The 144,179-nt window shown below is 46.1% G+C and overlaps 3 protein-coding genes and 1 long non-coding RNA gene across 5 annotated transcripts; 1 reads left to right on the plus strand and 3 right to left on the minus strand.

Moving 5' to 3' along the window:
• Positions 1 to 10,494: 10,494 nt before the first annotated feature.
• LOC121584050 lies at positions 10,495 to 19,233 on the minus strand. The gene is made up of 3 exons (XR_006003640.2): positions 19,088 to 19,233; positions 18,649 to 18,772; positions 10,495 to 11,264 (listed from the first exon to the last, which is right to left on the minus strand). It is a non-coding gene; the product is annotated as an uncharacterized LOC121584050 (long non-coding RNA).
• A 5,460-nt stretch (positions 19,234 to 24,693) lies between these two features.
• On the minus strand, positions 24,694 to 43,046 carry ppm1f (protein phosphatase, Mg2+/Mn2+ dependent, 1F). 2 transcript variants are annotated; one of them, XM_041900349.2, is made up of 9 exons: positions 42,742 to 43,046; positions 40,433 to 40,593; positions 37,991 to 38,171; positions 35,611 to 35,741; positions 34,941 to 35,146; positions 26,387 to 26,575; positions 25,711 to 25,854; positions 25,366 to 25,459; positions 24,694 to 25,084 (listed from the first exon to the last, which is right to left on the minus strand). In XM_041900349.2, exons 3-9 carry the CDS (start codon positions 38,167 to 38,169, stop codon positions 24,705 to 24,707), a joined length of 1,323 nt encoding a protein of 440 aa, XP_041756283.2. In that variant the 5' UTR covers positions 38,170 to 38,171; positions 40,433 to 40,593; positions 42,742 to 43,046; the 3' UTR covers positions 24,694 to 24,704. The 2 variants fall into 2 exon arrangements, with proteins under 2 accessions (XP_041756283.2, XP_045081573.1); XM_045225638.1 differs by having other exon boundaries at positions 37,991 to 38,176.
• A 3,088-nt stretch (positions 43,047 to 46,134) lies between these two features.
• Positions 46,135 to 108,798, minus strand: top3b (DNA topoisomerase III beta). Its single transcript, XM_041900346.2, has 18 exons — positions 108,500 to 108,798; positions 93,743 to 93,874; positions 93,516 to 93,622; positions 93,285 to 93,359; positions 92,757 to 92,953; positions 89,060 to 89,216; positions 87,951 to 88,064; positions 82,396 to 82,486; positions 75,771 to 75,925; positions 74,952 to 75,057; positions 73,502 to 73,648; positions 73,037 to 73,210; positions 71,756 to 71,884; positions 71,361 to 71,510; positions 63,489 to 63,589; positions 47,672 to 47,873; positions 47,164 to 47,351; positions 46,135 to 46,684 (listed from the first exon to the last, which is right to left on the minus strand). The coding sequence occupies exons 1-18, from the start codon at positions 108,567 to 108,569 to the stop codon at positions 46,406 to 46,408; spliced, it is 2,574 nt and encodes an 857-aa protein (XP_041756280.1). The 5' UTR covers positions 108,570 to 108,798; the 3' UTR covers positions 46,135 to 46,405.
• Positions 95,696 to 108,265, plus strand: LOC121584462 (interleukin-17A-like). The gene is made up of 5 exons (XM_045225639.1): positions 95,696 to 95,710; positions 96,390 to 96,420; positions 97,044 to 97,119; positions 107,482 to 107,559; positions 107,797 to 108,265. Exons 1-5 carry the CDS (start codon positions 95,696 to 95,698, stop codon positions 108,014 to 108,016), a joined length of 420 nt encoding a protein of 139 aa, XP_045081574.1. The 3' UTR covers positions 108,017 to 108,265.
• Positions 108,799 to 144,179: the final 35,381 nt, after the last annotated feature.

Here is a 144,179-nt window from a genome sequence, read left to right on the forward strand (position 1 = left end):
CCAAACATGCCCTCGTAAAACTGACTATCCTACCGATCCTTGACTTCGGCGATGTCATTTACAAAATAGCCTCCAACACTCTACTCAGCAAATTGGATGTAGTCTATCACAGTGCCATCCGTTTTGTCTCCAAAGCCCCATATAATACCCACCACTGTGACCTGTACGCTCTTGTTGGCTGGTCCTCACTACATATTCGTCGCCAAACCCACTGGCTCCAGGCCATCTATAAATCACTGCTAGGCAAATCCCCGCCTTATCTTAGCTCATTGGTCACCATAGCAACACCCACCCGTAGTCTAACCTTGCAGATAGCATTACTGGGTGATCTGAAAAGTCATAGTCAATCAATCAATAATGTAATAATACTTTTAGCAAAAATGTTTATTTTTAATTCACAATCTGTAGAAGCAATGAGAATAGAAAGGTTCAGAACTTTTGTAAAACATCACAGTACGGTTGAAATATATATGGCAAATATAAATCCTATATGGATGGTGTTAAGAGATAGATGGGAGGTATTGAATAGAGTTGAAGGATGGGACTAATAACAAATAACAACAAATAATAACAAAGATAGCTAATAATGTAAGCATACTGTGTCCATAATAAGTATATAGGTTGTATGTTGGGAGCTTTTGGGAAAGAGCACAGTTAGAAAGATATGGCATATAGAAGCAAACCGGATGGACATCATGAAAATGATCGGAGAGGTTGAGGGTAGAAGAAGTTCAGGAGCAAAAATAAATAAACAAATAAATATATATATATATATATATATATATAATAGAATTATTGTAAAATTAACTCTGTCCATAAGGTGTAGATAGTAAGTATAGACCGGAAGTAGAGGCCTGGGCATTGTTGTTCACTAATTTACTCCAAGTAGGGAAAGGATGGTGGGGTTGAAAAGTAATAAAGGGGAGTATATATATAAAAAACATGGGGGATTGGAAGTGATGCAGACAATTACATTGATAGAAGTTACAATCTATCTGCAATATTAAGCTGATCCATCCCCCCCAAAAAAAAAGAAAAAAAAGAAAACATAAAAAATAATAAAAATAAAAGTGTTGGTCCCATGTTTCATGAGCTGAAATAAAAGATCCCAGACATTTTTCATACACACAAAAAGCTTATTTGTGCACACATTTGTTTACATCCTTGTTAGTGAGCATTTCTCCTTTGCCAACATCATCCATCCACCTGACAGGTGTGGCATATCAAGAAGCTGTTTAAACAGCATGATCGTTACCCTGATTCAGATGACCATCCTACCCATGCTAGATTACGGAGACATCATTTGTAGATCGGTAGGTAATGGTGCTCTCGAGCGGCTAGATGTTCTTTGCCATTCGGCCATCAGATTTGCCACCAATGCTCCTTATAGGGCACATCATTGCACTCTATACTCCTTTGTAAACTGGTCATCTCTGTAAATCCGTCGCACGACCAACTGGTTGAAGCTTATTTATAAAACCCTCTTAGGCCTCACGCCCCCCTATCTGAGATACTTACTGCAGCCCTCATCCTCCACATACAACACCCGTTCTGCCAGTCACATTCTGTTAAAGGTCCCCAAAGCACACACATCCCTGGGTCGCTCCTCTTTTCAGTTCGCTGCAGCTAGCGACTGGAACGAGCTGAATAAAAACACTCAAGCTGGACAGTTTTATCTCCATCTCTTCATTCAAAGACTCATTCATGGCTGCTTCGCGTGATGTATTGTTGTTTCTACCTTCTTGCCCTTTGTGCTGTAGTCTCTGCCTAACAATGTTTGTAGCATGTTTTGTGCTGTTACCATGTTGTGCTGCTGCCATGTTGTGTTGCTGCCATGTTGTGTTGCTACCATGTTGTGCTGCTGCCATGTTGTGTTGTCGTGTGTTGCTGCCATGTTTTGTTGCTACCGTGTTGTTGTCATGTTGTGTTGCTACCATGTTGTGTTGCTGCCATGTTTTGTTGCTACCGTGTTGTTGTCATGTTGTGTTGCTACCATGCTGTGTTGTCGTGTATTGCTGCCATGTTGTGTTGTTGTCTTAGGTCTCTCTTTATGTAGTGTTGTGGTGTCTCTCTTGTCATGATGTGTGTTTTGTCCTATACTTTCTTTCTTTCTTTCTTTTTAATCCCAGCCCCTGTCCCCGTAGGAGGCCCTTTCCCTTTTGGTAGGCCGTCATTGTAAATAATAATTTGTTCTTAACTGACTTGCCTAATTAAATAAAAATAAAAAATAAATCAAAACAATTACACAGGTGAACCTTAAAGTCACTTTTTTTAAAGTCATTTTTTTAGCAGACGCTCTTATCCAGAGCGACATACAGGAGCAATTAGGGTTAAGTGCCTTGCTCAAGGGCACATCGACAGATTTTTCACCTAGTCGGCTCGGGGATTAGAACCAGCGACCTTTTGGTTACCGGCACAACGCACTTAACCACTAAGATACCTGCCGCCCAACCTTGTGTTGGGGACAATAAAAGGCCACTAAAATGTGCATTTTTGTCACACAACACAATGCCACAGATGTCTCAAGTTTTGAGGGAGCGTGCAATTAGCATGCTGGCTGCAGGAATGTCCACCAGAGCTGTTGCCAGAGAATTGAATGTTCATTTCTCTACCTTAAGCCTCCTCCAACGTCGTTTTAGAGAATTTGGCAGTACATCCAACAGGCCACACAACCGCAGACCACATGTAACCACGCCTGCCCAGGACCTCCACATCCGGCTTCTTCACCTGCGGGGTCATCTGAGACCAGCCAGCCAGACAGCTGATGAAACTGTGGGTTTACACAACCGAAGAATTTCTGCACAAACTGTCAGAAACCGTCTCAGGGAAGCTCATCAGCTCGTCGTCCTCACCAGGGTCTTGAGCTGACTGCAGTTCGGCGTCGTTACCGACTTCAGTGGGCAAATACTCACCTTCGATGGCCACTGGCACGCTGGAGAAGTGTGCTCTTCACGGATGAATCCCGGTTTCAACTGTACCAGGCAGATAGCTGACAACGTGTATGGCGTCGTGTGGGTGAGCGGTTTGCTGATGTCAACGTTGTGAACAGAGTGCCCCATGGTGACGGTGGAGTTATGGTATGGGCAGGCATAAGCTACAGACAACGAACACAATTGCATTTTATCAATGGCATTTTGAATGTACAGAGATACCGTGATGAGATCCTAAGGCCCATTGTCGTGTCATTCATCCACCGCCATCACCTCAAGTTTCAACATGACAATGCACGGCCCCATGTCACAAGGATCTGTACACAATTCCTGGAAGCTGAAAATGTCCCAGTTCTTCCATGGCCTGCATACTCACCAGACATGTCACCCATTGAGCACGTTTGGGATGCTCTGGATTGACGTGTACGACAGCGTGTTCCAGTTCCCGCCAATATCCAGCAACTTCAAAACATCCATTGAAGAGGAGTGGGACAACATTCCACAGGCCACAATCAACAGCCTTATCAACTCTGTGCCAAGGAGATGTGTCGCGCTGCATGAGGCAAATGGTGGTCACACCAGATACTGACTGGTTTTCTGATCCACGCCCCTATTAAAGATATCTGTGACCTGCAGATGCATATCTGTATTTCCAGTCATGTGAAATCCCTAGTTTAGGGCCTAATGAATTTATTTCAATTGACCGATTTCCTTATATTGTGGTAAACCGTGGGATGTTGGGTTGAGCGTGCAGAGATGGACACAGAGACAGGGAGGTTCTAGTCAGAAAAACACAACTTCACTAGGCAACGGAAATAAAGATAACAACTAAATAATTCGGGGGTTGGCTCTGTACTTCTTGTCACACTCGGCTCCGTGCCTCCGGGAGCTCGGTTCCCCTTCGTAGGCTCACTCCTTGCCTCTCTCTTTGTCCTCCTCGCGGTGTGCCACGGTGCTTCCTTTATGTGGCCTGCACGGCTGGCTGGCACTCTCCCCTAATTACCTCTACTTGGCCCATCAGCGTCGGGGTGCCCAGCCCGTGTACTCCCAGCAGAGGGAGGCAACGTCGCGGCACATCCCTCTCGTCTGTCGCCAACCCCTGGGGTAGACCTACCGGGATACCACAATATGAACTGTAACTGTAGAAATTGTTGCATGTTGCATTTCTATTCTTGTTCAGCATAATAGCTTTCTCAGCTAACACAAATAAATGTCCATGTGTGGGCGTAATTACCTTGATACTGGAAGCAGTTTGACCTGAGTGATGACAATATCTCGGTTGACAACAGGTAAAACAATCCTATACAGAATAATACACCTGTCAAAACCAGTGAGGGAGGCAGGGCTGGAGGGAGACGGAGGCAGGCAGGGAGGGAGGGAGATGGAGGCAGGCAGGGAGGGAGGGAGATGGAGGCAGGGAGGGAGACGGAGGGAGGGAGGGAGACGGAGGCATGCAGGGAGGGGGGAGGGAGATGGAGGCAGGGAGAGAGACGGAGGGAGGGAGGGAGACGGAGGCAGGCAGGGAGGGAGGGAGATGGAGGCAGGGAGGGAGACGGAGGGAGGGAGGGAGACGGAGGGAGGGAGGGAGACGGAGGCAGGTCAGACAGACAGACAGAGGGAGGGAGGGAGGGAGGGAGGGAGGGAGGGAGGGAGGGAGGGAGGGGGGAGGGAGGGAGGGGGGAGGGAGGGAGGGAGGGAGGGGGGGAGGGAGGGAGGGGGGGAGGGAGGGAGGGAGGGGGCATGGTCAGTTTCTGTGGCTGTTATTGTTTTATATAGAGTGATGTGAGTGGGTGGCACCATGGCAAATACTTTAGATTTAGGGGAATTCAAACATCCCATTTGGGTTGTGGCATGTGACAACATGTGGAGAGGTATGATAACTCCCAGAGAGGGTGAAATGAGAAAGTACCTGTCAAACCATGGAGTCATGACCTTCAGATCATTAAAGCTCATAAGGGCTTATTGTGGATATGATGTTGAGATACCAGTGTTTTCTACAACTGTCCCCTGGCTGAAGGTCCAGTTACAGTGTGCAGTAGTTTGATTTAGTCAAGGACTGAACTGATGTCCAATAGTTTAATCAATATTTGTATTCAAATAAATACAATGGGCTTCATATATCAAGTTTAGCTCATTGAGATAAAATAATTTCAATGCATTATGACAGATCTGGTCCAAGACCAGATCTAGGGTTAACGGTTTTACATATGATAACACACTTCTATTATGCTACACATGGAAAACAAACCAACAAGAACTAAATTAAGGTACAAAAATCCTGTGAAATAATTATAGTTTTAATTTACTTAGTCTAAACTAATAACGGTGTCACGAGTTGCTAAGCCAGAACCCAGAAGCAGACCAGGACAAGGTAAGTTGAAACGAAGGTGAGTGTTTATTTACAAGTTCAAGAGTGATGCTGAATAATCCAGGGAACAGAGCGGGCGGCGTTGATTAGTTGTTGGGGGTGCAGTGGTTGATCCCATCCTGGGTCGGCAGCCGCCGACCACCAGGCAGAGGTTGGATGAAGGTTCCGGACGGGTGACTGCAGATGGAACAAAACGGGGGTAAGTAAGCAACAAACCAACAAGGTGCAAAAACAACAAAACTAACGCTAGGCTCTAAGACTGATACTCTGGTAAACCTACTGTTCATGGCTAACGATCCGGCAGGGAATGGATGTTAGGCCAGAGCCTAAGAAGGGTGATGATCAGGACCAGGTGTGCAGATTGCTGATGGGATGCAGGTGCGGAAATCAAGAGAGCTCCCCGGAGCGTTCCAGAACCCTCGGGAAACTGGAGATCACGAACATAACAACTAGTCCACAGACAGGACCCGACTCAGACTGCCGGGATCGTTACAGTACCCCCCTCCGACGAACGCCACCGGGCGGACTCCCGGAGCGCCAGGATGGAGGCGGTAGAAGTCACTGATGAGGTCAGCATCTAGGACCTGTCGCCGCGGAATCCAACTCCTCTCTTCAGGACCATACCCCTCCCAGTCCACGAGATACTGGAAACCCCGGCCCCGCCGTCTGGAATCCATGATGCGACGCACCGTGTAGGCAGGACCACCTCCGATCATCCGAGGAGGAGGAGGAGGAGGCGGAGGAGGCAACAGAGGACTGAGGAAAACAGGCTTGAGGCAGGAGACATGAAAGGTGGGATGGACTCTGAGCGTCCTCGGGAGTTTGAGTCGAACTGCCACCGGATTGATCACCTTCTCCACCACAAACGGACCAATGAACTTCGGTAACAACTTCCTAGACTCAGTCCGTAAAGGAAGATCCCGTGTGGCCAACCAGACCCTATCTCCGATGGTGTAGGTGGGAGCGGGGATCCGGCGACGATTCGCCTGGAGCTGATACCCGGTCCGAAACTCTAAGGAGTGCTTTTCTGGCCCGATGCCAGGTCCGGTGGCAACGACGAATATGGACCTGAACAGAAGGCACTGAGAGCTCCTTCTCCTGAGAAGGGAACAAGGGAGGTTGGTAGCCATACAGGCACTGGAAGGGAGACATCCCAGTGGCAGATGTAGGGGAGAGTATTGTGGGCATACTCAACCCAAGGCAACTGAGAGACCCAGGAGGTGGGGTTGGAAGAGGCCAGACAGCGTAGCGTGGATTCCATCTTCTGGTTGGCTCTCTCCGCCTGACCATTAGATTGGGGGGTGAAAACCAGATGTGAGACTGACTGTAGCTCCAATGGCCAAACAGAAGGACTTCCAGACAGCAGAGGTAAACTGAGGGCCACGGTCGGAAACGATATCACTGGGCAACCCGTGGACCCTGAAAACCTCCCTAACCAGGATCTCGGACGTCTCCGAGGCAGAGGGAAGCTTGGCAATAGGCACAAAGTGGGCGAACTTGCTGAATCTGTCCACGATAGTCAGAACGACCGTGTTCCCCTCAGAAGCGGGCAACCCAGTGACAAAGTCCAGGGGCCAGATGCGACCATGGTCGCCGGGGAATAGGAAGGGGGTGAAGTAGTCCAGAGCTGGGCCGATTGGTACTCTTATTCTGCGCACACACTGGACAGGCAGCAACATAACCCTGAGTATCCTCGGCCATGGCAGGCCACCAAAAACGTCTGCGAAGAAACGCCATTGTCCGAGCCACGCCAGGGTGACAAGCCATCTTGCTGGCGTGGGACCATTTGAGGACAGCAGGACGAACCGACTCAGGCACAAACAACCGACCGGGTGGACCGTTACCGGGACCGGGCTGCGTCCGAAGAGCCGCCATCACCTCCTCCTCAATCTTCCACCTAACAGCTCCCACGACGCAGTTCCGGGGGAGAATTGTCTCGGTCTTGGACCCACCCTCCTCCGTCTTGGAGAACATCCGAGACAAGGCGTCCGCCTTGCCGTTCTTAGATCCAGGTCGGAACGTCAGGGAAAAAATTGAATCGTCCGAAAAACAACGACCACCTGGCCTGACGGGAGTTGAGACGTCTAGCCGATTGCACGTAAGCAAGATTCTTGTGGTCAGTCCAGACAATAAACGGTTGCTCCGCCTCCAACCAGTGGCGCCACTCCTCCAAGGCAAGTTTCACCGCGAGAAGCTCCCGGTTACCCACATCGTAATTCCTCTCCGCAGGCGAAAGGCGACGAGAGTAGTAGGCGCAGGGATGGAGTTTACTGTCCGTGGAGCATCGCTGCGACAGGATGGCGCCAACTCCCACATCAGACGCGTCCACTTCAACGACGAACTGACGGGCCGTGTCCGGTTGAGAGAGAATCGGTGCGTTGGTGAATCGCCTCTTCAAATCCAGAAACGCTCGATCCGCCTCCGGATTCCACTTGAAGGTCCTGATACTGGAAGTCAAGGCAGTTAACGGAGCGGCCACACGGCTGTAATCCCGGATGAATCTGCGGTAGAAATTCGCAAACCCCCAAAAATCTCTGGAGCTGCAATCTCGTACCGGGCTGGGCCCATTCCAGAACCGCTCTAACCTTCTCCTGGTCCATCCTAATCTCTCCCCTGGAGATGATGTACCCGAGAAAGGATGTCGTGTGGGCGTGAAACTCGCACTTCTCGGCCTTCACGAACAGGCGATTCTCCAACAATCGCTGCAGAACCTGCCGGACATGCTGGACGTGGTCGGAAGGTTCCTTCGAGAAGATCAGAATGTCATCCAGGTAAACAAACACAAAGAGACCGATCATATCTCTCAGGACGTCGTTCACCATACTCTGGAATACCGCTGGAGCATTGGTCAGTCCAAACGGCATCACCTGATACTCGAAGTGACCCATCGGTGTATTGAAACCCGTCAACCACTCGTCCCCCTCTCTGATCCGGACCATGTGATACGCATTGCGTAGGTCTAGCTTGGTGAACACCGTAGCACCCTGTAAGGAGTCGAAGGCAGAACTCATCAAGGGCAGGGGATACTTGTTCTTGACCGTGATGTCATTCAACCCCCGATAATCAATACACGGTCGAAGAGAGCCATCCTTCTTACCCACAAAGAAGAATCCTGCCCCCAGGGGTGATGACGAGGGACGAACGAGACCAGCAGCTAGGGACTCCTTGATGTAGGTCTCCAAAGCCTCACGTTCAGGTCGGGAGATACTGTATAACCTTCCCTTGGGGTAGACAGCTCCAGGGAACAGGTTGATGGCACAATCATATGGTCGGTGGGGAGGGAGTGACAGAGCCTTCTGCTTACTGAAAACTTCCCCAAATCGTGATATGTCTCGGGAACCAGGGACAAATCTGGGGGGTTTAGCCTCAATCACCTGACTGGGAACCGAATGGGGGCAGGCAGTCTTGAGACAGTTAGCATGACAATCAAGGCTCCAACTCGTTACCTTGCCCGTCACCCAATCGAACGTGGGATTGTGTTCCTTCAGCCAGGGGTATCCAAGGACCAGAGGAACCTGGGAAGACGGCAGAATGAAGAATGAAATCATCTCAGAATGATTCCCCGACAACCGCATCTTAACCGGTTCAGTCCTCATCGTGATACGTGCCAGACTACTGCCGTCCAGAGTGGTAGCTTCAATGGCTTCCGGCAATTGCTCCTTGGAAAGCCCCAGCTGTTCCACCAACTCGGCATCTAGAAAGCTTCCATCGGCACCTGAATCGATAAAAGCGTTAATCGCTAAGCTCTGATTCCTGTTCATAAGGGTAGCCGGGAAACGGGGTCTGACAGAGGTATTGAGAGGTCGAAACTGGCTCGCTAAAAGTCCTCCCAACTTTAGCGAGCCGCGCAGTTTGACGACCCGACTGGAACCTGAGAAGCTGATCGGTTGGACGGAGCCCATTGCTTCTCCCTCCTTCGGCTCTCGGACTCGATTATCCACCCGAATAGACAAGGCAACCAAGCTGTCCAGGTCGCTAGACTCGGATAGGAGATCAACTCATCCTTGAGCTGCTCCGACAGACCCTGGTAAAAGGCCGCTTGCAGAGCCTCCTCATTCCACCCACTCTCCACAGCCAACGTCTTGAACTCGATCACGAAGTCGGCCACGCTGCGAGTTCCTTGGCGAGCGAAAACAGGCGCCTAGCTGCGTCCCTCCCTCGGACGGAATGGTCGAAGAGCTTCCTCATCTCGGCCGTGAACCCCTGGTATGAAGCCATGCAGGGATCCTGTCGTTCCCAAACGGCTGAAGCCCACTCCAGCGCTCGACCACGCAGCAACTCAATCACAAAGGCTATCCTAGCCTTGTCTGTGGCATAAGAGTAGGGCTGTAGATCGAACACTAATCCACACTGCATAAGGAAGGAACGGCATCTTCCCAGCTCCCCCTCATATTTATCCGGTGTCGGAACCTTGGGCTCACGGAAGGACACAGCTTCAGAAGCGGCAGGCGAGATGGGTGAAACCGGTAGTGGATCTTCCACCGGACACTTGCGTTGGTTCTGGACCTCCGTCAGACCCGGTAGAAAGGTTCCGAACTGACAACGCGATCTCCTGTAGTACCGTGCTATGATGGCCCAACATCTTCTCCTGCTGGGTAATGGCATGGCGAACAGAGTCCAGGTCCGCTGGGTTCATTACTGGCCGGATCGTTCTGTCACGAGTTGCTAAGCCAGAACCCAGAAGCAGACCAGGACAAGGTAAGTTGAAACGAAGGTGAGTGTTTATTTACAAGTTCAAGAGTGATGCTGAATAATCCAGGGAACAGAGCGGGCGGCGTTGATTAGTTGTTGGGGGTGCAGTGGTTGATCCCATCCTGGGGTCGGCAGCCGCCGACCACCAGGCAGAGGTTGGATGAAGGTTCCGGACGGGTGACTGCAGATGGAACAAAACGGGGGTAAGTAAGCAACAAACCAACAAGGTGCAAAAACAACAAAACTAACGCTAGGCTCTAAGACTGATACTCTGGTAAACCTACTGTTCATGGCTAACGATCCGGCAGGGAATGGATGTTAGGCCAGAGCCTAAGAAGGGTGATGATCAGGACCAGGTGTGCAGATTGCTGATGGGATGCAGGTGCGGAAATCAAGAGAGCTCCCCGGAGCGTTCCAGAACCCTCGGGAAACTGGAGATCACGAACATAACAACTAGTCCACAGACAGGACCCGACTCAGACTGCCGGGATCGTTACAAACGGATCCCAAAAGCTAACCAATGACCTTTAAGGCAAGGCTGCTGCAAACAAATCCAGTTTTATATGGTTTGTCTGCCTTTTGTATTCAGTTTGTTCCACATCAGAGCACCTGATTGGGAGATCCGTTCCCCTGGTGAAACCTGTACATGGAGGAAGTCTTATAGTATCTGTTGAAAGATATTCATTTATCAGGTCTTACCAGAGATGTTCTAGGATGTTGTTACAGGCTTAGAGATGTTCTAGAATGTTGTTACAGGCTTGTCATACCAGAGATGTTCTAGAATGTTGTTACAGGCTTAGAGATGTTCTAGAATGTTGTTACAGGCTTGTCATACCAGAGATGTTCTAGAATGTTGTTACAGGCTTAGAGATGTTCTAGAATGTTGTTACAGGCTTGTCATACCAGAGATGTTCTAGAATGTTGTTACAGGCTTGTCATACCAGAGATGTTCTAGAATGTTGTTACAGGCTTGTCATACCAGAGATGTTCTAGAATGTTGTTACAAGCTTTAGGCATTACCCTGTAGCTCTGAAATACACGGTCCTTTATAATTTCACTGTCAGTAGAATAAGTAAAGTGCCTGAAACTGCAGAGAAAAACAACATAGTTACATTTACATATACTTTTTGGTCAGTACAGTCAGTTACATCATCATTACATAGTTTGTGCTATGTTTGGGTCAGTTCTTCAGGTTCCACTTGGTCTGTATTCTCTTGCCCATTACAGAGTATGGATTCAGGCAGACGTTTATTAATGGCCTTTTCAACTTCAGCCTGTTAAGGAAAAGTGGAAGGACTACTTTAAGGACAGAAATGGCCAGGTGTTTACTTAGGCCTACATGTCATGGTAAAATGGTACTTACACAATAATAACATATGAACTATTCAAAAGTAACACATCGTGAGCTAATATGCCAAGGAAATCTAGAAACGATGTATTCAGTGTAGTGGCATATACATTTACATTTTAGTCATTTAGCAGACGCTCTTATCCAGAGTGACTTACAGTTAGTGAACGCATTCATGTTTATTTTTTTATTATTTTTTCACACTGGCCCCCCGTGGGAAACGAACCCACATCGCTGCCGGCCAAACCCTCTCCTACCTTGGACGACGCTTGACCAATTGTGCGCCGCCCATGGGTCTCCCGGTCGCGGCCGGCTGCGACAGAGCCTGGAATTGAACCAGGATCTCTATTGGCACAGCTAGCACTGCGATGCAGTGCCTTAGACCACTGCGCCACTCGGGAGTATATGATTAGTCTATATCCTGTATGTTGCATAATTATAATGGCATATATTAGCATATACAGTGAGGGGGAAAAAGTATTTGATCCCCTGTTGATTTTGTACGTTTGCCCACTGACAAAGAAATGATCAGTCTATAATTTTAATGGTAGGTTTATTTGAACAGTGAGAGACAGAATAACAACAACAAAATCCAGAAAAACGCATGTAAAAAATGTTAGAAATTGATTTGCATTTTAATGAGGGAAATAAGTATTTGACCCCCTCTCAATCAGAAAGATTTCTGGCTCCCAGGTGTCTTTTATACAGGTAACAAACTGAGATTAGGAGCACACTCTTAAAGGGAGTGCTCCTAATCTCAGCTTGTTACCTGTATAAAAGACACCTGTCCACAGAAGCAATCAATCAATCAGATTCCAAACTCTCCACCATGGCCAAGACCAAAGAGCTCTCCAAGGATGTCAGGGACAAGATTGTAGACCTACACAAGGCTGGAATGGGCTACAAGACCATCGCCAAGCAGCTTGGTGAGAAGGTGACAACAGTTGGTGCGATTATTCGCAAATGGAAGAAACACAAAATAACTGTAAATCTCCCTCGGCCTGGGGCTCCATGCAAGATCTCACCTCGTGGAGTTGCAATGATCATGAGAACGGTGAGGAATCAGCCCAGAACTACACGGGAGGATCTTGTCAATGATCTCAAGGCAGCTGGGACCATAGTCACCAAGAAAACAATTGGTAACACACTACGCCGTGAAGGACTGAAATCCTGCAGCACACGCAAGGTCCCCCTGCTCAAGAAAGCACATATACAGGGCCGTCTGAAGTTTGCCAATGAACATCTGAATGATTCAGAGGAGAACTGGGTGAAAGTGTTGTGGTCAGATGAGACCAAAATCGAGCTTTTTGGCATCAACTCAACTCGTAGTGTTCGGAGGAGGAGGAATGCTGCCTATGACCCCAAGAACACCACCCCCGCCGTCAAACATGGAGGTAGAAACATTATGCTTTGGTGGTGTTTTTCTGCTAAGGGGACAGGACAACTTCACCGCATCATAGGGACGATGGACGGGGCCATGGACCCCTACAGATCAGCTGGGCTAGACAATCTGGACCCTTTCTTTCTAAAACTAGCCGCCGAAATTGTTGCAACCCCTATTACTAGTCTGTTCAACCTCTCTTTCGTAACGTCTGAGATCCCCAGAGATTGGAAAGCTGCCGCGGTCATCCCCCTCTTCAAAGGGGGTGACACTCTAGATCCAAACTGTTACAGACCTATATCCATCCTGCCCTGCCTTTCGAAAGTATTTGAAAGCCAAGTTAACAAACAGATCACCGACCATTTCGAATCCCACCGTACCTTCTCCGCTATGCAATCTGGTTTCTGAGCTGGTCATGGGTGCACTTCAGCCACGCTCAAGGTCCTAAACGATATTATAACCGCGATCGATGATAGAAAGTACTGTGCAGCCGTCTTCATCGACCTGGCCAAGGCTTTCGACTCTGTCAACGACCGCATTCTTATTGGCAGACTAAATAGCCTTTGTTTCTCAAATGACTGCCTCGCCTGGTTCACCAACTACTTCTCAGATAGAGTTCAATGTGTCAAATCGGAGGGCCTGTTGTCTGGACCTATGGCAGTCTCTATGGGGGTGCCACAGGGTTCAATTCTTGGGTCAACTCTTTTCTCCGTTGTGATGTCACGAGAGGCTACACAGCTTTCAGCGGGATTGCTCAAGTAGTGCAAGGAGACCAGGTTCAACCAAAACAAGGATTTTATTAAAGGTCTTGGGAAACTAACGAAAGTATAACACAATTCTGTTCTCTGGTGGCTCTTTAAGGGTTAACAGTTCAGGGATGTCTCTTCCACATCCAAAATCATAACTCTCCCTCGCTCAAATAACTTTTCCCCAGTCTTACTGTATTCCACGTTGCAGCTAGTGGCCAACCCAGCAAAACGTCCCTTCCAAATGTCCCACACGTATTTCCACAGGTGCATATATCCAAAGGTGAGTATTTCCCAAAGGTAAGTATCTCCAAATCCTTATATTCCTCATGGAAGTGGACGTGCAGCACTCTTGTCCTCCAGAGAGCCCAGCTTGGAGACTGTGTTACTTCACAACCCACACACTCCCTCAGTGTGTCTCTTCCCTTCCCAAACCTTCAGCTCATCAGCTCCTCATTTGTTTCAGCTGCGTGGGAAGATTGGCCATAGAGGGGTGGAGTTCCCGACCATACCAGCAGATGGAGCCATAGCTGTCTGGGTTTGCAGCCACCTCAGGGGGATGTAACGTCCCTCCAGGACACAGCCTCTCGTGACATCACACATCCCCCTCCTCGGGACCGACGTCCTCGTCGGGGTAAAGGCAGCGAAGAAGGCATCACGCCGGGAGAGGGCGTCCGCATTGCCGTGGTGCTTGCCAGCCTGCTCTCTCTTCAACTCCTCCACCTCTAGGACCAGGGACTCAGCCTCCTGTTGTCTCTCCTTGAGTTTCTTACTGAACGCATCAGCCTTGGTTTTAGCAGAGTTTAGCTTCTGTTGAGCAGCTTTCAGTTCCTTCTCTCTCTCTGCCTCCGCATTCTTCATCTTGTTCTCCAACACCTTGTATTTCTCCTCTGCCTTCTTCTGGACCTCCTTACTACTGCGCAGGGTCTCCTCACACTCCTCGATGGTCCTGCGCAGCCTCTCCAGCTCCTCCTGTTGCTTATGGAAGGAGCTCTGTTGGAGTTTAGCCTGGAGGATTTCTAACTCTTCTGTCTTCATGTCTAACTGTTGCTTTAACAAACGATACCTCTCAGCGGTCCCCTTCAGACCAGACAGTTCTTTGTCCAGATTCTGTAGCTCCGTCTCTGTGTCGGTCTGGGCACCTGCCATCCCTATCAGAGCCCGGGCGGGAGTGAGTAACTCGGAGGATTGCACCGGAGCCTTCCCAGGATGAGTCTTGCCTCTCCGTTTCCGAGGTACTCGGGTTATCCTCTCCTGAGACTCTCTCCAGAGTGGGTAAAAGGCTGGGCAGTCTCGTCCAATTAGGACAGGGACGGGGAGGGAATCAACCACCCCCGCCGTCGTGTGTATGGTTCCCCGTGTGCTGGTCATTGTAAGTTCAGTAATGGGGTATTCTCTGGTGTCCCCATGGACACAGGAAACTGGGAGGACTTTCCCCGGGGTCAGACACGTTGGGCCCACCAAATCCTTACGCACCAGGGTGGCCCGGCTACCAGAATCCAGTAAGGCCTCCACATCATGGTGATTCACAGTTACCGGGCAGGTGGGGGGGTCGATCTGGGCCGCCATCTACGACTCCCAAGAGCGAGGCAAAACGGTGTGTGGGTGCTGAGCTGGAGGACTCCGCAGTGGGCATAGGTTCATCGGCTGGTTTCCCACACTGCCAGGAGATATGTCCCATCTCCCCACACCGGTAACACTGTCGAGTTTCCCCCCTCCTGGTGTACTCTTCTTGGACCCGCCTGGTTTCTGGCTCCCCCTGGAGCCGGGATAAGTCCTGACGTGGCTGGGTTCGAGACCTTGGGGTCCTTTGGACGGGTTTTTCCCATTTGTGGTGGGGCCGCACTCCTGGGGTCTTTTCGGGAAGCATTCAGCATCTCCGCTGTGGCCTGGTACTTTTCCACAGCTTCCACGGTCAGGTCAGCCGTGGTCAAGGCCTGTTGACTGATGAACCGTTTTGCCTCATAAGGCAGGGCGCGTAGGTAACGATCCACCACAACGGCCTCCACCACCGCCGCTGCTGTATTCCTCTGCGGATCCAGCCATTTCCTTGCGATTCGGACAAGTTCATGCATCTGCGCCCGAGGAGGTTGGTCTGGTTGGAAGGTCCAGCTGTGAAAGCGCTGGGCCATACCAAACTTTGTGAGTCCATATCTGCTGAGGATCTCAGACTTCAGGGCATCATAGTCAGTAACCTGGTCAGGGCCCAGGTCCCGGACAGCATTCAGCGATTCCCCGGTTAGAAAGGGGGCTAACAGACCAACCCACTGTTGCTTGGGCCAGGCTTCCCTAGTGGCCGTGGCCTCAAATGCATGCAGGTATGCCTCAATGTCATCGGTAGCTCCCATCTTAGATATAAAGTCACTTGCCTTTATTGGGCGGGTATTTTGGACAACCCTCTGTCTCTGCAACTGCAATTCCTCTGCCTTCAGAAGGTTGGCTTTCTTTTGCTCCTCCAAGAGAGCCACGTTTGCTTGCATCTGGGCTTGCTGGCCAGCAACAAGGGCTTTCAATATGTCCTCCATTTCAGTCGGCGGGGAGCCTACGGCCAACTTGGAAAACTGGGTGATCAAACCTTCGGTATCCTCCTCTGACATGCACTATTAACGCTTGAGCGTGCCTGTATTCTCCACCACCTGTGATGTCACGAGAGGCTACACAGCTTTCAGCGGGATTGCTCAAGTAGTGCAAGGAGACCAGGTTCAACCAAAACAAGGATTTTATTAAAGGTCTTGGGAAACTAACGAAAGTATAACACAATTCTGTTCTCTGGTGGCTCTTTAAGGGTTAACAGTTCAGGGATGTCTCTTCCACATCCAAAATCATAACTCTCCCTCGCTCAAATAACTTTTCCCCAGTCTTACTGTATTCCACGTTGCAGCTAGTGGCCAACCCAGCAAAACGTCCTTCCAAATGTCCCACACGTATTTCCACAGGTGCATATATCCAAAGGTGAGTATTTCCCAAAGGTAAGTATCTCCAAATCCTTATATTCCTCATGGAAGTGGACGTGCAGCACTCTTGTCCTCCAGAGAGCCCAGCTTGGAGACTGTGTTACTTCACAACCCACACACTCCCTCAGTGTGTCTCTTCCCTTCCCAAACCTTCAGCTCATCAGCTCCTCATTTGTTTCAGCTGCGTGGGAAGATTGGCCATAGAGGGGTGGAGTTCCCGACCATACCAGCAGATGGAGCCATAGCTGTCTGGGTTTGCAGCCACCTCAGGGGGATGTAACGTCCCTCCAGGACACAGCCTCTCGTGACATCACACCGTGTATATCAATGATGTCGCTCTTGCTGCTGGTGACTCTCAGATCCACCTCTACGCAGACGACACCATTTTGTATACATCTGGCCCTTAATTGGACACTGTGTTAACAAACCTCCAAACGAGCTTCAATGCCATACAACACTCCTTCAGTAGCCTCCAACTGCTCTTAAACACTAGTAAAACTAAATGCATGCTCTTCAATCGAATGCTGCTGGCACCCGCCCACCCGACTAGAATCACCACTCTCGACGGGTCTGACCTAGAGTATGTGGACAACTACAAATACCTAGGTGTCTGGTTAGACTGTAAACTCTCCTTCCAGACTCACATTAAGAATCTCCAATCCAAAGTTAAATCTAGAATCGGCTTCCTATTTCGCAACAAAGCCTCCTTCACTCATGCTGCCAAACATGCCCTCGTAAAACTGACTATCCTACCGATCCTTGACTTCGGCGATGTCATTTACAAAATAGCCTCCAACACTCTACTCAGCAAATTGGATGTAGTCTATCACAGTGCCATCCGTTTTGTCTCCAAAGCCCCATACACTACCCACCACTGTGACCTGTATGCTCTTGTTGGCTGGTCCTCACTACATGTTCGTCGTCAAACCCACTGGCTCCAGGCCATCTATAAATCACTGCTAGGCAAATCCCCGCCTTATCTTAGCTCATTGGTCACCATAGCAGCACCCACCCGTAGTCTGCGCTCCAGCAGGTATACCTCACTGGTCATTCCCAAAGCCAACACCTCCTTTGGCCGCCATTCCTTCCAGTTCTCTGCTGCCAATGACTGGAACGAATTGGCTGGAGACTCTTATCTCCCTCACTAACTTTAAGCATCAGTTGTCAGAGCACCTTACCGATCACTGCACCTGTACACAGCCCATCTGAAATTAGCCCACCCAACTACCTCATCCCTATATTGTTATTTATTTTTGCTCTTTTGCACCCCAGTATCTCTATTTGCACATAATCTCTTGCACATCTAGCATTCCAGTGTTAATACTAATTGTAATTATTTTGCACTATAGCCTATTTATTGCCTTACCTCCATAACTTGGCACATTTGCACACACTGTATATATATTTTCTGTTGTATTTTTTGACTTTTTTACCCCATATGTAACTCTGTGTTGTTGTTTTATCGCACTGCTTTGCTTTATCTTGGCCAGGTCGCAGTTGTAAATGAGAACTTGTTCTCAACTGGCTTACCTGGTTAAATAAAGGTTAAATAAATAAATAAATAAAATAAATACATCTTGGGTGAGAACCTCCTTCCCTCAGCCAGGGCATTGAAAATGGGTCGTGGACGGGTATTCCAGCATGACAATGATCCAAAACACACGGCCAAGGCAAGAAAGGAGTGGCTCAAGAAGAAGCACATTAAGGTCCTGGAGTGGCCTAGCCAGTCTCCAGACCTTAATCCCATAGAAAATCTGTGGAGGGAGCTGAAGGTTCGAGTTGCCAAACGTCAGCCTCGAAACCTTAATGACTTGGAGAAGATCTGCAAAGAGGAGTGGGACAAAATCCCTCCTGAGATGTGTGCAAACCTGGTGGCCAACTACAAGAAACGTCTGACCTCTGTGATTGCCAACAAGGGTTTTGCCACCAAGTATTAAGTCATGTTTTGCAGAGGGGTCAAATACTTATTTCCCTCATTAAAATGCAAATCAATTTATAACATTTTTGACATGCGTTTTTTCTGGATTTTTTTTGTTGTTATTCTGTCTCTCACTGTTCAAATAAACCTACCATTAAAATTATAGACTGATCATGTCTTTGTCAGTGGGCAAACATACAAAATCAGCAGGGAATCAAATACTTTTTTCCCCTCACTGTATATTATAGTGGGATATCATAGGTGGGATATACGTGCATAAGATATGTAGAGTGTAAATGAAAAAAACTCACACTATCTCTACGTGGTCACACATTGGACTTCTCTGATGAACAGTGCATTGGATTATGTTTCTGGGATTCACACAGTCCAATGTTTTCAGACAGAGGCAACGTTGTCTGCTGTGCATCAGGAACGCTGTGGGAACATGGGGCAAAATCGGTGGCACTTAAGAACTTTATGACACATTCATAAACAGTACTTTAGCATTTTGTGAATGTTATTGAGCAAACAGAAACACAAACGCTCTCAAAATGGTCACTATTCACATCAAGGGAGCTAAAAGTATATATGTTTCATTTATTTTATGGATACATACTGTATACAACTGATATATTATATTATTAAACAATTACATTATGATATTAAAATATTGTCAGCTATTAAAATATATCACAACATATAATAATAGCATTTCATATTACACCATATAACATATCATACTGGTCTTACCATCAGTTGAAATCATCAGTGTGACCAAAACCACGACGACAATCAATCCTCTCATTTTGAAAAGCTGGAAAATAGAATCCTGAGGTCTGGAATACTACTGGTCACTCGGGCTTGGCGTTCTAGCAAGAAGAAATGAAAAAACTGAATAGATACTGTATGTGAAGGCATTTTATAGCAGAGGGGAAGGAAACCCCCTATCCCTAGGATACCACGGGTAACCCTTGTCACTACAGTACATCGTGTGTAGTATCTGGGAATGGGATGAAGAGATCATTAAAGTAGAACAAACCCTTTCATGATTATCAAAGATCAAATAGTGGGTAGTTATGCGTTTCCTGTTTCGCAGATGTACAAGTATGTATCAGGCGCAAAATATCCCAACATTCCCCCTCGGAGAATGGGGTCACGGCCACGGTCAGCCATTATCAATTGCCCTTGAGCAAATGATTTCATTTTTCACTGTCTTTATCATTGGGTGAGTCAGTGCCACTGGAATGTTTAGGACAGTGTAGAATGTCATATTGTACAATAGGCCTACGTGTCTCCCATTAACATTTGCCTATTAATTAGATGGTTGCGTTCAAGACAATGTCATTTCTATTGATCTCAGTTAGTCAGTGTCAGCAGTGTAGGTGTACACTGTCCTTTTTATGTTGAAGTACTGTCAGACTCGGACAGTCAGCCTGTTTTGTAAGTTGTTGAAACTTGTGTAGTTGCGCTGCATAATTGGCAATAGACCAATAATGATCAAAGGGACATTTGTGGTGTTTCTTGGTCACATTTATGTTATGTGTACAATTTTCACTTAATTATGTCGGGATATTTTTTGTTGGAAAATGTTGGCCCGGTCACTTTTTACTGAGGCCCAGCCACATGGCAATTTCTACATACACCACTGGTGGACATCAGGATGCGATATGTCTTTTATCCACTGTCACCGTTTACTGTTATGCTACACGTTTCATATTTACTATCAACCGAGTCCTAATGGCCATTGCACATACAATACAAAATAAATACGCTTTTATTCCCCCCAGATATACACTACCAGTCAAACGTTTGGACACACCTACTCATTCAAGGGTTTTTCTTTATTTTTACTATTTTCTACATTGTAGAATAATAGTGAAGACATCAAAACTATGAAATAACACATATGGAATCATGTAGTAACCAAAGAAGTGTTAAACAAATAAACTATATGTTATATTTGAGATTCTTCAAAGTAGCCACCCTTTGCCTTGATGACAGCTTTGCACACTCTTTGCATTCTCTCAACCAGCTTCACCTGGAATGCTTTTTCAACAGTCTTGATGGAGTTCCCACATATGCTGAACACTTGTTGGCTTCTTTTCCTTCACTCTGCGGTCCAACTCATCCCAAACCATATCAATTGGGTTGAGGTCGGGGGATTGTGGAGGCCAGGTCATCTGATGCAGCACTCCATCACTCTCCTTCTCAGTAAAATAGCCCTTACACTGCCTGGAGGTGTGTTGGGTCATTGTCCTGTTGAAAAACAAATGATAGTCCCACTAAGCCCAAACCAGATGGGATGGCGTATCGCTGCGGCATGCTGTGGTAGCCATGCTGGTTAAGTGTGCCTTGAATTCTAAATCAATCACAGACAGTGTCACCAGCAAAGCATCCCACACCATATAATCTCCTCCTCCATGCTTCACGGTGGGAAATACACATGCGGAGATCATCCGTTCACCCACACTGCGTCTCACAAAGACACAGCGGTTGGAACCAAAAATCTCCAATTTGTACTCCAGACCAAAGAACACATTTCCACCTGTCTAATGTCCATTGCTCGTGTTTCTTGGCCCAAGCAGGTCTCTTCTTATTATTGGTGTCCTTTAGTAGTGGTTTCTTTGCAGCCAGACTGCAACATTTGAGTAGCCTAGCTAGGACTGTGGCATGTGTCTGTAGACTTTCCCTCCGCTGCGCGCGGTAAACGGGACACACGAAAGCAGCGCGGTTGATTCACCGACGCGAGCGCAACAGGCTGTAATTTCATAAAGTAGATTACTCAATTGCTGACTAATTTATACTCGCTTATGTGTCCTATTGTCCTTTTGTAGTAATGTATACCTGCGTGTGAATCCTTTATCTTATAAACGTTTTGACAACCAAGATGACGTTTTCTGTAGGCTACAGCAATGACCCGTTGGAATCGAAACTTGACATGTTCGGTCCAGTAGAATATTCGGTCAGTGCCATTAGTGATGCTATGATACAGTGTGTTTGGGTCTGGGACTTACATAGGGACTAGGGGTGTGTGCGTGTGGCAATGCACCACCGTTTGGCGTGCAGCACGTTGGCCGTGCTTGCTGTGACTTGTAGTGCAGAGCATCGCCGGCCAGCCTCTGCCCAGCCAACCACCCGCTGTATTGAAGCATGCCAAAATGAATTGACAACCCAAATCACAAAATGAATTGACAACCCAAATCACAAAATGAATTGACAACCCAAATCACAGCGCGGGCGGGATATAAATGTGTCACAGGCCGATACACATGTGGGTTGCACGATACTTTTCTCGTCAATCATCTTGAAAAAAGGTAAACCTAAAAACTGTAAAAATCAACCAATCCTCAATTTTTATAACACTGAAAAGGTCAAACGCTTTATCTAAATGTTGAAAGTGCGTGTGCGACAGAGAAACAAAATCGTGCAGTTTGAGGCCATGCGGCAGAGAGTTATGCGGGTGCTGGAGATGGGGGTGTGAGCAGGTGGGTCTGGGAAGGGGGCTGGAGATGGGGGTGTGAGCAGGTGGGTCTGGGAAGGGGGGGATGTGGATGTTTTGTTTAAAAAAAGTACAATATTTATTACAAAAAAAATAAAAAGGATACTTGTGAAATCTACACTATGCAGGTTCCAGCTCCACAGAAGCTGCACCGCAAACAGAAATACCAACCATGAGCAAGTCCAATGAATTGTGTTGTTGTTAGGAGAGTCCTGAATAAAAGAACAAGGACCTTTGGATCAATATTGTATATTTATCAACTTAATTGATTAACCTAAATCAATAAGAGGAATGTTTTGTTAGTAGGCTACCGGAGAATAGCTGACTGGGTTAAAGCAGATTCTGTGGAAAGCGGTTGTGTGTCTTTTTGAACAAGGGCCAAATGAAACTGAAAGTGAAAAGGGAATAAAGTTCCCTCCTTATTGAAGGAATGGAGTTTGTTCCAGCTTTTCCCTTTCACCTCTTACATCTCATTGGCTTAAATGGGATTGTCTTTCATTTGGTGGGGAAACGGTTTGATTTCCAGGAAAACAGTGGTGCTCGTGTGTGTCTCTTTAACACTTAGCAATGTGTGGAAGCTGGCCAAGTGGAAGCAAAGGGAAAACAGTGTAAAGACTCATTAAAGGACAGTAGTTTCATTTCCACCTCACCGACTTCTACCTTCTCACTGATGTCTCCAATCTGGTGCAACAAATCAACTACAGCAAAAAATATTTCACATGATCCCTGTCAAACAACAAATTATTAAATGAAGTAGAGTAGAGTAGTATAGCTCAAGTTTATTAGCAACACAAATGTCCTTTTAAGAATCTGCTACAGTTCAACTGGGTCCATTTACCCAAAGCAAAGAACCAACCAGACATGAAAGTTGATTTAGGAAACGTTGTTTTAATACAAGGTTCAACAAGGAGGAAGGCAGTAGGCCAAGAGTGGCAAAAACACTATCAGAGTTTTTGAAGGTTTAAATGATATCAAGTGGTTACAGTTAAGAGATGAGTATGCATATGACTACATTAAAGATTATAAAGCTGTGGTTTTAAACAGGAAGTGGTAATACTGTCTGACTAAGTCCAGAGAATTACGGAACTGTGTGTGTGTATATACACAAGTTAAACAGCCAAAGGATGGTTAGATACACCTCGCCCTAGTCAATAAAAAACATATTTCTAAATATGTTTGTGAGTGAGGAGTTAGTTTGGCATCAAAAGGTAGAAACCAACACGATTTCCCCTCTACTCTCTTCCTCCTGATTATAATAATCAGCTAGCCATCAGCTGTACACATTGTAAGGGTGTGAATACATTTTACATTTTAGCAGACGCTCTTATCCAGAGCGACTTACAGGAGCAATTAGGGTTAAGTGCCTTGCTCAAGGGCACATCAACAGATTTTTCACCTAGTCGGCTCGGGGATTAGAACCAGCGTCCTTTCGGGTTACTGGCACAACGCTCTTAACCACTAAGCCACCTGCCGACTACATAGAGGTGACTAGTAAAGGCAGTCCAGTAGAGACCTGTTAGACCTGAAGCCCACCACGTCTACATAGAGGTGACTAGTAAAGGCAGTCCAGTAGAGACCTGTTAGACCTGAAGCCCACCACGTCTACAGAGAGACAAACAAACCACACGGGAACACTGATACTGAATGACTACACTGCTAATTCACACATCTACAGAGAGACCCTCCTCCAAACAAACCACACGGGAACACTGATACTGAATGACCACACCGCTAATTCACACATCTTGTGCTGTTCCACAGAACAAGAAACAAAGACTATTTGCATTTGAAGAGGTTTAACCAACTCTCTTTCTCGAACCCCTCACAGTTGGCCCTCATTGAATCCAAAACTGAAGTGCTGCCATCTTGGATTTCACCCTCAAACCAATCACAATCCAGACATTTTTAACACTGATAATGCCTTGAAGACGTGAGGACAGGATATATTATATCCGTGGACAGAAGGCCGATTGGTCCGTAATACTGACATAGTGGGAAAGTTACTTTTCTCAACACTGCATGTTTAAGGCAGAAAAAAAAAGGTCATTTTATGGCAGAATGAAATGACCTTGATCAGTACAGTACACACACACACCATTGTGTACAGTTCACATGTACACACACAGAAAATTGCAAATATCACACATCATATGAACAGGGGTAAAAGCTCCAAGTGGTTTGAGGTATTGACATAAATGACCCATCTGGTTTACCTCTCGTTTTATAACAGTCTAAGAGGATGAATCCTCTCAGCCCTTTTAAATGAAGATGTTAGGAAACGTTATGTTTCTATCACCTTCTGAAAGAAAATAGAAGCATGGATGCCAGCATGCTATCATTTAGCTTGTAACAAATAACTGATGATGCAAGAGAAATGGAGGGAGGATGTTAGAGCCACCCTTACATGAACTGACGAATGGGGCCTTACTCAAGCACACGGCTAATGACCATTGCCAAAACTATAGTATAAGCTGTTAGTCTGTGTTAAGACTTGTTTTGGTATGAACAGAGCTTCTCCCGTCCAGTTGAATATCTGTTTTAGCACCAGCGGTGATTCAAAAGGCTAATCACACCACGCAGTGACTGAGTAGTTTGGCACCGTCACGTCGTAACACAATAAACCCAGCCTCTTTTAAATCCAGTCCAATTCCTGCCTCCCCGCCAACGTGCACTATGGGTAGCAGCAGCAGCAGACTTCCTGTCTCACTGCCCCGGTGTGTTCTGGGAGTTGGAGGCCTGGGCTGGAGCTGCGGAGTGAAGTTTCCCCTAGGTACAGATCTAGAATCAGCGATGATCCCCTCCCCCAATTCTAACCTTAACCATTAAGGCAAAACTTACCCCAGATCAGAGTCTAGGGGCAACTTCACCCTACTCCTGGGCTGACCCATTAGTAGCAGCAGCGGTGTTGCTCTGGTCCTGGAGCAGTAGCTGCGCAGGGGGACGTAGAAACACCACCATGACGGTGATGTTATCACTAGAGCCCGCTGCCTTAGCGTGAGCCACTAGCTCCTGGGCCACGCTCTCCCCCAGAACACCCTCTGAGACCTCTTCACACCCAGCCCCCCCCACGGCCCCCTGGGATTCCCCATGCTCCCGTAGCGCCCTGACGACCAGGACCGGGACCTCTGCGGGCCGGACAACGTCAAAGAAACCATCGCAGGCCAGGAGAATGTAGTCCTCGTCTCCATGTAGCCTTGTGGAGGAACAGTCAGCGTCCCCAGAGACATAGGGCTTCTGGTCAAAGTCCCCTGTGGATGGAAGGAGATGTAGTAGTGTCAAGTATGTAGGGGCTGCGGTTCACAGGTAAAGTAAAAGGAGGCTCGTTATTAGACGTGAGTATTACTGTATGTGCACGGTCCTGCCTCGCATATCAGTCTGTGCTTGTCAGTTCAGTATTAAATATGAACATACAGTTACAGGCATCATCAATAAAGAGACGGAGGATTGCAAAGAATGCAATTTCAAGACAGTGGTGCCAAGGCAACAGTGGAGTCATGGAGAAGAAGAGCAGGGAAGTAGTTCCACTCACCTATGGCCCTAGAGACAGCGTAGGTTCCATTGACACGCCAACAGCCCATGAAGACGATGCATCCACCCAGGTCTTCTATACGCTGCTTCTCATCCTATAGGAAGACAGCAGTGGTAAGATGTTTAGCACTGTGTGTGTGTGTGTGTGTGTGTGTGTGTGTATGTGTGTGTGTATGTATGTGTGTGTGCGTGTGTGTATGTATGTGTGTGTGTGTGTATATGTGTGTGTGTGTGTGTGTGTGTGTGTGTGTGTGTGTGTGTGTGTGTGTGTGTGTGTGTGTGTGTGTGTGTGTGTGCGTGCGTGCGTGCGTGTGTGTACGTGTGTGTGTGTGTGTGCGTGCGTGACCTCTCTCTCAGGCTTGTGTGGGTCCATCAGAGTAACGTCTTGACCCCGTCTGACCAGCATGCTCTGGGAGTCTCCCAGCCACGCCACATGAAGCCACTCCCCCTGCAGTAGCACCGCCACGCCTGTACTGCCGCTGCGCAGACGCTGTAGACACACCCCCGTCACAGACAGACACACCCCCGTCACACACAGACACACCCCCGTCACACACAGACACACCCCCGTCACAGACAGACACACCCCCGTCACAGACAGACACACCCCAGTCACAGACAGACACCCCCCCGTCACAGACAGACACACCCCCCGTCACAGACAGACACCCCCCCCGTCACAGACAGACACACCCCCGTCACAGACAGACACACCCCCGTCACAGACAGACACACCCCCCACCATAAAGACAGACAACCTCCCAGCATCCAACACATTCACATCATAGAGGATGAACAGACTGTCCAGTCCGAAATCAACCCCTTACTCCTAGCCTTTACATTTCTCCCAGATCTAAAAGGATGGGGATGGGTAATATTGTAACAGTGTGGAGTTATATTGCTACACCTATCCCATCCTCTCAGATCTATGAGAATCATTTCTAAGGGTTGTTCGGTTAGAGTCAGGGTTTATTAGGATCAATGTCTGAGCAGATAAAAGCACCAATCTCTACCATGCCTACCTCTCGCTTGGCTTTCCCTCTCAACATGTCATCAGTGAGGGTGAAGGCTGTCTTGAAGGCAGTGGCTGGGTCGCTCTGCAGACCCCCCTGCTGGCTGAGAGTGACGTGCAGGTGGGTGGCAGCATAGATGGCAGCGTCCACGCCGCCGTGCCCGTCAAACACAGCATAGTAACCACGCTCCACACCGTCCTACAGGAAGAGGTACAGGAAGCAGTCAGAGGTTCAGCCAATCAGCTTGCAGTAAGAAAGAATTGTGACCAAACTGCATCCAATATATTCAACTGTGAAACGAATACACTTAGTCGGTCCCAAATCGCACCCTACCTCTTCTCCTTCGATGTAAGTAGATCCCAGTGATGTAGAGGGTGGTAAAGATACGGTGAACAACCACCGATATAAACTAAAACCTGGGACATTTATAGAACTGGATTGGTGGCATTTGATTGCATTTTAAATGCCGGCCCACGGGAAAGATAGGGAGATGGGAAAGATAGGGAGATGGGAAAAATAGGGAGATGGGAAAGATAGGGAGATGGGAAAGATAGGGAGATAGGGAGACGGAGAGATAGGGAGACGGGAGAGATAGGGAGACGGGAGAGATAGGGAGACGGGAGAGATAGGGAGACGGGAGAGATAGGGAGACGGGAGAGATAGGGAGACGGGAGAGATAGGGAGACGGGAGAGATAGGGAGATGGGAGAGATAGGGAGACGGGAGAGATAGGGAGACGGGAGAGATAGGGAGACGGGAGAGATAGGGAGACGGGAGAGATAGGGAGACGGGAGAGATAGGGAGACGGGAGAGATAGGGAGACGGGAGAGATAGGGAGATGGGAAAGATAGGGAGATGGGAGAGATAGGGAGATGGGAGAGATAGGGAGATGGGAGAGATAGGGAGATGGGAAAGATAGGGAGATGCATGCTCTGCATGCTTCCTCTCTCTGTGTCTCATCTACCTCCTCCTGCCTCACCCTGACCACTGTCTGCCTCCTCCTGCCTTGCAGCCTGCCTCACCCTGACCACTGTCTGCCTCGCCACTGTCTGCCTCACCCTGACCACTGTCTGCCTCCTCCTGCCTTGCAGCCTGCCTCACCCTGACCACTGTCTGCCTCGCCACTGTCTGCCTCCTCCTGCCTTGCAGCCTGCCTCACCCTGACCACTGTCTGCCTCGCCACTGTCTGCCTCACTAGTACTCTCTGTAAACTAAAGCAAAGTTATGATGAGAATTTAGTAGTCTATATTTTGCTCCTGCTGAGGTCAGGCTCTGTTTATATGTTAGCTTCTTACTTCATCCTTCTAGCAGGCTAGCTAGCTAGCCAACTAGCCAGATTCCTTTAACGTAACTGCCGGCAGCTAGCCACCCGACTGACATATCAATAAGTGACTATTTACCAGTTGTGCACTCATTCTCAGAGTGTCATGATTTTTTGTTTGGGGGGTGTCTGTAGACATGGCAGGACTCGCGGATGTTTAAACATTTCCTTATTTCCGTCATCTCGCTAGTCTGTCAGCGGCGTCTCTAGTTGCCACTTGCCGTTGGTCTGCTGAGCCCGACTCCGAGCTGTGGTAGTTTGTTTTCCCTCGGCCTGTGCCGCGACATGCAAGACGGCGGAGCTAACCGTTTGAGAGCGTGGTGCTGCTACCAAGGCAAATCCGGGGTGTGCAGACAAACATAACAAACCAACAACTGTTCATGATTCTCCTTTTCGCAAAAAGGCGGGCGTGATTAGAATTCAGATCAAGAATATAAACATTCTGAGCGCTGATCAATGCTGGCAATGCAATAAGTGGGTAAACGCTAATTAACAAAATAAAAAGTTAAATGTAGTTTAATGTAGTGGCCGGAAGGAAGCCACTCCTCAGTAAAAGGCACACATCCCGCTTGGAGTTTGCCAAAAGGCACCTAAAGGACTCTCAGACCATGAGAAACAAGATTCTCTGGTTTGATGAAACCAAGATTGAACATCTGGAGGAAACCTGGCACCATCCCTTAGATGAAGCATGGTGGTGGCAGCATCATGATGTGGGGATGTTTTTCAGCAGGAGGGAGATTAGTCAGGATCGAGGGAAAGATGAATGGAGCAAAGTACAGAGAGATCCTTGATTAAAACCTCCTGCAGAGCGCTCAGGACTTCAGACTGGGGCGAAGGTTCACCTTCCAACAGGACAACGACCCTAAGCACACAGCCAAGACAACGCAGGAGTGGCTTCAGGACAAGTCCCTGGATCTCCTTGAGTGGACCAGCCAGAGCCTGGACTTGAACCCCCATTGAACATCTCTGGAGAGACCTGAAAATAGCAGCGACGCTCCCCATCAAACCTGACAGAGCTAGAGAGGATCTGCAGAGAAGAATGGGAGAAACTCCCCAAATACAGGTGTGCCAGAAGACTCAAGGCTGTAATCGCTGCCAAAGGTGCTTCAACAAAGTACCGAGTAAAGGGTCTGAATATTTATGTAAATGTATTTTCAGTTTTTTATTGAAAAAAAACCCCCTAACAATCTAATCAATTTTAGAATAAGGCTCTAAGGTAAGAAAATGTGGAAAAAGTCGATGGATGCTGAATGTGTCTCACAGGAGAAAGACACTCAGTCTCTCTACAGGTAGGCCATCTATCTGATGCTGTCTGGTCCAAACCAGTATGACTTTGTTGCCGCTCGTAGCATTGAAGGCAAGGGAAGCCAGCGAGCATCTGGCCTCTCTTGACAAAAAAAAGTATAATAAATTAGCCAATCAGCGTTGAGCTAAACTGAGCGAGCTCAACTGTGAATGGTCCTGGCACAAAGGATCAATACAGGTCCATGGAGAAAAGAAAAGAACCAGTGCTTTTACTTAATTCTCCGTACTGGCCAATGATTATAACAGTGATTCTGACACAACAATGTGTCCCTGGCCTGAGAGGATGCAAGTTGTAGCTAGATGTAGAAGGCTAATGTTAACTAGCTAACGTTGCCCATGAAAGGAAGTTAGGCTAGCGAGGAAGTATTTTAGCCAGGTAGCCTAGGACAACAACAAATAAAAGCCTGTCCTGTATGACAGAGTGAAAGACCGTTTAGGCAACATGAAAGAGAGGAGGGTGTTGGCGTTTCTCTACCAGTAGAGGGAGTCAACATGTTTTTATACTTGCGCACACACACACACACACACACACACACACACACACACACACACACACACACAGAAATCGGAAGCATGGACAGCAGTGGAGGCTGCTGAGGGGAGAATGGCTCATGATAATGGAATGGCATCACCATGGAAACCATCTGTTTGATGTATCTGATACCATTCCACTGATTCCACTCCAGCCATTACCACGAGCCCGTCCTCCCCAATGAAGGTGCCACCAACCTCCTTTGATGGACAGCCACATCATATTTAGCTTATGTTGATTGGACTAAATAGTTTTTGGTATCTTTTAGGTGATTATGTTGAAATGTTGAAGTTGAAATGGTGCTGGAATAGTGGAGGCAGCTCCTGTTTTCTTTGCGACTTGCGGTAACTCTCTGTGGTTCTAAATCAATAGTTGTTTAGTAGTCCAACATTTCGTAAACATGAACTTGCTTGACCATGCTGTAGGTCATGTAACTGTTTGTTACAATATGTTTTGTGAACTTCACTGGACAGAGGTTGCTCTCCGGTTTTGTGATGAAACAAAGGTGTGGTTGAATTTATTCTGCCACTGTGTCTCGTTATTGGCCTATATATCACAGTGTCAAGGCATATGAACTAACAGGTTATAGAGCAAACAACGCAATTATCACAACCCACGCACCAATGGTGTTTACCCTCTACTACCTCCATTAAGTCAGTATTAGCCAATTGTCTGGGAGGAAAAATAAATCCCATTGCAAAGTAATGCTTTTTAGCCTATTCATTGATGGAAATACCAGTCGACTGGTCATGCTTATCGGTCTATAGGTTAATTATTTATCACAACCAGTGGTATAATGTACTTAAGTAGTATTTTAAAGTATTTTTACTTAAGTCATTTTTTGGGTATCTGTACTTTATTTATATTTGACTACTTTTACTTCACTACATTCCTAAAGAAAATAATGTACTTTTAACTCCATACATTTTCCCTGACACCCAAAAGTACTCGTTACATTTTGAATGCTTAGCAGGACAGGAAAATGGTCTAATTCACACACTTATCAAGAGAACATCCCTGGTCATCTTCTGCCTCTGATCTGGTGGACTCACTAAACACAAATGTTTTGTTTGTAAATTGTGTTGGAGTGTGCCCCTGGTTATCCGTAAATACATTTTAAAAAATTGAAAATCGTGCCGTCTGGTTTGCTTAATACAAGGAATTTGAAATGATTTATACTTTTACTTTTTATACTTAAGTATACACTGAGTGTACAAAACATTATGAACACCTGCTCTTTCCATGACATAGACTGACCAGGTGAATCCAGGTGAAAGCTATGATCCCTTATTAAAGTAATTTGTTAAATTCACTTAAAATCAGTGTAGATGACGGGGAGGAGACAGGTTAAAGAAGGATTTTTAAAGTCTTGAGCTAATTGAGACATGGATTGTGTATGTGTGCTATTCAGAGGGTGAACGGGAAGACAAAATATTTAAGTGCCTTTGAACGGGGTATGGTAGTAGGTGCCAGGCGAACCGGTTTGTGTCATGAACTGCAACGCTGCTGAGTTTTTCACGCTCAATAGTTTCCTGTGTGTATCAAGAATAGTCCACCACCCAAAGGACATCCAGCCAACTTGACACAACTGAGGGACGCATTGGAGTCAACATGGGCCAGCATCCCTGTGGCACGCTTTCGACACCTTGTAGAGTCCATGCCCTCGATGAATTGAGGCTGTTCTGAGGGGGAAAAGGGGGGGTGCAACCAATGTTCCCAAAAAATATTAGGCACTGAGAAATTTCAGGTCTGCTGAGCATAAATTCTGTGCAACTTCCAGCGCACGTTTGCTGTGAACACTGAGGCTGTACCCCCTTTAAGTTACAGTTTTAACATTGGCCCAGTAGGCTACTGTGGCTATATGATCATAATGTAGGCCTACCAGAGTGGACTACCATCAAAAACTATGGAGAAAATGCATCCCATAACATTTTAACATGGAAATAGCTGTTCTATCATTCAGTCTACAGTAGCAGCCAATGTGTGGTGTTCAATGTAGGCCTACATTCCATGAGACGTTTGAAAAAAACATGCAGGGCTTGGCATTAACCTGTTTATCCACTTGTCCTTCAGACAAGGAGGTGACTGAAAATGTTGTGTTGTTTGATGCAAGAAACCATTTTACAAAATAAAATGCATTATGATACTCATACCATTATTACAGAGAATCAGACAAATTATGCTACCTTCTGCCTATTGGCTACTTAGCTTATTCAAGCCTGTCTTAAAATACAACACTGCCCTTTTAAGAAAAAAAAAGAACCTCTTTACCTGACTCGTTTTTCAAAGATGTCTAGAAATGTACACGTGTTGTGCTCTTGTAGGAAGCAAATCACTCCTCTATTGCTGACTACAAATGATCTATAACTGGGCTAATAACTCAATAACTAGCAAAGGATATGAACAAATGTGCACACGTGGCGACATGCTGCTCTCACTTTGACTCAAAACAAGCGCATCTACTCACGACCGCTCATACTGTAAACACAGTCCAGTTCAAAGTAAACGGCACAGATCCATATATGGCAATGGTCTATTTGCATATAGGCCTACTGCAGCTCTGATTGGTTATGCCGCATCAGTCTGTGTAGAGTAGGGCTGAGTAGTGCTTGTCAATGCAATAGAATCCTACTCCGATGTGTTCTGCCTACAACAAAATGTCTTGCATAGTTTGTTTTGTTTCGATATGTTGCATTGAAAGTGGCTAATATTGCGTTGATTCAATCACAATTGCCACAGTAAAGGGAAAACGTTGATAGTGTTAACAGTGGTCCTCTGTAGCTCAGCTGGTAGAGCATGGCGCTTGTAACGCCAGGGTAGTGGGTTCAATCCCCGGGACCACCCATACGTAAAAATGCATGCACACATGACTGTAAGTTGCTTTGGATAAAAGCGTCTGCTAAATGGCATATTATATTATAACAGCGAAAACTCTAGAACAGTGGTCACCAACCTTTTCTGAGTCAAGATCACTTTCTGAGTCAAAATGCAAGCCGAGATCTACCGCTCACATTTTCTTTTAACAGGACTTAGAAAGCGTAATCCTATGCAACATGAACCAATTAAAACAGTTCTGTAGCAATGAGGTTTGTGCAGTAAGCTATAGGCCCAATACAGCATCACCTCATATTGGCTTTGCTTGAATTGTTCGGGCCATTTGAGGTACACTATATGATCACACCAGTAATAGATCCGTTGTTGTATTACTTGTGAAGTACAGCCGAGTGAGCAGACATTTAAATAATACGCTTTTTATTTTTATTTTACTGGGCTGATGGTGCCTGTATCTGATGGTCAGTCTCAACGGAGGGAGAGGGCAGCAGACTGATGGTCCGCCTCTCATCACTCCTCTCTCCCTTTCCTTCCACTGACACTGACCAAAAAGGGACACCGTCTTCCAGCTGGCGAAACTCGAGTTCCACCGCATTATTTCTGCCTCATGCACAAATTCATGTTGTTACTTCTATAAACAGAGAAAGTGAAATATTTTCCTCTATATAAAAAAAGACCCAAGCTGCTAATAATAACAACAACACAAGCCTATATATACACTTTCCTACTCATTCATTACTGCTGCAGTGCTTTGTTATAGCGCTGAGTGGAAATAGGAGGAACGCACATTTTATGGCTTATAAAAAAGTGTTAAAAGTGCCGAGTAAGAACTTAAACATGAACTCAGTCATAAAAAACAGCAGCTCTTTCCTGTATTCGTTGACAGTCTCTCTCTAGTCATGGTTTTAAACGTTTTGAAATCTCACAGTATCAACTTTTCTGTAGCTTTCTTATGATTATTTATTTATTTCTGTTATGATTATTTATTTATTTATTTTATGACCGCTACGTTACTGCAGACAGGGTAGTCCGAGCCATCCGATTGGCCAGCGGTAGGCCTATAGCACACTTGATTTGCTCTCTGGGCTCGCCGGGAAGGACGAGTTTGTACCTTCAGACACATGAAATGGTTGAAAATGGCAACAGTTCCCCTACCCGGTGCGCAGGGCAGCTGAATCGGGTGCACCAGACGCCAACAGCCTAAGACAAACTAAAAAAAATAGGAACACAAGGCTTTTCGTTGGGTTTTTACAGAAATGTTTGGAGATCGACTAGGAATGCCTTGGAGATCGACCAGTAGATCGTGATCGACCGGTTGGTGACCACTGCTCTAGAAGGTTGAGTGAAGTTCAATCTCGTGCTTCTCTCTGTGAGCTGATATTTCTGCGAGGCAGTCCCGGGGAGCTGCGCGGAAGTCTCAGGGCTACTGCGCACCAGCGAGCAGCTTACAGGGAACATTGGGTACAACTCAATATTAGGAAAGTGTTCCTAATGTTTGGTATACTCAGTCTATATAAAACACAGGAAAATCTTGTTTGACTGCACTGGGCCTTTAAGATTGAATTGCCATAGTTTAAATGGGATTTCTGTCATTCTGAGCACCGTGGGTGGATGCCCTAATCAGGTTATGCACCCAATGCAGGTCAATTTCTCAAATGTCCAGTATATTAAAAGTAAAGAGTCTTCTCTTTTCAGCAGGAGTCATTGCTTTCCAATCTGTGTTTTCCCACAATTTTATTTGAAATATTGCAAAAGGCCTGTTTTGTCTGTGTGCTGTTTTTTCACTGACAGATTTGCTGCGCGTCCCCGACTGTAGACTATTCCTTGTTATTGGGCTACAATCCACAGCTAGGCTATTTTAAAAAGAGAAGCTATTGATCCTCTGTGGCTAAATTATAGGCCTTCTCATGGTGTAGTAGGCTATTCTGAACGATTTCCTTTATTTCTGAACAGACAGCAGTAATTCTGTAACTTTGGCAAATGTATTTCAATGTATCTGGGGTTCTGCAGTTCCTCCAGAACCCTTCGCGCGGCTATGATTCTATAAGGAAATAAATGATGAAGTGCAACGCTGGAGAGATGAGAGATGCCGGCTCATGTCTATCAGAACAGAGAGGGAGAGAGATCATAGAAAGTGAATCTCATTCTAGTTATGTGAGAGATACTGGCGTGCGCTTCTCACACGGCCACGGCCACGCGTTGGTCTCAAACATAGGTTACAATGTTGCACAAACCATAAACCCGGGCCGGCCCAACCCGAATCAACTCCTAGAATATTAGGCCCTGGCTGAAAATCTACTTTTTCACATTACCTTTTTTGGTGGGGGGCAGGAGAATTAATGAAGAGGCAACTCTAATTAACGTTGATCGCTTTTATTCGAATTTTTACATTGCAAAAAGTGAAAATAATTTTTCATGTCATGAGACGTACCGGATACGGTCAAATATGTTCCAGAACTAAACAGTCCAAAACGGCGAGGTGACTCATCCTGTTAAGCAATGGTTAGGGCCAAGGGGAAGGGGTATGAAGCGAATTGGGACCGGCTGAGAAAAACTTCATAACAGAGTTATTACCTTGAGGCCAGTGAGTGTGTTGAAATCAGGTAGGGCCACATGACGATCCTCCATCTTCCTCCGAGTGTTCCTGATGGCGTGGGCGGAGCACATGAGGAAACGGGAGGGACCTACTGGGAGGGGGGCGGGGAGAGTCTGGTGCCAAGCCACACCCACCTCCTGAAGCTTATTGAGAAACAGCCGCTGGATGGGCTCTGATTGGAGCACTGTGGAGGAGAGGGGAGGGGCCAAAGGAAATGTCATTTCAGTTAGGTCTCTGATAGTCCAGATGAGAATGTTGTTTGAACATATCGTGGGACACATATTCAAGCCTTTCAGCCTTACACAAGTGTCTAGGGGTCAATTGGTATTGGGAGATGAAACCCCAGGGGTTAAAGAGGTGGTCACTGGACACACACACAGTGATGGAATTTAAGGATTTTGGGCACCGGCCAGCTGGGCTAGTAGACTGCAATTTAGTATTTTACTGCGTGACTTTCACTTTTACTTGAGTCATTGTCTATTAAGGTGTCTTTACTTTTACTCAAGTATGAAAATTGGGTACTTTTTCCACCACTGTTCACACACACACACACACACACACACACACACACACACACACACACACAGGAGTGGACGCTCCGCTGGACACAGGTGGTCTGAATCATAGATGACATTAGTCCGAACTCACAAACGACTTCCTGTTCCTCTCCTTGCTGCTGTTCAGCTTCCTGGGGGAGGTGGAAAGGTGAAAGGTCAGCCTTCAGCAGCTTAGCCAAGGCTGCATGGCACATGGCTGCACTCAGTGGTGATGGAGCATTCCTGCATGAGAGGACAGAGGGTCCTTATGAGTGAACGCCATAGAGAATGATAGAGGCCTCTAGTGGCCAAAAGGCCTTATTAGCATGGGCAGCGCCATTGAGGGCTGTTACCATTTGAATGTAGTCAAATGAGTGGGACTTCCAACTTCATTGGCTGATCCCTCCTGGTCACCCTTTAGAGTCATGTCCAACCAGGTCATCAGGAGGGATCAGCCAATCGTGAAGAGAAAATTGACTACTTCAAAATGGAGATGCTGTCACAGACGCTATAATGACAGATACAAAAGTGAGTCCTCTATCTATCTATCCATCCATCTCTCTCTCTCTATGGTGAACACACACAGACCAAATTGAAACACAGCTGAACAGCACACATCTGTTATGTCTCTGTACGAGATTAGAGTTCTGCCAGGGTGGAACAGGGGACTGAGACACGCACAGGGGGAAAACAGGAAGTGGGTAGAACAATAGTGATTCTACAGACAGGAAATTAGGTCATACGAACAGGAAGTGCCTCAGAGTAAGAAGAAGAACACAGAAGGAAAAGAGGACATGCTAGAACTTCTCTGAATCTCGGACATTTGTTGTTTTCAATACTACCGCTTTTGATAACAATTTACTTGACACCCAGCATCATAACCACCTGTCATAATATGTCATAACAGCTGACATAACTTGTCATAACCTGTCATAATATGGTCATAACGCTGTCATGACACACATATTTAGACCTGTTGTGACATATGTTATGTTATTTTATAGCTGGTTATATAATAACCTATATAAGAGGGTCAAACCCACATTTATTCAAATGTATTTTTTCCAAGAAGTTTCCTTTAGTTTGAAAGTTTGTTTCCTAAGTCCTTTGTTGTTGTTGTAATGAATTATTTACAGTCATGTTTTCTTCATCATATTTTAAATAACTTGCAGAAAATACACTTTATCACACTGTCATGAAGCATTATGACCCTCCTGCGTCACTTCTCTTGGACTAACGCTTTGAACACACCGACTGCGTCATCGCGCAAAATAGTACGCAGCGTCGTCTAGACGTGTGTGCAACAAAAGTTCAACATTCACCTTCCGCGACCATTTCTGTCAAGCCGTCTACGCATACAGTTTGACGCATACGTTCGATAAATCCACCGTGTGCACCACACAGAACGCACTGCAGCTGCCTCTGCAACGCAATGCTGCAAGGCTAACGCAGCGTTCCATTGGAAATGAATGTACTTCTGGTGTACCAAAACGCAATGACGCAGTCGGTGTGTTCAAAGCGTAAGAAAATACACTTTATGACACTGTCAAGAAGCATTATGACCGTCATTATCATATAAGCCAGATAGGTCTATCATGTACATGACCTTAAATCAGTCATCAGTCAAAAAGAGGGTGTCTTGTCCTGCTCCTGAAATCTGCTCCTGCATTCATCCCAGTCATCAGCAACAGAGCATTGGGGTAGCTGCATGTCTGTTTGTGCACATTTACCATGATAACTTAATATGATCAATTTTAACATACTGTTGACAAGCAGACTATGGTGTAATGGAATGTTTTGGTGGGTTTTGACACTTATATAGGTGTCATAACCAGCCATAAAACAATGCAATCTATGTCACAACAGGTCTAAATATGTGTGTCATGACAGTGTTATGACCATATTATGACCGGTTATGACAAGTTATGTCAGCTGTTATGACATATTATGACATGTGGTTATGACCGTGTCATAACGTGTTATGACGCTGGGTGTCAAGTAAAGTGTTACCCAGCTGGGTAATTATCCCTGAAGTGTGTTCAGAGGCAGTTTACAGCTCTCCCTGTGTCTGTCTGTCTGTCTGTCTGTCTGTCTGTCTGTGTCTTTCTCCCTCTCCTCTCTCCTCCCCTCTCTCTGTGATAGGCAGTGTAACAGCCCTGTAACTCAGCCCTCTACTCACGCAGGGTTTAACGAACAGGGAAGGATACAGATATGGGAGGATCAGCTCGCTGCTGCACAACAGGAATTTAAAGAATGCGGTCTGCAAGCAGCACCATCAACACCACCGGGGTCATGTTCATTAAGGCAAACCGAAACAAAACATTTTTTCAACAGAAAATGAAAAACAAGTGGTTCTTATTGGACCAGGTAGTCCTGTACCACATACACAGTGATGAGAAATCATAGGCCCAGGTCCGTGCTGTCTCCCCTCAACTTGTCCACACACACACACACACACACACACACACACACACACACACACACACACACACCTGGTGTTGAGCAGCCGTAGGCCCAGGTCCAGGCTCTCTCCTCTCAGTTCGTCCAGGCTGACCTTCCTGCTGAGGGGGCTGAGAGGCAGGGGGTCTTCAGAACCCAGCGGAGCAGGGAACTCCTCCAGGAACCTCCTCAGGAACCCCCGCACCACCTCCTCCTCCATGACACCACCCATACCTGTACTTGGAACACACACACACAGCATACCTTTCAGGGGTTGGAACCGGTTCAGGGAAAGGAACCGAAAAATAACGACATTTCCTGAGGAATGGAAACAGAACAGAAACAGAAAACAGAAACAGAAGTTCCAGTAGTTAGCTACACCGCTACATGGCAAAACAGTAGTGTGTAGTTCCAGTAGTTAGCTACACCGCTACATGGTAAAACAGTAGTGTGTAGTTCCAGTAGTTAGCTACACCGCTACATGGCAAAACAGTAGTGTGTAGTTCCAGTAGTTAGCTACACCGCTACATGGTAAAACAGTAGTGTGTAGTTCCAATAGTTAGCTACACCGCTACATGGTAAAACAGTAGTGTGTAGTTGCAGTAGTTAGCTACACCGCTACATGGTAAAACAGTAGTGTGTAGTTCCAGTAGTTAGCTACACCGCTACATGGTAAAACAGTAGTGTGTAGTTCCAGTAGTTAGCTACACCGCTACATGGTAAAACAGTAGTGTGTAGTTCCAGTAGTTAGCTACACCGCTACATGGTAAAACAGTAGTGTGTAGTTCCAGTAGTTAGCTACACCGCTACATGGTAAAACAGTAGTGTGTAGTTCCAGTAGTTAGCTACACCGCTACATGGCAAAACAGTAGTGTGTAGTTCCAGTAGTTAGCTACACCGCTACATGGCAAAACAGTAGTGTGTAGTTCCAGTAGTTAGCTACACCGCTACATGGTAAAACAGTAGTGTGTAGTTCCAGTAGTTAGCTACACCGCTACATGGCAAAACAGTAGTGTGTAGTTCCAGTAGTTAGCTACACCGCTTACATGGTAAAACAGTAGTGTGTAGTTCCAATAGTTAGCTACACCGCTACATGGTAAAACAGTAGTGTGTAGTTGCAGTAGTTAGCTACACCGCTACATGGTAAAACAGTAGTGTGTAGTTCCAGTAGTTAGCTACACCGCTACATGGTAAAACAGTAGTGTGTAGTTCCAGTAGTTAGCTACACCGCTACATGGTAAAGCAGTAGTGTGTAGTTCCAGTAGTTAGCTACACTGCTACATGGTAAAACAGTAGTGTGTAGTTCCAGTAGTTAGCTACACCGCTACATGGTAAAACAGTAGTGTGTAGTTCCAGTAGTTAGCTACACCGCTACATGGTAAAACAGTAGTGTGTAGTTGCAGTAGTTAGCTACACCGCTACATGGTAAAACAGTAGTGTGTAGTTCCAGTAGTTAGCTACACCGCTACATGGTAAAACAGTAGTGTGTAGTTGCAGTAGTTAGCTACACCGCTACATGGTAAAACAGTAGTGTGTAGTTCCAGTAGTTAGCTACACCGCTACATGGTGAAACAGTAGTGTGTAGTTCCAGTAGTTAGCTACACCGCTACATGGTAAAACAGTAGTGTGTAGTTCCAGTAGTTAGCTACACCGCTACATGGTAAAACAGTAGTGTGTAGTTGCAGTAGTTAGCTACACCGCTACATGGTAAAACAGTAGTGTGTAGTTGCAGTAGTTAGCTACACCGCTACATGGTAAAACAGTAGTGTGTAGTTCCAGTAGTTAGCTACATCGCTACATGGTAAAACAGTAGTACGTAGTTCCAGTAGTTAGCTACACCGCTACATGGTAAAACAGTAGTGTGTAGTTCCAGTAGTTAGCTACACCGCTACATGGCAAAACATTTATTAACTACTGGAAACACTACGTGGATTTGAATTGAGTTGAACTACCACCAATCTACTGCAAAATGTGTTAAATTACTAGTTGAACAATATGTAGTTCACTACTCCAACACTCGTAAACAACTATCTTACCCGTTCCACAGCAAGCTGCTCTATCGGCGCTAATTGGAGAGTAAATTAAAGAGCTAAATGTAAAATGATGTTGATTTCACAGGTTTAAAAAATGTATGAAAATAAACTATATGAACCATTACTTTTTGGGGGTTGAACCGGTTCAGAACTTTCTTTTCTTGTCGGAACGAAAAAATTAAATAAAATAGTGGTTCTGCTCAGAATTATTGAAAAATGATTTGTACCATTAGGTTTTATTATTGTAACAAACCGATTACCACTCTCCCAAGGGAGATCGCTTTCTTGGAGCAGCGGTAACGTGTGCATCTCTGGACCTTAGGGTCACAAGTTTGAGGGTCGCCTTGGAAACTTGGGATATGAAAAACATATACTAAAACATTGTTATTTTCCTAACACACATGTGTGTAACAGAACAAATAAAAGCACCCCCCAAATTATTATTTATTTATTTATTTTTACCTTCAGGATAAGTGTCAGAGGTCAGTTAAAGGTCAAACAGGTGCAGTGAGTGGTCCCCACGATAACCAGAGGCCCGGCATCCACCCCGTCTGTCTGTGTGTTCGTCTGTCCTTTTGTCTGTTTGTCTCTCGGTCCGTCAGTGAGACTCACAGGTCCAACTTCTATGAGGGACAAAACAATAATACAGCTCAATATTATTCCTGTCACACCATTACCCCTGCTATAGCCCAATAATGGACCAAAGGAGTCTAATGTTACACCTTATAGTCCAAGGGCCTTACATGTTCTGTTTAGAGGGAAGCCAGAAACAGCCAAATACTCCATCTAAACGTGAATCGATTCTCAATTGCGCTACGATTCTAAAAACATAAAGTCCTTTACTTTCATGTCACACCAAAATAATTCCACAAATGCAAAATATACACCTACTGTACACTGTTTTAACCAGTTTTAACACAGTTGCAGCCGACAGTAATTTTCAGTGACAACACGTCTTCCGTTTACACACAGATGTTTGGAGACGCAGATTGCTAACTAGCAGAGGTATGCCTCGGTCTTCCATCACTGCAACATTTAACTATGGCCATGTGGGTTTCAACCACAAAAACCAGGGAGGTTTTCCAATGCATATTGGTACTTATTGGGTAAAAAATAAAAAGCAGAAAAAAAACCCCACATTGAATATCCCTTTGAGCATGGTGGATATTAATTACACTTAGGATGGTGTATCAATAAACCCAGTCACTACAAAGATGCAGGCGTCCTTCCTAACTCAGTTGCCGGAGAGGAAGGAAACCTCTCACGGATTTCACCAATGGTGACTTTGTTGTTAGAATTCTTCTCCCACTTTGACTGAGTATTTTGTGTAGATCATTGACAAAATAAATTACAAATCCATTTTAATCCCACTTTGTAACACAATGTGGAAAAACTAAGGGGGTGTGAATACTTTCTGAAGGCACTGTAACCTTTATACTTTTTGAAAATTATTTCTCATTGATATGAAAGATCCGTTCCTTATGTTTCCAAAACCATACCACAAACGATGCATTTGAAATGTTCAGAACGAGCGTCTGGACTCTTAACAAATCTCCCACGGCCAGAAGGCAGCGCGTAAAAATCGTCTGTCCTCGGTTGCAACACTCACTACCGAGTTCCAAACTGCCTCTGGAAGCAACGTCAGCCCAAGAACTGTTCGTCTGGAGCTTCATGAAATTAGTTTCCATAGCCGAGCAGCCGCATACAAGCTTAAGATCACCATGTGCAATGCCAAGCGTCGGCTGGAGTGGTGTAAAGCTCTCTGCCATTAGACTCTGGAGGAGTGGAAACACGCTTCACCATCTGGCAGTCCGACGGACAAATCTGGGTTTTGCGGATGCCAGGAGGACGCTACCTGCCCCAATGCATAGTGCCAACTGTAAAGTCTGGTGGAGGAGGAATAATGGTCTGGGGCTGTTTTTCATGCTTCAGGCTAGGCCCCTTTGTTACAGTGAAGGGAAATCTTAACGCTACAGCATACAATGACATTCTCGATGATTCTGTGCCTCCAACTTTGTGGCAACTGTTTGGGGAAGGCCCTGTCCTGTTTCAGTATGACAATGCCCCTGTGCACTAAGCAAGGTCCATACAGAAATGGTTTGTCGAGATCAGTGTGGAAGAAATTGACTGGCCTGCACAAAACCCTGACATTAACCCCATCGAACACCTTTGGGATGAATTGGAACGCTGACTGCGAGCCAGGTCTAATCGTCCAACATCAGTGCCCGACCTCACTAATTATCTTGTGACTGAATGAAAGCAAGTCCCGCAGCAATGTTCCAACATCTAGTGGAAAACCTTCCCAGAAGAGTGGAGGCTGTTATAGCAGCAAAGGGGGGACCAACTCCATATTAATGCCCATGATTTTGGAATGAGATGTTCGACGAGCACGTGTCCACATACTTTTGGTCATGTAGTGTAGCTTCAGCAAGGGGGTAGTGCTCACCTGTGTGTGTGTGTGTGTGTATCTTAGGATCAGAAATAGGGGAAATGTTGTGCACATGATGTGAATGAATGTGTAATAATGCAATAATGTAACGCAATATGAGGAATAAAATCACTGTTGAGACGTGCGTGTATTTGACAGACTGCTCTGACGGTATAATATATAGCGAATAGGTTTTGCGACTAGGAATGCTAGTCACTAAATGGCCTACAGCCACAGAAACATTGTGAGTCTCCATAAACAAAATGTTTTATTTTATTTCCTGCTTTACAAAAAAGCACAAACTCATTTTCAAGCTACTGTACGACACGATAACATTTCTTACCTTGGACTATCTTCTTCAGGGCACTCCCTTTACTCGCTCGCTATGGGGCTGAACTAGACAACTACACGCCCTTTCAAGACCGACACTAAAAGGGTTTCACGCCATGGAAGTCTTAGAAGAAGTGTGGCGACGTGAAAACTATCCGCTTTGTTCGAAGACTGCGATTACACAGAATCTGCGCATTTCACTGAGTTGTAGATCATGGGCTTGCTTGTAGTGGGCGCAAGCACATTTTGAGATGATCCACTCCGTTCATAGATCTGTGTTTGGCTGCGTAGACACTACGGGAATCTGACGTTCCCGAACACTATACTCAGACCTGCTGAGCGCAGGACAAACCATGGGAGAATGTCAATTGTTTCCTCCTTGCGACCTCTCTCTTCGCCTCCTTCTCAAAACCCATTGGAGGAGAAGGTTAGAGGGGCGGGACCCCTGGCTTTGTAATCCAATGGGGTTTGAGAAGGAGAGAGGACGCGAGGAGGAAGTAGTTGAGATTCTCCCTTGGCCTTCCTGTGATTGGCATGTCGGATGTCAAATCTGAACAGTATAAAGCGTAAATAAAATACTAGCCAGGCTGAACGAAACAGAATTTTAGAAGGCTGGCCAGACGAGACTAATGATAGCCTTATCAGTCAGAGGCTTTCAGAAAGATTTGCACTTCAGCAAATGTCACACTCCCTCACAAGACACTAACAGTAGCTACGTTTCCATTAACTTGTTCTGTGATTTTTGTGTCGAAATTCAGAAAGTTCGCATATAAAATAGATGGGACAATATGACCGCTGTCTTGTGTCGAAAAAACAGCTGGACGTAATGACGTCATACATTAACATATTTTTTTGTTTGTTGCTAAAACCTACTGTCGAATAAAAATGAAGTGGTTGAAGTGTTTCCATTATCCATTTAGTCAAATTGCGCATGAATACATTTACGACAGCCTGTATGTACAGGTCCTAATCCAGGCACTTGTCATCTCCCGTCTGGATTACTGCAACTCGCTGTTGGCTGGGCTCCCTGCCTGTGCCATTAAACCCCTACAATTTATCCAGAACGCTGGAGCCGTCTGGTGTTCAACCTTCCCAAGTTCTCTCACGTCACCCCCCTCCTCCGCACACTCCACTGGCTTCCAGTTGAGGCTCGCATCTACTACAAAACCATGGTGCTTGCCTATGGAGCTGTGAGGGGAACGGCACCTTACCTTCAGGCTCTGATCAGACCCTACACCCAAACGAGGGCACTACGTTCATCCACCTCTGGCCTGCTAGCTCCCCTTCCTCTACGGAAGCACAGTTCCCACTCAGCCCAGTCAAAACTATTTGCTGCTCTGGCACCCCAATGGTGGAACAAGCTCCCTCACGACGCCAGCACAGCGGAGTCACTGACCACCTTACGGAGACGCTTGAAACCCCACCTATTTAAGGAATACCTGGAATAGTATAAAAGTTATCCTTCTACCCCATCCCCCACCCCCCCATAAAAAAAAAAAAGTGGTTGTCCCACTGGCTATCATAAATTGAATGCACTAATTTGTAAGTCGCTCTGGATAAGAGCGTCTGCTAAATGACGTAAATGTAAATCTAAATGTATACCAGGATTCCCCAACTAGCGGCCCCCGGCAGAATTTGGCCCAGGGGTGGTTTAATTTGGCCCAGGGGTGCTTTTATTTGGCCCAGGGGTGGTTTTAGTTGCCCCTCCCCCCAAAGTTTTCTGATAAAAAAAAAAGAAATAGATTGAATTTTCATAGTTGGACATAAGATACTGTATATTTTGGTTTAAAATCAACAGTCCTATATCATGCTGTTTGGTACAGGGCAAAAAAAAAAATCCACAGCTGGCAATTTCAAAATGCATGTAAGTGATAGAACAATGCTTGAAAGTGTTGATTGTTTGAAATATCTGGGTTTGAGGATAGATTTTGAATACATTTTGGAAAGCATATTGATTATATTAGAAAAACAATTAACTATATATACTATATTATTAACTATAACAATGTAACTATACTATACTATATATTGGGTTACTATACATATCTATGAGCGTTCGGTCAGTAACCGAAAGGTCGCTGGTTCGAATCCCCAAGCCCGCAATGTGGAAAAATCTGCCGTTCAGCAAGGCAGTTAACCCCCAACAACAACTGCTCCCTGTGCGCTGATTACGTTGATTAAGACAGCCCCCCGCACCTCTCTGATTCAGAGGGATTGGGTTAAATGCGGAAGACACATTTTCACTTGAATGCATTCAGTTGTGCAACTGACTAGGTATCCCCTTTCCTAGATATCTATCAAAACACAACCAAGACCTTACTTTGCGAATTAGATGTCATTTATAACAATCTTTGCAGATTCATTATTGGATGCCATTTTAAGACATCAAGACTCACACTACTTCTTTCGACAACAGCAGCAATCATAAATTCATGAGATTGTATCTGAAAGATCTTACTCCAAAAGGCCCAATTTACTGGAATAATTTTCCTATAGAGTTAGGGCATTAAAATCACACAGTGAATTTAAGAAACACCTTTTTCAAATGCTAAGAACAAACTGTTTGTGTTTTTAACTAACAGAAACATCACCATGTAAAGATATTTGTAATCATGTATGTATTGTGATGGAACATTTTATTGTGTGAAGAGACAGCCTTGAAAATGTTGATCTCGTCTTTCCTTGGTTCCTGCCTGTGCTTGGTAAAGATATGAGGGGGGCGACATGACCCCCTCCTTAGGACCATCTGGCAGAACGCCCAGAATGTTCTATAAGTTAAGATAGGAAACGGTGCCAGACACATGCAGGAAACAACCATATGAACTATGCCTATGTAACTTGTCTGTGTAAGCAGTATATGAGAGATCTAACCGGACTGCCTCGAAAACTTGTTTTATGCCGTTAATGTACTTTTTTGAAAATGATTATTATTAGACAGTTGCCAGATTATTCTTGTTACTAAGTATTATTGTTTTTTTGTGACTCTTGAAAACAAGATGGTGGATCTCAAGAGATTCCATCCTTGATCTGAAATAGCCTAATTGAATGGTGAAACTCTGGTAGATCTGAAATAATTGAATGGTGAAACTCCTATAGATCTGAAATAATTTGATGGTGAAAATCCTGTAGGTCTGAAATAATTGGATGGTGAAACTCCTGTAGATCTGTAATAATTGGATGGTGAAACTTGCATCCAGCCAACCAGAAAAGCAAGGCAAAGCAATTCAGTCATTCTTTAAAGTCAAGAAAATCCTTTGTCCTGCAAAGAAACATTTTTATAGTTGAAAAATAGATTTAGCAAGCAGTAGGCATTTATAATTAAATGTGGAGTGGAGCTTTATTTCACAATAAATAAAAGTTTGACAAAAGAAAAATACACCCATCTTTAGAACATTTCTCCTATAGATGCAGTTGTAATTTTTTGCGACATTGCTTTTGTCGAATTAACTGGGTCAATGGAAAGCTGCCTACTGGTGAAGATGTATATTCTATAAATCAGTCTCTCTCTCCCCAGGCTCACTCTGCTAAGGCAGCTACAATAACAAAGACTCAGAACACACAACGACCAGTTTCCGTTTACAAATTGTTTTATTTACTTCCACATGACAGCATCCTTTATTATAGACGCCATAGCATCACATATTAACCCAGCTTAACATAACGACCCTGATCTACTGCTACACGAAGTACGCTGCCAAGGCAGCCATCTTATCTTTGGGTTTCTTTTCTCTGCGCCCCCTGCCCCTGCCCCGCCCCCCTCGCCGTGCACCCCCGCCACGGGTCATGGAAGGGTGTCTCATGGTGGCGTGTTTGAGTTCCACCAGGTCCTGGAAGACTGGGTCGCAGAACACACAGCCGCTGTGCTGAGTCTCTCCGTCAGGGAGCGGGGAGCGCGTCTTGTTGAAGTCCACCGCTACCAGGGACGCTTCGCACGCCTCACAGCTCTCCTGGGCTACCTGTAGACGGGAAGATGGGGGGAGGAAGGGAGTGAACACAGCAAGAGGGAAGAAAGAGTGAGAAAGATAAGCGAGAGAACTGTTCAAGTAGAATAGAAATAGAATAACAAGCAGTGTGAAAAAATTTAATCATATCAAACTTTATTGGCCACATGAGCCGAATACAACAGGTGCAGACATTACAGTGAAATGCTTACTTACAGCCCTTAACCAACAGTGAATTACTTTTTTTTTTATAAAAAAGTAAAATAAAACAACAACAAAAAAGTGTGGAGAAAAAAAGAGCAGAAGTAAAATAAAATAACAGTAGGGAGGCTATATATACAGGGGGGTACCGGTACAGAGTCAATGTGCGGGGGCACCTGCTAGTTGAGGTAATATGTACATGTGGGTAGAGTTAAAGTGACTATGCATAAATAATTAACAGAGTAGCAGCAGCATATCAATGAAAATAACTATAAAGTCCCGTTTCCCCCTACCTGCACTCTGTGTGCGTGCTCAAAGAAGTGGACCATCACGTTGCACCTGTTGCAGGACATCTTCCACTTGGGGCCGGAGGTAGGGTCCAAAACCAGCACCCCGCCCTCACACTCCACACACTGACCAATACCCAGGGAGTTGAGACTGTGCTGGCAGGACGGGTGGGTGCACTCATTACATCCCATACCTGAGAGAGAAGGGTGGGGGATGGAGAGAGGGAGGGAGATGGAGAGAGGGAGGGAGATGGAGAGAGGGAGGGAGGGGGAGAGAGATGGAGAGGGAGGGAGGGGGCGAGGGGGGAGAGATGGCGAGGGAGAAAAACAATGAGGAAAAGTTTACTTCCTGAATTGAAACGGAATTGCCCCCAAACCCTGTTCATGACCATCAAAACTATCACTCACCACCCACACCTACATACTCACCACCAACACACACCCTCACACCACCCCCACATACCACCCACACTTACCACCCCCACATACCCACCACCCACACACTCCCCCTCACCTTTCTTCATGTCCCTGAAGGGGGGGTTGCTGAAGCAGTAGGGACATAGAGGGTAGCTCTTTCCCCTGGATCCAGAGGTCCACAGCACCAGCTCAAACTCATCCAGCGGGCAGCGCAGCTCCTTGTACAGCTTGATGGCTCCGTTCTGAGGCAGGCTGTACGTCTCATCACACCCAGCACAGTGCAGCCGGCTAGGCTTGGCCTGGTTGAACCAATCAATCAGTCATTAGCGTGCAGGATGGGCAGAGTTTGCACTTTTAGGACAATTGGTTCCACTGTACCGGGAAAGTTACAGTGGGGAAAAAAAGTATTTAGTCAGCCACCAATTGTGCAAGTTCTCCCGCTTAAAAAGATGAGAGAGGCCTGTAATTTTCATCATAGGTACACGTAAACTATGACAGACAAAATGAGAAAAGAAATTCCAGAAAATCACATTGTAGGAGTTTTTATGAATTTATTTGCAAATTATGGTGGAAAATAAGTATTTGGTCACCTACAAACAAGCAAGATTTCTGGCTCTCACAGACCTGTAACTTCTTCTTTAAGAGGCTCCTCTGTCCTCCACTCATTGTGGTCCTCTGTAGCTCAGCTGGTAGAGCACGGCGCTTGTAACGCCAAGGTAGTGGGTTCGATCCCCGGGACCACCCATACACAAAAAATGTATGCACGCATGACTGTAAGTCGCTTTGGATAAAAGCGTCTGCTAAATGGCATATTATTATTATTATTATTACCTGTATTAATGGCACCTGTTTGAACTGGTTATCAGTATAAAAGACACCTGTCCACAACCTCAAACAGTCACACTCCAACCTCCACTATGGCCAAGACCAAAGAGCTGTCAAAGGACACCAGAAACAAAATTGTAGACCTGCACCAGGCTGGGAAGACTGAATCTGCAATAGGTAAGCAGCTTGGTTTGAAGAAATCAACTGTGGGAGCAATTATTAGGAAATGGAAGACATACAAGACCACTGATAATCTCCCTCGATCTGGGGCTCCACACAAGATCTCACCCCGTGGGGTCAAAATGATCACAAGAACGGTGAGCAAAAATTACAGAACCACACGGGGGGACCTAGTGAATGACCTGCAGAGAGCTGGGACCAAAGTAACAAAGCCTACCATCAGTAACACACTACGCCGCCAGGGACTCAAATCCTGCAGTGCAAGACGTGTCCCCCTGCTTAAGCCAGTACATGTCCAGGCCCGTCTGAAATTTGCTAGAGTGCATTTGGTTGATCCAGAAGAGGATTGGGAGAATGTCATATGGTCAGATGAAACCAAAATATAACTTTTTAGTAAAAACTCAACTCGTCGTGTTTGGAGGACAAAGAATGCTGAGTTGCATCCAAAGAACACCATACCTACTGTGAAGCATGGGGGTGGAAACATCATGCTTTGGGGCTGTTTTTCTAAAAAGGGACCAGGACGACTGATCCGTGTAAAGGAAAGAATGAATGGGGCCATGTATCGTGAGATTTTGAGTGAAAACCTCCTTCCATCAGCAAGGGCATTGAAGATGAAACGTGGCTGGGTCTTTCAGTATGAGAATGATCCCAAACACACTGCCCGGGCAACGAAGGAGTGGCTTCGTAAGAAGCATTTCAAGGTCCTGGAGTGGCCTAGCCAGTCTCCAGATCTCAACCCCATAGAAAATCTTTGGAGGGAGTTGAAAGTCCGTGTTGCCCAGCGACAGCCCCAAAACATCACTGCTCTAGAGGAGATCTGCATGGAGGAATGGGCCAAAATACCAGCAACAGTGTGTGAAAACCTTGTGAAGACTTACAGAAAACGTTTGACCTGTGTCATTGCCAACAAAGGGTATATAACAAAGTATTGAGAAACTTTTGTTATTGACCAAATACTTATTTTCCACCATAATTTGCAAATAAATTCATTAAAAATCCTACAATGTGATTTTCTGGATTTTTTTTCTCATTTTGTCTGTCATAGTTGACGTGTACCTATGATGAAAATTACAGGCCTCTCATCTTTTTAAGTGGGAGAACTTGCACAATTGGTGGCTGACTAAATACTTTTTTCCCCCACTGTATATCAAACTGTTCAAGTTACACAATGAAACCGACAAGAACAAACACACTAATGCTCCACGCACACTGATGCTCCACACACACACTGATGCTCCACACACTGATGCTCCACACACACTGATGCTCCACACACACTGATGCTCCACACACACTGATGCTCCACACACACTGATGCTCCACACACACTGATGCTCCACACACACCCATGTGTATCAAGAATGGTCCCCCACATCCAGCCAACTGTGGGAAACATTGGAGTCAACATGGGCCAGCATCCTTGTGGAACACATTCGACACCTTGTAGAGTCCATGCCCCGATGAAGGCTGTTCTGAGGGCAAGGGGGGTGGGTCAATACTCAATATTAGGACGGTGTTCTTAATGTTTTGTACACTCAGTGTGTATATATAATTTATTCTCTCCTGGATGATGTCATTTGGAAGACTTGTGGAAGTGAATTAAATGCAAAACAAAACACAAGGACGCACACACCGACCGCACACACACCGACCACACACACACACCGACCGACCGCACACACACACAGGAAATCAGATGATGTACAGTGCCTTGCAAAAGTATTCATCCCCCTTGGCGTTTTTCCTATTTTGTTACATTGCAACCTGAAAATTTAAATTGATTTTTATTTGGATTTCATGTAATGGACATACACAAAATAGTCTAAATTGGTGAAGTGAAAATAACTTGTTTCAAAAAAATTATACAAAATAAATAACAGAAAAGTGGTGCATGCATATGTATTCACCCCCTTTGCTATGAAGACCCTAAATAAGATCTGGTGCAACCAATTATCTTCAGAAGTCACATAATTAGTTAAATAAAGTCCACCTGTGTGCAATCTAAGTGTCACATGATCTGTCATATGATCTCAGTATATATACACCTGTTTTGAAAGGCCCCAGAGTCTGCAACACCACTAAGCAAGGGGCACCACCAAGCAAGCGGCACCATGAAGACCAAGGAGCTCTCCAAACAGGTCAGGGACAAAGTTGTGGAGAAGTACAGATCAGGGTTGGGTTATAAAAAAATATCACAAACTTTGAACATCCCACGGAGCACCATTAAATCCATTATTAAAAAATTGAAAGAATATGGCACCACAACAAACCTACCAAGAGAGGGCCGTCCACCAAAACTCACAGACCAGGCAAGGATGGCATTAATCAGAGGCAACAAAGAGACCAAAGATAACCCTGAAGGAGCTGCAAAGCTCCACAGCGGAGATTGGAGTATCTGTCCATAGGACCACTTTAAGCCGTACACTCCACAGAGATGGGCTTTACTGAAGAGTGGCCAGAAAAAAGCCATTGCTTAAAGAAGAAAATAAGCAAACACATTTGGTGTTCGCCAAAAGGCATGTGGGAGACTCCCCAAACATATGGAAGAAGGGACTCTGGTCAGATGAGACTAAAAGTGAGCTTTTTGGCCATCAAGGAAAAGGCTATGCCTGGCGCAAACCCAACACCTCTCATCACCCCGAGAACACCATCCCCACAGTGAAGCATGGTGGTGGCAGCATCATGCTGTGGGGATGTTTTTAACCGGCAGGGACTGGGAAACTGGTCAGAATTTAAGGAATGATGGATGCCGCTAAATACAGGGAAATTCTTGAGGGAAACCTGTTTCAGTCTTCCAGAGATTTGAGACTGGGACGGAGGTTCACCTTCCAGCAGGACAATGACCCTAAGCATACTACTAAAGCAACACTCGAGTGATTTAAGGGGAAACATTTAAATCTCTTGGAATGGCCTAGTCAAAGCCCAGACCTCAATCCAATTGAGAATCTGTGGTATGACTTAAAGATTGCTGTACACCAGCGGAACCCATCCAACTTGAAGGAGCTGGAGCAGTTTTGCCTTGAAGAATGGGCAAAAATCCCAGTGGCTAGACGTGCCAAGCTTATAGAGACATACCCCAAGAGACTTGCAGCTGTAATTGCTGCAAAAGGTGGCTCTACAAATAATTGTTTGTCTTATTTCTTGTTTGTTTCACAAAAAAAAAATATTTTGCATCTTCAAAGTGGTAGGCATGTTGTGTAAATCAAATGATACAAACCCCCAAAAAATCAATTTTAATTCCAGGTTGTAAGGCAACAAAATAGGAAAAATGCCAAGGGGGGTGAATACTTTTCGCAAGCCACTGTATGCATACATTGTGGAGGATGTCATTTGGAAGTTACCTCGTAATGAAATGCAGAATTTAATAAAACACAAGGGCTCACACGCACACATTGACAGGAGTATTCACCCCCCTGCGTCAATACATGTTAGAATCACCTTTGGCAGCTTTGCATTCCTGGATTGCACAATATTTGCACATTATTCTTTAAAAAAAATTATTCAACCTCTGTCAAGTTGGTCGTTGATCTTTGCTTGACAGCTATTTTTAAGTCTTGCCATAGATTTTCAAGCAGATTTAAGACAAACCCGTAACTCAGGAACATTCAATGTCCTTTTTAAGTCTTGGTTCCAATAGTTTATTTGTTTTTCTAAAGAGATTGTCAGTTTGATTTGCTCTCTGCAAGGTTCTATACGTCTTCCCTATCATATGAACATCCTTTTCTGACTCAAAGAAAATTCCCTCAAGGTTGCTCTGATGTCCAAAATATATAACATCGAAATGTTGTGATGTAACTTTGAATTTGAAACTCTACGTTGGTCAGTCCAAAAACTACTTTTTAAATTCTGACATGGAAATAAATGTATTTCCTGTTACCAAGTCATTCACGGTTTCTATGCCTTTAGTTTTCTATGTGGACCAATTTATCGGTGAATTCTGAAACGCTATCCAAGGATAAGGTTGTGTTTTTAGTGAGTGATATTGGAATGTTGTAGAATACGTTTCATTTTCTTCCATTTTGTTAGTGTTCTTGACTATGAAGTTGTTCATGTTCTTAGCTTTATCCTTTGAAAATAGACGCGTAAAAATATTCTGGGGATGAGCATGCGCACCTTCAATATGTACCCATTGTTCCTCTTTAGTGCATTTAACAATATAATAATTATATAATTATATAATATAATTAACTATATGTCGCAAGTAAAAGTCTTGGGTAGAGAGTTGATACAATTTCAAGACTGGAAGGTTACAACCACCCTCTTCCTTTTTTATTCAAAGTCTGTTATGACCGAGTATACTTTTAAAAGAATGTCTTCTGTGGGGTAATTGGTATTACCGAAAATAAATACCAAAGCATTGGCAGCCATGGTTTATTCGACCTGTAAGATTTATGGGAAGATTATTCCATTTCATTAGATCTGCTTTCATATTGGTGAGTAATGGGATGAAGTTATCTTTATATATTTGTTGTCACTTATTACGCATCCTAAGTATTATAAAAATAGTTGATGTTGGCACAAAATGGAGGGAGAGTTGGAGCATAACTAACGAAATAACTAAATTACAGTTAACGAAAATGTACGCTTAATCCAGTATAAACTCATGTATATAAATAAATTATTATACAAGAGACAAAATTCACAAAAATTCTACAGCACAACGGCAGAGTCATGTCTTAAGTGTAAAACGAATAATGACTCAATAATCAACGCTTTCTGGGAATGCTATAAAGTCCGGAATTTGTGGGCGGGGCTAAAGTTGGCTGTCAGAAGTATTACATTTACATTTTAGTCATTTAGCAGACGCTCTTATCCAGAGCGACTTACAGTTAGTACAATGTATTTTAAATCAGTCTGTCTGCATATTTTAAGACATGGCATATGGGGGTGTAGTGAGATACCCAATGGGCTGGACGATTCTCTTCTCATCACTCATCTTGAAAAAAAACATACTAAAATCGTGGAAATCAATCAATCCGCCATCATTAACACAATGGAAAAATCGAATGATTTAGTATTGAAATATTGAAATATTTGCCCCAAACATAACGCTTTGTATTCAGGACATAAAGTTAATTTCTTTGCCACATTTTTTGCAGTTTTACTTTAGTGCCTTATTGCAAACAGGATGCATGTTTTGGAATATTTTTATTCTGTACAGGCTTCCTTCTTTTCTCTCTGTCACTTAGGATTGTATTGTGGAGTAACTACAATGTTGTCGATCCATCCTCAGTTTTCTCCTATCACAGCCATTAAACGTTGTAACTCTTTTAAAGTCACCATTGGCCTCATGGTGAAATCCCTGAGCATTTTCCTTCCTCTCTGGCAACTGAGTTAGGAAGGACGCATGTATCTTTGTAGTGACTGGGTGTATTGATACACCATCCAAAGTGTAATTAATAACTTCACCATGCTCAAAGGGATATTCAATGTCTGCTTTTTTAATTTTTAGCCATCTACCAATAGGTGCCCTTCTTTGTGAAGCATTGAAAAACCTCCCTGGTCTTTGTGGTTGAATCTGTGCTTGAAATTCACTGCTCGACTGAGGGACCTTACAGATAATTGTATGTGTGGGGTACAGAGATGAGGTAGTCATTAAAAAAAGAATGTTAAACAATATTAATGAACACAGAGTCCATGCAACTTATTATGTGACTTGTTAAGCACATTTTTACCCCTGAACTTATTTAGGCTTGCCATAACAAAGGGATTGAATATTTATTGACTCAAGACATTCCAGCTTTTCATTTTTAATATATTTCAAAAATATATATATAAAACATAATTCCACTTTGACATTTTGGGGGTATTCTGTGTAGATCAGTGACACAAAATCTAAATTGAATCAATTTTAAATTCAGGCTGTAACACGACAACATCTAGACAAAGTCAAGGGGTGTGAAGACTTTCTGAAGGCTGTAAATGTATATGGGGTGTTATCGTCCATACATCAGATAGGTGCAGTGAAATGTGTTGTTTTTACAGGCTCAGCCATAGTAGTACGGCGCCCCTGGTTACCTCCTGGCTTTCTTCATCAGTCAGATCAGCCACACGCGTCTTTCTGTCTCTCCTCTGTCCTTCTCTGCCTCTACCCCTCTATATAATATAATAATAATAATAATAATAATAATAATAATAATAATAATAATAATAAGCCATTTAGCAGACGCTTTTATCCAAAGAGACTTACAGTCATGTGTGCATACATTTTTACGTATGGGTGGTCCCGGGGATCGAAACCCACTACCCTGGCGTTACAAGCGCCATGCTCTACCAATTGAGCTACAGAGGACTTTATCTCTATCAGAGGACTCTATCTTGCTCTCTTGTGCTCCGTCTCTCCCTCCGTCTCCCCCGCGTCACTAGACCGGTACACGCCACACTGGAATCACACCGTCCCATAGCAACATGCAGACACAATTAGATCAGGTTTGTGTTCATTAGCCACCAAACGGAAAAGAAAACAGACTAGAACATGGGCGGGACTAGCTGGACTCGGTCCAATATGAAAACAGACTAGAACATGGGCGGGACTAGCTGGACTCGGTCCAATATGAAAACAGACTAGAACATGGGCGGGACTAGCTGGACTCGGTCCAATAGGAAAACAGACTAGAACATGGGCGGGACTAGCTGGACTCGGTCCAATATGAAAACGCTCCTTTCTCAGTTTTCTGTTGCAAAACATTTGGTAACAATGCTCCGTAATGAACAGGAAGGACCCTGATGAATAATACATGCTTCCATGACTTCCACAGTTGAAGTGGCTTCGTTCATAAAAAAATAAAAAATAAAAACTTTTCCGGTCCCTCTCCGCGGACCGAAGGCCACCAAAGCTCGGCCACCAAACCGGTAGAAGGGGGAACGGATGCTTGCTGGCCGTGCGTCAGAGGGCCTAGTGCCTTCCCGTAGAGGAGAGTGGGGTAACTTGAGCCACCCTTGTTTCTAGGGAAACCATATACAAAAATGTACCATTTGACCAAATATTTAGGAAGAGGTCAACTTTTCACGGAGTCCGTGAAGGAAGAAACCACATGGAAAAAGTGGTAAGAAAGCAAGGTAAAAAAAAAACCCAAAGTCAAATGAATTTATTGTGTTTGAGGTTTTCATGATGCTTGTATCTAAGCCAAAGAAGATATTTTATTTATTTATTGTTATGTACATCAGTTGGGGGCTCTATAAGCGTCAATATGAGGTCCTAAATCTGAAAGTGCATCATTGTAGATGTGTTGGCTAATATAGTCAACATGTTTGTCTTGGGGTAAGTTGAGCCAATCGTTGCAAGGCATTATCGCTGGGATAACAGGGCCATGTTAAGCGTTAAAAAAAAAAGAATGTGTTTGTTAGGTGTTAAGAGATGATTAAAAGACAAAAAAAAAAGCGATTGTGTTGAATTGTGTTTGGGAAATAAAGATAGAAAATGTTTTTTAAAAAGGTAGTGGTAAAATGTCATTCAGTACAGAAATGTGTAGGAGGCTTAACCTACCCTGGTCCTGCAGCTCAACATGTATCTTATATAACCCATATCCTGTGTAAGTAGTGAGAGAGAACACTTTCTTTTGGAAAAGTCGTTTTCAAGACTGTTATGTTTATGTTTACATGAATTCTGATTATTTCCAGGGATACACAATATCCTGAAATATCTTTGTTAGAAATAATACTATACTTCCCTTGACGGAGTGATGATGAATGTAAACAATTGCTCAGCTTACCTCCCTCTACCCACCTCCCTCTACCCACCTCCCTCTACCCACCTCCCTCTACCCACCTCCCTCTACCCACCTCCCTCTACCCACCTCCCTCTACCCACCTCACTCTACCCACCTCCCTCTACCCACCTCCCTCTACCCACCTCCCTCTACCCACCTCCCTCTACCCACCTCACTCTACCCACCTCACTCTACCCACCTCCCTCTACCCACCTCACTCTACCCACCTCACTCTACCCACCTCCCTCTACCCACCTCCCTCTACCCACCTCACTCTACCCACCTCACTCTATCCTACCACCAAAGTGTGTGTGTGTGTGTGTGTGTGTGTGTGTGTGTGTGTATGTGTGTGTATGTGTGTGTGGCAGTCATCTAATTTTGCCACTTGCCTTTTCGTTGTTGAAGGCAGTCAGAGATTTTGAACTAGACACCTAAAATGAAACAAGTTTCCACTAAAACAATATTTATTTAATATTCCCAGTTTTGATTGACCATCCTGTCCCTTTACTGGGTAAAACCTGTATCTATTAAGGAATACGAGTGACACTATCAATTGCTAGTTGGCTACTTTCTTAAACTTTCAAATCCCAACGTAGCAGCAGAGTAACTATTAAGTAAATCACTATATAATCCACATTTTGCCAAAGTAAAAGAATGGTAAACATAGCAAATTATTCTGTAATCAAATTAGTAGTGGCCTAGCATGGATAATAATAATAATATTAAATAATATTAACAATCATTTACAGTAACATCCTGGTATGCTACTTAGCAGAAGCTTTTAGCCAGCCCTTTGACTACAGCCAGAATAATAATATAATAATAATAATATGCCATTTAGCAGACGCGGTAACCCAGACACACCACAGGGGCTATAAAGCTGAAGCATCCTTTTAAAATGTTCTCACCGCCAAATATGGTAGTGAGAGGAAGTCCAGTCGCGGGTAGTGGGAGAGGATGGAACTAGATGAAACTGGGCCAACATTCACATTTTCTCATCGATTGAAACATCTGAAACGGTCTGCCCGACGCATTCCCCGGGGCAAACTACCCGCCCTCCAGGACACATACAGCACCCGACGTCACAGGAAGGCCACAAATATCATCAAGGACATCAACCACCCGAGCCACTGCCTGTTCACCCCGCTATCATCCAGAAGGCGAGGTCAGTACAGGTGCATCAAAGCTGGGACCGAGAGAATGAAAAACAGCTTCTACCTCAAGGCCATCAGACCGTTAAATAGCCTTTACTAGCACATTAGAGGCTGCTGCCTATTGAAATCACTGGCCACTTTAAGAAATGGAACACTAGCCACTTTAATAATGTTTACATATCTTGCATTACTCATCTCATACAGTTGAAGTCGGAAGTTTACATACACCTTAGCCAAATACATTTAAACTCAGTTTTTCACAATTCCTGACATTTAATCCTAGTAAAACTTCCCTGTCTTAGGTCAGTTAGGATCACCACTTTATTTTAAGAATGTGAAATGTCAGAATAATATTAGAGAGAATGATTTATTTAAGCTTTTATTTCTTTCATCACATTCCCAGTGGGTCACAAGTTTACATACACTCAATTAGTATTTGGTAGCATTGCCTTTAAATTGTTTAACATGGGTCAAATGTTTCGGGTAGCCTTCCACAAGCTTCCCACAATAAGTTGGGTGAATTTTGGCCCATTCCTCCTGACAGAGCTGGTGTAACTGAGTCAGGTTTGTAGGCCTCCTTGCTCGCACACGCTTTTTCAGGATTGAGGTCAGGGCTTTGTGATGGCCACTCCAATACCTTGACTTTGTTGTCCTTAAGCTATTTTGCCACAACTTTGGAAGTATGTTTGGGGTCATTGTCCATTTAGAAGACCCATTTGCGACCAATCATTAAATTCCTGACTGATGTCTTGAGATATTGCTTCAATATATCCACATAATTTTCCTTCCTCATGATGCCATCTATTTTGTGAAGTGCACCAGTCCCTCCTGCAGCAAAGCACCCCCACAGCATGATGCTGCCACCCCCGTGCTTCATGGTTGGGATGGTGTTCTTCGGTTTGCAAGGCACCCCCTTTTTCCTCCAAACATAACGTTGGTCATTATGGCCAAACAGTTCTATTTTTGTTTCATCAGACCAGAGGACATTTCTCCAAAAAGTACGATCTTTGTCCCCATGTGCAGTTGCAAACCGTAGTCTGGCTTTTTTCTGGCGGTTTTGGAGCGGTGGCTTCTTTCTTGCTGAGCGGCCTTTCAGGTTATGTTGATATTGGACTCGTTTTACTGTGGATATACATACTTTTGTACTTGTTTCCTCCAGCATCTTCACAAGGTCCTTTGCTGTTGTTCTGGGATTGATTTGCACTTTTCGCACCAAAGTACGTTAATCTCTAGGAGACAGAACGTGTCTCCTTCCTGAGCGGTATGACGGCTGCGTGGTCCCATGGTGTTTATACTTTCGTACTATTGTTTGTACAGATGAACGTGGTACCTTCAGGCGTTTGGAAATTGCTCCCAAGGATGAACCAGACTTGTGGAGGTCTACAATCTTTTTTCTGAGGTATTGGCTGATTTCTTTTGATTTTCCCATGATGTCAAGCAAAGAGGCATTGAGTTTGAAGGTATTCCTTAAAATACATCCACAGGTACACCTCCAATTGACTCAAATGATGTCAATTAGCCTATCAGAAGCTTCTGAAGCCATGACATCATTTTCTGGAATTTTCCAAGCTGTTTAAAAGGCACAGTCAACTTCGTGTATGTAAACTTCTGACCCACTGGAATTGTGATACAGTTAATTATATGTGAAATAATCTGTCTGTAAACAATTGTTGGAAAAATTACTTGTGTCATGCACAAAGTAGATATATAGTTTGTTAACAAGAAATTTGTGGATTGGTTGAAAAACGAGTTTTAATGACTCCAACCTAAGTGTATGTAAACTTCCGACTTCAACTGTATGTATATACTGTATTCTATAATATTCTACTGTATCTTAGTCCATGCCGCTCTAACATCGCTCGTCCATATATGTACAGTACCAGTCAAGAGTTTGGACACACCTAATCATTCCAGGGTTTTTCTTTATTTCTACTATTTTCTACATTGTAGAATAATAGTGAAGACATCCAAACTATGAAATAACACATATGGAATCATGTAGTAACCAAAAAAGTGTTAAACAAATAAAATATATTTTATATTTGAGATTCTTCAAAGTAGCCACCCTTTGCCTTGACGACAGCTTTGCACACTCTTGGCATTCTCTCAACCAGCTTCACATGGAATGCTTTTCCAACAGTCTTGAAGGAGTTCCCACATATGCTGAGCACTTCTTGGCTGCTTTTCTCTCACTCTGCCGTCCGACTCATCCCAAACCATCTCAATTGGGTTGAGGTCGGGGGATTGTGGAGGCCAGCTCATTTGATGCAGCACTCCATCACTCTCCTTCTTGGTAAAATAGCCCTTACACAGCCTGGAGGTGTGTTGGGTCATTGTCCTGTTGAAAAACAAATGATAGTCCCACTAAGCCCAAACCAGATGGAATGGCGTATCGCTGCAGAATGCTGTGGTTAAGTGTGCCTTGAATTCTTAATCAATCACAGACAGTGTCACCAGCAAAGCACCACCACACCATAACACCTCCTCCTCCATGCTTTACGGTGGGAACTACACATGCAGAGATCATCCGTTCACCCACACCGCGTCTCACAAAGACTCAGCGGTTGGAACCAAAAATCTCCAATTCGGACTCCAGACCAAAGGACACATTTCCACCGGTCTAATGTCCATTGCTCGTGTTTCTTGGCCCAAGCAGGTCTCTTCTTCTTATTGGTGTCCTTTAGTAGTGGATTCTTTGCAGCAATTCGACCTTGAAGGCCTGATTCACACAGTCCTCTCTGAACAGTTGATGTTGAGATGTGTCTGTGACTTGAACATTTATTTGGGCTGCAATTTCTGAGGCTGGTAACTCTAATGAACTTATCCTCTGCAGCAGAGGTAATTCTGGGTCTTCCATTCCTGTGGCGGTCCTCATGAGAGCTAGTTTCATCATAGCGCTTGATGGTTTTTGCAACTGCACTTGAAGAAACGTTCAAAGTTCTTGAGATGTTCCGTATTGACTGACCTTAATGTCTTAAAGTAATGATGGACTGTCGTTTCTCTTTGCTTATTTGAGCTGTTCTTGACATAATATGGACTTGGTCTTTTACCAAATAGGGCTATCTTCTGTATACCCCCCTACCTTGTCACAACACAACTGATTGGCTCAAACACATTAAGGAAAGAAATTCCACAAATTAACTTTTAAGAAGGCACACCTGTTAATTGAAATGCATTCAAGGTGACTACCTCATGAAGCTGGTTGAGAGAATGCCAAGAGTGTGCAAAGCTGTCATCAAGGCAAAGGGTGGCTATTTGAAGAATCTCAAATATAAAATATATTTTATTTGTTTAACACTTTTTTGGTTACTACATGATTCCATATGTGTTATTTCATAGTTTTGATGTCTTCACTATTATTCTACAATGTAAAAAAATTTAAAAATAAAGAAAAACCCTTGAATGAGTAGGTGTGTCCAAACTTTTGACTGGTACTGTACATATTCTTAATTCATTCCTTACTTAGATTTGTGTGTATTCGGTATATGTTGTGAAATTGTTGGATATTACTTGTTAGATATTACTGCACTGTCGGAGCTAGAAGCACAAGCATTTCGCTACACCCGCAATAACATCTGCTAAACATGTGTATGTGACCAATAAAATGTGATTGGATCTCAATAAATGTTTCTGTTCCCAAAACTAAAATCTTAATTTGCTCCACTGTAAACGACAGAGATGAACTATCTTGGGATAGTAAAAAATATATTCGGTTTTACCATCCCTGACCCAGCCTTGAGCCTAGGATTAATGAGACACCTGTAACCACTAGACTGGCTCTCTGAATGGCTGGCTGTCTCTCTGACTGGCTGGCTCGCCGGCTGGCTCTCTGGCTGGTTGGCTCTCGACTGGCTGGCTGGCTGGCTCTCTGACTGGCTGGCTCTCTTGACTGGCTGGCTGGCTGGCTCTGACTGGCCGGCTGGCTCTCTTGACTGGGCGGCTGACTCTCTGACTGGCTGGCTCTCTGACTGGCTGGCTGACTGGCTCTGACTGGCCGGCTGGCTCTCTTGACTGGGCGGCTGACTCTCTGACTGGCTGGCTCTCTGACTGGCTGGCTGACTCTCTGACTGGCTGGCTGACTCTCTGACTGGCTGGCTGACTCTCTGACTGGCTGGCTCTCTGACTGGCTGGCTGACTCTCTGACTGGCTGGCTGACTCTCTGACTGACTGGCTGGCTCTCTGACTGGCTGGCTGACTCTCTGACTGGCTGGCTCTCTGACTGGCTGGCTCTCTGACTGGCTGGCTGGCTGGCTCTCTGACTGGCTGGCTCTCTGACTGGCTGGCTGGCTGGCTCTCTGACTGGCTGGCTGACTCTCTGACTGGCTGGCTGACTCTCTGACTGATGAGAGAGAGACCTACTTTGGTGGCAGGACGTTTATGTTAAAGTCAGGGGAAGTGTGTCCGTGGTTGCGCCGTTACAATGCAGAAAACTGCTAGTCTGTAGCAGCTCAAACCGTTCAAAACTAAATACCTATTTTACCAGAGCTACACTTCTTTCTAGCACGGATTTGCGGGATGCTCTTAAAGAGGTACACACAAATGAATCATCATGAGTAAGACACTATGAAAACAGTTCAAGTAAACCTTAAAATAACCCATTTAACCGCTAAAAAATGTTTATCAAGGAAATTTTCTTTACAGCGTCCTTTAAATTCTAGGTATTATTATGATGTATTAGCAGTATGATTAGCAGTATAGATCAGATGATGATTAGCAGTATGGATCAGATGATGATTAGCAGTATAGATCAGATGATGATTAGCAGTATGGATCAGATGATGATTAGCAGTATGGATCAGATGATGATTAGCAGTATACTGTAGATCAGATGATGATTAGCAGTATGGATCAGATGATGATTAGCAGTATACTGTAGATCAGATGATGATTAGCAGTATAGATCAGATGATGATTAGCAGTATGGATCAGATGATGATTAGCAGTATACTGTAGATCAGATGATGATTAGCAGTATGGATCAGATGATGATTAGCAGTATACTGTAGATCAGATGATGATTAGCAGTATACTGTAGATCAGATGATGATTAGCAGTATGGATCAGATGATGATTAGCAGTATGGATCAGATGATGATTAGCAGTATGGATCAGATGATGATTAGCAGTATGGATCAGATGATGATTAGCAGTATGGATCAGATGATGATTAGCACAGATGATGATTAGCAGTATGGATCAGATGATGATTAGCAGTGTGGATCAGATGATGATTAGCAGTATGGATCAGATGATGATTAGCAGTATGGATCAGATGATAATTAGCAGTATGGATCAGATGATGATTAGCACGTGATGATTAGCAGTGTGGATCAGATGATGATTAGCAGTATGGATCAGATGATGATTAGCAGTATGGATCAGATGATGATTAGCAGTATGGATCAGATGATGATTAGCAGTATGGATCAGATGATGATTAGCAGTGTGGATCAGATGATGATTAGCAGTATAGATCAGATGATGATTGGCAGTATGGATCAGATGATAATTGGCAGTATGGATCAGATGATGATTAGCAGTATGGATCAGATGATGATTAGCAGTATGGATCAGATGATGATTAGCAGTATGGATCAGATGATGATTAGCAGTATGGATCAGATGATGATTAGCAGTATGGATCAGATGATGATTAGCAGTATGGATCAGATGATGATTAGCAGTATGGATCAGATGATGATTAGCAGCATGGATCAGATGATGATTAGCAGCATGGATCAGATGATGATTAGCAGTATGGATCAGATGATGATTAGCAGCATGGATCAGATGATGATTAGCAGTATGGATCAGATGTATAGGGAAATGTAGGTGTGGCGCAGAAATCTTTATTTAAAAAAAGGGTTGTGAACCACTGTGTTTCACAATGAAACTGGGGGAGCATTCAACAATATTGCATATCCATCTTTCTTTCATGACTTTACTTGTTGAACCCGGCACAAGTTACTGAATGTTTGTACACTACTTCTAAACAGGGGAGAAGTTGACCCAGTGACCTTTGTTGTTGTTTTGTAACACTGACCTGAATATACTTCATGAAGCGATGGCACTTGCCGCAGCGGGACAGGGGCTTGCCGGTGGCAGCGATGGGAGAGAACGTCACCTCCATGAGCTCGTCCATACCTACAGGACACAGAGACATGGTTAGTTTATGACCTCCATTAGCTCGTCCATACCTACAGGACACAGAGACATGGGTAGTTTATGACCTCCTCCAGCTCGTCCATACCTACAGGACACAGAGACATGGTTAGTTTATGACCTCCTCCAGCTCGTCCATACCTACAGGACACAGAGACATGGTTAGTTTATGACCTCCTCCAGCTCGTCCATACCTACAGGACACAGAGACATGGTTAGTTTATAACCTCCAGCTCGTCCATACCTACAGGACACAGAGACATGGTTAGTTTATGACCTCCAGCTCGTCCATACCTACAGGACACAGAGACATGGTTAGTTTATGACCTCCATTAGCTCGTCCATACCTACAGGACACAGAGACATGGTTAGTTTATGACCTCCAGCTCGTCCATACCTACAGGACACAGAGACATGGTTAGTTTATGACCTCCTCCAGCTCGTCCATACCTACAGGACACAGAGACATGGTTAGTTTATGACCTCCAGCTCGTCCATACCTACAGGACACAGAGACATGGTTAGTTTATGACCTCCTCCAGCTCGTCCATACCTACAGGACACAGAGACATGGTTAGTTTATGACCTCCTCCAGCTCGTCCATACCTACAGGACACAGAGACATGGTTAGTTTATGACCTCCAGCTCGTCCATACCTACAGGACACAGAGACATGGTTAGTTTATGACCTCCTCCAGCTCGTCCATACCTACAGGACACAGAGACATGGTTAGTTTATGACCTCCTCCAGCTCATCCATACCTACAGGACACAGAGACATGGTTAGTTTATGACCTCCATTAGCTCGTCCATACCTACAGGACACAGAGACATGGTTAGTTTATGACCTCCAGCTCGTCCATACCTACAGGACACAGAGACATGGGTAGTTTATGACCTCCTCCAGCTCGTCCATACCTACAGGACACAGAGACATGGTTAGTTTATAACCTCCAGCTCGTCCATACCTACAGGACACAGAGACATGGGTAGTTTAGGAGATATTTGTGACGCCAACCCTTTTATTTTTTATAATACATTAATTCCTTTATTTGTCTCCCCTCCCTTCTCCTGCTACGGTCAGTATCCCCTCCCTTCTCCTGCTACGGTCAGTATCCCCTCCCTTCCCCTGCTATGGTCAGTATCCCCTCCCTTCTCCTGCTACGGTCAGTACCCCCTCCCTTCTCCTGCTACGGTCAGTATCCCCTCCCTTCCCCTGCTACGGTCAGTATCCCCTCCCTTCTCCTGCTACGGTCAGTATCCCCTCCCTTCCCCTGCTATGGTCAGTATCCCCTCCCTTCTCCTGCTACGGTCAGTATCCCCTCCCTTCTCCCGCTACGGTCAGTACCCCCTCCCTTCTCCTGCTACGGTCAGTACCCCCTCCCTTCTCCTGCTACGGTCAGTATCCCCTCCCTTCTCCCGCTACGGTCAGTACCCCCTCCCTTCTCCTGCTACGGTCAGTACCCCCTCCCTTCTCCTGCTACGGTCAGTATCCCCTCCCCCCCTGCTACGGTCAGTATCCCCTCCCCCTGCTACGGTCAGTATCCCCTCCCTTCCCCTGCTACGGTCAGTATCCCTTCCCTTCTCCTGCTACGGTCAGTATCCCCTCCCTTCCCCTGCTATGGTCAGTATCCCCTCCCTTCCCCTGCTATGGTCAGTATCCCCTCCCTTCCCCTGCTACGGTCAGTATCCCCTCCCCCCTGCTACGGTCAGTATCCCCTCCCCCTGCTACGGTCAGTATCCCTTCCCTTCTCCTGCTATGGTCAGTATCCCCTCCCTTCCCCTGCTATGGTCAGTATCCCCTCCCTTCCCCTGCTACGGTCAGTATCCCTCCCCCCTGCTATGGTCAGTATCCCCTCCTTCCCCTGCTACGGTCAGTATCCCCTCCTTCCCCTGCTACGGTCAGTATCCCCTCCCCCCTGCTATGGTCAGTATCCCCTCCCTTCCCCTGCTACGGTCAGTATCCCCTCCCCCCCTGCTACGGTCAGTATCCCCCCCCCCTGCTACGGTCAGTATCCTCCCTTCCCCTGCTATGGTCAGTATCCCTCCCCCCTGCTACGGTCAGTATCCCCTCCCCCTGCTATGGTCAGTATCCCTCCCTTCCCCTGCTACGGTCAGTATCCCTCCCTTCCCCTGCTATGGTCAGTATCCCCTCCTTCCCCTGCTACGGTCAGTATCCCCTCCCTTCCCCTGCTATGGTCAGTATCCTCCCTTCCCCTGCTATGGTCAGTATCCCTCCCTTCCCCTGCTACGGTCAGTATCCCCTCCCCCCCTGCTACGGTCAGTATCCCCTCCCCCCCCTGCTACGGTCAGTATCCCTTCCCTTCTCCTGCTATGGTCAGTATCCCCTCCCTTCCCCTGCTATGGTCAGTATCCCCTCCCCCCTGCTACGGTCAGTATCCCCTCCCCCCCTGCTACGGTCAGTATCCCCTCCCCCCCCTGCTACGGTCAGTATCCCTTCCCTTCTCCTGCTATGGTCAGTATCCCTCCCTTCCCCTGCTATGGTCAGTATCCCCTCCCCCTGCTACGGTCAGTATCCCCCCCCCTGCTACGGTCAGTATCCCCTCCCCCCCCTGCTACGGTCAGTATCCCTTCCCTTCTCCTGCTATGGTCAGTATCCCCTCCCTTCCCCTGCTATGGTCAGTATCCCCTCCCCCCCCTGCTACGGTCAGTATCCCCTCCCCCCTGCTACGGTCAGTATCCCCTCCCTTCTCCTGCTACGGTCAGTATCCCCTCCCTTCTCCTGCTACGGTCAGTATCCCCTCCCTTCTCCTGCTACGGTCAGTATCCCCTCCCCCTGCTACGGTCAGTATCCCCTCCCTTCTCCTGCTACGGTCAGTATCCCCTTCCCCCCTGCTACGGTCAGTATCCCCTCCCTTCCCCTGCTATGGTCAGTATCCCCTCCCCCCTGCTACGGTCAGTATCCCTCCCCCCTGCTACGGTCAGTATCCCCTCCCCCTGCTACGGTCAGTATCCCTTCCCTTCTCCTGCTATGGTCAGTATCCCCTCCCTTCCCCTGCTATGGTCAGTATCCCCTCCCCCCCTGCTACGGTCAGTATCCCCCTATTAAGGTCAATATTTGGGAATGGTAAACTGATCCTAGATCTGTTTCAAAGAGCATCTTGAAGAAGTAGTGGAACTTCCTGTTGAAGAAGTAGTGGAACTTCCTGTTGAAGAAGTAGTGGAACTTCCTGTTGAAGAAGTAGTGGAACTTCCTGTTGAAGAAGTAGTGGAACTTCCTGTTGAAGAAATAGTGGAACTTCCTGTTGAAGAAATAGTGGAACTTCCTGTTGAAGAAGTAGTGGAACTTCCTGTTGAAGAAGTAGTGGAACTTCCTGTTGAAGAAATAGTGGAACTTCCTGTTGAAGAAATAGTGGAACTTCCTGTTGAAGAAATAGTGGAACTTCCTGTTGAAGAAGTAGTGGAGCTTCCTGTTGTAGATGTCCAGGGTGTGTGTTACTCATTGGTGATTAAGTCAAAGAAGTAGAACCTGATGAAGGCGAAAGCCAATAGGCGTTGGTGTATTTTAATGATGTCTTCGCCCAGACATTAAAGGCTTTTTAACTTTCAAAGAGTGCCTGGACCTGGACCACTTATTCCACAGCACCTACAGTACTCACTATATTACAGTAGAGTATTTACTATATTACAGTAGAGTATGTACTATATTACAGTAGAGTATGTACTATATTACAGTAGAGTATGTACTATATTACAGTAGAGTATTTACTATATTACAGTAGAATATTTACTATATTACAGTACTCACTATATTACAGTACTCACTATATTACAGTAGAGTATTTACTATATTACAGTAGAGTATTTACTATATTACAGTAGAGTATTTACTATATTACAGTACTCACTATTTTACAGTACTCACTATATTACAGTAGAGTATTTACTATATTACAGTAGAGTATTTACTATATTACAGTAGAGTATTTACTATATTACAGTAGAGTATTTACTATATTACAGTACTCACTATATTACAGTACTCACTATATTACAGTAGAGTATTTACTATATTACAGTATAGTATTTACTATAGTACAGTAGAGTATTTACTATATTACAGTACTCACTATATTACAGTACTCACTATATTACAGTAGAGTATGTACTATATTACAGTAGAGTATTTACTCTATTACAGTAGAGTATTTACTATATTACAGTAGCGTATTTACTATATTACAGTAGAGTATTTACTATATTACAGTAGAGTATTTACTCTATTACAGTAGAGTATTTACTCTATTACAGTACAGTATTTACTATATTACAGTAGAGTATTTACTATATTACAGTAGAGTATTTACTATATTACAGTACTCACTATATTACAGTACTCACTATATTACAGTAGAGTATTTACTATATTACAGTAGAGTATTTACTCTATTACAGTACTCACTATATTACAGTACTCACTATATTACAGTACTCACTATATTACAGTAGAGTATTTACTATATTACAGTAGAGTATTTACTATATTACAGTACTCACTATATTACAGTACTCATTATATTACAGTAGAGTATGTACTATATTACAGTAGAGTATTTACTCTATTACAGTAGAGTATTTACTATATTACAGTAGAGTATTTACTATATTACAGTAGAGTATTTACTATATTACAGTACTCACTATATTACAGTACTCACTATATTACAGTAGAGTATTTACTATATTACAGTAGAGTATTTACTATATTACAGTACTCACTATATTACAGTACTCACTATATTACAGTATAGTATTTACTATATTACAGTAGAGTATTTACTATATTACGGTACTCACTATATTACAGTACTCACTATATTACATTAGAGTATGTACTATATTACAGTAGAGTATTTACTCTATTACAGTAGAGTATTTACTCTATTACAGTAGAGTATTTACTCTATTACAGTAGAGTATTTACTCTATTACAGTAGAGTATTTACTATATTACAGTAGAGTATTTACTCTATTACAGTAGAGTATTTACTCTATTACAGTACTCACTATATTACAGTACTCACTATATTACAGTAGAGTATTTACTATATTACAGTAGAGTATTTACTATATTACAGTACTCACTATATTACAGTACTCACTATATTACAGTAGAGTATTTACTATATTACAGTAGAGTATTTACTATATTACAGTACTCACTATATTACAGTACTCACTATATTACAGTAGAGTATGTACTATATTACAGTAGAGTATTTACTCTATTACAGTAGAGTATTTACTATATTACAGTAGAGTATTTACTATATTACAGTAGAGTATTTACTCTATTACAGTACTCACTATATTACAGTACTCACTCTATTACAGTAGAGTATTTACTCTATTACAGTAGAGTATTTACTCTATTACAGTAGAGTATTTACTCTATTACAGTAGAGTATTTACTCTATTACAGTAGAGTATTTACTATATTACAGTAGAGTATTTACTATATTACAGTAGAGTATTTACTATATTACAGTACTCACTATATTACAGTACTCACTATATTACAGTAGAGTATGTACTATATTACAGTAGAGTATTTACTATATTACAGTAGAGTATTTACTCTATTACAGTAGAGTATTTACTCTATTACAGTAGAGTATTTACTACATTACAGTAGAGTATTTACTATATTACAGTACTCACTATATTACAGTACTCACTATATTACAGTAGAGTATTTACTCAATTACAGTAGAGTATTTACTATATTACAGTACAGTATTTACTATATTACAGTAGAGTATTTACTATATTACAGTATAGTATTTACTATATTACAGTACTCACTATATTACAGTACTCACTATATTACAGTAGAGTATTTACTATATTACAGTAGAGTATTTACTATATTACAGTAGAGTATTTACTATATTACAGTAGAGTATTTACTATATTACAGTACTCACTATATTACAGTACTCACTATACTACAGTAGAGTATTTACTATATTACAGTAGAGTACTCACTATATTACAGTAGAGTATTTACTATATTACAGTAGAGTATTTACAGTAGAGTATTTACTATATTACAGTACTCACTATATTACAGTAGAGTATTTACTATATTACAGTAGAGTATTTACTATATTACAGTAGAGTATTTACTATATTAAAGTACTCACTATATTACAGTACTCACTATATTACAGTAGAGTATTTACTATATTACAGTAGAGTATTTACTATATTACAGTACTCACTATATTACAGTACTCACTATATTACAGTAGAGTATGTACTATATTACAGTAGAGTATGTACTATATTACAGTAGAGTATTTACTATATTACAGTAGAGTATTTACTATATTACAGTAGAGTATTTACTATATTACAGTACTCACTATATTACAGTACTCACTCTATTACAGTAGAGTATTTACTCTATTACAGTAGAGTATTTACTCTATTACAGTAGAGTATTTACTACATTACAGTAGAGTATTTACTATATTACAGTACTCACTATATTACAGTACTCACTATATTACAGTAGAGTATTTACTCTATTACAGTAGAGTATTTACTATATTACAGTAGAGTATTTACTATATTACAGTAGAGTATTTACTATATTACAGTAGAGTATTTACTATATTACAGTAGAGTATTTACTATATTACAGTAGAGTATTTACTATATTACAGTAGAGTATTTACTCTATTACAGTAGAGTATTTACTCTATTACAGTAGAGTATTTACTACATTACAGTAGAGTATTTACTATATTACAGTACTCACTATATTACAGTACTCACTATATTACAGTAGAGTATTTACTCTATTACAGTAGATTATTTACTATATTACAGTACAGTATTTACTATATTACAGTACAGTATTTACTATATTACAGTAGAGTATTTACTATATTACAGTAGAGTATTTACTATATTACAGTACTCACTATATTACAGTACTCACTATATTACAGTAGAGTATTTACTATATTACAGTAGAGTATTTACTATATTACAGCACAGTATTTACTATATTACAGTAGAGTATTTACTATATTACAGTACTCACTATATTACAGTACTCACTATACTACAGTAGAGTATTTACTATATTACAGTAGAGTACTCACTATATTACAGTAGAGTATTTACTATATTACAGTAGAGTATTTACAGTAGAGTATTTACTATATTACAGTACTCACTATATTACGGTACTCACTATATTACAGTAGAGTATTTACTATATTACAGTAGAGTATTTACTATATTACAGTAGAGTATTTACTATATTACAGTAGAGTATTTACTATATTACAGTACAGTATTTACTATATTACAGTAGAGTATTTACTATATTACAGTAGAGTATTTACTATATTACAGTAGAGTATTTACTATATTACAGTAGAGTATTTACTATATTACAGTACAGAATTAGTGGTTATAATGTTTTCCTTCGCTTTCCAATCACTTTTCTCCTCCGAGAACCTGTGGTTGTTTTGGAGTCCCTGGCTCGCTCCTGCTACTTATCTTTCATGGTGGAACTTCCTCTTGAAGATGTCCAGGGTGTGTGTGTGTGTGTGTGTGAGTGAGTGTGAGTGTTTGTGTGAGTGTGTTGTACTCACTAGCAATGGTGTCAAAGAAGTAGTGGAACTTCCTCTTGAAGATGTCCAGGGTGTGTGTGTGTGTGTGTGTGTGTGTGTGTGAGTGAGTGTGAGTGTTTGTGTGAGTGTGTTGTACTCACTAGCAATGGTGTCAAAGAAGTAGTGGAACTTCCTCTTGAAGATGTCCAGGGTGTGTTGCAGAACCTGTTGGTAGTTCACCTTGCCCTGGGCAATCAGGTTCAGCTGTTTCTCTACAGCGCCACGGATGGTAGGCAGCACCAGCTCAGCATCTACACAAACATCGCGGGGGGGGTTGAATACAAACACACACACACACACACACATTGTAAACACACATACATAAATGCATGCAAGTACATATGGATACATATGAAAACATGTCAATTCTAACTTGTGCTAATGGAAAATGTAGGGTCCATCTGCAAGTGTGTTGAGTGTTAAAGTTACTGACCTGTCTTGTAGAATCCGTGCACCAGAATGATGCTCACACACACACACACACACACACACACACCTGTCTTGTAATATCCGTGCACCAGGACGATGCCCAGGTTGGTGGGTTTGAGCTTGCGTCCGTTCTCCACCGTCACATAATTCCTCTGAGAGATGTTGTTGATATGGACCGGGATGCTGGCGTCAGTACCTGCAGGGACGGTTACACACAGTATTCCACCATTAACGTATCCCTAGACAGACACCCGCGGTGGCATAACATGAATCAACAACTTTCATACGCACACACACACACACACACACACACACACACACACACACACACACACACACACACACACACTCTGCACACACACACACACTCTGCACACACACACACACACACACACACTCTGCACACACACACACACTCTGCACACACACACACACACACACACACACTCTGCACACACACACACACTCTGCACACACACACACACACACTCTGCACACACACACACACACTCTGCACACACACACACACACTCTGCACACACACACACTCTGCACACACACACACACACACACTCTGCACACACACCCTGCACACACACACACACTCCACCCCTGCACACACACTCTGCACACACACACCCTGCACACACACAGCCTCCACCCCTGCACACACACACACACCCTGCACACACCCTGCACACACACACACCCTGCACACACACAGCCTCCACCCCTGCACACACACACACACACACACAAACACACAGCCTCCACCCCTGCACACACACACCCTGCACACACACACACACACACACACACACACAGCCTCCACCCCTGCACACACAAACAGCCTCCACCCCTGCACACACACACACAGCCTCCACCCCTGCACACACAGCCTCCACCCCTGCACACACAGCCTCCACCCCTGCACACACACACACACACACACACAAACACACAGCCTCCACCCCTGCACACACACAGCCTCCACCCCTGCACACACAGCCTCCACCCCTGCACACACACACACAGCCTCCACCCCTGCACACACAGCCTCCACCCCTGCACACACAGCCTCCACCCCTGTACACACAGCCTCCACCCCTGCACACACACAGCCTCCACCCCTGCACACACACACACACACACACACACAAACACACAGCCTCCACCCCTGCACACACACAGCCTCCACCCCTGCACACACACAGCCTCCACCCCTGCACACACACAGCCTCCACCCCTGCACACACACAGCCTCCACCCCTGCACACACACAGCCTCCACCCCTGCACACACAGCCTCCACCCCTGCACACACACAGCCTCCACCCCTGCACACACACCAATGCCGTGTTTCTCCATCAGTGTGATGAGGTCGGCCTCAGTGAGGTAGTCTGGAGGGCTGGTCTGTCTCTCCACTAGTTTAATCTCCTCTACTGTGAAGACGTCTCCCCTCTCACACACTGGCATAGCCTCCTCTAGAGGGATACCCAGCCATGGCATCACCTCCGTGAAGCCTGAGTACCAGTTACAACAAACATTTAGAAGCATCTATTAGCATTAGAAATCTTACAATTCATTAGCATTTAGGCTATAGCTTAACATTTAGCACCATTTATAAAGCATTTAGAAGGATTTATAATGGCTTATTCATGAAAACAGCAACACTAATTGGTTGGTTGATTGATCTTTATTAGTCATGTGTATCACAAAATATTTCTCAGCATAACAATACTAGGAAACAAGACCAGATGGCAAGAGGACAACAACAACAACAGTAAACAACAACAACAACAACAGGACCTTACCAGGTGATATGAGTGTCTTTCCGCTGCAGGAGAAACCCTCTGAGGCGATGATGAAGGAGATGGTTGTCTGCAGGTACTTACAGTCCTGACTCACCGTGGCGATGAAGTGACGCACAATGTACTCGTACAAACGCCACCCGTCACTTCCTGTTGGGGAGACGGGTAGGGGGTGTGTTCATTAGGTACCAAACAGAAGAAAACAGACTGAAGCAGGAAGGCTCTACCTGAAACACTCATTTTCCAATATGAAACACTCATTTTCCAACATGAAACACTCATTTTCATTTTACGTTACAGTTAGAGGAAAACCCACCTCAATCTTGTGAAAACCCTTGGGATAGTTTTATTTTTAAGCGGGACAATTATACCATTTGTTTATGCTACAGAAACACCAGAATGGCTTTCCAATAGGTTTTGAGTGTTCCTGAATTGTCCAGTATCAGTCCCGACTTAAATTTGCTTGAAATCAGAGACAAGGTTTGAATATTTCTGTCCATTAATAATCCCCAACCATATTTACTGAGTTTGACCAATTTTGACAAAAAATTATGGAAACATGTTGCCCTAAAAGTTGTGCAAAGTTTGTAGAATCTTATTTATTTATTTTTTATCACAGCTGTAATGGCCGCAAAAGGTGTTTCCACCAAGTATTAACTCTGGGGTGTTTCCACCAAGTATTAACTCTGGGGTGTTTCCACCAAGTATTAACTCTGGGGTGTTTCCACCAAGTATTAACTCTGGGGTGTTTCCACCAAGTATTAACTCTGGGGTGTTTCCACCAAGTATTAACTCTGGGGTGTTTCCACCAAGTATTAACTCTGGGGTGTTTCCACCAAGTATTAACTCTGGGGTGTTTCCACCAAGTATTAACTCTGGGGTGTTTCCACCAAGTATTAACTCTGGGGTGTTTCCACCAAGTATTAACTCTGGAGGGGAAGACATACACAATTAAAACATCTTCATTTTTCTTAAATTTTTGGAGGGGATAAAAAAAAAAACGTTAACTTTGGAAATGTGCGGTAGGTTGTGTACATTGATTGGTAAGGGAAAAAATCTAATCATTTTTTTTTTTTTTTTTACATTTAATTTTAAGGCAGCAAAGTAGCACAATGAGATGCCTGGGTCGTGTTCATTAGGCTCCAAATGGAAAGAAACCGACTGAAACAGGGAGGGACTACCTGAACCAATTGTCCAATAAGAAACGCTCATTTACGTTTTTGCTAGGACGTGCCCTAATGAACATGGAGACTGGACAGTGATGGGGGAAGCTAACATAAGGACTGGAAGGACAGGAGGAGGAGAAGTCAACAGGAAGACATGTAGATATAGCAGGTGAAACATGACACGTTACAAGGTAGCCTGGTCCCCTGATCTGTTTGTGCTGGAGTCGGCAATAGTAAGGAAACACAAGCGGATGTTACCAGGCTAGTTTCAAGGTGCCACTACCCACCTAGCTCTCCTTCGGAGGCAGCCCTCATGGGGGTGATGGGAGGGTGGTCTCCAGCATCAGCTCCTTTCCTGGGACGGTTCAGTCCCTCTGACAGCAGAGCCTTCACCTAGAGGGGGACAAACCACGTCAAGGCTGGTTTTCATACAGTCTCAACGTAGGGGTGCTGATCTGGGATCAGTATTTTTGTCTTTCCACAATTTTGTTTTGTGTTTCATTTCGAGGTAACTCCAAACGATGTCACCCAGGAGGATGTATCCAATTCGCACATGATCAGAATTAATCACGTGTTGGAGCAAGTGTGTGCGTGTATGTACTAATAAAATGTACTAATAACGTTAAAATGGCGTCATCAGGGAGAGTCCGCATGAATAATCTGCATGTATCACATTCTGGACAATCAATCAGTCCACGTGTGCCCGTTTTGTTAGACGCTTTCGTTACATTTTGCATTCATTACGAGGTAACTTCCAAATTACGTAATTCAGGACAGTATGCATACATAACCTGAATTCATCACACGTTGATCATTAAATCAGTGTGTGTCCTTGTCTATTTGTCTAATGTGACTTTTTGATAGAGTGTGCATGTTTCATCGGTGTGTTTGGTGCATGTCGATGAGTGCACATGTCTTTGTATCGGTGTGAGTCCTCCTCAGGCTGCTTCCTGATTCTCTGCTCCCAAAGTTAACATTTACACACTTTCTCCAGCCAATGCTTACATCAATCTTATGCTTTTGAATCTATGACGTTCAGTTTGCAAGTGCACACTTCTGGAAAAGGGTGGAGAATGGAGCCTCAGTCTCTCTCTCTCTGCTCTCACCTCCTGAGCCCAGAAGGGGTTGTTAGCCTGCTGTCTGAGTGTCCCCTTCAGGTCAAAGTTCTCGTGGTAGTGGTTGGTCTCAGTACGGGGGTAGCTGATATAGCCCTGGGTGTACAGACGCTCTGCTATCTGCATGGTGTGCTGCGGACCCATACCTAAAATGGAAGAGAACACAGCGCCTTCGGTTCAGACACTCTTCAGAGGAACACAACGCAAATAAGTTGTAATACCTTTGTGCCCTCCTTGATGATTGTGAATGCAGTGTATCCACTTCTTTGTGTTTTGAAATGGTCAAATAAATAAAATACAGTACTGACCATAGACCCAGTACTGACCACAGACCCAGTACTGACCACAGACCCAGTACTGACCACAGACCCAGTACTGACCACAGACCCAGTACTGACCATAGACCCAGTACTGACCATAGACCCAGTACTGACCATAGACCCAGTACTGACCATAGACCCAGTACCAGTACTGACCATAGACCCAGTACCAGTACTGACCATAGACCCAGTACCAGCACTGACCATAGACCCAGTACTGACCACAGACCCAGTACTGACCATAGACCCAGTACTGACCACAGACCCAGTACTGACCATAGACCCAGTACTGACCATAGACCCAGTACTGACCATAGACCCAGTACTGACCATAGACCCAGTACTGACCACAGACCAAGTACTGACCACAGACCCAGTACTGACCATAGACCCAGTACTGACCATAGACCCAGTACTGACCATAGACCCAGTACTGACCATAGACCCAGTACTGACCATAGACCCAGTACTGAGCATACAGCTATATATACACATACAGTGAGCACCATAATTCATTGGACAGTGACCATTGTTTTGTTATTTTGATTTTGTACTCTAGCACTTTGAGTTTGAAAGGATACAATGACAGTGAGGGTGAAGTGCAGACTGTCGGCTTTAATTTGAGGGTATTTTCATACATATCGGATGAACAGTTTAGAAATTATAGAAGCTTTTGTACATGGTCCCCCCATTTTAAGGTACTAAAAGTATTTGTTAAATTGGCTTCACAGATGTGTCATTAGGCAGGTGTATTCATTTGTGTCGTTGGTGAATGCAGGAGAGCTGTTGATAAATAGTATTGATTCTAGACTTTGCTATTGCCTTTGGAGGTAGTTGTTGGGGTGTGACAACATGAGGAAGACAGCCGTGTCGATGCAAATGAAGCTGGCCGTCATAAGGCTCAGAAATGAAAATCAATCAATCAGGAACATTGCCAAAACCCTGGCCATGCCCAAGTCAACAGTTTGGTTCATCATTAACAAGAAAAAAACTACAGGTGAACTCAATTATGTCCAAAAGACTCGGTAGACCGAGGAAGACCACTGTAGTGGATGACCGGAGAATACTCTCTATGGTGAAGAAAACCCTCCTGACAACAGCCCAACAGATCAAAAACACTCTCCTGGATGCAGGTGTAGATGTGTCAAAGCCTACCATACGTAGAAGACTACACCAGCAGGACTACAGAGGGTAACACTACAAGATGCAAACCACTGATAAGCCTGAAGAACAGAAAGGCCAGATTACAGTTTGCTAAAAAGCACCTATTAAGAGCCCCAAGAGTTCTGGAAAAAAGTATTGTGGACAGATGAGACAAAGATGAACATGTACCAGAGTGATGGAAAGAGGAAAGTGTGGAGAAAAAACAGAAATGCCCATGATCCAAAGCATACCACCTCATCCGTGAAACATGGTGGATTGGGTGTTATGGCTTGGGCCTGTATGGCTGCCAGTGGAACAGGCTCACTTGTCTTCATCGATGATGTGACTGCAGACAGAAGTTGAACAATGAATTCTGAAGTCTACAGAAATATTCTATCCGCTCAGATAAAACCCAATGCCTCTAAACTCATCGGACGGCACTTCATCATGCAACAAGACAATGACCCTAAACATACTGCTAGAGCAACAAAGGGGTTTTTGATGGCCAAAAAGTGGAAAATCCTTGACTGGCCGAGTCAATCACCGGATCTGAATCCAATTGAACATACATTTTACATGCTGAAGAGGAGACTGAAGGCAATAAGTCCCTGAAACAAGCAGGAACTGAAGATGGCTGCAGTACAGGCCTGGCAGAGCATCACCAGGGAAGATACCCAGCATCTAGTGAAGTCGATGCATCGCAGACTTCAAGCAGTCATTGCATGCAAAGGATATGCGACCAAATATTAACACTGATAACTTTATTCTACATTATGTTAAACTGTCCAATGTTTTTTTATGCCTGAAAATAGGGGGGACCATGTACAAAAGCTTCTATAATTTCTAAACGGTTCATCCGATATGTATGAAAATACCCTCAAATTAAAGCTGATAGTCTGCACTTCACCCTCACTGTCATTGTATCCTTTCAAACTCAAAGTGCTAGAGTACAGAATCAAAATAACAAAAAAATGGTCACTGTCCAATGAATTATGGTGCTCACTGTATGTACTGTATACATGAATGGCTGAATGGCTTGACTACTGGCTGAATGGCTTGACTTCTGGCTAAATAGCTTGACTACTGGTTGAATGGCTAAATGGCTTGACAACTGGCTGAATGGCTTGACTACTGGCTGAATGGCTTGACTACTGGCTGAATGGCTTGACTACAGGCTGAAAGGCTTGACTACTGGCTGAATGGCTTGACTACTGGGTGAATGGCTTGACTACTGGCTGAATGGCTTGACTACTGCTTGAATGGCTAAATGGCTTGACTACTGCTTGAATGGCTAAATGGCTTGACTACTGCTTGAATGGCTAAATGGCTTGACTACTGGTTGAATGGCTTGACTACTGGTTGAATGGCTGAATGGCTTGACTACTGGCTAAATGGCTGAATGGCTTGACTACTGGCTAAATGGCTGAATGGCTTGACTACTGGCTGAATGGCTTGACTACTGGCTAAATAGCTTTACTACTGGTTGAATGGCTGAATGGCTTGACTACTGGCTGAATGGCTTGACTACTGGCTGAATGGCTTGACTACTGGCTGAATGGCTTGACTACTGGCTGAATGGCTTGACTACTGGCTAAATAGCTTTACTACTGGATGAATGGCTGAATGGCTTGACTACTGGCTGAATGGCTTGACGACTGGCTGAATGGCTTGACTACTGGCTGAATGGCTTGACTACTGGCTGAATGGCTGAATGGCTTGACTACTGGTTGAATGGCTGAATGGCTTGACTACTGGTTGAATGGCTAAATGGCTTGACTACTGGTTGAATGGCTTGACTACTGGTTGAATGGCTTGACTACTGGTTGAATGGCTTGACTACTGGTTGAATGGCTTGACTACTGGCTAAATGGCTTGACTACTGGCTAAATGGCTTGACTACTGGCTAAATGGCTGAATGGCTTGACTACTGGCTGAATGGCTTGACGACTGGCTGAATGGCTTGACTACTGGCTGAATGGCTTGACTACTGGTTGAATGGCTGAATGGCTTGACTACTGGTTGTATGGCTAAATGGCTTGACTACTGGTTGAATGGCTAAATGGCTTGACTACTGGTTGAATGGCTTGACTACTGGTTGAATGGCTTGACTACTGGTTGAATGGCTTGACTACTGGCTAAATGGCTGAATGGCTTGACTACTGGCTAAATGGCTGAATGGCTTGACTACTGGCTGAATGGCTTGACTACTGGCTAAATAGCTTTACTACTGGTTGAATGGCTGAATGGCTTGACAACTGGCTGAATGGCTTGACTACTGGCTGAATGGCTTGACTACTGGCTGAATGGCTTGACTACTGGCTGAATGGCTTGACTACTGGCTGAATGGCTTGACTACTGGCTGAATGACTTGACAACTGGTTGAATGGCTTGACTACTGGCTGAATGGCTTGACTACTGGCTGAATGGCTTGACTACTGGCTGAATGGCTTGACTACTGGTTGAATGGCTGAATGGCTTGACAACTGGTTGAATGGCTTGACTACTGGCTGAATGGCTTGACTACTGGTTGAATGGCCAAATGGCTTGACTACTGGCTGAATGGCTTGACTTCTGGCTAAATAGCTTGACTACTGGCTGAATGGCTGAATGGCTTGACTACTGGCTGAATAGCTTGACTACTGGCTGAATGGCTTGACTACTGGCTGAATGGCTTGACTACTGGCTGAATGGCTTGACTACTGGCTGAATGGCTTGACTACTGGTTGAATGGCTGAATGGCTTGACTACTGGCTGAATGGCTTGACTACTGGCTGAATGGTTTGACTACTGGCTGAATGGCTTGACTACTGGCTGAACGGCTTGACTACTGACTGAACGGCTTGACTACTGACTGAACGGCTTGACTACTGACTGAACGGCTTGACTACTGGTTGAACGGCTTGACTACTGGTTGAACGGCTTGACTACTGGTTGAATGGCTTGACTACTGGCTAAATGGCTTGACTACTGGTTGAATGGCTGAATGGCTTGACTACTGGCTGAATGGCTTGACTACTGGCTGAATGGTTTGACTACTGGCTGAATGGCTTGACTACTGGCTGAACGGCTTGACTACTGACTGAACGGCTTGACTACTGACTGAACGGCTTGACTACTGACTGAACGGCTTGACTACTGGCTGAACGGCTTGACTACTGACTGAACGGCTTGACTACTGACTGAACGGCTTGACTACTGACTGAACGGCTTGACTACTGGTTGAACGGCTTGACTACTGGTTGAACGGCTTGACTACTGGTTGAATGGCTTGACTACTGGCTAAATGGCTTGACTACTGGTTGAATGGCTGAATGGCTTGACTACTGGCTGAATGGCTTGACCACTGGCTGAATGGCTGAATGGCTGAATGGCTTGACTACTGGCTGAATGGCTTGACTACTGGTTGAATGGCTAAATGGCTTGACTACTGGCTGAATGGCTAAATGGCTTGACTACTGGTTGAATGGCTAAATGGCTTGACTACTGGTTGAATGGCTAAATGGCTTGACTACTGGTTGAATGGCTTGACTACTGGTTGAATGGCTTGACTACTGGTTGAATGGCTTGACTACTGGTTGAATGGCTTGACTACTGGTTGAATGGCTTGACTACTGGTTGAATGGCTTGACTACTGGTTGAATGGCTTGACTACTGGTTGAATGGCTTGACTACTGGTTGAATGGCTTGACTACTGGTTGAATGGCTTGACTACTGGTTGAATGGCTTGACTACTGGTTGAATGGCTTGACTAATGGTTGAATGGCTTGACTACTGGTTGAATGGCTTGACTACTGGTTGAATGGCTTGACTACTGGTTGAATGGCTTGACTACTGGCTGAATGGCTGAATGGCTTGACTACTGGCTAAATGGCTTGACTACTGGTTGAATGGCTGAATGGCTTGACTACTGGCTGAATGGCTTGACTACTGGTTGAATGGCTAAATGGCTTGACTACTGGTTGAATGGCTAAATGGCTTGACTACTGGTTGAATGGCTTGACTACTGGTTGAATGGCTTGACTACTGGTTGAATGGCTTGACTACTGGTTGAATGGCTTGACTACTGGTTGAATGGCTTGACTACTGGTTGAATGGCTTGACTACTGGTTGAATGGCTTGACTACTGGTTGAATGGCTTGACTACTGGTTGAATGGCTTGACTACTGGTTGAATGGCTTGACTACTGGTTGAATGGCTTGACTACTGGTTGAATGGCTTGACTAATGGTTGAATGGCTTGACTACTGGTTGAATGGCTTGACTACTGGCTGAATGGCTTGACTACTGGCTGAATGGCTGAATGGCTTGACTACTGGCTAAATGGCTTGACTACTGGTTGAATGGCTGAATGGCTTGACTACTGGCTGAATGGCTTGACTACTGGCTGAATGGCTTGACCACTGGCTAAATGGCTGAATGGCTTGACTACTGGCTGAATGGCTGAATGGCTTGACTACTGGCTGAATGGCTTGACTACTAGTTGAATGGCTAAATGGCTTGACTACTGGTTGAATGGCTAAATGGCTTGACTACTGGTTGAATGGCTAAATGGCTTGACTACTGGTTGAATGGCTAAATGGCTTGACTACTGGTTGAATGGCTAAATGGCTTGACTACTGGTTGAATGGCTTGACTACTGGTTGAATGGCTTGACTACTGGTTGAATGGCTTGACTACTGGTTGAATGGCTTGACTACTGGTTGAATGGCTTGACTACTGGCTAAATGGCTGAATGGTTGAATGGCTTGACTACTGGCTGAATGGCTTGACTACTGGCTGACTGGCTGAATGGTTGAATGGCTTGACTACTGGCTGACTGGCTGAATGGTTGAATGGCTTGACTACTGGCTGAATGGCTTGACTACTGGCTGACTGGCTGAATGGTTGACTAATGGCTGTATAGTTTGACTACTGGTTGACATTTTTTACATTTTAGTCATTTAGCAGACTCTCTTATCCAGAGCGACTTACAGTTAGTGAGTGCATAAAAAAATGTCATACTGGCCCCTCGTGGGAATCGAACCCACAACCCTGGCGTTGCAAGCGCCATGCTCTACCAACTTAGCTACACGGGACCTGAATGACTGAATAGTTTGACTACTGGTTGAATGGCTGAATGGATGCTAATGACTGTGCTGTGATTGGTGGTCTCACCTAGAGAGGAGCTGGCCACTCGGAGCATCTCCACGGTGTTCAAGGCCAGAGGTCTCTGCTTGGCCTTCTCCTTCTTACTCACCGACTCCACCTTAAGGACGGGAAGAGAACTACACTTTTCATAAAGGCACTATTTTGGCTGTGTTTAGACAGGCAGCCCAATTCTAATCTTTTGACCAATTATTGGTATTTTGACCAATCAGATCAGATATTTTGCCCAAAATTGGACCAAAGATCAGAAATGGGCTGCCTGTGTAAACACACCCTTTGCATGTGGTTGAAGTGGTTTCTTAAGTTGGTCAACCTTTCAAAAAAGGAGTTTAACCTCAAGGTCTTTCCTCAGTATCTGTGTTACATCAGAGAGACGTAAGGAGGAGGGAGAGAGTAGGGATGTGACGGTCATTACATTTTGTCAGCCGGTGATTGTCAAGAAAATAACTGCCGGTCTCACGGTAATCCACGCATAGCCTACAAGCCACTGATACAGACCTTTAGAACATCTACATTTAAAAAAGTCTAGTAAATCAATGGAATATAGCCTACACCATCACAATAAATCCATTATTTATTTTAGACAGGTCTAAAGAAACATGATATGAAGAAAATGTAGTCTATTTCAGAATAACAGAATAGCATCCTCTGAGTTGTCCTTATGTTAGGTCCTGATCTGGCTATGCCATATGGCTGTGGGCTACACTAGTTCATTTAGCAGACAAGATTTGCTTAGAATTCCCTGGCATTATTCTTTATTATTTTATAGTATGAAGAATACAATTGAACATACAGTTGAAGTCGGAAGTTTACATACACCTTAGCCAAATACATTTAAACTCAGTTTTTCACAATTCCTGACATTTAATCCTAGTAAAGATTCCCTGTCTTAGGTAAATTCGGATCACCACTTTATTTTAAGAATGTGAAATGTCAGAATAATAGTAGAGAGAATGATTTATTTAAGCTTTTATTTCTTTCATCACATTCCCAGTGGGTCACAAGTTTACATACACTCAATTAGTATTTGGTAGCATTGCCTTTAAATTGTTTAACTTGGGTCAAACGTCTCAGGTAGCCTTCCACAAGCTTCCCACAATAAGTTGGGTGAATTCTGGCCCATTCCTCCTGACAGAGCTGGTGTAACTGAATCAGGTTTGTAGGCCTCCTTGCTCGCACACGCTTTTTCAGTTCTGCCCACAAATGTTCTATAGGATTGAGGTCAGGGCTTTGTGATGGCCACTCCAATACCTTGACTTTGTTGTCCTTAAGCCATTTTGCCACAACTTTGGAAGAATGTTTGGGGTCATTGTCCATTTGGAAGACCCATTTGCGACCAAGCTTTAACTTCCTGACTGATGTCTTGAGATGTTGCTTCAATATATCCACATAATTTTCCTTCCTCATGACGCCATCTATTTTGTGAAGTGCACCAGTCCCTCCTGCAGCAAATCACCCCCACAGCATGATGCTGCCACCCCCGTGCTTCACAGTTGGGATGATGTTCTTGGGCTTGCAAGCCTTCCCCTTTTCCCTCCAAACATAACGATGGTCATTATGGCCAAACAGTTATATTTTTGTTTCATCAGACCAGAGGACATTTCTCCAAAAAGTACGATCTTTGTCCCCATGTGCAGTTGCAAACCATAGTCTGGCTTTTTTATGGCGGTTTTGGAGCAGTGGCTTCTTCCTTGCTGAGCGGCCTTTCAGGTTATGTTGATATAGGACTCATTTTACTGTGGATATAGATACTTTTGTACCTGTTTCCTCCAGCATCTTCACAAGGTCCTTTGCTGATGTTCTGGGATTGATTTGCACTTTTCACACCAAAGTACGTTCATCTCTAGGAGACAGAACGCGTCTCCTTCCTGAGCGGTATGACGGCTGCGTGGTCCCATGGTGTTTATACTTGCATACTATTGTTTGTACAGATGAACGTGGTACCTTCAGGCATTTGGAATTTGCTTCCAAGGATGAACCAGACTTTTGTGTCATACACAAAGTAGATGTCCTAACATACTTGCCAAAACTATAGTTTGTTAACAAGAAATTTGTGGAGTGGTTGAAAAATGAGTTTTAATGACTCCAACCTAAGTGTATGTAAACATCCGACTTCAACTGTAGCTTAATAAAACAGAAAGGATATTTTCTCCAAACTATTTCAAAAGGAAGTGCGCACATGCGGCTATTCTGTGTTGAGCGGTTAACAAAGAAACTGGTCCTCCTATATGCTTAATTTAGTGTTATTTACGCAACTTTAGTTGTGAAACAAACATTGGGCTATATATTAGATTTTTGATAAATTCTAAGGCTGAATGACGGGACTCTAATGACGATTTGAAAAAAGTTGCAAGCTGCACACACTTCATCAGTCTCTCATTCACAATTTGACAAGCACGTGATGATATTCTCACCAGGCCTCGAATTTCCCGGCGGCATTCCCCTTGTGTGGCCATAATGCCCCCTAAAAACATTAATGCCTTTTGCGGCCGAAGTGGCCGTTGTGCCCTTGGGCAGAATATATATATATATTTTTTCTTTCTAATTTATTTTAGTCATTTAGCAGATGCTCTTATTCAGAGCGACTTACATGAGCAATTAGGGTTAAGTGCCTTGTTCAAGGGCCCATCGACAGATTTTTCACCTAGTCGGCTCGGGGATTAGAACCAGCGACCTTTCGGTTACTGGCACAACGCTCTTAACCACTAAGCTACCTGCCGCCCAATATAATAATGATAATTCCCTTCTCCCGGCTGCAGTGCTCCGAAGCACCTCTCACTTACATGACTCGCTCAGATGTAGCCAATGCCTGTCACGTGATCGGGTCCATCTCACAGGCATTTCAGCTAAGAAGTAGGCTACAAGTGAATGAAGACAGACACATCTGGACGCAACTGCGCGCGTCTCTCTTATCGAATTCCGAGGCGCATATTGAAGACGTTAGAACTGTCCAGGTTTTACCCTACTTTTCATCAGCCAACAAGCTGAGTCGGCCTAATGAACAGCAAAAGCACTAGCCTATATCAATCCACTATCCTCCATAGTACAAAAGTTGACCTATGCTATTGGTCAACTTCTCCTTCTGTGCAATAAATAAATATTCCAAACATACTCTGGGACAGTTGTGGGATGCGACAGATCCCAAATTAATACAACCACTCGAATCAAAAAACCTTTAAAAAGCAATGAGGCTGATGCAACAGCTCAGAACATTTAGCGTAATATGTTGATAAACTAATAGCCTATTTATAAGTGCAGCGGCAGTAAGCTACAATTAGCTTGAAAACACTGTTCTCGAAAAGTATGACTGCAAATGCGATTATGCATGTAAAGCTTTATTAAAAAGGTGCATTTTTTATGGTGAAAATTATCTTCCCCAAACTTGAAACTCATGTGCAGCCTATGTATGCCAGTTAGGCTCTACACCAGTTGTAAAGCGGATTAATGTGCTTAATTTTAAAGGAGTTATTTGGCCACTTTAGTTGTGATTCAAACCTTATCAAAACATATAGGCCTATGGGCAAGGCTACATGAGGTGTGCGACTATGATTTGAAAAAGTCGCAAGAAAAGGCATGTGCTGTTCCTTGCCTTAATGCACAAACTGGGCATCATTCACAAGTGATAATATATAATTACCGTCAGAAGTCAAATAATTAGTTAAATAAAGTTCACCTGTGTACAATCTAAGTGTCACATGATCTCAATATATATACACCTGTTCTGAAAGGCCCTAGAGTCTGCAACACCACTAAGCAAGGGGAACCACCAAGCAAGCGGCACCATGAAGACCAAGGAGCTCTCCAAACAGGTCAGGGACAAAGTTGTGGAGAAGTACAGATCAGGGTTGGGTTATAAAAAAATATCAGAAACTTTGAACATCCCACGGAGCACCATTAAATCCATTATTAAAAAATGGAAAGAATATGGCACCACAACAAACCTGCCAAGAGAGGGCCGCCCACCAAAACTCACAGACCAGGCAAGGAGGGAATTAATCAGAGGCAACAAAGAGACCAAAGATAACCCTGAAGGAGCTGCAAAGCTCCACTGCGGAGATTGGAGTATCTGTCCATAGGACCACTTTAAGCCGTACACTCCACAGAGTTGTTGAGAGAGCTGGGCTTTACTGAAGAGTGGCCAGAAAAAGCCATTGCTTAAAGAAAAAAATAAGCAAACACGTTTGGTGTTCGCCAAAAGGCATGTGGGAGACTACCCAAACATATGGAAGAAGGTACTCTGGTCAGATGAGACTAAAAGTGAGCTTTTTGGCCATCAAGGAAAATGCTATGTCTGGCGCAAATCCATCACCTCTCATCACCCCGAGAACACCATCCCCACAGTGAAGCATGGTGGTGGCAGCATCATGCTGTGGGGATGTTTTTCCATCGGCATGGACTGGGAAACTGGTCAGAATTGAAGGAATGATGGATGGCGTTAAATACAGGGAAATTCTTGAGGGAAACCTGTTTCAGTCTTCCAGAGATTTGAGACTGGGACGGAGGTTCACCTTCCAGCATGACAATGACTCTAAGCATACTGCTAAAGCAACACTCTAGTGGTTTAAGGGGAAACATTTAAATGTCTTGGAATGGCCTAGTCAAAGCCCAGACCTCAATCCAATTGAGAATCTGTGGTATGACTTAAAGATTGCTGAACACCAGCAGAACCCATCCAACTTGAAGAATCTGGAGCAGTTTTGCCTTGAAGAATGGGCAAAAATCCCAGTGGCTAGATGCGCCAAGCTTATAGAGACATACCCCAAGCGACTTGCAGCTGTAATTGCTGCAAAAGGTGGCTCTACAAAGTATTGACTTTGGGGGGGTGAATAGTTATGCACGCTAAAGTTCTGTTTTTTTGTCTTATTTCTTATTTGTTTCACCCAAAATATATTTTGCATCTTCAAAGTGGTAGGCATGTTGTGTAAATCAAATGATACAAACCCCCTGAAAATAAATTTTCATTCCAGGTTGTAAGGCAACAAAATAGGAAAAATGCCAAGGGGGGTGAATACTTTCGCAAGCCACTGTATGTGTGAAATTAGTTTTGATTTAGAATGGACCATTATCATGCTCCTGTCTCAGAACAGGGGCGTGGGGAAAGAAATGTGTAAACTAAATAGCGAATGGAAGACGCGTCATTTTCATGCCAGACAGGTAGACTCCTGTTGTAAAGCGAAGCAATGTGCTTAATATTAGGAAAGTTGATAAACAGTAGGCCTAGCCTATAGAAATGTTGCGCAACATGAGCTCATGGGCTCTCATGAAGTGTTTGATTAGATTTTTGATTACATTTGCATTGATGTCAGAGTGATTAGAGGGACAATAGAGTGCTGAGTACCAGGCAGTTAGCAAGTTTGGTTAGGCTACTAATGACCAGCAGCAGCACCAGAGCTTGGAGAAGCCTAGTTACCGTGACTAAACGGTCACGTGGAATTTGACTGGCATCATGAGGTTATTATTACAGGTGTGGCGGTAATACGGTCACCGTAACAGCCCTAGGAGAGAGAGGGGGGGAAGAGAGACAGAGAAACAGGCTGGCAGGCAGACAGACAGACAGGTCTTACCTTGGCCTCCCTGGAGGTTTTAGTCATGTTGACAAACATCTGTCCCACCTCTCTGTCGAAGACCCTCACCCTGTCCCAGTCCAGAGTCAGAGGAGACTCTTTCCCTTTGAAAACCTACAGAACAACATTCAGTTTATTACATTAGATTAATGGCTCTTTGAGCACCAGTTTGGTTCTGTGAGTATCCGAGGTCATCTTTGGGTGTTGTTGTCATTCTTTAGTTGAAGGCTCAGGATATAAAATGTTTTTGTTATATATATATAGATATATATATCTTTTTTTTTTTACCCCTTTTTCTCTCAGTGGTAGTTACAGTCTTGTCCCATCGCTGCAATGCCCGTACAGACTCGGGAGAGGTGAAGGTCGGGAGCCGTGCGTCCTCCGAAACACAACCCAGCCGAGCTGCCCGCTTAACCCGGACGCCGCACCAATGTGTCGGAGGAAACACCTGGCAACCGTGTCAGCGTGCACTGCGCCCGGCCCGCCACAGGAGTCACTAGTGCACGATGGGACAAGAACATCCCTGCCGGCCAAACCCTCCCCTACCCTGGACGACGCTGGGCCAATTGTGCGCCGCCCCATGGGTCTCCCAGTCACGGCAGGCTGTGACAGAGCCTGGACTCTAACCAGGATCTCTAGTGGCACAGCGCCACTCGGGAGGCCCAGGATATAAAATGTTCACCCAAAGAAGCACCCCATTCCCACATCAAACCTCTGACAGGCTTTTTAGGGGGAGCTCACCTTAGCCTGTATGACAATGGAGGCTGGTGGGAGAAGCTAAAGGAGGACAGGCTCATTGTAATGGCTGAAATGGAATGAATGGAACGGAGTCAAACATGTGGTTTCAATTTATTCCATTCCAGCCATTACAATGGGCACATCCTCCTATAGCTCCACCCACCAGCCTCCACTGCTGTAACACCCAGTAGGTCTCTGGTTTGAATGACTGGATCTAGGGTCGAGGTTAGGGTCAGGGTGAGCCTTAAAGGGATACTTCTGGATTTTTATTTTTATTTTACATACAAATGGTATCCACAAGTAGATAAAGGGCCTCATTGCCAAAATCCCGACGTATCCCTTTAAGGCTAGGTTTAGGGTTTGGGGCTCACCTTAGCCTGTATGACCCAGTAGGTCTCTGGTTTGAAGGACTGGATCTTGTCGTGGCGCTCCACACAGAAGCCCAGTGTGGGGGTCTGACATGGCCCAAAGGAGATCAGGGACGAGTCCAGGTTCCCATATTTACCCTGGAAGTACTTGGTCTGGAACCTGAACACATTCCAACCAGAGGACAGCACTACTGGCATCAGCACAGGTGACACAATAATAACCTCAACATTGGCTGAATTTTAAAAATCAGCAAAACTCTGTGGCTCTTTCAAAATAAAAGTTCTCTCTCCTCGCCTTCATTGCACTTATCTAAAATAACTGACCAGGTGAAAGCCAGCCTGATGATGAGAAGTGACCAGATGAAAGCTAGTCTAATGAGCATCTACCATGTTGTAGGGTAGGGTAGTGTAGGTTAGCTTAGTGTAGTGTAGGGTAGGGTAGTGCAATGCAATGTTTCCTCTGAAAAAAATTAAGGTCTGCTGAGCGCAAACCTAAACAATGTGAAAATGTTGTGCAACTTCCAGTGCGCGTTTGCTGTGAACACTGAGGCTGTACCCCCTTTAAGTTCCAGTTTTAACATTGGCCCAGTAGGCTACTGTGGCTATTTGATCCTAATGTAGGCCTACCAGAGTGGCCTACCATCAAAAACTATGGAGAAAATGCATCCCATAACATTTTAACATGGAAATAGCTGTTCTATCATTCAGGCTACAGTAGCAGCCAATGTGTGGTGTTCAATGTAGGCCTACATTCCATGAGACGTTTGAAAAAAACATGCAGGGCTTGACATTAACCTGTTTATCCACTTGTCCTTCAGACAAGGAGGTGACTGAAAATGTTGTTGTGTTGTTTGATGCAAGAAAACACTTTACAAAATAAAATGCATTATTATTCCCATACCATTATTACAGATAATCAGACAAACTATGCTACCCTCTGCCTATTGGCTACTTAGCTTATTCAAGCCTGTCTCAAAATACAACACTGCCCCGTTAAGAAAAAAAAAAAGAACCTCTTTACCTGACTCGCTTTTCAAAGATGTCTAGAAATGTACACGTGTTGTGCTCTTGTAGGAAGCAAATCACTCCTCTATTGCTGACTACAAATGATCTATAACTGGGCTAATAACTCACTAACTAGCAAAGGATATGAACAAATGTTCACACGTGGCGACATGCTGCTCTCACTTTGATCTCAAAACAAGCGCATCTACTCACGACCGCTCATGCTGTAAACACAGTCCAGTTCAAAGTAAACGGCACAGATCCATATATGGCAATGGTCTATTTGCATATAGGCCTACTGCAGCTCTGATTGGTTATGCCACATCAGTCTGTGTAGAGTAGGGCTGAGTAGTGCGTGTCAATGCAATAGAATCCTACTCCGATGCGTTCTGCCTACAACAAAATGTCTTGCATAGTTTGTTTTGCATACTAAGTCTTGTATAGTTCGTTTTGTTTCGGTATGTTGTATTGAAAGTGGCTAATACTGCGTTGATTCGATCACAATTCCCACAGTTAAGGGAAATGTTGATAGTGTTAACTAACAGGGAAAACTCTAGAAAGTTGAGTGAAGTTCAATCTCGTGCTTCTCTGCGCCGGCTGGTATTTCTTCATTTCATTGATTTTAATTTAAGTCATTTTAGCAGACGCTCTTATCCAGAGCGACTTACAGTTAGTGAGTGCAGACATGTTTTTTTCATACTGGCCCCCCGTGGGAAACTTCTGCACGGCAGTCCGGGGGAACATTGGTGTAGGGTATTATAGTGTAGGGTAGGGTAGTGTAGTCTAGGGTAGTATAGTGTAGTCTAGGGTAGTATAGTGTAGTCTAGGTTAGGGAAGTGTAGTCTAGGGTAGGGTAGTATAGGGTAGTGTAGTGTAGTCTAGGGTAGGGTAGTGTAGTCTAGGGTAGGGTAGTGTAGTGTAGTGTAGGGTAGTGTAGTGTAGTCTAGGGTAGGGTAGTGTAGTCTAGGGTATTATAGTGTAGTCTAGGGTAGGGTAGTGTAGTCTAGGGTAGGGTAGTATAGGGTAGGGTAGTGTAGTCTAGGGTAGGGTAGTATAGGGTAGTGTAGTGTAGTCTAGGGTAGGGGTGTAGTCTAGGGTAGTGTAGTGTAGTCTAGGGTAGGGTAGTGTAGTCTAGGGTAGGGTAGTATAGGGTAGTGTAGTGTAGTCTAGGGTAGGGTAGTGTAGTCTAGGGTAGGGTAGTATAGGGTAGTGTAGTGTAGTCTAGGGTAGGGTAGTATAGGGTAGTGTAGTGTAGTCTAGGGTAGGGTAGTCTAGGGTAGTGTAGTGTAGTCTAGGGTAGTGTAGTGTAGTCTAGGGTAGGGTAGTGTAGTCTAGGGTAGGGTAGTATAGGGTAGTGTAGTGTAGTCTAGGGTAGGGTAGTGTAGTCTAGGGTAGGGTAGTATAGGGTAGTGTAGTGTAGTCTAGGGTAGGGTAGTGTAGTCTAGGGTAGGGTAGTATAGGGTAGTGTAGGGTAGTTAGTGTAGGGTAGGGTAGTATAGGGTAGGGTAGTGTAGTCTAGGGTATTATAGTGTAGTCTAGGGTAGGGTAGTGTAGTCTAGGGTAGGGTAGTGTAGTCTAGGGTAGGGTAGTGTAGTCTAGGGTAGGGTAGTGTAGTCTAGGGTAGTGTAGTGTAGTCTAGGGTAGGGTAGTATAGGGTAGTGTAGTGTAGTCTAGGGTAGGGTAGTGTAGTCTAGGGTAGGGTAGTATAGGGTAGTGTAGTGTAGTCTAGGGTAGGGTAGTGTAGTCTAGGGTAGGGTAGTGTAGTCTAGGGTAGGGTAGTCTAGGGTAGGGTAGTGTAGTCTAGGGTAGGGTAGTATAGGGTAGGGTAGTGTAGTCTAGGGTAGGGTGTAGTAGGGTAGGGTAGTGTAGTCTAGGGTAGGGTAGTGTAGTCTAGGGTAGGGTAGTATAGGGTAGGGTAGTGTAGTCTAGGGTAGGGTAGTGTAGTCTAGGGTAGGGTAGTGTAGTCTAGGGTAGGGTAGTATAGGGTAGTGTAGTCTAGGGTAGGGTAGTGTAGTCTAGGGTAGTATAGTGTAGTCTAGGGTAGGGTAGTGTAGGGTAGTGTAGGGTTGTGTAGGGTAGGGTAGTGTAGGGTTGTGTGTTGTAGTGTAGTGTAGTGTTGTGTTGTAGTGTAGTGTTGTGTTGTAGTGTTGTGTAGTGTAGGGTTGTGTGTTGTAGTGTAGGGTAGTGTAGGGTTGTGTAGTGTAGGGTAGTGTAGGGTTGTGTGTTGTAGTGTAGTGTAGTGTTGTGTTGTAGTGTAGTGTTGTGTGTGTAGGGTTGTGTGTGTGTAGTGTAGGGTAGTGTTGTGTTGTAGTGTAGTGTAGTGTAGGGTGTGTGTTGTAGTGTAGGGTAGTGTAGGGTTGTGTAGTTGTAGGGTAGTGTAGTGGTGTGTAGGGTAGTGTAGTGTAGGGTAGTGTAGGGTAGTGTAGGGTTGTGTGTTGTAGTGTAGTGTAGTGTTGTGTTGTAGTGTAGTGTTGTGTAGTGTAGGGTTGTGTGTTGTAGTGTAGTGTAGTGTTGTGTTGTAGTGTAGTGTTGTGTTGTAGTGTTGTGTAGTGTAGGGTTGTGTGTTGTAGTGTAGGGTAGTGTAGGGTTGTGTGTTGTAGTGTAGTGTAGTGGTGTGTAGGGTAGTGTAGTGTAGGGTAGTGTAGGGTTGTGTAGTGTAGGGTTGTGTGTTATAGTGTAGGGTAGTGTAGTGTACCGGGTGAAGGCACAGCCAATGCGCAGGTCCAGCTCCTGCCGAGCGTCTACGGACAGAGCCTCGTTACGGTTGGGCTCTCCCAGCTTGGTCATGGCCGCCCAGATGTCCGTGTCGGTGATGGAGCTGAACTTGGCTCGGTAGACGGTCTGCTCGCTGCCGTATGGACGGTTCATTACCGGCTCAATGGCATCCAGGACCTGGGAAAGTACAACAACAAGCATTAATAAACACTTTCTAACCTAGAGAGAGGGAGGGGCCAGCAGTGGAGAGGGTGTGGCCAGCAGTGGAGAGGGGTGGGTTCAGATCAGTAGTGGAGAGGGTGTGGCCAGTAGTGGAGAGGGTGGGTTCAGATTAGTAGTGGAGAGGGTGGGTTCAGATCAGTAGTGGAGAGGGTGGGTTCAGATCAGTAGTGGAGAGGGTGGGTTCAGATCAGTAGTGGAAAGGGTGGGTTCAGATTAGTAGTGGAGAGGGTGGGTTCAGATCAGTAGTGGAAAGGGTGGGATAGTGAGAATACAACATTGGGATTACCTCAAAGCAGATGTTCTCTCCCTCTTTGTCGCAGTCCAACCACAAAACCACGTAGTCACATCCCTTGGCTTCGACCTGGAGATAGATAGTGACAGAATGATTTTTTTAAAGGAGACCAATCAACTGATATAGAGAGGGGGGGTTGGAACAGCTAAATGAACGATTGACAGGAAAATGAACCTGTTCCCAAAGGTCAAAACCCTTCAGATGTGACTAGAGACACAGACGAACCTGTAGGAACTTGACCATGTTGAGTTTGGGGTTGGCCTCCTTCTTCTCCGTAGGGGCTTTAGTGAAGAGTTCAGCTGGGTCCACCTTGTCCCAGTTATTATACTTCCCTGGAGACAGAACAGGGACCGGAGTTATCAAGTTATCCAACCAATGGGCCCACAGATTTGGGACAGATTGAATCCAGTCAAAAGTGTAGGATTTAGCCTAAATCAAGAAAAAAATCCCACCTATGAAATCCAGACTCATGACATGCCCACACACTGACGTCATCTTAAAGCGCACGCTCTGGCCTGAGAAGGTGCCCATGTACTCGTGGACCGAACATGCTCCGTTGAGACCTTTGCGACTGGAGCAGCTGCCTGGGTTAAGAAGAGAGACGAGAGGAGTTAGCCTAGATTAGGGTGCCATTTGGGATGCACGCCCGGTCAACATTATAGGCTATATACACACTCCGAATCAACGGCTGAACATACAAAATACATCCTTCTATTCATTAGAAAAAAAGGAAATGACATTGGGCGTCTCACAAATGGCACCCTATTCCCTATATAGTGCACTGCTTTTGACTCGGGCCCATAGGAATCTGGTCAAAAGCAGTGCACTATATAGGGAGTAGGGTGCCATTTTGGACGCAAACCCTAGGCTACTTGACAAGGGTAGGTAAGGAGTGGGACTCTTCCCATCCATTTGAGACGACCCTTGTTAAAATACCTTTTGTGGAACCATCTGGCCTTCAGGTGACAACACGGGAAGAGGAAAAGCTACCTAGCTGCTTCCTTGGACAAACCAATCAAATGTTGTCCTATTAAAATGTCATGACTCACTGTTAATACAGATTCTAACTTTTTCGGGAGGTTATTTCACACACAAAAAAAAACTGAACCTAATAGGATGATTCAACTCTTATGGAAAAGGATTTCCAAGTGTATCAAGGCTAAACTATAGTGGAAACTCTTCTCGTCTTCCCTGTCATGGGGCTTGTGCTACCTGAGCTAAACGCTACGTAGTGACCAAGCTAAGTTAATGACATGCCTCTCTCAAGGCTGAATGCTAATGGGGTACACGCATGGTAAAGACCATAGTAATGAGAGGGACAGGGAGCCAGTGAATGAGTGACCCCCGCCCCCCCCTCTACCCACCCATAGCTGTGATGCTGAACGCCCTCCAGCCCCCCCTCTACCCACCCATAGCTGTGACGCTGAACGCCCTCCAGCCCCCCCTCCCCCCACCCATAGCTGTGACGCTGAACGCCTCCAGCCCCCCTCCCCCCACCCATAGCTGTGACGCTGACCGCCCTCCAGCCCCCCTCCCCCACCCATAGCTGTGACGCTGAACGCCCTCCAGCCCCCCCTCCCCCCACCCATAGCTGTGACGCTGACCGCCCTCCAGCCCCCACCACCCATAGCTGTGACGCTGACCCCCACCCCCACCCATACAATCCCAGATGCATAAATATGTCCCCGGTTCGAGACGATGGACATCAGCTCTGAGCGAACCAAAGGGTACCAATAGCCCCAAAGAGCAGCAGCAGCCGAGACAGAAAGCTACAGAATCCCACAGCAGCAGCCGAGAGAAAGCTACATAATCCCACAGCAGCAGCCGAGAGAAAGCTACAGAATCCCACAGCATAGCAGAGAGAAAGCTACAGAATCCCACAGCACAGCAGAGACAGAAAGCTACAGAATCCCACAGCAGCAGCCGAGAGAAAGCTACAGAATCCCACAGCATAGCAGAGAGAAAGCTACAGAATCCCACAGCACAGCAGAGACAGAAAGCTACAGAATCCCACAGCAGCAGCCGAGAGAAAGCTACAGAATCCCACAGCAGCAGCCGAGAGAAAGCTACAGAATCCCACAGCACAGCAGAGACAGAAAGCTACAGAATCCCACAGCACAGCAGAGACAGAAAGCTACAGAATCCCACAGCACAGCAGAGACAGAAAGCTACAGAATCCCACAGCACAGCAGAGACAGAAAGCTACAGAATCCCACAGCACAGCAGAGAGAAAGCTACAGAATCCCACAGCAGCAGCCGAGAGAAAGCTACATAATCCCACAGCAGCAGCCGAGAGAAAGCTACAGAATCCCACAGCATAGCAGAGAGAAAGCTACAGAATCCCACAGCACAGCAGAGACAGAAACAGACTCCAGAACCGGAAGCCAGAACTTCCAGAACTCAACATGCAACAGCTCCAGGTGAGATAGAAGTTTCTGTTGTTATTGATCTGTTTGTAAGTAGCCAGTGGTACTGTCCAGGGGATGCTTGATGAGGGGCTAGGGACTAGAGACAACTTTCACTATGAATGTTGAATGCTCTTGATTGCCATTGGCTATTCCTATGCAGTGGGGCTTCGGCTTTATGTAAAGACAGACTATGTGCTTTGATTGTGTATATTCCTCCTATAAAGTTGGAATTGCTATCAGGCTAGTTCTTATAGCAGAGTATGAGCTACTGACTGACCGGCTGAGGATTTTTTTTAATGGAAGGTCAAACCGTCAAATTAATTGTTTGTTTGAGTTTTCATTCGAATGGTTTTATGGTACAGGAGTTGAATGTAGCTAGGGATTTTCTGGCATTTGGACAAATTCCTTTTAAGAGTTTAAAGAGCTGGTTAAAAAAATACATTTCATTTAAGCTAAGGCTAGTTGTTGTATTTAGTTGCACAGATGTAATGTTCACTCCCTGGTGTTTTACTCAGCTTCAGCTGCCAGTAGCCTAATGACAGGACATTATGTAATTAAACCAGGGACAGTAAATCCCTGGGTTTAACAATGATATTCAACCCCATTGTGTTGTGTTTTCCGTGTTCGGCTCCAGCTCAACATTGATACTCAACGCTCTGTGTTTTCTCCCTTGGTGTGTTTTCCTACGCAGCTCCTGCGTCTGCTGCTCCTGCGCTTCCTGGGTCACTGCCTGTGTGCTTCCTGGGTCACTGCCTGTGTGCTTCCTGGGTCACTGCCTGTGTGCTTCCTGGGTCACTGCCTGTGTGTTCCCCTGGGTCACTGCCTGTGTGCTTCCTGGGTCACTGCCTGTGTGCTTCCTGGGTCACTGCCTGTGTGCTTCCTGGGTCACTGCCTGTGTGCTTCCTGGGTCACTGCCTGTGTGCTTCCTGGGTCACTGCCTGTGTGTTCCCCTGGGTCACTGCCTGTGTGCTTCCTGGGTCACTGCCTGTGTGTTCCCCTGGGTCACTGCCTGTGTGTTCCCCTGGGTCACTGCCTGTGTGTTCCCCTGGGTCACTGCCTGTGTGTTCCCCTGGGTCACTGCCTGTGTGCTTCCTGGGTCACTGCCTGTGTGCTTCCTGGGTCACTGCCTGTGTGTTCCCCTGGGTCACTGCCTGTGTGTTCCCCTGGGTCACTGCCTGTGTGCTTCCTGGGTCACTGCCTGTGTGCTTCCTGGGTCACTGCCTGTGTGCTTCCTGGGTCACTGCCTGTGTGCTTCCTGGGTCACTGCCTGTGTGCTTCCTGGGTCACTGCCTGTGTGCTTCCTGGGTCACTGCCTGTGTGCTTCCTGGGTCACTGCCTGTGTGCTTCCTGGGTCACTGCCTGTGTGTGCCCCTGGGTGGCCAGTGTGTGGACAAGAGCTTCTGCACTAGCAGCCTGGAGGAGTACCACGCACGGCTAGCAGCTAGCAGCCTGGAGGAGTACCACCCACAGCTAGCAGCCTGGAGGAGTACCACCCACAGCTAGCAGCCTGGAGGAGTCCCACCCACAGCTAGCAGCTAGCAGCCTGGAGGAGTACCACGCACGGCTAGCAGCCTGGAGGAGTACCACGCACGGCTAGCAGCCTGGAGGAGTACCACGCACAGCTAGCAGCCTGGAGGAGTACCACGCACAGCTAGCAGCCTGGAGGAGTACCACGCACGGCTAGCAGCCTGGAGGAGTACCACGCACGGCTAGCAGCCTGGAGGAGTACCACGCACAGCTAGCAGCCTGGAGGAGTACCACGCACGGCTAGTCAGCCTGGAGGAGTACCACGCACGGCTAGCAGCTAGCAGCCTGGAGGAGTACCACGCACAGCTAGCAGCCTGGAGGAGTACCACGCACGGCTAGTCAGCCTGGAGGAGTACCACGCACAGCTAGCAGCCTGGAGGAGTACCACGCACGGCTAGTCAGCCTGGAGGAGTACCACGCACGGCTAGCAGCCTGGAGGAGTACCACGCACGGCTAGCAGCCTGGAGGAGTACCACGCACGGCTAGTCAGCCTGGAGGAGTACCACGCACAGCTAGCAGCCTGGAGGAGTACCACGCATGGCTAGTCAGCCTGGAGGAGTACCACGCACGGCTAGCAGCCTGGAGGAGTACCACGCACGGCTAGCAGCCTGGAGGAGTACCACGCACGGCTAGTCAGCCTGGAGGAGTACCACGCACGGCTAGTCAGCCTGGAGGAGTACCACGCACGGCTAGTCAGCCTGGAGGAGTACCACGCACAGCTAGTCAGCCTGGAGGAGTACCACGCACGGCTAGCAGCCTGGAGGAGTACCACGCACGGCTAGCAGTCTGGAGGAGAACCACGCACGGCTAGCAGCCTGGAGGAGTACCACGCACGGCTAGTCAGCCTGGAGGAGTACCACGCACGGCTGCTGGAGTACCACGCACGGCTAGTCAGCCTGGAGGAGTACCACGCACGGCTAGCAGCCTGGAGGAGTACCACGCACGGCTAGTCAGCCTGGAGGAGTACCACGCACGGCTAGTCAGCCTGGAGGAGTACCACGCACGGCTAGCAGCCTGGAGGAGTACCACGCACGGCTAGTCAGCCTGGAGGAGTACCACGCACGGCTAGTCAGCCTGGAGGAGTACCACGCACGGCTAGTCAGCCTGGAGGAGTACCACGCACGGCTAGCAGCTAGCAGCCTGGAGGAGTACCACGCACGGCTAGCAGCCTGGAGGAGTACCACGCACGGCTAGCAGCCTGGAGGAGTACCACGCACGGCTAGCAGCTAGCAGCCTGGAGGAGTACCACGCACGGCTAGCAGCCTGGAGGAGTACCACGCACGGCTAGCAGCCTGGAGGAGTACCACGCACGGCTAGCAGCCTGGAGGAGTACCACGCACGGCTAGCAGCCTGGAGGAGTACCACGCACGGCTAGCAGCCTGGAGGAGTACCACGCACGGCTAGCAGCCTGGAGGAGTACCACGCACGGCTAGCAGCCTGGAGGAGTACCACGCATGGCTAGCAGCCTGGAGGAGTACCACGCACAGCTAGCAGCCTGGAGGAGTACCACGCACAGCTAGTCAGCCTGGAGGAGTACCACGCACGGCTAGCAGCCTGGAGGAGTACCACGCACGGCTAGCAGCTAGCAGCCTGGAGGAGTACCACGCACAGCTAGCAGCCTGGAGGAGTACCACGCACGGCTAGCAGCTAGCAGCCTGGAGGAGTACCACGCACGGCTAGTCAGCCTGGAGGAGTACCACGCACAGCTAGTCAGCCTGGAGGAGTACCACGCACAGCTAGCAGCCTGGAGGAGTACCACGCACAGCTAGTCAGCCTGGAGGAGTACTACGCACGGCTAGCAGCCTGGAGGAGTACCACGCACGGCTAGCAGCTAGCAGCCTGGAGGAGTACCACGCACGGCTAGCCGCCTGGAGGAGTACCACGCACAGCTAGCAGCCTGGAGGAGTACCACGCACGGCTAGCAGCTAGCAGCCTGGAGGAGTACCACGCACGCCTAGCAGCTAGCAGCCTGGAGGAGTACCACGCACAGCTAGCAGCTAGCAGCCTGGAGGAGTACCACGCACGGCTAGCAGCTAGCAGCCTGGAGGAGTACCACCCACAGCTAGCAGCCTGGAGGAGTACCACCCATAGCTAGCAGCCTGGAGGAGTCCCACCCACAGCTAGCAGCTAGCAGCCTGGAGGAGTACCACGCACAGCTAGCAGCCTGGAGGAGTACCACGCACGGCTAGCAGCTAGCAGCCTGGAGGAGTACCACGCACGGCTAGCAGCCTGGAGGAGTACCACGCACGGCTAGCAGCCTGGAGGAGTACCACGCACGGCTAGTCAGCCTGGAGGAGTACCACGCACGGCTAGCAGCCTGGAGGAGTACCACGCACGGCTAGCAGCTAGCAGCCTGGAGGAGTACCACGCACGGCTAGCAGCCTGGAGGAGTACCACGCACGGCTAGCAGCCTGGAGGAGTACCACGCACGGCTAGCAGCTAGCAGCCTGGAGGAGTACCACGCACGGCTAGCAGCCTGGAGGAGTACCACGCACGGCTAGCAGCTAGCAGCCTGGAGGAGTACCACCCACGGCTAGCAGCCTGGAGGAGTACCACGCACGGCTAGCAGCTAGCAGCCTGGAGGAGTACCACCCACGGCTAGCAGCCTGGAGGAGTACCACGCACGGCTAGCAGCTAGCAGCCTGGAGGAGTACCACGCACGGCTAGCAGCCTGGAGGAGTACCACGCACGGCTAGCAGCCTGGAGTACCACCACGCACGGCTAGCAGCCTGGAGGAGTACCACGCACGGCTAGCAGCCTGGAGGAGTACCACGCACGGCTAGCAGCTAGCAGCCTGGAGGAGTACCACGCACGGCTAGCAGCCTGGAGGAGTACCACGCACGGCTAGCAGCCTGGAGGAGTACCACGCACGGCTAGCAGCCTGGAGGAGTACCACGCACGGCTAGCAGCCTGGAGGAGTACCACGCACGGCTAGCAGCCTGGAGGAGTACCACGCACGGCTAGTCAGCCTGGAGGAGTACCACGCACGGCTAGTCAGCCTGGAGGAGTACCACGCACGGCTAGTCAGCCTGGAGGAGTACCACGCACGGCTAGCAGCCTGGAGGAGTACCACGCACGGCTAGCAGCCTGGAGGAGTACCACGCACGGCTAGCAGCCTGGAGGAGTACCACGCACGGCTAGCAGCCTGGAGGAGTACCACGCACGGCTAGCAGCCTGGAGGAGTACCACGCACGGCTAGCAGCCTGGAGAAGTACCACGCACGGCTAGCAGCTAGCAGCCTGGAGGAGTACCACGCACGGCTAGCAGCTAGCAGCCTGGAGGAGTACCACGCACGGCTAGTCAGCCTGGAGGAGTACCACGCACGGCTAGTCAGCCTGGAGGAGTACCACGCACGGCTAGCAGCCTGGAGGAGTACCACGCACGGCTAGCAGCCTGGAGGAGTACCACGCACAGCTAGTCAGCCTGGAGGAGTACCACGCACGGCTAGTCAGCCTGGAGGAGTACCACGCACAGCTAGCAGCCTGGAGGAGTACCACCCACAGCTAGCAGCCTGGAGGAGTACCACCCACAGCTAGCAGCCTGGAGGAGTACCACGCACGGCTAGCAGCTAGCAGCCTGGAGGAGTACCACGCACGGCTAGCAGCTAGTCAGCCTGGAGGAGTACCACGCACAGCTAGCAGCCTGGAGGAGTACCACGCACGGCTAGCAGCTAGCAGCCTGGAGGAGTACCACGCACGGCTAGCAGCTAGCAGCCTGGAGGAGTACCACGCAAGGCTAGCAGCCTGGAGGAGTACCACCCACAGCTAGCAGCCTGGAGGAGTACCACGCACAGCTAGTCAGCCTGGAGGAGTACCACGCACGGCTAGTCAGCCTGGAGGAGTACCACGCACGGCTAGTCAGCCTGGAGGAGTACCACGCACGGCTAGTCAGCCTGGAGGAGTACCACGCACGGCTAGCAGCCTGGAGGAGTACCACGCACGGCTAGTCAGCCTGGAGGAGTACCACGCACGGCTAGCAGCCTGGAGGAGTACCACGCACGGCTAGTCAGCCTGGAGGAGTACCACGCACGGCTAGCAGCCTGGAGGAGTACCACGCACGGCTAGTCAGCCTGGAGGAGTACCACGCACGGCTAGTCAGCCTGGAGGAGTACCACGCACGGCTAGTCAGCCTGGAGGAGTACCACGCACAGCTAGTCAGCCTGGAGGAGTACCACGCACGGCTAGTCAGCCTGGAGGAGTACCACGCACAGCTAGCAGCTAGCAGCCTGGAGGAGTACCACGCACAGCTAGTCAGCCTGGAAGAGTACCACGCACAGCTAGTCAGCCTGGAGGAGTACCACGCACAGCTAGCAGCCTGGAGGAGTACCACGCACGGCTAGTCAGCCTGGAGGAGTACCACGCACGGCTAGCAGCCTGGAGGAGTACCACGCACGGCTAGTCAGCCTGGAGGAGTACCACGCACGGCTAGTCAGCCTGGAGGAGTACCACGCACGGCTAGTCAGCCTGGAGGAGTACCACGCACGGCTAGCAGCCTGGAGGAGTACCACGCACGGCTAGCAGCCTGGAGGAGTACCACGCACGGCTAGTCAGCCTGGAGGAGTACCACGCACGGCTAGTCAGCCTGGAGGAGTACCACGCACGGCTAGCAGCCTGGAGGAGTACCACGCACGGCTAGTCAGCCTGGAGGAGTACCACGCACGGCTAGTCAGCCTGGAGGAGTACCACGCACGGCTAGTCAGCCTGGAGGAGTACCACGCACGGCTAGTCAGCCTGGAGGAGTACCACGCACGGCTAGTCAGCCTGGAGGAGTACCACGCACGGCTAGTCAGCCTGGAGGAGTACCACGCACGGCTAGTCAGCCTGGAGGAGTACCACGCACGGCTAGCAGCTAGCAGCCTGGAGGAGTACCACGCACGGCTAGCAGCTAGCAGCCTGGAGGAGTACCACGCACGGCTAGCAGCCTGGAGGAGTACCACGCACGGCTAGCAGCCTGGAGGAGTACCACGCACGGCTAGCAGCTAGCAGCCTGGAGGAGTACCACGCACGGCTAGCAGCCTGGAGGAGTACCACGCACGGCTAGCAGCCTGGAGGAGTACCACGCACGGCTAGCAGCCTGGAGGAGTACCACGCACGGCTAGCAGCCTGGAGGAGTACCACGCACGGCTAGCAGCCTGGAGGAGTACCACGCACGGCTAGCAGCCTGGAGGAGTACCACGCATGGCTAGCAGCCTGGAGGAGTACCACGCACAGCTAGCAGCCTGGAGGAGTACCACGCACAGCTAGTCAGCCTGGAGGAGTACCACGCACGGCTTGCAGCCTGGAGGAGTACCACGCACGGCTAGCAGCTAGCAGCCTGGAGGAGTACCACGCACAGCTAGCAGCCTGGAGGAGTACCACGCACGGCTAGCAGCTAGCAGCCTGGAGGAGTACCACGCACGGCTAGTCAGCCTGGAGGAGTACCACGCACAGCTAGTCAGCCTGGAGGAGTACCACGCACAGCTAGCAGCCTGGAGGAGTACCACGCACAGCTAGTCAGCCTGGAGGAGTACCACGCACGGCTAGCAGCCTGGAGGAGTACCACGCACGGCTAGCAGCTAGCAGCCTGGAGGAGTACCACGCACGGCTAGCCGCCTGGAGGAGTACCACGCACAGCTAGCAGCCTGGAGGAGTACCACGCACGGCTAGCAGCTAGCAGCCTGGAGGAGTACCACGCACGCCTAGCAGCTAGCAGCCTGGAGGAGTACCACGCACAGCTAGCAGCTAGCAGCCTGGAGGAGTACCACGCACGGCTAGCAGCTAGCAGCCTGGAGGAGTACCACCCACAGCTAGCAGCCTGGAGGAGTACCACCCATAGCTAGCAGCCTGGAGGAGTCCCACCCACAGCTAGCAGCTAGCAGCCTGGAGGAGTACCACGCACAGCTAGCAGCCTGGAGGAGTACCACGCACGGCTAGCAGCTAGCAGCCTGGAGGAGTACCACGCACGGCTAGCAGCCTGGAGGAGTACCACGCACGGCTAGCAGCCTGGAGGAGTACCACGCACGGCTAGTCAGCCTGGAGGAGTACCACGCACGGCTAGCAGCCTGGAGGAGTACCACGCACGGCTAGCAGCTAGCAGCCTGGAGGAGTACCACGCACGGCTAGCAGCCTGGAGGAGTACCACGCACGGCTAGCAGCCTGGAGGAGTACCACGCACGGCTAGCAGCTAGCAGCCTGGAGGAGTACCACGCACGGCTAGCAGCCTGGAGGAGTACCACGCACGGCTAGCAGCTAGCAGCCTGGAGGAGTACCACCCACGGCTAGCAGCCTGGAGGAGTACCACGCACGGCTAGCAGCTAGCAGCCTGGAGGAGTACCACCCACGGCTAGCAGCCTGGAGGAGTACCACGCACGGCTAGCAGCTAGCAGCCTGGAGGAGTACCACGCACGGCTAGCAGCCTGGAGGAGTACCACGCACGGCTAGCAGCCTGGAGTACCACCACGCACGGCTAGCAGCCTGGAGGAGTACCACGCACGGCTAGCAGCCTGGAGGAGTACCACGCACGGCTAGCAGCTAGCAGCCTGGAGGAGTACCACGCACGGCTAGCAGCCTGGAGGAGTACCACGCACAGCTAGCAGCTAGCAGCCTGGATGAGTACCACGCACGGCTAGCAGCCTGGAGGAGTACCACGCACGGCTAGCAGCCTGGAGGAGTACCACGCACGGCTAGCAGCCTGGAGGAGTACCACGCACGGCTAGTCAGCCTGGAGGAGTACCACGCACGGCTAGTCAGCCTGGAGGAGTACCACGCACGGCTAGTCAGCCTGGAGGAGTACCACGCACGGCTAGCAGCCTGGAGGAGTACCACGCACGGCTAGCAGCCTGGAGGAGTACCACGCACGGCTAGCAGCCTGGAGGAGTACCACGCACGGCTAGCAGCCTGGAGGAGTACCACGCACGGCTAGCAGCCTGGAGGAGTACCACGCACGGCTAGCAGCCTGGAGGAGTACCACGCACGGCTAGCAGCCTGGAGGAGTACCACGCACGGCTAGCAGCTAGCAGCCTGGAGGAGTACCACGCACGGCTAGCAGCTAGCAGCCTGGAGGAGTACCACGCACGGCTAGTCAGCCTGGAGGAGTACCACGCACGGCTAGCAGCCTGGAGGAGTACCACGCACGGCTAGCAGCCTGGAGGAGTACCACGCACAGCTAGTCAGCCTGGAGGAGTACCACGCACGGCTAGTCAGCCTGGAGGAGTACCACGCACAGCTAGCAGCCTGGAGGAGTACCACCCACAGCTAGCAGCCTGGAGGAGTACCACCCACAGCTAGCAGCCTGGAGGAGTACCACGCACGGCTAGCAGCTAGCAGCCTGGAGGAGTACCACGCACGGCTAGCAGCTAGTCAGCCTGGAGGAGTACCACGCACAGCTAGCAGCCTGGAGGAGTACCACGCACGGCTAGCAGCTAGCAGCCTGGAGGAGTACCACGCACGGCTAGCAGCTAGCAGCCTGGAGGAGTACCACGCAAGGCTAGCAGCCTGGAGAAGTACCACCCACAGCTAGCAGCCTGGAGGAGTACCACGCACGGCTAGTCAGCCTGGAGGAGTACCACGCACGGCTAGTCAGCCTGGAGGAGTACCACGCACGGCTAGTCAGCCTGGAGGAGTACCACGCACGGCTAGCAGCCTGGAGGAGTACCACGCACGGCTAGTCAGCCTGGAGGAGTACCACGCACGGCTAGCAGCCTGGAGGAGTACCACGCACGGCTAGTCAGCCTGGAGGAGTACCACGCACGGCTAGCAGCCTGGAGGAGTACCACGCACGGCTAGTCAGCCTGGAGGAGTACCACGCACGGCTAGTCAGCCTGGAGGAGTACCACGCACGGCTAGTCAGCCTGGAGTAGTACCACGCACAGCTAGTCAGCCTGGAGGAGTACCACGCACGGCTAGTCAGCCTGGAGGAGTACCACGCACAGCTAGCAGCTAGCAGCCTGGAGGAGTACCACGCACAGCTAGTCAGCCTGGAAGAGTACCACGCACAGCTAGTCAGCCTGGAGGAGTACCACGCACAGCTAGCAGCCTGGAGGAGTACCACGCACGGCTAGTCAGCCTGGAGGAGTACCACGCACGGCTAGCAGCCTGGAGGAGTACCACGCACGGCTAGTCAGCCTGGAGGAGTACCACGCACGGCTAGTCAGCCTTGAGGAGTACCACGCACGGCTAGTCAGCCTGGAGGAGTACCACGCACGGCTAGCAGCCTGGAGGAGTACCACGCACGGCTAGCAGCCTGGAGGAGTACCACGCACGGCTAGTCAGCCTGGAGGAGTACCACGCACGGCTAGTCAGCCTGGAGGAGTACCACGCACGGCTAGCAGCCTGGAGGAGTACCACGCACAGCTAGTCAGCCTGGAGGAGTACCACGCACAGCTAGCAGCCTGGAGGAGTACCACGCACGGCTAGTCAGCCTGGAGGAGTACCACGCACGGCTAGTCAGCCTGGAGGAGTACCACGCACAGCTAGTCAGCCTGGAGGAGTACCACGCACGGCTAGTCAGCCTGGAGGAGTACCACGCACGGCTAGCAGCCTGGAGGAGTACCACGCACGGCTAGTCAGCCTGGAGGAGTACCACGCACGGCTAGTCAGCCTGGAGGAGTACCACGCACGGCTAGCAGCCTGGAGGAATACCACGCACGGCTAGCAGCCTGGAGGTGTACCACGCACGGCTAGTCAGCCTGGAGGAGTACCACGCACGGCTAGCAGCCTGGAGGAGTACCACGCACGGCTAGTCAGCCTGGAGGAGTACCACGCACGGCTAGTCAGCCTGGAGGAGTACCACGCACGGCTAGCAGCCTGGAGGAGTACCACGCACGGCTAGCAGCCTGGAGGAGTACCACGCACGGCTAGTCAGCCTGGAGGAGTACCACGCACGGCTAGCAGCCTGGAGGAGTACCACGCACGGCTAGCAGCCTGGAGGAGTACCACGCACGGCTAGTCAGCCTGGAGGAGTACCACGCACGGCTAGTCAGCCTGGAGGAGTACCACGCACGGCTAGCAGCTAGCAGCCTGGAGGAGTACCACACACGGCTAGTCAGCCTGGAGGAGTACCACGCACAGCTAGTCAGCCTGGAGGAGTACCACGCACAGCTAGTCAGCCTGGAGGAGTACCACGCACGGCTAGTCAGCCTGGAGGAGTACCACGCACGGCTAGTCAGCCTGGAGGAGTACCACGCACGGCTAGTCAGCCTGGAGGAGTACCACGCACGGCTAGTCAGCCTGGAGGAGTACCACGCACGGCTAGTCAGCCTGGAGGAGTACCACGCACGGCTAGTCAGCCTGGAGGAGTACCACGCACGGCTAGTCAGCCTGGAGGAGTACCACGCACAGCTAGTCAGCCTGGAGGAGTACCACGCACAGCTAGCAGCCTGGAGGAGTACCACGCACGGCTAGCAGCTAGCAGCCTGGAGGAGTACCACGCACGGCTAGTCAGCCTGGAGGAGTACCACGCACAGCTAGTCAGCCTGGAGGAGTACCACGCACAGCTAGTCAGCCTGGAGGAGTACCACGCACAGCTAGCAGCCTGGAGGAGTACCACGCACAGCTAGCAGCCTGGAGGAGTACCACGCACAGCTAGCAGCCTGGAGGAGTACCACGCACAGCTAGCAGCCTGGAGGAGTACCACGCACGGCTAGCAGCTAGCAGCCTGGAGGAGTACCACGCACGGCTAGCAGCCTGGAGGAGTACCACGCACGGCTAGCAGCCTGGAGGAGTACCACGCACGGCTAGTCAGCCTGGAGGAGTACCACGCACGGCTAGTCAGCCTGGAGGAGTACCACGCACGGCTAGTCAGCCTGGAGGAGTACCACGCACGGCTAGTCAGCCTGGAGGAGTACCACGCACGGCTAGCAGCCTGGAGGAGTACCACGCACAGCTAGTCAGCCTGGAGGAGTACCACGCACGGCTAGTCAGCCTGGAGGAGTACCACGCACGGCTAGCAGCCTGGAGGAGTACCACGCACGGCTAGCAGCCTGGAGGAGTACCACGCACAGCTAGTCAGCCTGGAGGAGTACCACGCACGGCTAGTCAGCCTGGAGGAGTACCACGCACGGCTAGCAGCCTGGAGGAGTACCACCCACAGCTAGCAGCCTGGAGGAGTACCACGCACGGCTAGCAGCCTGGAGGAGTACCACGCACGGCTAGCAGCTAGCAGCCTGGAGGAGTACCACGCACGGCTAGCAGCCTGGAGGAGTACCACGCACGGCTAGCAGCCTGGAGGAGTACCACACACAGCTAGCAGCCTGGAGGAGTACCACGCACAGCTAGCAGCCTGGAGGAGTACCACGCACAGCTAGTCAGCCTGCCCAACCGCCTCAACGAACGCAGTGTAGCCGCCTGGACCTACGTGTGAGTACCTTTACCAGATGGATGGATTGGAAGGAATGTATTACACTATTAAAATCCATGTACAGCCACACACTTATGAGTGCTAATCACCATTGCAGCCTTGCTTACTAGGCTTCTGAGACTGTGTGCAATGCATGTTTCCTTTCTAGGATATAAAATGTATGTATTTTTTCAAGGAAGTATTTTGTGACTTTTGGTTCTGAGTCTGATTATCTTGTTTTCTCTTCCTCCTTCTAGACAAAACATCGACTTGAACCGGGTTCCTCAGGTCCTGTATGAAGCCAACTGCCTTGAAAGCCACTCCTGTAAGGGTTTGGACAGCACCCCCAGCCTGGAGACAATCCCCATCACCCTCAGGATGCCCGTGTTGAGGAAAACCCCCCACTGTGCCTCCTTCTCCCTGGAGTTCGAGCCCATCAATATAGCCTGTATATGCGCCACTTCCAGACAAAGCTGATTTCGAACTGCTCGATTGTAAATTAAAGTATTTATTTATTTTGGTTATAAATGTTGAGGCTATAAATGAGATTTAATGTGTGTTTCGAATGTTTTTTTTGACATAAGGGTAAAGATGTATTATTATTGTTATTATTGACATCACTCAGTCTAAGTTCAAACTCATGTTAGTTGTTTGCTATGACATTGAAAATATCTTGGTCATTGGTCAAGAATAAATCAAATGTTCACTTACCATCTGCTTAAAGCTTAAAACAGTAAATAAACTCATTTTACAGCACAAAACAACGTGTTTCTCTGTTGCTTTACATGGAGTTAATCATATTAGATATGGAATTACTCACAAGGTGAAAGATAACTAACTACTTCTGCTGGCTTTTCCCTGATAAATGGCTGTTGATTCCTAGCTTGCTAGGTGTTTACAATAAGGAAGTTAGCTAGCTAACTAGTTGCTTTAACATAGTAAGCATTAGAGATCACTTACCTTTAGATAGGATTTTGGCAATTGACTGAGCTAACGACGGCTTCTCCGCTACCATCAAAACTGTCTTCATGACTGGAAACTGCACAGCGACACTAGCTAGCCGGCTGAGAACAAATAGCTGCTATTTACAAAATGTAAATAACAATATTCTATTTAGATGTAATTACAATAATGGAACTCGTGAATACAAGTTATAAGAAGCATAAATGCCATGGAAAAGCTAATTATCAAGTTAGTGGCTGGCACAAAAGAAACACAATGCCGCCATGACAGTTTCTAGATGCTCTTCCAGGTGAAAGTGTAACGTGACCGGAAGTAGATCCGAAATATTGGTGAATTGAGTATCGGCACAGAGAGAATTTGGTATCGGCTTTGGTATCGGTCTGCAGAGCTGCCAGCTCTCACGCATTTGACACTATTCTCACGCTCACACGGCTTATATCTCACGCTTTGAAAATTACTGTTTTTATTTTTCTAATTAGTCCATTGTATAGTCAGTGCGTTAACTTTTCAACTGTACTCCAAATCGTTTCGAATTCAGAGCATCTGCGACTGCAATTTAACATCATGAGCGGAACCTCTATCATTGCGCCTGGCTTGCCACAGCACTGTGAACCCCCGTCACATTGAAGCATATGATTGGTCTAGTTATGTAAGGGATCAAGAGGATTGGATGCATTTTCTTAAAGAAACGCCCCTCAAAATTAGAGTGGCGCTGAATGGAGAGCGAGAACGTTCTCCGCTGAGTTTATAAAACTGTAAAAAGAGCCGCATGGTAGCGCTGTTTTATGTACAAAGTTATCAGCAAAATGAGGTTGCTGTTACACCCGTCCCTATTGCAGAATGCAGCCTTTTGACAGCAAGTACTAAAATCGATTTAATCCACGCTTGCATTAGTCCCCTCGTTTGGTGATTGGAATGTAGGTTGTGACAACGAAAAAGCAGCAGAGCCCTAAATACAGTATGTTGCGGGAAAAGTTTGGTAGGGTGACCTGATTTGTAACTATGAAAATAATTTTGTCGAACAGATTGTGAACCCAAAAGTGTACTTTTTTGATTCTAGAGGGGGAACAAAACATCGGGGAAAAAATGTGGTTAGTTGGGGCAAATTTATGCCATCTTTCTTCAGGAGATTTAATCTATTTTCTTTATTTAGTCTGATCAGTGGAACAATTCTCATTCTTAACAATGGGCTAAAACATAGAGTAATTATATGCAAGAACACTACAGTTATTCCCCACACTTATTTTATATTCCACTTCTTCACAATTTTTCCAGTGTTATCACATATTGAAATCTGATATGCCTACTTGTGTCTTTGAAAATGAATGATATGAGGCTATGTATTTTTTCAGCCATTCATGGACAGTTTTGAATAAGTCATACAAATAAGCATTGGATATTAAATGCTCCAGGAATCAAATATAATTTTTGACATTTTAGTATTTTGCACATGCTAGGGAGAGATGGTAGGGGGACTCACAGCTCATAAACACATCATATTCTGTCTATGTAGAGTAAGATAATAGCAAGGATCTTCAACTGGCAGGCATAAACTACCTGAATATTGATATTCATTAGATTTTCATAAAGGTTGGGTGATTTTGAGAAATGAGTTGAACATTTTCAAACACCCAGCACTTGGGAAACTCAGGTGTGGCCAACGAAAAAGCAGTTTATCGACAAGGAGACTGCGATATATGATTTGGTTACCCACTGCCATCAACCATTAATATAAGTATTTCCCGTGGTGTAGTGGTAACACTCCCCGGCACGTGTCACATACAACTTTCCACCTGAGAACAGGGGTCAATCCCTGCTTCCAACCTTCCCACTGTTTCTCCCATTTGCTTGTCTCCCTATCACATTTAATTACAGCCTGAATAAAGTGTCAAACCACCGGAAAAAGATGTTAAAAACCATATTAGCATACTTTAAATTTCATCCCCCCCCCCCAAAATCTCAAAGTAACAAAGTCGTCGAATTTTGAGTGTTCATTTAATTTTCAAAGCATCCTGAATACAATAAATAAATAAAATCCACCCTGGTCATATGCCTAAGCCATGTCAAAATACATAGAATTGCAGGAAATTAGCTTTAAAATAGTAACATTTTCCTGGGGGGAGGACCCCCCCGTTTAGGGGTTGTGCCAGGAGGCAATGAAATTCACATAGCAAATCTCACTCCAAGCTTTCTTCAAAAGTTGGCAGCCCTGGGTCTATGTTTCGTATGGAGATTGTTTAGGAAAGCTTTCTTTGCCATCTCTGGTAAGTATGTACTGTGTTATAAAAGCTCATACAGTGGTAACTAAAAGGAACAATGAGGTAAGCTACTTTGATCAATCATTTGCTATTAACGCAAAGGAGACTGTTGACACTTTAAACACGTTCCTAAAAAAAAAAAATCCATAGGCTGGTAAAGTGTAGGACTCTACTGTGGTCCTCTGTAGCTCAGCTGGTAGAGCACGGCGCTTGTAACGCCAAGGTAGTGGGTTCGATCCCCGGGACCACCCATACATAAAAAATTTATGCACGCATGACCGTAAGTCGCTTTGGATAAAAGCGTCTGCTAAATGGCATATTATAATTATTACTACTGTAAATGGTACTGTGTAGAACTCTACTGTAAATGGGGTACTGTGTAGGACTCTACTGTAAATGGGGTACTGTGTAGGACTCTACTGTAAATGGGGTACTGTGTAGGACTCTACTGTAAATGGGGTACTGTGTAGGACTCTACTGTAAATGGGGTACTGTGTAGGACTCTACTGTAAATGGGGTACTGTGTAGGACTCTACTGTAAATGGGGTACTGTGTAGGACTCTACTGTAAATGGGGTACTTTCATTCTCTGTTTCATTCTCTCTATGCAATAAAACATATTCTCTCACGCACACATGAGCACTATGGACTGGAAGAGAGTATTCAGGATATTGTGGCCGCTACACAGACGCACGCACGCACACACTCACACACACACACACACACACAAGAACAAGAACAGTAATTACTCTGTTTTAGCCCATTGTTAAGAATGAGAACTGTTCCACTGATCAGACTAAATAAAGAAAATAGATAAAATCTCCTGAAGAGAATATGACATGAATTTGCCCCAACTAACCACATTATCTTTTGATGTTTTGTTCAACACTGAGCAAGCAGGAAAAGAGGGGAAACAGTTGACATCATATGGATATGTAACGATCCCGGCAGTCTGAGTCGGGTCCTGTCTGTGGACTAGTTTTTATGTTCGTTATCTCCAGTTTCCCGAGGGTTCTGGAACGCTCCGGGGAGCTCTCTTGATTTCCGCACCTGCATCCCATCAGCAATCTGCACACCTGGTCCTGATCATCACCCTTCTTAGGCTCTGGCCTAACATCCATTCCCTGCCGGATCGTTAGCCATGAACAGTAGGTTTACCAGAGTATCAGTCTTAGAGCCTAGCGTTAGTTTTGTTGTTTTTGCACCTTGTTGGTTTGTTGCTTACTTACCCCGTTTTGTTCCATCTGCAGTCACCCGTCCGGAACCTTCATCCAACCTCTGCCTGGTGGTCGGCGGCTGCCGACTCCAGGATGGGATCAACCACTGCACCCCCAACAACTAATCAACGCCGCCCGCTCTGTTCCCTGGATTATTCAGCATCACTCTTGAATTTGTAAATAAACACTCACCTTCGTTTCAACTTACCTTGTCCTGGTCTGCTTCTGGGTTCTGGCTTAGCAACTCGTGACAGAACGATCCGGCCAGTAATGAACCCAGCGGACCTGGACTCTGTTCGCCATGCCATTACCCAGCAGGAGAAGATGTTGGGCCATCATAGCACGGTACTACAGGAGATCGCGTTGTCAGTTCGGAACCTTTCTACCGGTCTGACGGAGGTCCAGAACCAACGCAAGTGTCCGGTGGAGGATCCACTACCGGTTTCACCCATCTCGCCTGCCGCTTCTGAAGCTGTGTCCTTCCGTGAGCCCAAGGTTCCGACGCCGGATAAATATGAGGGGGAGCTGGGAAGATGCCGTTCCTTCCTTATGCAGTGTGGATTAGTGTTCGATCTGCAGCCCTACTCTTATGCCACGGACAAGGCTAGGATAGCCTTTGTGATTGAGTTGCTGCGTGGTCGAGCGCTGGAGTGGGCTTCAGCCGTTTGGGAACGACAGGATCCCTGCATGGCTTCATACCAGGGGTTCACGGCCGAGATGAGGAAGCTCTTCGACCATTCCGTCCGAGGGAGGGACGCAGCTAGGCGCCTGTTTTCGCTTCGCCAAGGAACTCGCAGCGTGGCCGACTTCGTGATCGAGTTCAAGACGTTGGCTGTGGAGAGTGGGTGGAATGAGGAGGCTCTGCAAGCGGCCTTTTACCAGGGTCTGTCGGAGCAGCTCAAGGATGAGTTGATCTACTATCCGGAGCCTAGTGACCTGGACAGCTTGGTAGCCTTGTCTATTCGGGTGGATAATCGAGTCCGAGAGCGAAGGAGGGAGAAGCAATGGGTTCCGTCCAACCGATCAGCTTCTCAGGTTCCAGTCGGGTCGTCAAACTGCGCGGCTCGCTAAAGTTGGGAGGACTTTTAGCGAGCCAGTTTCGACCTCTCAATACCTCTGTCAGACCCCGTTTCCCGGCTACCCTTATGAACAGGAATCAGAGCTTAGCGATTAACGCTTTTATCGATTCAGGTGCCGATGGAAGCTTTCTAGATGCCGAGTTGGTGGAACAGCTGGGGCTTTCCAAGGAGCAATTGCCGGAAGCCATTGAAGCTACCACTCTGGACGGCAGTAGTCTGGCACGTATCACGATGAGGACTGAACCGGTTAAGATGCGGTTGTCGGGGAATCATTCTGAGATGATTTCATTCTTCATTCTGCCGTCTTCCCATGTTCCTCTGGTCCTTGGATACCCCTGGCTGAAGGAACACAATCCCACGTTCGATTGGGTGACGGGCAAGGTAACGAGTTGGAGCCTTGATTGTCATGCTAACTGTCTCAAGACTGCCTGCCCCCATTCGGTTCCCAGTCAGGTGATTGAGGCTAAACCCCCAGATTTGTCCCTGGTTCCCGAGACATATCACGATTTGGGGAAAGTTTTCAGTAAGCAGAAGGCTCTGTCACTCCCTCCCCACCGACCATATGATTGTGCCATCAACCTGTTCCCTGGAGCTGTCTACCCCAAGGGAAGGTTATACAGTATCTCCCGACCTGAACGTGAGGCTTTGGAGACCTACATCAAGGAGTCCCTAGCTGCTGGTCTCGTTCGTCCTCGTCATCACCCCCTGGGGGCAGGATTCTTCTTTGTGGGTAAGAAGGATGGCTCTCTTCGACCGTGTATTGATTATCGGGGGTTGAATGACATCACGGTCAAGAACAAGTATCCCCTGCCCTTGATGAGTTCTGCCTTCGACTCCTTACAGGGTGCTACGGTGTTCACCAAGCTAGACCCTACGCAATGCGTATCACATGGTCCGGATCAGAGAGGGGGACGAGTGGTTGACGGGTTTCAATACACCGATGGGTCACTCGAGTATCAGGTGATGCCGTTTGGACTGACCAATGCTCCAGCGGTATTCCAGAGTATGGTGAACGACGTCCTGAGAGATATGATCGGTCTCTTTGTGTTTGTTTACCTGGATGACATTCTGATCTTCTCGAAGGAACCTTCCGACCACGTCCAGCATGTCCGGCAGGTTCTGCAGCGATTGTTGGAGAATCGCCTGTTCGTGAAGGCCGAGAAGTGCGAGTTTCACGCCCACACGACATCCTTTCTCGGGTACATCATCTCCAGGGGAGAGATTAGGATGGACCAGGAGAAGGTTAGAGCGGTTCTGGAATGGGCCCAGCCCGGTACGAGATTGCAGCTCCAGAGATTTTTGGGGTTTGCGAATTTCTACCGCAGATTCATCCGGGATTACAGCCGTGTGGCCGCTCCGTTAACTGCCTTGACTTCCAGTATCAGGACCTTCAAGTGGAATCCGGAGGCGGATCGAGCGTTTCTGGATTTGAAGAGGCGATTCACCAACGCACCGATTCTCTCTCAACCGGACACGGCCCGTCAGTTCGTCGTTGAAGTGGACGCGTCTGATGTGGGAGTTGGCGCCATCCTGTCGCAGCGATGCTCCACGGACAGTAAACTCCATCCCTGCGCCTACTACTCTCGTCGCCTTTCGCCTGCGGAGAGGAATTACGATGTGGGTAACCGGGAGATTCTCGCGGTGAAACTTGCCTTGGAGGAGTGGCGCCACTGGTTGGAGGGGGCGGAGCAACCGTTTATTGTCTGGACTGACCACAAGAATCTTGCTTACGTGCAATCGGCTAAACGTCTCAACTCCCGTCAGGCCAGGTGGGCGTTGTTTTTCGGACGATTCAAGTTTTCCCTGACGTTCCGACCTGGATCTAAGAACGGCAAGGCGGACGCCTTGTCCCGGATGTTCTCCAAGACGGAGGAGAGTGGGTCCAAGACCGAGACAATTCTCCCCGGAACTGCGTCGTGGGAGCAGTTATGTGGAAGATTGAGGAGGAGGTGCTGGCGGCCCTTCGGACTCAGCCCGGTCCCGGTAACGGTCCACCCGGTCGGTTGTTTGTGCCTGAGTCGGTTCGTCCTGCTGTCCTCAAATGGTCCCACGCCAGCAAGATGGCTTGTCACCCTGGCGTGGCTCGGACAATGGCGTTTCTTCGCAGACGTTTTTGGTGGCCTGCCATGGCCGAGGATACTCGGGGTTATGTTGCTGCCTGTCCAGTGTGTGCGCAGAATAAGAGTACCAATCGGCCCAGCTCTGGACTACTTCACCCCCTTCCTATTCCCCGGCGACCATGGTCGCATCTGGCCCTGGACTTTGTCACTGGGTTGCCCGCTTCTGAGGGGAACACGGTCGTTCTGACTATCGTGGACAGATTCAGCAAGTTCGCCCACTTTGTGCCAATTGCCAAGCTTCCCTCTGCCTCGGAGACGTCCGAGATCCTGGTTAGGGAGGTTTTCAGGGTCCACGGGTTGCCCAGTGATATCGTTTCCGACCGTGGCCCTCAGTTTACCTCTGCTGTCTGGAAGTCCTTCTGTTTGGCCATTGGAGCTACAGTCAGTCTCACATCTGGTTTTCACCCCCAATCTAATGGTCAGGCGGAGAGAGCCAACCAGAAGATGGAATCCACGCTACGCTGCCTGGCCTCTTCCAACCCCACCTCCTGGGTCTCTCAGTTGCCTTGGGTTGAGTATGCCCACAATACTCTCCCTACATCTGCCACTGGGATGTCTCCCTTCCAGTGCCTGTATGGCTACCAACCTCCCTTGTTCCCTTCTCAGGAGAAGGAGCTCTCAGTGCCTTCTGTTCAGGTCCATATTCGTCGTTGCCACCGGACCTGGCATCGGGCCAGAAAAGCACTCCTTAGAGTTTCGGACCGGTATCAGCTCCAGGCGAATCGTCGCCGGATCCCCGCTCCCACCTACACCATCGGAGATAGGGTCTGGTTGGCCACACGGGATCTTCCTTTACGGACTGAGTCTAGGAAGTTGTTACCGAAGTTCATTGGTCCGTTTGTGGTGGAGAAGGTGATCAATCCCGGTGGCAGTTCGACTCAAACTCCCGAGGACGCTCAGAGTCCATCCCACCTTTCATGTCTCCTGCCTCAAGCCTGTTTTTCTCAGTCCTCTGTTGCCTCCTCCGCCTCCTCCTCCTCCTCCTCGGATGATCGGAGGTGGTCCTGCCTACACGGTGCGTCGCATCATGGATTCCAGACGGCGGGGCCGGGGTTTCCAGTATCTCGTGGACTGGGAGGGGTATGGTCCTGAAGAGAGGAGTTGGATTCCGCGGCGACAGGTCCTAGATGCTGACCTCATCAGTGACTTCTACCGCCTCCATCCTGGCGCTCCGGGGAGTCCGCCCGGTGGCGTTCGTCGGAGGGGGGGTACTGTAACGATCCCGGCAGTCTGAGTCGGGTCCTGTCTGTGGACTAGTTTTTATGTTCGTTATCTCCAGTTTCCCGAGGGTTCTGGAACGCTCCGGGGAGCTCTCTTGATTTCCGCACCTGCATCCCATCAGCAATCTGCACACCTGGTCCTGATCATCACCCTTCTTAGGCTCTGGCCTAACATCCATTCCCTGCCGGATCGTTAGCCATGAACAGTAGGTTTACCAGAGTATCAGTCTTAGAGCCTAGCGTTAGTTTTGTTGTTTTTGCACCTTGTTGGTTTGTTGCTTACTTACCCCCCGTTTTGTTCCATCTGCAGTCACCCGTCCGGAACCTTCATCCAACCTCTGCCTGGTGGTGGCGGCTGCCGACCCAGGATGGGATCAACCACTGCACCCCCAACAACTAATCAACGCCGCCCGCTCTGTTCCCTGGATTATTCAGCATCACTCTTGAATTTGTAAATAAACACTCACCTTCGTTTCAACTTACCTTGTCCTGGTCTGCTTCTGGGTTCTGGCTTAGCAACTCGTGACAGGATAACTGGCAGGAATACCGTTTTATTTCTCTAAAATAAATTGCGTATTAAAATACATGAACAGTAAAATGAAGAAATTTATTTAGGCTTTATTTTTGATGAGCCTCTTGACACTGGTTGAAATTACATTGAACCAACATGGAATAGACATTGAATTGACGTCTGTGCCCAGTGGGTAATGATTGAAACACAAGACAAAATTACAAAACATTATGTTCATCCAGAGGTAGTTTCTACCAGACAAAAAGGGTACTACGTCACAGCAGCCTAGCCTAGCGGCAGACAGACAGAGAGACCAGGGACCAGAGGATAAGTGGCATCTATTGTGATAGACATTTAGTGGTGCATAATGAATCAATAATGATATGTTGAATGGATGGGTTGGTGGGTTAGTGGGTGAATTAATGATTGAAATGAATGAAAAAATGCTAATGATTCAGGATGTAGGCCTACCAGAAAATGGTTGGAAACATATTCTATTCTGTGTCAGCACAGTGGGGAGCTGTAAAGTAGAGAGTGGAAAAGTTCAAACCACAATAAGGACCACTTAATCAACCACTGTTAGAGCCGATTTGGGCATATTTTGTATAAAAGACTGAACATACTGAGCTCCATGTACATTTGTGTAAATATATTAAATATTAATGTATATGATGAAATATTAGGTACGTACCTTTATGATTTATTTACCGGATTGAGATATATTCATTTGTTATTAGTGTAACTCAGTTTTTGGCCCCCCCTCTTGCCCATTCATTGTACTGTGTTAATTGTGTTAGTATAAAGGCAGGAAGTTGGGCCTTCGGGGGGAGGAGTCCTTGCTAGATGCGGGAGCGGTATAGTTTTTTGACCATATAGACATACAGACAGACAGGTCATATTATATTATGTATTTGCATTTCAAGTAATCTCTGCTTTAAGTTGATTGGAGAATACCTTTTTGTTAGATAAGAAGAATAAACATTTTTTGTTGCACTATATCCCTGGATCTCATTGAATGTTTGGCCGTTTGGAAACGTTGAGTGTGGACTGTATGCGTCCGAAACAACCCCGCTTCAGGCTAGGGCAGTGGCTATGGTAAAGAGGAAAGGAAGCCACTACAGTCAAGTCAAAAAACTCCGTGAAGGATTACTACCGGAAGGAAATCTCCGGTTCGGACACATTCTGGATTTTGTTCTATTTGTAATTGCATTCGGACCATAAGGACAGCTCGCTTGGAAGGATTTGAACTCCTAGATTTCGCCAGCCGTGAGTAACCACTGCGAATGAATGAGCTGCCCTGTTCAAGGCGATCGTTTGATCATGCATATTATGGAAGCGCAAATGTGCTTATAATTGGAATGTTTGATAAACTTGGGAATGGAATTCAAAATACAGCGCTATGAAAACAATTAAGAAGTTTAAGTTTGGGAAACACAGATCCTATGCACAATGTAGCCTAATCATATATCTAATATTTGGCCTAACGTGGAAATGCAATCCATCAACGCAACGAATGCAACTTAAGGATCTAAAGATACTGCGTGTTAAAACTTCATTAAAGGGACAAAACCTCAACGGGATGAAATGTTTAAAACGCATCTAAAATGCCAAACTTGCACATGTGCAATTCAAAATGGGTCAATATGCTGAAATGGATGACTGTGTTTTTAAAGATTAAAGGAGGTCTAAAGGGGCATTACGTTTAACAATCAAACCAACAACCGTGTCATTGTAAATTGAGTGAACTAAAAGTGAATGATGGAGGAGGAAATCCCAAATAAGACTCCACTGGAGAGGGCAGAGGAGCATCTAAATTCACTCTATGCAGCCCGGAGAGGCAAACTTGGAGTGTGTACACGCAAAATGAATGAAATAAAAGTCCTTCTTGTTGATGGAGGAAACATTGCAACTGTGAATGAGAGTCTTGAAGCATTTGATGCTGTGCTCAATGACTTTAAGAAGGCTCATGAATCTGTGCTAGAGCTGGTCACAGAGGAGGAACAGGAACAGGAGAGCATTAACTATTATCAACCAAGAATGAGAACTTATGAACATTTCCTGAAAGAGGTGGAAATATGGAAAAAGGCTGAAGTTGAGCCACAAACGCTCATTGAACCACATGACAGCATTTCCAATGTGTCAAAAATATCAAGTAAAACTAAGTATTCTAAGACTGCTTCCTCAGTGTCCTCTGAACGCCTTAAAGCCGAGGCAGAACGAGCAGCTCTACTAGCTCGCCAAGCATCATTACAAGACAAGCATGCATTGGAACTGGAGAAAGCTCAACTGAATGTTAGGATGGAAAAAATGGCACTGGAAACGGACATAGCAGCATATAATGCCAAACTGAAGGTCCTGGAGAGTACCGAGTCAACTTCTCAATCCCATTCTGTGGCAGCCCATTTACTAAGCCAAGAAGATGGAATGAACTCTTATTTTGAGAAACAGGAACCAGAGGTCTATGTGGATCCTGAACCATCACCTGTTGAGTTTGCTGCATTAGGTGCAGTTCCAAAGACCCCACTACAAAGAGTTTTACAACAACCGACCACAAAGCCATCAAACCCTATTCCGAAAACAGTCGTAAACCACACTCTTCAGCAGCCAACAGCAAGGTCTAGCAATCGACACAGAATCAACACTGCGGGTATCAGCCATAATACCAGCCATGATAACCTCTCTACTGTCATGCAAAGGCAGAATGAAATTGCTGACCTCCTTGTACTACAGCACAAACAAGCCACACTCCCTGTTAGGGAGATACCTATGTTTGACGGTGATCCTCTAAACTTTAGGCCATTCATGCGTGCATTTGAGCATGGTATAGAAGATAAGACAAGCAGTCACCAGGATAGGCTCTATTACCTGGAACAATACACCTCTGGTCAGCCCAAGGATCTGGTCCGTAGTTGTCTGCATATGGAAGCCAGAAGAGGCTATGCAGTAGCTAAGAGGTTGTTAAAGGAACACTTTGGCAATGAAATCAAAGTCACCACTGCTTACATGGAAAAGGCTTGGAACTGGACAAACATCAAACCCGATGATGGAAAGGGACTGGGTGGTTATGCACTCTATCTAAGAGGTTGCTGTAACGCTATGCAAGACCTACAGAACATGGAAGAGCTTAATCTTCCCTCCAACATAAAGCTGATCATGTCAAAACTTCCCTACAAACTAAGGGAAAAATGGAGGTCTATGGCCTGTGATATTTTAGAGAGAAGTCACCTGAGGGCCCAGTTCAGTGACCTGGTAACGTTCATGGAAAAACAGGCCAAAATACTGCAGGATCCGTTGTATGGAGATATTCAAGATCCCCTGTACAACAAAAGGTTTTTAAAACCCAAAACAGAAGCTGACTTTAAACAGCAGTTCAAGTCCAAGAGTAGGGGAAGCAGCTTTGCCACTACAGTAGCTGTAGTGGCAGATTGTGACTCTGAAAAACCTTTAAAAGAACAAACATTCAAAGTAAAGAGACCAGGCACCTACCCTTCTGATGCTCCCAGTATCTCATGTATATTTTGTGCTGGTGCGCATTTATTGGTCGACTGCCAACAGGTGAAGGCACAGCCACATGAATTCAAGGTTGAGTTTCTGAGATCAAAAGGCCTTTGTTTTGGCTGTTTGATGAGAGGACACTTAAGCAGAGAATGTAAAAGAAGGATGACCTGTCAGAGCTGTCAAAGAAAGCACCCCACTATCCTGCACATTGAAGGAAGAGAGAGATTTAGATCTCAAAAGGCAGATATGAGTGGTGTAGCAGTAAAGTGGGAGGAGACTGTCAGCAGTGCTCTTGTTTCACTGGAAGCTGGTGAAGATACGGGGCCGGTACAGATTGTGCACTTGCAATTGTGCCAGTTCAAGTAAAGGTGGCAAATGGAAGCAAGTCTGTGTTAACCTATGCGTTTCTCGATTCTGGTAGCTCAGCAACATTTTGTACGGAGAGACTCATGAGGCAGTTGCAAGCTAAAGGCAGTGCGACTGAAATTCTGCTACGCACAATGGGGCAGGAGAGTCCTACCAAGAGCTTTGAGATATCTGGATTAGAGATTGGCAAGGTGGAAGGCGACACATTTCTTGCATTACCAAAGGTCTACACCCAACATAAGATCCCAGTGACAAGAGAGAACATTCCCACTCAGAAAGAGCTCAAAAGGTGGCCATACCTGAAAGAGGTTCAGTTGAAGGAGATTGATGCTGACGTCGAACTTCTGATTGGCGTAAATGCTCCAAAGGCAATGGAACCCTGGCAAATCATAAATAGCCAAGGCAACGGACCGTATGCAGTGAAAACCCTCTTTGGATGGGTGATGAATGGTCCTCTCAACAGTTGTACCATGGCAGAAGAATCCGGGCGTCCTACGGTGATGGCTAATCGTATCTCAATGGCCGACCTGGGGGTTCTTCTTGTAAATCAGTACAACCATGACTTCCCCTGAGAGAGAGTATGAAGAGAAAAGTGAGATGTCAGCTGAGGATCGTAGGTTTATGGAGATAGTATCAAGCTCCATAACCCTCAAAGACCATCACTACTACTTACCGTTGCCCTTTCGCAACAAAGATGTAGTCCTGCCAAACAACCGTGACATGGCAAAGCAGCGGGCTCTAAATATTATCAGGAAGTTCAAGAAGGACAAAGGTTACGCTGCAGAGTACAAAGGCTTCATGGAAGAGATGATAACAAAAGGTTACGCCGAGAAGGTACCACAAGAACAGCTCCTCAGAGAGAAAGGCAAGGTATGGTACATACCACACCATGGCGTTCACCATAAGCGCAAAGGAACGATACGAGTGGTGTTTGACTGTTCATCATCCTATAAAGGTACATCTCTTAACAGTGAACTCCTTCAAGGCCCTGACCTGGCAAACACACTTATAGGAGTCTTGCTAAGATTTCGGCAAGAGCACATTGCCATGATGGCAGACATCGAAGGAATGTTCCATCAAGTACGTGTCCATGAAGATGACTTAGACTTCCTGCGATTCCTATGGTGGCCGGATGGTGATACTAACAAAAGATTGGAGGAGTACAGAATGACAGTACATCTTTTCGGTGCTATATCCTCTCCAAGTTGTGCAAACTTTGCACTGCGAAAGACTGCAGAAGACAACTGTGAGGGGGTACGATGAAGAGGTGATTCAAACAGTCAAGTCCAACTTCTATGTTGATGACTGCCTCAAGTCAGTGGCCACAGAAGAACAAGCCATAGCTCTCACAAGAAACCTCAGGGATGTGTGCTCTCAAGGTGGGTTCAAATTGACCAAGTGGGTCAGCAACAGCCGCACTGTACTAGCTTCTATCCCTGATGAACACAAAGCCAAGCAGATAAAAGAACTGAACCTGGACAGAGAAAAGCTGCCTGTTGAAAGAGCACTTGGAATCCGATGGAACATTGAAAGGGATGTGTTTACCTTCCAGGTCACTGTCAAGAACAGACCCCTTACAAGAAGAGGTATTCTCTCAACTGTCAGCTCTATTTATGATCCATTAGGTTTCCTCGCCCCATTCGTATTAAAGGCAAAGCAAATTCTTCAAGTGCTCTGCAAGCTAAAGTGTGGATGGGACGAAGTCATCCCTGAAGAACACTCTATTTCATGGAAGAGATGGCTCTCAGAGCTGGACCAGCTCTCCAGATTCCAGATCAACAGGTGTATGATGCCGGAGAACTTTGGTCAAATCAAGACAGCACAGCTGCATCACTTCGGTGATGCAAGTGAACAAGGTTATGGCACGGCAAGCTACCTTAGGTTCACAAACGTTATGGAAAAGGTCCACATCGCATTCATACTGGGGAAATCAAGGGTGACTCCACTCAAGCAGATGACGATCCCCAGACTGGAACTTGCTGCAGCAACATTGGCAGTGCGAGTGGACAGGATGTTAAGGTTGGAGCTCCAGATTGAACTTGAGGAGTCAACTTTCTGGACAGACAGCCAGTCGGTGCTAAAATACATCCGCAACGATACCAAGAGATTCCATACTTTTGTGGCTAATAGGGTTGCTATGATCCGTGACCTATCGAAAGCAAAACAGTGGAGGTATTTGAACTCCAAACACAACCCAGCCGATGATGCCTCAAGAGGATTACATGTTGAAACTTTCCTGAACTCAAAGAGATGGCGCAAAGGACCAGAATTCCTGGAGAAAACAGAAACACAATGGCCGAAAGTCCCCGAGGAGCTTGGCTCCATCCCTCCAGATGATCCAGAGGTGAGAAAAGACGTCATCGTAAACAGTACATGTGTGGAAGAAAAGAGTCCGACCAGCAAACTGATTGAGTACTATTCAACATGGAACAGCTTGAAGAAAGCAGTTGCCTGGATGCTGAAACTGAAGAGACTTCTACTACAGTTAAGCCAGAAAAGGAAAGTTCTCACCCAAACTGATCCAGGATCAGATCAGAGTCTGACAAACTCACTGAAGGAACAAATTGACAAGTTCAAACTGACGTTTGGAAAAGAAAGTCTGTCTGTAGATGACCTAGATGAAGCAGAAAAGGTCATCATTCGATTTGAGCAACGACAGCACTTTAAACAAGAAATTGCACTAGTTGTAAAAGGAAAACAATGTGCCAAGAGAAGCGGCTCAATCTGTAAGCTTGATCCAATAGTTGACAATGGCATTCTGAGAGTAGGAGGAAGGTTAAGCAAAGCTGCTATGCCTACGGAACTAAAGAATCCTATGATCCTGCCCAAAGACTCCTACATCTCCAGACTGATCTTACTCCACATCCATGAGCAGGTTGGCCACTCTGGGAGAGGTCACATGCTTTCTAGACTTCGCCAGCGATATTGGATACCCTGTGCCAACTCCTTAGCAAGGAAGATCCTTAAGAGCTGTGTCTTCTGCAGGCGGATGCAAGCTAGAGCTGGGGAACAGAAGATGGCTGACCTTCCACAAGATCGGGTAGCACCTGATTTGCCGCCTTTCACCCATGTGGGCATAGATTACTTTGGCCCCATAGAGGTGAAGCGAGGCCGCGTTCATGTGAAGCGGTATGGTGTGATCTTTACTTGCCTTGTGAGTCGAGCTGTCCATCTAGAAGTTGCTAGTTATCTGGATACTGATTCCTGCATCAATGCCCTGCGCAGGTTCATCTGTCGAAGGGGCCCAGTAACAAGTATCAGAACAGACAATGGCACCAACTTTGTTGGAACACACAGAGAGCTAGGAGAAGCTCTGAAAGAGCTGGATCACAACAAGATTCAAAATAAATTACTGAAGGAAGGAGTGACATGGTCATTCAACCCTCCCTCTGGAGCCCACCATGGGGGGTATGGGAGAGGTTGATCCGACTGGTGAAAAATATCCTCTATTCAGTCCTTAAAGAGCAAGTACTGGATGATGAGGCTTTGCAGACAGCCTTGTGTGAAGTTGAGGCGATTATGAACGACAGACCAATCACTACTGTAACAAATGACCCTAACGATCTAGAACCCCTGACTCCGAACCATCTGCTTCATCTGAAAGCAAAGCCAGTCCTGCCACCAGGACTATTCCAGAGAAGTGACCTATACTCAAGAAGGAGATGGAAGCAAGTACAATATATCACTGACCTCTTCTGGAAGAGAAGGATCAGGGAGTATCTTCCACTTATGCAGGAGCGGAACAAGTGGAACAAAACTAAGAGAAACTTCAGTCCTGGTGACCTTGTGGTCATCAGTCGATGACACCGCCCCAAGGAACTCTTGGCTAATGGGGCGTGTGGTGAAGGCTTTGCCAGGGGCCAAAGGTCTTGTCCGGAGCGTCATGGTTAAGACTAAGACCAATATCCTACAGAGACCTATCAATAAACTCTGTCTGCTCCTTGAGGCGACGAAGTGAGACACACACACACACACACACAGTGCTCCATCTTTGAATCACGTGCACCCCTGATTCGTTGATGTCGTACTCTTACATTCTTTGATGTCATACATTTTGTGGACGTCAAACTCTTGACATTTTTTGGAAGTTGAACACCTTTACACTTCAACTCAGACTGAGATCTATGGACTATTTTCCTATATGGCACCTTGTATATTTGTATATAGCTATGAACTGTAATGGTGCTCTGGTATAGAATGTTTTTGTATTGGCTCTACGTTTGAATATTAAGTAATTGTTGTGCATTCAGTGCAGTCAACAATTAGGGGCCGGTATGTTAGAGCCGATTTGGGCATATTTTGTATAAAAGACTGAACATACTGAGCTCCATGTACATTTGTGTAAATATATTAAATATTAATGTATATGATGAAATATTAGGTACGTACCTTTATGATTTATTTACCGGATTGAGATATATTCATTTGTTATTAGTGTAACTCAGTTTTTGGCCCCCTCTTGCCCATTCATTGTACTGTGTTAATTGTGTTAGTATAAAGGCAGGAAGTTGGGCCTTCGGGGGGAGGAGTCCTTGCTAGATGCGGGAGCGGTATAGTTTTTTGACCATATAGACATATAGACATACAGACAGACAGGTCATATTATATTATGTATTTGCATTTCAAGTAATCTCTGCTTTAAGTTGATTGGAGAATACCTTTTTGTTAGATAAGAAGAATAAACATTTTTTGTTGCACTATATCCCTGGATCTCATTGAATGTTTGGCCGTTTGGAAACGTTGAGTGTGGACTGTATGCGTCCGAAACAACCCCGCTTCAGGCTAGGGCAGTGGCTATGGTAAAGAGGAAAGGAAGCCACTACAACCACTGAAAGGCTATTTGAAGAAAATGAGGGAGATATACAGTGCATTCGGAAAGTATTCAGACCCTTTGACTTTTTCCACATTTTGTTACGTTACAGCCTTATTCTAAAATAGATTAAATAAAATGTTTTCCTCATCAATCTACACACAATACCCTGTAATGACAAAGCGAAAACAGGTTTTTAATTTTTTTTGCAAATGTATTAAAAATACAAAACAGAAATACCGCATTTACATAACTATTCAGACCCTTTGCTATGAGACTCGAAATTGAGCTCAGATGCATCCTGTTACCATTGATCATCCTTGAGATGTTTCTACAACTTGATTGGAGTCCACATGTGGCAAATTCTATTGATTATACATGATTTGGAACTGCACACACCTGTCTATATAAGGTCCCACAGTTGACAGTGCATGTCAGAACAAAAACCAAGCCATGAGGTCGAAGGAATTGTCCGTAGCGCTCCGGATTGTATCGAGGCCCAGATCTGGGGAAGGGAATCAAAAAATGTCTGCTGCATTGAAAGTCCCCAAGAACACAGTGGCCTCCATCATTCTTAAATGGAAGAAGTTTGGAACCACCAAGACTCTTCCTAGAGCTGGCCGCCTGGCCAAACTGAGCAGTCGGAGGAGAAGGGCCTTGGTCGGGGAGGTGACCAATAACCTGATGGTCACTCTGACAAAGCTCCAGAGTTCCTCTGTGGAGATGGGAGAAGCTTCCAGATGGACAACCATCTCTGCAGCACACCACCAATCAGGCCTTTATGGTAGAGTGGCCAGACAGAAGCCACTCCTCAGTAAAAGGCACATGACAGTCAGGAGTTTGCCAAAAGGCACCTCAGACCATGAAAAACACGATTCTCTGGTCTGAACCATTGAACTCTATGTTTTGAATGCCAAGCGTCACGTCTGGAGGAAACCTGGCACCATCCCTACTGTGCAGCATGGTGGTGGCAGCATCATGCTGTGGGGATTTTTTTCAGCAGCAGGGACTGGGAGACTAGTCAGGATCAAAGGAAAGATGAACAGAGCAAAGTACAGAGAGATCCTTAATTAAAACCTGCTCAAGAGTGCTCAGGACCTCAGACTGGGGCGAAGGTTCACCTTCCAACAGGACAACAACCCTAAGCACACAGCCAAGGCAACGCATGAGTGGCTTCGGGACAAGTCTCTGAATGTCCTTGAGTGGCCCAGCCAGAGCCCGGACTTGAACCCGATCGAGCATCTCTGGAGAGACCTGAATATAGCTGTGCAGCGATGCTCCCCATCCAACCTGACAGAGCTTGAGAGGATCTGCAGAGAATAATGGGAGAAACTCCCCAAATACAGGTGTGCCAAGCTTGTAGCTTCATACCCAAGAAGACTCGAGGCTGTAATCGCTGCAAAAGGTGCTTCAACTGAGTAAAGGGTCTGAATACTTTTGTAAATGTGATATTTCCGTTTTTGTTAGTTTTTTTTATTGGCAAACATTTCTAAAAACCTGTTTTTGCTTTGTCATTATGGGTTATTGTGCGTAGATTGATGAGCGAAAAAAACAATTTAATTCATTTTAGAATAAGGCTGTAATTTAACAAAATGTGGAAAAAGTCAAGGGGTTTGAATGCTTTCCGAATGCACTATAATTCAGGGTGCTATTTTCTTTTATGTCCACTAGATGGCAGAGGAGGCTATAACAAATGTTTTGATGCCCTTCAATCTGATTCTACTCCTCACCAATGAACAGGCGGGTGCTCATATTTCTTAGAGGCTCATCAAAAATAAAGCCTAAATAAATGTCTTCATTTTACTGTTAATGTATCTTAATATGCAATTTATTTTAGAGAAATAAAACGATATTCCTGCCAGTTATCCATATGATGTCAACTGTTTCCCCTCTTTTCCTGCTTGCTCAGTGACATTTCCCCTTCAGTCCTGAGGGTTAGAGGGGTTGAGGGGTTTGTTGGAGAGTTGGGGGTGGAGGTTGGGGGGGGACTGGATCTTTTTGTAGGGTGATGGGGTGGAGGGGGGGGTAGCTGGATCTTTTTTGGAGGGTGACAGGATGGTGACCCTCAGGCAGATGGCTTTGGGGAGAAGGGAGAAAGGAGGATGAGGATTTTATTCCCCTCTGTTCTCCCCTTTAAAGTGGGTGATCAATTAAATGCATCCTACCCTGTCGGTTTGTATGCTTGTGTCCCAAATGACACCCTATTCCCTCTATAGTGCACTACTTTAGACTAGAGCCTTATGGGTCATGGTCAAAAGTAGTGCACGATCTAGGAATTTGGGACGCACACCCTGCTTCCCTGACTGTTGACTGAGTGTCTTGACGCCCTCTAGCAGATGCATACATATGTAAATGTTTTTAGCGGTTGGTTTTGCATAACCGGATGGTTTTGGGGGTTAGGGCTAGGGACAGCTCATAATGTGTTACATTTACATTTTTACATTTTAGTCATTTAGCAGACGCTCTTATCCAGAGCGACTTACAGTTAGTGAGTGCATACATTTTTCGTACTGGCCCCCCGTGGGAATCAAACCCACAACCTTGGCGTTGCAAGCGCCATGCTCTACCAACTGAGCTACAGGAGGTAGAGCATTGTAGATGTATGATGTAGCCTAGAAATACACAACTAAGGGACTCTGGCTTCCCTAACGGCTGTAGTAACTGACTGTAGTATCTTACATTGAGAATCAGGCTGAAGTTAACATCTGAAGGTAACATCTGAAGGTAACATCTGAAGGTAACATCAGAAGGTAACATCTGAAGGTAACATCAGAAGGTAACATCTGAAGGTAACATCAGAAGGTAACATCTGAAGGTAACATCTGAAGGTAACATCAGAAGGTAACATCAGAAGGTAACATCAGACAGTAACATCTGAAGGTAACATCTGAAGGTAACATCAGACGGTAACATCTGAAGGTAACATCTGAAGGTAACATCTGAAGGTAACATCAGACGGTAACATCTGAAGGTAACATCAGACAGTAACATCTGAAGGTAACATCTGAAGGTAACATCTGAAGGTAACATCAGAAGGTAACATCTGAAGGTAACATCTGAAGGTAACATCAGAAGGTAACATCAGAAGGTAACATCAGACGGTAACATCAGAAGGTAACATCTGAAGGTAACATCAGACAGTAACATCTGAAGGTAACATCTGAAGGTAACATCTGAAGGTAACATCAGACGGTAACATCTGAAGGTAACATCTGAAGGTAACATCAGACGGTAACATCTGAAGGTAACATCAGACAGTAACATCTGAAGGTAACATCTGAAGGTAACATCAGACGGTAACATCTGAAGGTAACATCTGAAGGTAACATCAGACGGTAACATCTGAAGGTAACATCAGACAGTAACATCTGAAGGTAACATCAGACAGTAACATCTGAAGGTAACATCAGATGGTAACATCTGAAGGTAACATCTGAAGGTAACATCTGAAGGTAACATCAGACAGTAACATCTGAAGGTAACATCAGACAGTAACATCTGAAGGTAACATCTGAAGGTAACATCAGACAGTAACATCTGAAGGTAACATCTGAAGGTAACATCTGAAGGTAACATCAGACGGTAACATCTGAAGGTAACATCTGAAGGTAACATCAGAAGGTAACATCAGAAGGTAACATCTGAAGGTAACATCTGAAGGTAACATCTGAAGGTAACATCTGAAGGTAACATCTGAAGGTAACATCTGAAGGTAACTATCATAATGTGTATAACATTTCACACAACATTTCATATTTATGCATATTAATAAACACACAGCCTCACGTTGATGTGTACAGAAAGTGGGGGAAAGTTATTTATATGTCTATGTAAATGAGTGTGTGTGTGTGTGTGTGTGTGTGTGCACATGCGTGTTTGTATGTGCGTGTGTGTGTGTGTGCGTGTGTGTTCGTGTCAGTGTAGGGGGATGGGGTGTAACACAGTCAGCTGGTCAGAGAACGTGTGAGTCACCATTTCAACTGCCATGAGTATGGAACCACCCGGCAATGATTCCCAATGGATCCTGATTTATCCCAGTAGGATCACACACACACACACATTTTTTATTTTTTTATTTTTTTATTTGCAGTTTTACTGAGTGGACTATCCTGGTTAAATAAATATAATGAAACGAGAGATGGAAGGAGAGACCCGAGGAAGTGGGAATGGAGGTAAAGGATGAAAGAGGGAGTCAGTGAGAGTGAAAGATGGAGTCATTCAGACTTTGAATGCTATTTGTTTGATTCTGTAAACTCACTTTCTGACCCTGGCATGGTGTGAACGTCTGTTTTCTGACACGTGGGTTGGTTGGGTGAATAGATCCGGGACTCTGTGGAACGTCGGGTTACACTATTCTCCTGTTCAACTCCGTTACCATGTGAGCCAGGGTGTCTGTAGAAGCTAGGGTTGCCACGGTGATGTGTTTGCTCTGGTTTTCTCCTCACTGTGCCAGAGATCCATTCAGAATGGAACAAGTACAGGCTCATGATGCTGCCGGTAGCCACATCTTTCCTCTTGTTGGGTCTGATTTGATGTCAGTTATGGATTCATACCATCATTGTGATAGCAACTACACAGCCACTAATCATCCAGAGGTTTTAACAGCATTGTCATGTTATGTTGGTACAGAGAAAACACATTATATGCACACAGACACCGCTGCGCCGTTAGTGACTAACCATCAAACAGGCAAAGCGTCTATACAGGACAAAGACTGAATCCAACTACACCGGCTCTGACGCTCGTCGGATGTGGCAGGGATTATAATGGGAAACCCAGCCGAGAGCTGCCCAGTGACGCGAGCCTACATGGAGTTACAGGAAACGGAGGGCTGAGCACGACCCCATCCACATGGACTGGGCTGAAGTGAAGCGGGTCAAGAGCTTCAAGTTCCTCGGTGTCCACATCACTAAGGACCTATCATGGTCCACACACACCAACACAGTCCTGAAGAGGGCACGACAACGCCTCTTCCTCCTCAGGAAGATGAAAAGATTCGGCATGGGTCCTCAGATCCTCAAAACGTTCTACAGCTGCACCATTGAGAGCATCTTGACTGGCTGCATCACCGCCTGGTATGACAACTGCTCGGCATCTGACTGCAAGGCACTACAGAGGGTAGTGGTACATCACTGGGGCTGAGCTCCCTGCCATCCAGGATCTCTATATCAGGCGGTGTCAGAGGAAGGCCCTAAAAATGGTCAAAGACTCCAGCCAACCAAGTCATAGACTGTTCTCTCTGCTACCGCACAGCAAGCGGTACCGGAGCGCTAAGTCTGGGCCCAAAAGGCTCCTGGACAGCTTCTACCCCCTGATAGTTTGTTGGTGATGTGGACACCAAGGAACTTGAAGCTCTCAACCTGTTCCTCTACAGATCCGTTGATGAGAATGGGTGTGTGCTCGGTCCTCTTTTTCCTGTAGTCCACAATCATCTCCTTTGTCTTGGTCACGTTGAGGGAGAGGTTGTTATCCTGGCACCACACGGCCAGGTCTCTGACCTCCTCCCTATAGGCTGTCTCGTCGTTGTCGGTGATCAGGCCTACCACTTTTGTGTCGTCTGAAAACGTAATGATGGTGTTGGAGTCGTGCCTGGCCATGCAGTCATGGGTGAACAAGGAGTACAGGAGGGGACTGAGCACGCACCCCTGAGGGACCCCCGTGTTGAGGATCAGCATGGCAGATGTGTTGTTACCTACCCTTACAACCTGGGGGCGGCCTGTCAGGAAGTCCAGGATCCAGTTGCAGAGGGAGGTGTTTAGTCCCAGGGTCCTTAGCTTAGCGATGAGCTTGGAGGGCACTGTGGTGTTGAATGCTGAGCTGTAGTCAATGAACAGCATTCTCACGTAGGTGTTCCTTTTGTCCAGATGGGAAAGGGCAGTGTGGAGTGCAATAGAGATTGCATCATCTGTGGATCTGTTGGGGCGGTATGCAAATTGGAGTGGGTCTAAGGTTTCTGGGATAATGGTGTTGATGTGAGCCATGACCAGCCTTTCAAAGCACTTCATGGCTACAGACGTGAGTGCTACGGGTCGGTGGTCATTTAGGCAGGTTACCTTAGTGTTCTTGGGCACAGGGACTATGGTGGTCTGCTTGAAACATGTTGATATTGCAGACTCAGTCAGGGACAGTTTGAAAATGTCAGTGAAGACACTTGCCAGTTGGTCAGCACATGCTCGCAGTACACGTCCTGGTAATCCGTCTGGCCCTGCGGCCTTGTGAATGTTGACCTGTTTAAAGGTCTTGCTCACATCGGCTACGGAGAGCGTGATCACATAGTCGTTCGGAACAGCTGGTGCTCTCATGCATGCTTCAGTGTTGCTTGCCTCGAAGCGAGCATAAAAGGCATTTAGCCCATCTGGAAGGCTCGCGTCACTGGGCAGCTTGCGGCTGTGCTTCCCTTTGTAGTCTGTAATAGTTTGCAAGCCCTGCCACATCCGACGAGTGTTGTAGCCGGTGTAGTACGATTCAATCTTAGTCCTGTATTGACGCTTTGCCTGTTTGATGGTTCGTCGGAGGGCATAGTGGGATTTCTTAAAGCGTCCGGGTTAGAGTCCTGCGGATGTTGCCTGTAATCCATGGCTTCTGGTTGGGGTATGTACATACGGTCACTGTGGGGACGATGTCATCGATGCACTTATTGATGAAACCAGTAACTGATGTGGTGTACTCCTCAATGCCATCGGAAGAATCCCGGAACATATTCCAATCTGTGCTAGCAAAACAGTCCTGTAGCTTAGCATCTGCGTCATCTGACCACTTCTTTATTGATCGAGTCACTGGTGCTTCCTACTTTAGTTTTTGCTTGTAAGCAGGAATCAGGAGGATAGAGTCATGGTCAGATTTGCCAAATGGAGGGTGAGGGAGAGCTTTGTACGAGTCTCTGTGTGTGGAGTAAAGGTGGTCTAGAGTTTTTTTTTCTCTGGTTGCAACTTTAACATGCTGGTAGAAATGAGGTAAAACGGATCTAAGTTTCCCTGCATTAAAGTCCCCGGCCACTAGGAGCGCCGCCTCTGGATTAGTATTTTCCTGTTTGCTTATGGCCTTATACAGCTCATTGAGTGCGGTCTTAGTGCCAGCATCGGTTTGTGGTAAATAGACAGCTACAAAATATATAGATGAAAACTCTCTTGGTAAATAGTGTGGTCTACAGCTTATTATGGCGAGCAAAACTCGAGACTTCCTTAATATTAGATTTTGTGCACCAGCTGTCGTTTACAAATATACACAGACCGCCACCCCTTGTCTTACCAGAGGCTGCTGTTCTATCCTGCCGATGCAGCGTATATCCCGCCAGCTGTATGTTATCCATGTCGTCGTTCGGCCACGACTCAGTGAAACATAAGATACTACAATTTTTCATGTCCCATTGGTAGGATATCCGTGAACGTAGTTCGTCTGTTTTGTTATCCAATGATTGTACGTTGGCTAATAGGACTGATGGTAGAGGCAGATTACCCACTCGCCGTCAGATCCTTACAAGGCACCCCGACCTACGTCCCCGATATCTCCGTCTCTTTCTCATGCGAATGACAGGGATTTGGGCCTTGTCGGCTGTCTGAAGAAAATCCTTCGCCTTCGACTCGTTAAAGGAAAAATCTTCGTCCAGTACGAGGTGAGTAATCGCTGTCCTGATATCCAGAAGCTCTTTTAAGTCATAAGAGACATTGGCAGAAACATTATGTACTAAATAAGTTACAAATAACGCGAAAACAACACACATAATAGCACAGTTGGTTAGGAGCCTGTAAAACGGCAGCCATTTCCTCCGGCGCCATTCTCATTCCTCTTGGTACTGGTATTGGTGTCCCATGTATATAGCCATGCTATCATTGACTTGGTACTGGTGTCCCATGTATATAGCCATGCTATCATTGACTTGGTATCGCTGTCTCATGTATATAGCCATGCTATCATTGACTTGGTACTGGTGTCCCATGTATATAGCCATGCTATCATTGACTTGGTACCGCTGTCTCATGTATATAACCATGCTATCATTAACTTGGTACTGGTGTCCCATGTATATAACCATGCTATCATTGACTTGGTACTGGTGTCCCATGTATATAACCATGCTATCATTGACTTGGTACTGGTGTCCCATGTATATAACCATGCTATCATTGACTTGGTACTGGTGTCCCATGTATATAGCCATGCTATCATTGACTTGGTACTGGTGTCCCATGTATATAACCATGCTATCATTGACTTGGTACTGGTGTCCCATGTACAGTATATAGCTAAGCTATCATTGCTCATTGTGGATTTATTCCTTGTGTTACTCTTTTTTTCCCCTATTATTATTAATTTGTATTTGTTATTGTATTCTGCATTGTTGGGAAGGGCCCGCAAGTAAGCATTTCACTGTTAGTCTACACCTGTTGTTTACGACGCATGTGACAATTAAAATTTGATTTGATTTCATCAGTCACGGACCCAAGAGCCTTGAGGATGGCTGTGTGTGTGTGTGTGTGTGTGTGTGTGTGTGTGTGTGTCTGTGTGTGTGTGTGTGTGTGTGTGTGTGTGTGTGTGTCTGTGTGTGTGTGTGTGTGTGTGTGTCTGTGTGTGTGTCTGTGTGTGTGTGTGTGTGTGTGTGTGTGTGTGTGTGTGTGTGTGTGTGTGTGTGTGTGTGTGTGTGTGTGTGTGTGTGTGTGTGTGTGTGTGTGTAATTTGAGAAATTATAGTAACTCACCCATTACCTCACTAAAACATGCCTTAGGTATCACTTTGCTTCTTCCTTCTATTCCTCCTCCTCTTCCTCCTCTTCCTCAAAGTAACTCATGAGGTATCCTGTTCTATAGGTACTTTGCTTCAGAGGGTCTGTGTGCGTTTCGCTGCCACCATATAAATTGTGACACGTATGTGTCAGATGTCTGTAAGAGGGGTCATCATAGGTACAGAGATGTGGCTGGCCAACCAAAACACACCAGAGATGTGGCTGGCCAACCAAAACACACCAGAGATGTGGCTGGCCAACCAAAACACACCAGAGATGTGGCTGGCCAACCAAAACACACCAGAGATGTGGCTGGCCAACCAAAACACACCAGAGATGTGACTGGTCAACCAAAACACACCAGAGATGTGGCTGGCCAACCAAAACACACCAGAGATGTGGCTGGCCAACCAAAACACACCAGAGATGTGGCTGGCCAACCAAAACACACCAGAGATGTGGCTGGCCAACCAAAACACACCAGAGATGTGGCTGGCCAACCAAAACACACCAGAGATGTGGCTGGCCAACCAAAACACACCAGAGATGTGGCTGGCCAACCAAAACACACCAGAGATGTGGCTGGCCAACCAAAACACACCAGAGATGTGGCTGGCCAACCAAAACACACCAGAGATGTGGCTGGCCAACCAAAATACACCAGAGATGTGTCTGGCCAACTAAAACACAACAGAGATGTGACTGGCCAACCAAAACACACCAGAGATGTGGCTGGCCAACTAAAACACAACAGAGATGTGACTGGCCAACCAAAACACACCAGAGATGTGGCTGTCCAACCAAAACACACCAGAGATGTGACTGGCCAACCAAAACACACCAGAGATGTGGCTGGCCAACTAAAACACAACAGAGATGTGACTGGCCAACCAAAACACACCAGAGATGTGGCTGTCCAACCAAAACACACCAGAGATGTGACTGGCCAACCAAAACACACCAGAGATGTGGCTGGCCAACCAAAACACACCAGAGATGTGACTGGCCAACTAAAACACACCAGAGATGTGACTGGTCCTCTGTAGCTCAATTGGTAGAGCACGGCGCTTTTAACGCCAGGGTAGTGGGTTCGATCCCCGGGACCACCCATACGTAAAAATGTATGCGCACATGACTGTAAGTCGCTTTGGATAAAAGCGTCTGCTAAATGGCATATTATTATAATAATTACTGGCCAACCAAAACACACCAGAGATGTGACTGGCCAACCAAAACACACCAGAGATGTGGCTGGCCAACCAAAACACACCAGAGATGTGTCTGGCCAACTAAAACACAACAGAGATGTGACTGGCCAACCAAAACACACCAGAGATGTGGCTGGTCAACCAAAACACACCAGAGATGTGGCTGTCCAACCAAAACACACCAGAGATGTGACTGGCCAACCAAAACACACCAGAGATGTGGCTGGCCAACCAAAACACACCAGATATGTGGCTGGCCAACCAAAACCACCAGAGATGTGGCTGGCCAACCAAAACACACCAGAGATGTGGCTGGTCAACCAAAACACACCAGAGATGTGGCTGTCCAACCAAAACACACCAGAGATGTGACTGGCCAACCAAAACACACCAGAGATGTGGCTGGCCAACCAAAACACACCAGAGATGTGACTGGCCAACTAAAACACAACAGAGATGTGACTGGCCAACCAAAACACACCAGAGATGTGGCTGTCCAACCAAAACACACCAGAGATGTGACTGGCCAACCAAAACACACCAGAGATGTGGCTGGCCAACCAAAACACACCAGAGATGTGACTGGCCAACTAAAACACAACAGAGATGTGACTGGCCAACCAAAACACACCAGAGATGTGGCTGTCCAACCAAAACACACCAGAGATGTGACTGGCCAACCAAAACATACCAGAGATGTGGCTGGCCAACCAAAACACACCAGAGATGTGACTGGCCAACTAAAACACAACAGAGATGTGACTGGCCAACCAAAACCACCAGAGATGTGACTGGCCAACCAAAACACACCAGAGATGTGGCTAGCCAACCAAAACACACCAGAGATGTGTCTGGCCAACTAAAACACAACAGAGATGTGACTGGCCAACCAAAACACACCAGAGATGTGGCTGGCCAACTAAAACACAACAGAGATGTGACTGGCCAACCAAAACACACCAGAGATGTGGCTGGCCAACCAAAACACACCAGAGATGTGGCTGGTCAACCAAAACACACCAGAGATGTGGCTGTCCAACCAAAACACACCAGAGATGTGACTGGCCAACCAAAACACACCAGAGATGTGGCTGGCCAACCAAAACACACCAGATATGTGGCTGGTCAACCAAAACACACCAGATATGTGGCTGGCCAACCAAAACCACCAGAGATGTGACTGGCCAACCAACACACACCAGAGATGTGGCTGGCCAATCAAAACACTTCTCTTTCTCACCTTCTCTCTTTAGCTCTCTACCTCTTCCTCTTTCTTGTCTTCCTATCTTTCACTCTCTCTCTCTCCCAGAGTGCCCTGACAGATACAGAAGAACTGTCAGAAGCCTCCGAAAAGAGAACATTGTGAAACTATCATGCCATTATTACTGTACATACATTAAGGCCCTTTTCTGAAATGACAATATGCAAAAATATTAGATGTAGCTCCTTTAACCTTTTACTGCAGTGGGCTAAATCAGGGTCACAGAGAGTGATTCTAGTGGGCTAAATCAGGGTCACAAAGAGTGATTCTAGTGGGCCAAATCAGGGTCACATAGTGATTCTTGTGGGCTAAATCAGGGTCACACAGAGTGATTCTTTTGGGCTAAATCAAGGTCACACAGAGAGATTATTGGTAGTCTTAAACAAATCTACTTTGAAACAAAGTATACATCTCACACACATGGTTATGGGCTTAAAAAAAGAAGACACCTGTACCATGTCAGACATAGAGTTGACATTTATTCAGTTTTGAGTTTGCATCCCAATATTACACTTTATATACACTACCAGTCAAAAGTTTGGACACACCTACTCATTCAAGGGTTTTTCTTTATTTTTACTATTTTTTTACATTGTAGAATAATAGTGACGTCATCAAAACTATGAAATAACACATATGGAATCATGTATTATCCAAAAAAGTGTTAAACAAATCAAAATATATTTTATATTTGAGATTCTTTAAGTAGCACCCTTTGCCTTGATGACAGCTTTGCACACTCTTGGCATTCTCTCAACCAGCTTCATGAGGTAGTCACCTGGAATGCATTTCAATTAAAAGGTGTGCCTTCTTAAAAGTTAATTTGTGGAATTTATTTCCTTCTTAATGCGTTTGAGCCAATCAGTTGTGTTGTGCCACTCCTGAGTGCCGCAGTGGTCTAAGGCACTGCATCGCAGTGCTAACTGTGCCACTAGAGATCCTGGTTCGAATCCAGGCTCTGTCGCCGCCGGCTGCGACCGGGAGACTCATGGGCGGCGCACAATTGGCCCAGCGTCGTCCAGGGTAGGGGAGGGAATGGCCGGCAGGGATGTAGCTCAGTTGATAGAGCATGGCGTTTGCAACGCCAGGGTTGTGGGTTCGATTCCCACGGGGGGCCAGTATAAAAAAAATATGTATTCACTAACTGTAAGTCGCTCTGGATAAGAGTGTCTGCTAAATTACTAAAATGTAAATGTAAATGTAGTGGGGGTATACAGAAGATAGCCCTGTTTGGTAAAAGACCAAGTCCATATTATGGCAAGAACAGCTCAAATAAGCAAAGAGAAACGACAGTCCATCATTACTTTAAGACATGAAGGTCAGTCAATATGGAACATTTCAAGAACTTTGAACGTTTCTTCAAGTACAGTCGCACAAACCATCAAGTGCTATGATGAAAATGGCTCTCATGAGGACCACCACAGGAATGGAAGACCCAGAGTTATCTCTGCTGCAGAGGATAAGTTCATTAGAGTTACCAGCCTCAGAAATTGCAGCCCAAATAAATGCTTCACAGAGTTCAAGTCACAGACACATCTCAACATCAACTGTTCAGAGGGGACTGTGTGAATCAGGCCTTCATGGTCGAATTGCTGCAAAGAAACCACTACTAAAGGACACCAATTTCTTGTTTGGGCCAAGAAACACGAGCAATGGACATTAGACCGGTGGAAATGTGTCCTTTGGTCTGGAGTCCAAATTGGAGATTTTTGGTTCCAACCGCTGAGTCTTTGTGAGACTCAGTGTGGGTGAACGGATGATCTCTGCATGTGTAGTTCCCACCGTAAAGCATGGAGGAGGTGTTATGGTGTGGGGGTGCTTTGCTGGTGACACTGTCTGTGGTTTATTTAGAATTCAAGGCACACTTAACCAGCATGGTTACCACAGCATTCTGCAACGATACGCCATCCCATCTGGTTTGGGCTTAGTGGGACTATCATTTGTTTTTCAACAGGACAATGACCCAACACACCTCCAGGTTGTGTAAGGGCTATTTGACCAAGAAGGAGAGTGATGGAGTGCTGCATCAGATGACCTGGCCTCCACAATCCCTTGACCTCATCCCAATTAAGACGGTTTGGGATGAGTCGGACGGCAGAGTGAGGGAAAAGCAGCCAACAAGTGCTCAGCAAGACTCTTGGAAAAGCATTCCAGGTGAAGCTGGTTGAGAGAATGCCAAGAGTGTGCAAAGCTGTCATTAAGGCTGTCAAGGGTGGCTGTTTGAAGAATCTCAAATATAAAATATATTTTGATTTGTTTAACACGTTTTTGGTTACTACATGATTCCATATGTGTTATTTCATAGTTTTGATGTCTTCACTATTATTCTACAATGTACAAAATAGTAAAAATTAAGAAAACCCCTTGAATGAGTAGGTGTGGCCAAACTTTTGTCTGGTACTGTACATCATAGAAGACTGAATTATAACAAAACTGTTTTCATCTTTTCATTTATTTATATAATCTTAATTAATTATGAAATTATGAAAAATATTAAAAACCTTCCACTAATGAGGCCAAAGAGGGTGCTTTTGGTCACTGACTGCAGGAAAGGGTTACGGTATCCTACCTTACCCCTCATCCAACCCCTCACCCTTCACTCCTGACCCCTGGCCCTTCAACCTGGCTCCCCCTCCAACCTCCCCCATCTCCGTCTCTTCTTCGGGCACTGTGTGGAAGCCTACCCACTCACCCTCCCCTCCTCCCTCCCTCCCTCCCTCCCCTCCTCACTCCCTCCCTCCCTCCTCTCCTCCCTCCCTCCCTCCCTCCCTCCCTCCCTCCCTCCCTCCCTCCCTCCCTCCCTCCTCCTCCCTCCCTCCCTCCCTCCTCCCTCCCTCCCCCCTCCCTCCCTCCCTCCCCCTCCCTCCCTCCTCCCTCCCTCCCTCCCTCCCTCCCTCCCTCCCTCCCTCTCCCTCCCTCCCTCCCTCCCTCCCTCCCTCCTCCCTCCCTCCCTCCCTCCCTCCCTCCCTCCCTCCCTCCTCTCCTCCCTCCCTCCCTCCCTCCCTCCCTCATCTCCTCCCTCCCTCCCTCCCTCCCTCCTCCCTCCCTCCCTCCCTCCCTCCTCTCCTCCCTCCCTCCCTCCCTCCCTCCCTCCTCCCTCCCTCCCTCCCCTCTTTTCCGAGTCCCAACCTGGAATTCCAGGGTTGTTTGAAGAGAGTTCTCTCTCCATGGCAATGTGATTGGCGACCCCTGACCTATTCACCTCCAGTGCGGTAGGAATGCAGAGATACAGGACAGTAGGGAGACCACTGGAACTCCTCTGAACTCCCATGTGTTTGTACTCACTAACACACACTAAAATACACACCGAAACACACAAAGAAACACACACACAGAAACACAGACATACACACAGACATACACACAGACATACACACACACAGACATACACACACAGAGACACACACACACCGAAACACAGACATACACACAGACATACACACACACAGACATACAGACACACACACACCGAAACACAGACATACACACAGACATACACACACACAGACACACACACACACACAGAAACACAGACATACACACAGACATACACACACACAGACATACACACACACAGACACACACACACAACGAAACACAGACATACACACAGACATACACACACACAGACATACATACACACAGACACACACACACAGAAACACAGACATACACACACACACACACACACACACACACAATGATCAGTCATGCTCACATGCACAACCATACATACAATTTCACATAAGCATATTCACAAAACAAATATGATAGGAATAATTCCCAACCCTATGTTTGACCACAGCCTCACTCAGAGGGGGGTGACAGAGCTTTCCAAGCTGACCACACATGGTCATTGGATCCTACATATAAACCTCAGTGGGGTTGTATGGTATGGGGATGGTTGGGGGTGGCATTATAGAACACCATAGATATAGAACACCATAGATATAGCACACCATAGATATAGCACCATATATATAGAACACCATAGATATAGAACACCATAGATATAGAACAATACAGATATACCACACCATAGATATAGAACACCATAGATATAGCACACCATATATATAGCACCATAGATATAGAACACCATAGATATAGCACACCATAGATATAGAACAATACAGATATACCACACCATAGATATTGAACACCATAGATATAGCACACCATAGATATAGCACCATAGACATAGAACACCATAGATATAGAACACCATAGATATAGAACACCATAGATATAGCACACCATAGATATAGCACCATAGATATAGAACACCATAGATATAGAACACCATAGATATAGAACAATACAGATATGCCACACCATAGATATTGAACACCATAGATATAGCACACCATAGATATAGCACCATAGATATAGAACACCATAGATATAGAACACCATAGATATAGAACAATACAGATATACCACACCATAGATATAGAACACAATAGATATAGAACACCATAGATATAGAACACCATAGATATAGCACCATAGATATAGAACACCATAGATATAGAACACCATAGATATAGTACACCATAGATATAGAACACCATAGATATAGAACACCATAGATATAGAACACCATAGATATAGAACACCATAGATATAGGACAATACAGATATAGAACACCATAGATATAGGACAATACAGATATAGAACACCGTAGATATAGAACACCATAGATATAGAACAATACAGATATAGACCACCATAGATATATAACACCATAGATATAGAACACCATAGATATAGAACACCATAGATATAGGACAATACAAATATAGAACACCATAGATATAGAACAATAAAGATATAGACACAATAGATATAGAACACCGTAGATATAGAACACCATAGATATAGCCCAATACAAATATAGAACACCATAGATATAGAACAATAAAGATATAGACACAATAGATATAGAACACCATAGATATAGAACACCATAGATATAGAACACCGTAGATATAGCACAATACAGATGTAGTACACCATAGATATAGGACAATACAGATATAGAACAATACAGATATAGAACACCGTAGATATAGAACAATGCAGATATAGAACAATACAGTTATAGAACACCGTAGATATAGACCAATACAGATATAGACCACCGTAAATATATAGCACAATACAGATATAGCACACTATAGATATAGGACAATACAGATATACCACACCATAGATATTGAACACCATAGATATAGCACACCATAGATATAGCACCATAGATATAGAACACCATAGATATAGAACACCATAGATATAGAACACCATAGATATAGCACACCATAGATATAGCACCATAGATATAGAACACCATAGATATAGAACACCATAGATATAGAACAATACAGATATAGACCAATACAGATATAGTCCAATACAGATATAGACCACCGTAAATATATAGCACAATACAGATATAGCACACTATAGATATAGCACACTATAGATATAGAACAATACAGATATAGAACACCATAGATATAGAACAATACAGATATAGAACACCATAGATATAGGACAATACAGATATACCACACTATAGATATAGAACAATACAGATATAGTACACCGTAGATATAGCACACTATAGACATAGACCACCGTAGAAATAGAACAATACAGATATAGAACACTATAGATATAGCACACCATAGATATTGAATACCATAGATATAGCACACCATAGATATAGAACACCATATATTTTGAACACCATAGATATAGCACACCATAGATATAGGACAATACAGATATAGAACACCGTAGATATAGTACAATACAGATATAGAACATCGTAGATATAGCACACCATAGATATTGAACACCATAGATATAGGACACCATAGATATAGATCACCATATATATTGAACAATACAGATATAGAACACTGTAGCTATAGAACACCGTAGATATAGAACAATACAGATATAGAACACCATAGATATAGCACACCATAGATATAGAACATTACAGATATAGCACACCATAGATCTAGAACAATACAGATATAGAACAATAGAGATATAGTACACCGTAGATATAGAACAATACAGATATAGAACACCATAGATATAGCACACTATAGATATAGAACAATACAGATATAGAACACCATAGATATAGCACACTATAAATATAGAACAATACAGATATAGAACACCATAGATATAGAACACCATAGATATAGAACACCATAGATATAGAACACCATAGATATAGCCCAATACAGATATAGAACACCATAGATATAGAACAATAAAGATATAGACACAATAGATATAGAACACTGTAGATATAGGACAATACAGATATAGAACAATACAGATATAGCACACTATAGATATAGAACAATACAGATATAGAACACCATAGATATAGAACAATACAGATATAGAACACCATAGATATAGGACAATACAGATATACCACACTATAGATATAGAACAATACAGATATAGTACACCGTAGATATAGCACACTATAGACATAGACCACCGTAGAAATAGAACAATACAGATATAGAACACTATAGATATAGCACACCATATATATTGAATACCATAGATATAGCACACCATAGATATAGAACACCATATATATTGAACACCATAGATATAGCACACCATAGATATTGAACACCATAGATATAGGACAATACAGATATAGAACACCGTAGATATAGTACAATACAGATATAGAACACCGTAGATATAGCACACCATAGATATTGAACACCATAGATATAGGACACCATAGATATAGAACACCATATATATTGAACAATACAGATATAGAACACTGTAGATATAGAACACTGTAGATATAGAACAATACAGATATAGAACACCATAGATATAGAACATTACAGATATAGCACACCATAAATCTAGAACATTACAGATATAGAACACCATAGATCTAGAACAATACAGATATAGTACAATAGAGATATAGTACACCGTAGATATAGAACAATACAGATATAGAACACCATAGATATAGCACACTATAGATATAGAACAATACAGATATAGAACACCATAGATATAGCACACTATAGATATAGAACAATACAGATATAGAACACCATAGATATAGAACACCATAGATATAAAACACCATAGATATAGAACACCATAGATATTGAACAATACAGATATAGCACACCGTATATATATCACACTATATATATAGAACACCTTAGATATAGCACACCATAGATATAGGACAATACAGATATAGAACACCTTTGATATAGAACAATACAGATATAGAACACCATAGATATAGAACACCATAGATATAGAACACCGTAGATATAGAACAATACAGATATAGAACACCGTAGATATAGAACACCGTAAAAATTG

Source organism: Coregonus clupeaformis, chromosome 16 (genome assembly GCF_020615455.1).
Source record: "Coregonus clupeaformis isolate EN_2021a chromosome 16, ASM2061545v1, whole genome shotgun sequence".
NCBI classification, from domain to species: Eukaryota; Metazoa; Chordata; class Actinopteri; order Salmoniformes; family Salmonidae; genus Coregonus; species Coregonus clupeaformis.

Excerpts from the sequence above, each read along its gene's own strand:
- ppm1f (XM_041900349.2), bottom strand. The coding sequence starts at position 38,169 with ATGGGTGGTGTCATGGAGGAGGAGGTGGTGCGGGGGTTCCTGAGGAGG. Across the intron at positions 26,576-34,940 it reads ACACACTCACTGGCCTCAAG|GACGGTGTGGAGCGTGGTTA; the intron begins GTAATAACTCTG and ends CTCTTCCTGTAG. Across the intron at positions 25,085-25,365 it reads CGCTGTCTCTAGGGCCATAG|GGGACTTTGACCAGAAGCCC; the intron begins GTGAGTGGAACT and ends TTCCATCCACAG.
- top3b (XM_041900346.2), bottom strand. The coding sequence starts at position 108,569 with ATGAAGACAGTTTTGATGGTAGCGGAGAAGCCGTCGTTAGCTCAGTCA. Across the intron at positions 75,926-82,395 it reads AGTGGCCAGCTCCTCTCTAG|GTATGGGTCCGCAGCACACC; the intron begins GTGAGACCACCA and ends CTTCCATTTTAG. Across the intron at positions 75,058-75,770 it reads ACCCCTTCTGGGCTCAGGAG|GTGAAGGCTCTGCTGTCAGA; the intron begins GTGAGAGCAGAG and ends GTCCCCCTCTAG.
- LOC121584462 (XM_045225639.1), top strand. Across the intron at positions 96,421-97,043 it reads GCTGCTCCTGCGCTTCCTGG|TCCTGGGTCACTGCCTGTGT; the intron begins GTCACTGCCTGT and ends TGCCTGTGTGCT. Across the intron at positions 107,560-107,796 it reads GTAGCCGCCTGGACCTACGT|ACAAAACATCGACTTGAACC; the intron begins GTGAGTACCTTT and ends TCCTCCTTCTAG.